Source organism: Cetorhinus maximus, chromosome 15, assembly GCF_964194155.1.
Source record: "Cetorhinus maximus chromosome 15, sCetMax3.hap1.1, whole genome shotgun sequence".
NCBI classification, from domain to species: Eukaryota; Metazoa; Chordata; class Chondrichthyes; order Lamniformes; family Cetorhinidae; genus Cetorhinus; species Cetorhinus maximus.
In genome coordinates, this window is record NC_135893.1 from 22,364,068 (window position 1) to 22,491,651 (window position 127,584).

A 127,584-nucleotide genomic window follows, 5' to 3' on the forward strand; every position below is an offset into this window, starting at 1 on the left:
CCATCATGCTGGAGTTGGTGGAAATGGTGGAGGATGATCCTTTGAATGTGGAAGCTGGTGGGGTGAAAAGTGAGGACAAGGGGGACCCTATCATGGTTCTGGGAGGGAGAGGAAGGTGTGAGGGCATAGGCATGGGAGATGGGTCAGACATGGTTGAGGGCCCTGTCAACCACCGTGGGTGGGATACCTTGATTAAGGAAGAAGGAAGACATGTCAGAAGCACTGTTTTGGAAAGTGGCATCATCATAACAGATGCGACGGAGGCGAAGGAACTGAGAGAATGGGATGGAGTCCATACAGGAAGCAGGGTGTGGGGAGCTGTAGTCGAGGTAGCTGTGGGAGTCGGTGGGCTTGTAATGAATATTGGTGGACAGTCTATCACCAGAAATTGAGACGAGAGGTCAAGGAAGGGAAGGGAAGTGTCAGTGATGGACCACGTGAAAATGATAGAGGGGTGGAAATTGGAAGCAAAATTAATAAATTTTTCCAGGTCCAGATGAGAGCATGAAGTGACACCGAAACAGTCATCGATGTACAGGAGAAAGAGTTGTGGGAGGGGGCCTGAGTAGGACTAGAACAAGGAATATTCCCCATACCCCATTAAGAGTCAGGTATAACTGGGGCCCATGCAGGTACCCATAGCCACAACTTTTGACTCTTCCTCCACCACCCTCTCAGGCTGGCATTCCTAATCATTTAAATAAAAGCAAAATGCTGCGGAAGCTGGAAATCTGAAATAAAAACAAAGTACTGGAAAAACTCGGCAGGTTTGGCAGTATTAGCGGAGAGAGAAACAGATTCAATGTTTCCAGTGAAAAATGACTCCAGACTGGAGAATGATCCTGGAGAAGAGTCATATGTTAACTCTGTTTCTCTCTCCACAGATGATGCCAGACCTACTGAGTTTTTCCAGCACCTTCTGTTTTTACTCCTAATCACTTGCTGCATAAAAAAGAGCTTTTCCTCATGTTGGTTTTGCTTCTTTTGCCAATTACCTTGTTCCCCAGTTCTCTACCCTTCCTTCAATGGGAACAATTTCTCTCTCTCTCTACTCTGTTAGACCCTTCATGATTTTGAAACTCTCTTCCAAATTTTCTCTCAACCTTCACTTCCCTAAAGTGATAAACTTCAGCTTCTCCAATCTATCCACATATCTGATGTTCCTCATCCCCAGAGCCATTTTTGTACTTTTCTGCACGCACTCTAAAGCCTTCACATCCTTCTAAAATGTGGTGCCCAGAATTGGACACGATAATCCAGTTGAGGCCGAACTAGTGTCTCCTAAAGAATTATTATAACCTTCCTGGTTTTGTGCTCCCTCTATTCATAAAAACCCAGGATACCCTATGTCTTGCTGACTACTTTCTCAATTTACCCTGCCACATTCAATAATTTTTCATATACCCTCATGTTTCACTGTTCCCACGACCCTTTTAATTTATATTGCCTCTCCTATCAAGAAAAGCAGTGGTCACAGACATGAGACCTGGGGAACCCCACTGCATACTTTCTCTCAATCCAAAAAAGTAAACATTAAACAAAAAATTTGCCGCTACTTTTTGCTTCCTGTCAATCATCCGATAGGCTTCAACTTTGCTGATAAGGCTATTATATGGCACTTTATCAAACACCTTTTGGAAGGCTCTAGAAACCACATCACCTACCCCCTTCTGTTACCTCATCAAAAAACTCAATCAAGTTAGTTAAACATAATTTGACTTTAACAAATCCATGCTGGCTTTCCTTAATTAAACCAGACTTGTGGAAGAGAGTTCCAGATTTCCAATACCATGAGTATGTTCTGATTATACTCCTGAATGACCTAGATCTAATTTTAAGATGCTCTCTTGTTCTTGATCCTCTACCAGAGGAAAGTTTCTCTGTATCTACCCTTTTGAATCCCTTTATCATTTAAAGCACCTAGATTAGCTCATCCCCCAACAATATGAAGTGAAGGGAATACAAGTTTATGTGGCATGCCCTCATTATTTAACCCTTTAACCCCTGGTATCACGCCGGCGAAACTATACCCCTTCACAGGACAATATATCTTTCCTGAGGTTTACTGCCCAAAATTGAACATAATACTTCAGATGGGGCTGACTAAAGCTCTGCACAATTTAATCATTATTTCCTCACTTCTGCATCCCAACAATCCACAGATAAAAACCAACATTCCTGAACATTTTTGATTACATTGCACTAAAGTCAAGTCAGCAATCCAACATTAACAGGCAACAGTTTTGAAAATCCATCAATAATTCTGAAACTCCATTAGTAACCAAGTATTAATAATACTGCAAAATCTCAACTAACATGTCGGTGCAGTAGTGAGGGAAGTGCTAAAGTGTTGGCGATACCATTTTTGGATAAAACATTAAACAAAGGCCCTGCTGATTGCCTGTTTTGGTGGACATGAAAGATTCTATCACACGGTTTGAAAAAGAGCAACAAAAATTCTACATGTTCCTCAAGGATCTGCATCTCAGCTTTTCACTATTTATTTTAATGGTTTGGATAAAATAATAAAGAATTGTATATCCAAGTATTCAGATGGTATTATGTAAGGAAACACAGTAAGTTGCATGGATGGGAGCAGGAAGATGCAAAGGGACATGGACAGACTAAGAATGGGCCAAACTAATGACGAGTGGAGTTCAATGTGGAGAAATGTGAAGCCGCTTTGGACCTGAGAAAGATAAATCAGAATATTATCTTAATGTTGAGAGATTAGGAGCTGTGTAGGAGCAAGTAGGATGAGGTGCCTGTGTACACAAATTGCTAAAAGATTGTTCACAGGTGCAATAAGTAATCAACAAGGCTAATGGAATGTTAGCCTTTATCTTTTCTTATCTTCATAACTTCCTCTAACCCTACAACTCACCGAGATATCTGTGGTCCTCCAATTCTAGCCTCTTGCACATCCCTGATTTTAATTACTCCACCACTGCTGTCCATGTCTTCAGCTGCCAAGACTCTACGTTCTGGAATTCTCTCCCTGATCTTCTCTGGTTCTCTACCTCTCTTTCCTTCTTTAAGGTGCTCTTTAAAGCCCACCTCTTCGACTAAGCTTTTGAACATCTGCTCTAATATCTCCTTATGTGGGTTGATGTCAAATTTTGTTAGGCAACACTGCTATGAAGTACCTTGGGAAACTTTATGGCATTAAAAGTGCTATATAAATGCAAGCTGTCGTTCAAGGGACTGGAATTCAAAAGTCATCAAAAATGACTAAGGGGTTCACAAGGACATGTGCTGAAAAACTATTTCCTCTGGTGGGAGAATCCAGAACAAAAAGGCATAATCTTACAATTAGTGCCTGGCCATTGAGGAGTGAAATCTGGATCCACCTTTACAGCACTGGGGAGTGGAAATCTGGAATGATGCCCCAAAAGGCTGAGGATGCTAGGTCAATTGAAATATATGTTACCTATGCAAAATAAGGGATATCAAACAAAGATTGGGTAAAAGAAGTTGGGTGCAGATCAGCTGCAATCTAAATGAATGACAAAACATCTTGAGGGGCTGAAAGGTTGAGCCCTGTTCTTATATTCCTAGTTTCCCAATGTTCTTACCTTCCAGTAGCATGGCCAACATTTGCCTAATAACCAATACTACTAAAAAAGACTAACTGATCATTAACTTATTGCTGTTTGTGAAACTATGTTATGCATAAGTTAATTGCCACATTTGCCTCCAAAACACAATTGACTATACAGCGAAAGAAATCCATTGACTCAGGGGCTCCTTACTTTCCAATTTCCAAGTTTCTATGCTTCCCTCCAGCTCCTCATTCCCATACACATGCTCTGACTGCAGAATCCAAATTCAGCTCAGAGGTGTCATAGTTCTGGGTAAAAATATCAAGTACAAGCCCAAACTTTTAAAAGAGGCTAAGGGCTTCAAGTAAAGATGCTCATTTAAGCATTAAAAGGCATAACATTCATTGTGCACATTTTATCATGTTAGTATAAATCTATATAATTTCTGAAGACTATTTTATTTAAGTTCTTAAATTGAGCTGTAGGAATTTTACCTCTTGGGGAAAAAAATGTCCAGTCAAAATTTTTCAAATGGAAGCAATTTGAGTGATTTGCGGGAATCCAGTTGTCAGAGTACATGATCAGAGTGGCACATTTATACAGGCAAAAGCCATTGTAAAAGAATATAGGAAATGACACAAAAAGTGTGACAAAAGCATGACAACAAGGAATCAACTTCTGCAGACAGGAAACACAAAGTACTCTCCGGAATCATTCTCCAGTTCATATTCAACTCATAACGTTAACTCTGTTTCTCTCTACACAGATGCTGCCAAACCTGCTGAGTGCAACAGTTTTTATTTCATATATCCAGCATCTGTAGTATTTTTCTTTTATATTGAAATAACTGAACCATCTGAAATATTAACAAATGTAGACTGACAAACAGTTGAATAGATTGACTGGAGTTCTATGAGTATTTCCTTATGTACCTTTATAATGGAGGTAGACAGGAGGAGAATGGCACCCCATCCACCACATTAAACATTAACTCCCTCTACCACCAACACTCAGTGGTAGCAGTGTGCACCATCTACAAGGTGCATTGCAGCAACTCACCAAGGCAGTACGTTCCAAACCCGTAACTTCTGCAACCAAAAAAGACAAGGGCAACAGATGTATGGGAACACCATCCTCTACAAGTTCCCCTTCAAGCCACACACCATCCTGACTTGGAAATATATCGCCGTTCCTTCACTGTCGCTGGGTTAAAGTTTTGGAACTCCCTTCCTAAGAGCACCATGGGTGTACCTATATCACATGGATTGCAGCAGTTCAAGAAGGCAGCTCACCACCAGCTTCTGAAGGGCAATTAGGGATGGGCAATAAATGCTGGCCAGGCCAGTGATGCCCACATGCCATGAAAGAATTTTAAAAATTAACATAATTTCTCTGTTTGCTGAACCATCAAAAATAAAAAATACTTGATGGGGACTGGTAATAATTAGTCCAGAATACCCCACTTTCCCAAATGTGTGAGCTGCTGTATTCACAGTTTTGCTTGTTAACCGAGAAGGAACAGCCGTAGCACGGAAGAAATCACACCACGTAAATCAAAGTGCAAGCTGTTCATAACTTTAGCTCTGACTGGATATCTGAACTCTGAGTGTCCTGCAAATGTGTACTACATAGGTACAACATCACACCATGAAATTCAAAAACAGAAGGCCATTTCATCTAAAACTCATGTCCCTTGTAACTGCATTATGATTTTTTTTTTATTTATTCAGGGGATGTGAGCTTCGCTGGCTGGGCCAGCATTTATTGTAGGTACACACACAGTGCTGTTTGGAAGGGAGTTCCAGGAATTTGACCCAGCGTCAGTGAAAGAACAGCGATATATTTCCAAGTCAGATGGTGAATGACTTGGAGGGGAACTTCCAGGTGGTGGTGTTCCCATCTATCTGCTGCCCTTGTCCTTCTAGATGGTAGAGGTCGTGGGTTTGGAAGGTGCTGTCTAAGGAGCCTTGGTGAATTCCTGCAGTGCAACTTATAGATGGTACACACTGCTGCTACTGTGCAACAGTGGTGGAAGGAGTGAATGTTTGTGGTGCCAATCAAGCGGGCTGCTTTGTCCTGGGAGTGCCAAGCCTCTTGAGTGTTGTGGGAGCCGCACACGTCCAGGGAAGCGGGGAGTATTCCATCACACTCCTGACTTGTGCCTGGTAGATGGTGGACAGGCTTTTGAGAGTCAGGAGATGAGTTACTCACTGCAGAATTCCTAGCCTTTGACCTGCTCTTGTAGCCACAGTATTTATATGGCTAGTCCAATTCAGTTTCTGGTCAGTGGTAACCCCCAGGATGTTGATAGTGGAGGATTCAGTATCTGAGGAGTTGTGAGTGGTATTGAAAATTGTGCAATCATCAGCGAACATACCCACTTCTGACCATATGATAGAAGGAAGGCCATTGATGAAGCAGCTGGAGATTGTTGGGCCTAGGACACTCCCCTGAGGAACTCCTGCAATGATATCCTGGAGCTGAGATGATTAACTTCCAACAACCACAACCATCTTCCTTTGCTCTAGGTATGACTCCAACCAGTGGAGAGTTTTCCCCCAATCCCTGTTGACTGCAGTTTTGCTCGGGCTCCATGATGCCACACTGGCTCAAACGTGGCCTTGATGTCAAGGGCAGTCACTCTCACCTCACCTTGGGAGTTCAGCTCTTATGTCCATGTTTGAACCAAGACTGTAATGAGGCCAGGAGCTGAGTGCCCTTGGCGGAACCCAAACTGGGTGTTAGTGAGCAGGTTATTGCTAAGCAAACGCCACTTGAAAGCACTATTGATGACCCCTTCCATTACTTTACTGATGACCGAGAGTATACTGATGGGGCAGTGATTGGCCGGGTTGGATTTGTCCTGCTTTTTGTGTACAGGACATCCCTGGGCAATTTTCCACATAGCCAGGTAGATGCCAGTGTTGTAGCTGTAATGGAACAGCTTGGCTAGGGGTGCAGCAAGTTCTGGAGCACAAGTCTTCAGTACTATTGCTGGAATATTGTCAGAGCCCATAGTATTTGCACTATCAAGTGCCTTCAGCCAATTCTTGATATCACATGGAGTGAATTGAATTGGCTGAAGACTGGTATCCGTGATGCTGGAGACCTCTGAAGGAGACCGATTTGGATCATCCATTCAGCACTTCTGGCTAAAGATTGGAGCAAATGCTTTATCCTTATCTTTTACTCTGTTGTGCTGGGCTCCCCCATCAGTGAGGATGGGGATATTTGTGGAGCCTCCTCCTCCAGTGAATTGTTTAATTGTCCACCACCATTTACGACTGGATGTAGCAGGACTGCAGAGCTTAGATCTAATCTGTTGGTTGTGGGATTGCTTAGCTCTGTCTAGCACTTGCTGCTTATGCTTTTTGGCACGCAAGTAGTCCTGTTTTGTAGCTTCATGAGGTTGACACCTCATTTTTAGTTATGCCTGATGCTGCTCCTGGCATACCCTCCTGCACTTTTTATTGAACCAGAATAGATTCCCTGGCTTGATGGTAATGGTAGAGTGGGGGATAGGCCAGGCCATGAGGTTACAGATTGTGTTTGAGTACAATTCTGCTGCTGCTGATGGCCCACAGCTCCTCATGGATGCCCAGTCTTAAGTCGTTAGATCTGTTCGAAATCTATCTGATTTAGCATGGTGATAGTGCCACACAACATGATGGAAGGTATCCTCAATGTGAAGAAGGGACTTCAATCCTACTGATACTGTCATGGACTGATGCATCTGTGGCAGAAATACTAATACACTCTAAAAACAACAAAACAATCAGTGAGAACACTCTAGAGTGGAAAACCTAGCAATCAGCCAGGGTATGTAGAGAGAAAAGGCAGGTTAACATCTCAGGCAGAACCCTCCATGAGAACTGAAAGAAAAACTAGCATTATAGAATCAGTAACCAAAGACAAAATGGTCAGGGTATGACTACCAAACTTTAAGCATTTCCCCCGTAGCTATATATCTGTCATATATAGTCAATACAACTAGGTGCATCAGTTTTCAGTTCTTGAATTACAAGAAACTTGAATCTCCAACTGTCTGTGGACAAGCCAAGGACTGCCACTTAGCAAGTTCCAGCAGTGAGCCTGCCCTGATCACATTTGCCTTAGCAGGCTCTTTGCTGGAACTTGCCAGCTGGATGGCCTGCTGGTCCACATTTGAAGAGAATTGAATTCGTTCAAACCTTTCACACTGCCATGGCCTACATGACAGCAGCCTGGTGCAAAGGAACTAACAAATAATTGATTTAAAAGCAAAATATTGCGGATGTTTGAAATCGGAAATAAAAACAGAAAGTTTGGAAAAACCCAGCGTGTCTGGCAGCATCTGTGGAGAAACAGAGTTAACGCTTTAAATCCAATATGACCCTTCTTTGGGACTCAAGTAATTGATTTAACTGTCAGGACAGAAAGATCATGTCAGCAAGTTCCAGCATTGAGCCCATCTTGACCAAAACTAATGAGCTCAGATTGGGGGTACAACACACCTAATATTATTGGGAAGTAGTTGATCCCAATGCTTACCAGAGAATAAATTATAAATGAAATTAGAAATTCCACAAACAGAGGGGATTGAATTAGGCAGGATGTAGAAACAAGAGAGTTCTGCCATTCTATAAAGACTAGTAAATTATGGTTCAATGGGGGTGCAACACCCTTACATGTTGAGATCATTGTGAATGTCATCACCCATTGGAAATTTGCTTATCTCTCATGTTTGCATCACTTCCACGAAAAGGCTCAGTTGTAAAAGGCTGACTGTCCATAAACTTATGTGTGTCATATCTTAGTGTTGAATGGAGTGTTTTGATTTTTCTTGTGTAATGCTGCTGACAGAAGAGTCTGCTAGCTGCTTTGCAGTAATTAACGGCAGACAACTTTTTCTCCACTTTTGTTTAACTGCGCCTTTGCTAGAGTTCTATGGGCACTCCCTTATGTATTCTTATAATGGAGGCAGCAGAAGTAGAATGAAAAGGAAATGAGAGAGGCATGCATGATAAGGTGGCACAAAAGAGAATTCCAGCTAAGAAGTACCTTTTCATCAGAGCTTACAGATCATGTTGCTCCTTTCAAATATATCAAAAGGGATCTTCTTAAAGAGGCTGTGGTTCAGTAAGGTGGTCTTTCCATAACCCTGGGGTTGATTTTCAGATTGATGCCTAAGGCTGATGTTATGGATTGGTTGCTTGATATAAAAACCACCAGCTTGTTTTTCAAGTGTTAAAGATAAATAGGTAAAGAGATGGCCATTATACTGATGAGCACCTTTATAGTTAATGGTGACTCAACACCTCACCCTTTTCCCTTCTATTATTTGCCACTTAAAGGATCTGAATTCTCCTTTCATTTGCCTCCAACTGTAACCTCCAAGTACATTGAAACACAAAACCCAATCAACATACTTCTGAAAACTAAACTTGATACACCAAATGTTCTTACTGTGCACATTTATATTTACAAGTGCTTCCAGTTTCCTCATGCCTCTCTGTGCTATTCTTAAATCTATCCTATGACTCCTGTTAGGGAGTGTGAGTGTGTAAATGTTGAGTGAGGACTGGATCAGGATGGGGATCCTTGTGATACCCCGCACCATCTCACTCATTTGGAGTAGGACTCAAACATTTTGGTTTAAAAACATAACATCACTCCAAAAATAAACCCTACTTTGTGTGCTTAAGTGGATTTGTAATCTGTCTTGCTCTTGATAATAAATCAATCAGCACTTCACCTGTACCTGTCTGAATTTAACTCACTTATACTAAAGAAAACACTCCTATTTGGAAGCTAGAATGAAGCCAATATACCAAAATAAATGCAGGTTCTAGAATCATGCAGTACGAATATCCAAAGCTTAAAACATAATTTATTCAGTGGTGACTTAAAGTGATTGCATGAGCCCCACGGATGTTATGGGTGAATGGAACTGTGTTGCATAGTCAAACAAACCAGAAGCTGCCAAATTTGATTCCTGGTCAGTGCTGAATTAGCTTTCTCAATCATCAGGGTCTTACAATTAGTTCCAGTGTCCCAGAGAAGAACCTTGTCCATTAAAAGCATATTTTGCAAGTTGGGGAAATATAAAGTTCCCTGGTCTCAGTTACAGAGATTGCAGTTTGATTGGATAGGGCTGTTATGTTGCTGTAGAATCGGTGGAAATCTGAAGGGAGAAAATCTATAGATAGTTGTAGGACAGATAAGCATCAATTTGGTTGGTGTCAACAGATTCAAGGACAGTGGAGAGGGAAGGGTAGAGATGGGGCAGTTGTTGCAATGATAGAGGTGTTCAATGTGTACAGTACAGCGCCAAGTGTGTATGATGGCATAGGGAACCTGTTTACAGTGCAACAGGGAATGTGTGTGTAATGGAACAGGAAGGATATTTACAGTGCAACAGGAAGTGTGTGTGGTGGAATAGGGAGGATATTTACAGTGTGACAGGGACAATATGGTGGAATAGGGAGGATATTTACAGTGTGACAGGGACAATATGGTGGAATAGGGAGGATATTACAGTGTGACGGGGACTATATGGTAGAATAGGGAGGATATTTACACTGTGACAGGGACAATACGGTGGATTAGGGCAAATATTTACAGTGTGACAGGGAGAATTTGGTGGAACAGGGAGGATATTTACAGTGCAACAGAGCAAATATGGTGGAATAGGGAGGATATTTACAGTGCAATAGGGAGTGTATGGTGGCATAGGGAGGATATTTACAGTGCATCAGAGTATGTGTGTGTGGTGGAATAGGGAGGATATTTACACTACAATCGGGAGTGTATGGTGGAATAAGGAGGATATTTACACTGCAGGAGGGTGTGTATAGTGGAATAGGGAGGATATTTACAGTGCAACAGGTTGTGTGTGGTGGAATAGGGAGGATACTTGCAGTGCAGTGAGGAGTGTATGGTGAGATAGGGAGGATATTTACAGTGCAACAGAGAGCCTATGGTGGAATACGGAGGATATTTACAGTGCAGTAGGGAGTTTGGTGGAATAGGAAAGATATTTATAATGCAGCGGGGAGTTTGTTTGGTGGAATAGGGATTATATTTACACTGAGGCAGGGAGTATATGGTGGAATAGGGAGGATATTTTAGTGCAAAAAGGAGTGTATTGTGCAATAGGGAGGATAGTTACAGTGCGACAGGGAGAATGTGGTAGAATAGGGAGGATATTTACAGTGCGACAGGGAGAATATGGTGGAATAGGGAGGATATTTACAGTGCGATAGAGAGAATATGGTAGAATGGGGATAGTTACAGTGCAACAGGGAGAATATGGTAGAATAGGGAGGATATTTACAGTGTGACAGGGAGTATATGGTGGAATAGGGAGGACATTTACAGTGCAACAGGGAGAATACAGTGGAATAGGGAGGATACTTACAGTGCAGCATGGAGTGTATGGTGAAAAAGGGAGGATATTTACAGTGCAGTAGGGAGTGTGGTGGAAGAGGGAGGATATTTACAGTGTAGCAGGGCGTGTATGGTGGAATAGGGAGGATATTTACAGTGTAGCAGGGAGTGTATGGTGACATAGGGAGGGTGTTTACAGTGCAGTCGGGAGTATATGGTGGGATAAGGAGGATATTTACAGTGCAGTAGGGAGTGTATGGTGGAGTTGGGAGGATATTTACAGTGCAGTCGGGAGTGTATACTGGAATCGGGAGGATATTTACAGTACAGCCGGGAGTGTATGGTGGAATAGGGAGGATATTTACAGTGCAGTAAGGAGTGTATCTGCTGTACAGCCACTTCCGCATTGCTTTCCCCATACTTGGGCAAGCTGGAGTCTCGGCCGGTGATTGGCTGAGCGCAGGGTTGTCTGCGTGACCCGGATGATCACTCGGGCCCGAGGAAGGAACCGTCCGCGAGACAGCAGCCGCCAACCGTTACCGCCGCCATGGTGAGTACTGGCCCGGGGCGGAAACAGCCTCTCCATTCACCACAGAGAAAGCAGTTTCTTCGGCTGTCTTATACCCGGGACATCGTTTGTACTAGAAACCGCCTCCTGGCTGTGTGAAGAAGAGCGGAAACCGGGGTGGGAGAACTGGCCGGCCCGGCCTGGTCTCCATGCCGCCGTTCTCCTCTCCTCCGGACCCCTCCCGGTAACGGTTCCTGAGCCTGGCCGCAGTTGAGAGACGCTCGTAAATGCCGTGGAACTGCCATAAACCCTCCGACTCCTTCTCCCTCTCCACATTGCGCCTCCCTGTAAAAGTGGAGGTAAACTTCCTGCCAAATACTGTTCCTCATTCACACCATATCTGAGTGAGGAGTATGTGAGCTGTGACTGCCTTTGGTCTCTGGGACTGTCACAATCTCAATCTGCCAGAAGCCTAGTTTTGATTGTCTGTTCAAGTATTTTGTCGCAAGTATATGGTTTGGCAGTGTGATCTTCTAACCATTCAGTGGAAGCTCACTTAAAGGCAGTTGGGTTTCTTTCTGATGTCAGGTTATTGTGTTCTCAAAGTTTCCAATTGTGCATCTTAAAGGAAATGTGGCTCAACATAGGACAACGCTTTTCAGCATCCTTTCAGGGGAATTGTAAGCTACTAGATGGGGTTTAGGCAGTTGACACTCTACAATGGTGAAACTTGAGTAGTTAATGAAATGATTATCTAAACCCATTAGTTTACAACCTGTGGACAATCAGATTTTTGCTGCATGTTGTTCACAATAAGACGCACTGTTTTGGGGGTTTATAAGCCTGGCTAAACCAGTGGACTCTGTGATATTTGTTATTGTTGAATGAATGACATTAAAACTCTCAAACTATCAATGTTTACACCCTTGCATATAGGATGATTGGTCAGAGAGTTAGATGTGTATATCTTCTGACCGCTTAAATGTTTGCACTTTGCTTATCTGTATATATTAAAAAGTATCTTAGCCTCCATCACCCCTCCTTCATTTCTGTCTTTGGCACATCAGAGACACTTGACTGTGCAAATGAGGAAGTTATCTGGATGACAGATCGGGTTCATGTTTCTTGGATTTAGATTTACCAATGCGTACCTTTATAATGTGGGTGGTTCTTTTTGCAGGATCTGTTTTCTGAAATGTTTGAATGGCTTGCATTGGGAAAAATCGCATTTTTGTTCACCTACTTTCATCAATTAAATTTTCAAGATGTCATTTTGCGTCTGCAATTCCTGGTCTCAAAAAGATCCTTTTGTTAATCAAATGACTGTGGCTGCTGGTTTATAATTGCTGATGAGTCTTTTTGTCAGGAAGTGGATGAAGTCGTAGTATCCAGGGCATAGCTCAAACTAAGCTATGGCAGCGTTTTCATCTTTGCACGACTTGAATGCATGTCAGATTATTTGATAACAGACTCCCATTCCACGTCTACCGAGATATTTGCCATGCTCAAGTTCTTATTACTTGATGGTTCTAAATTAAAGGATTGCTGCAACCTTTGAGTTCAAATAGTCCCTTGCTTTTTTTTAAAACACCTTTGTATAGGTTGATTGAAGCTTCTACTGTTCTTGTGATGCTCTTAATATTTCAGTTATTAACAGAATTTCAGTAAAATGTAATGGGTTGTGAATTTTTATAATGTTTGCAGTTGAATTACGAAAGACAGAGCAGTGAGAATACAGATTTTGTTTTCAATAAACTTGGATTGCATTGGAAGAGTTTTGTAGATTATGACACTTGGTTGAAGTACTGTTGGTTGTAAATCTCAATTTGTGGTGGGAGCAGTTTTGCATGCTGAATGGTGACTCACAGCATTGAAGTCTAGTGTTTCCTCTATTGTAAGTAAGCCTTGTGGCAACACCTCTTCAAGATCAGCTTATTGATCTTGTAGCATGTGAGCGATACTTCTTGGTGCTTTTTCATCACCTGATTGTTAATCTTCCTCTATCAAATGCTATGTATGGGTGAGCAGCTTGCTTTTTGGCCTTATAAAGCACTACCCTAAACCCCTTCGCCAGGTGTGTGTGTGGGGCCAGGAATTACTCTCACTCTAGTTGACTCAACCCTTGCTGTACAGAACCAGGGATGTTGCATCTCTTGTAGACTAAAATCAGTAACTTGGAAGATGGGGGAAGAACAGATTGGAAGAGGAACTTGCATTTGAAAGTACCTTGCATGATTGGATGTCCCAAAGTGCTTTACGGCCATTGAAGAACTTTTGAAGAGCAGTAATTGTTACAATGCAGGAAATATGACAACCAACATGCATGCAGGCCCCACAAATAGCAGTGTGATAATGACTAGATAATGTGTTACCTGTTTAAGTGATGATTTGGCCTCGGCACCAAGTGAACTCCCTGCTTTTTGAAAATGTTGCATGGGATCTTTTACATCCACGTGAGAGAGTAAATATGGGCTTATTGGAAAATTGTGTGCAATTCTGGTCGCCACATTACAAGAAGGATATGGAGGTGTTGGAGAGAGTGCAAAGGAGGTTTACCAGGATGCTGCCTGGTCTGGAGGTTATTAGCTATGAGGAGAGGTTGGAGAAACTCGGATTGTTCTCACTAGAGCGATGGAGATTGAGGGGCGACTTGATAGAAGTTTACAAAATTATGAGTGGCATGGACAGAGTAGATAGTCAGAAGCTTTTTCTCAGGGTGGAAGAGTCAATTACTAGGGGACATAGATTTAAGGTGAGAGGAGAAAACTATAGAGGAGATGTGCGGGGCAAGTTTTTTATGCAGAGGGTGGTGAGTGTCTGGAATTTGCTGCCAGAGGAGGTGGTGGAAGCAGGTACGATAGTGGTGTTTAAGAGGCGGCTTGACAAATACATGAATAGGATGGGAATAGAGGGATACGGACCCCGGAAGTGCAAAATGTTTTAGTTGACGGGCAATATGATCGGCGCAGGCTTGGAGGGCTGAAGGGCCTGTACTTTTCTTTGTTCTTTGTTCTTATGTGTTTAACATCTCATCTGAAACTGCCTGACAGTGCAGCACTGCCTCAGTATTGCACTAGAGTGTCAGCCTAGATTGTGTTGTCAAATCTTTGGAAAGGGACTTGGACCCACAGCCTTCTGACTCGGACATGAGTATTGTCACATGTGACTCTAGTCCTGTTTGTTTCTATGGTTTTTTTGAAAAGAATAGGATGCATACCCTTTTTAAGGGTACATGGTCTTCCTGCCCTCGGATTTCTCCTTGGTTTGTTCTCCCTAGCGCGCTCATTTTCTGTGTGGCGAGTAATATTTGTGGTTTGGATGAGAGACTGTTCCATATTTTTGTTGTGTGAGAGGTTGCAGTTCATCTTTCACCATTAAGAGGCTGCTCTGCAACTTGTGGCTTCACATCAGTCCCACACTCGTGATATTTGACCACTTGGTGTGCAGGGCGATGGGCTAGTCAGAGGATAACCTTGTGGATTTCCTCCTGGACCTAGCCATGGTGTCTATCTACATGTCCAGATTAGATGTGGCTCTTGCGGCGGGAGAGTGTTTGCTGTGGCTGCCCACTTCTTTCCTGCAGTCTTGTGTGCATGGGTGGACCTGGAGGAGTATTTGGTCTTGGCTTGAGGTCTTTGTGAGCGGTGGAAATCTCGGGAATCGCAGAGTGTGGTAGATAACAGATGTATTATTTAATATTATAGGTTTCCTTTGTTTTGTCGTTTACTTCTCTATCAATTCTACCCCTCTAAAAGGGGGACACTTTTCATTCAGTTTTTTTTTGTTTCATGGCACTGGGAAAATTCGGTGTCTCCTTATCATTTTATTAATAAAAGGGGTGTGGGGGTGTAAGTGCTACTTCCAATTCATTGTTGCTGCCACTATTGGCTGACTGTCAGGAGAAGCAGTAGGGTGCTGTAGACTTGTTCATTTTCTCTTCCACCTATTTGACTCTGTTCTGAAATGTATGTTACTTAAAGTTTGAAAGAAGAAGGAGACGGTAGAATAATATACTGTTGGTGGCTGTTTCTGAGCCTCAAAGTTCCCATTGCTTTACTTTTTCTCAATGACGGAAAATAATTTCTGATGTGCCAGTAACTTTACTGCAAAGACACTGGAACCTCCATTATCTACACTCAAAAATTACTTGTTTTCTCAAATAATCTGCAGTGATTTTCATAACCAAAGCCTTGTGCAAGTTGTCTCACTTCACAGCTTGACAATGTAAACTTGCTATCTCATTTAAGTCAACCTCCCAGACCAAGAAAAATGACACTCATTTTGTTTTGTACTCTACTGTTCTTCAATTTTATTATCCAGCTGGATAATGGCAATTCCATTATACTCACAGCACTTTTATCTGGGCAATTGTGACAAAGCAGACATCTTTGGATAGATGTAAGTTAAGAAATTCAATTAACCAACTCTTACGTTGAAACTGCACCTTGATGCTGTGAGAATGCACTATTTCATCCTAGCCCTGGGGCAACAAAATGTTATGGTTATAGAACTCAGATTTAAATTATTACTTATTACTTTTATCTTTAATTTTATTTTGCCTATGTAACGTTTTAATTCTAAATGAAACATTGAAAATTAACTACTGAAATTGGGCTCTGTAATGTCATTTTTGGCCTTATTAATGAGGCTTCCAATCATATGAAGGGGGGTGAGGGGTGGGGGGTGGGGGGTGGGGGGGGGGGGGTGAGGGGTGGGGGGTGGGGGGGGGGGTGGAAATTCTGGTGGAAGCTTGCTTGTTGTCTAAATGTCAATCTCAAGTTTGAACTAATTTTTTTTGCAGCTGTAAACTTGCACCTATTGTAACTTTGCACTTTAGTTGTATTAAAAGTCCCTGTTACATACCCTTGCCATAATTCAGAGTTAATGCTGGAAAGGTTTTAAGTGTGTAACAACAATCATTCTTTACCACACTTGGACCTCATGGAATGTAAGATCGTGTAGTTTTTCACACGCTAAGTTCCTGGTTTTGCCTGTGTCGTTGAAGGAGGCATGAGAAAGGAATGGTAGTTTGAGGGTGAGTCAGCCTAGTTAGTTGTTATACCATACTCCAAATGTGTTTGGATTATTGTTTAATGTTTGTTCAAGACCTGAATAATGCATTCGAACTTCTTACACCCCTTATCTCAGTTAAGAAATGTAGTTCTTTTTTCACAGAACATAATTATTTTTCTGTTATACTTCGTTTCCTGGCTTGATCCTTAAACAGCATGTTTGCTTCGGACTGCAGACGGAATATTTGGTGTTAAAACAAATGCATTTCCTGACTTTATCTTTGGAGTAGCCAAATTTAGTCCAAAGAATTAATTATTTGCAGAACTGAGAGCATCACTAAATGGTGCTATTTTGTACTGTATTGTTCTATTGAAATTATTTTATGCATAAAAGGTTAATAGACATATAATTGTGCGGTTAATAGACATATAATTGTACATGCTTGGGAGAAACAGGTTTGGACTAATGGTTTCCAAAGCTTTATACCACTGGAAGTTTCCTCACCTTGTATCAGGGTCTTTTGTAGACCAATTGATAGAGATTGATTCCCATGATTAGTCATTATTGTTGTTTTATTCGACCACCAGGTTGATTAAGGACAAACTAGATGGACCTGAGAAATCTTAGACTAGCAATTCCTATGTTCTTATTGTGTCCAGGGCTTGAGCACAAAAATCAAGGCTGACACACCAGGTGGAGTGCTGCATTGTCAGGGGTGCCATCTTTCAGATGGGCTGTTAAACTCCATCTGCCTGCTTTGGGTGGATGTAAAAGATCCCATGGCACCATTTCAGAGACGAGCGGGGGAGTATCTATGGTGTCCTGGCCAATATTTATCCCTCAATCAACATCATAGAAGTAAATTATCTGGTCATCATCATGATACTATTTAGGAGTTTGCTGTGCACAAACTGGCTGCTGTGTTTCCAACATTAAACAATGACTATAATTGTGAAAGTACAACATTGTCTGTAAAGCACTTTGAAATGTGAAGAGCATTGTATAAATGCAAGTCTGTCATTTCTTTTTCATTTTTTTCTGGGGGAGGAAATGGGGCACAGGAGTGTTAAGTTAACTTCTGTGCGCATGCTCTTTGACTGATCTTGCTACTTAATACCATAGCAGTATTACAGTTGAGTCCATGTGTAAAGTTGTATATAACCAGCTGTTCAGACCTACTGGCATGAGGCTAATATAATTGGCCTCTCCTTGGTGAATCTGCTTATGTGGATGTAATGCTAGGAGCTAGCACTTGCTCTGGCACTGTAAGTAGAGCATGCAGATCTGGAGGTAGAATATGTTCTTAAGTGATAACTGTTTTCATCTCACTTTGCTTCTTCCTATTCAGTGCTGTATATTGTTCCAGCACCATCACCAATACCATTTTAGTTTGTGGGTGGTGTTTTTGTTTTCCTTGAACTTATTACACATTAATTAATTATTCTTCGAAAACAGGGGATTTAGTGATTCAATCAGGATAGTATATGTAGTAACTCAATTAAAAACTACTGTGGAACACAAAACAACTGAGGCATACAGAACGGGTAGCCATTGTATGCTGCTATGAAACCTCAGGAAAAGGCACAACGTTTGCTTTATTTCCTTTTTCTCTAATAGTATGCAATCTTCAGCTGCTAGTTATCCTAGTGTACCCACATTTAAAATTGAGAAAAGATTTTTCAAAAGCTTGTGACTTTTGGCAATCTACCTTGCATGAATAATAAACCCTTTTCACTGCCTACACGTAAATTTGTGTTATGCCATAAATTGAATTAGTTGGCCTGAGGCTCATCAGGAATTTGGTATTATACGTATTGTATAGATGTCAAGTACACCAAAAACAACGGTCATAATTTAAAATTGAAACCCAGCTTGTTTAGCATGTTTCTTCAGATAAAATTTACAGAAATTATTAAACCAAGAACCTTTCAAGACAACTACCTCGTTGCTTTCCATCTCCCTTAAAGCCCTTGGCAACAGGATAATTTACTTCTGTGATGTTGATTTGAGGGATAAATATTTGCCAGGACACCACAGATACCCCCCTGCTCATATTGCAGATATTGTAGGGATTTTTTTTTTTATTTTTTGCAACATTATAGGTACCTGTGTATATTATTCAGTATATATTTTAACCAGTTGCTGCATCTTTTTGAGATCCACACAGTTCACCTTTCACACCACCTTCTGGCTTTGGTTGCTTAACCAATCAACTCTGGCTGCAGATAATATGTGGTAAAAGCCTACATTGCAGTAACTGGCAAAGCTCTGTAGTTGCATTAATCAACCAGCTAATGGTTGTAATGAAGGTTCCTGGCCTGTGTATTTTTGCTGGAATACAGGATCTCAAACTGATGAAAACATTTAACAATACCTCATGCTTCTATCTGCACTGTGTGACAATTCCAGTTTAAAACTTCAGGAACATCTCCAGCAGCTAAAATGATATTACCAGAAATTTTGTAAGCATTGTGCCATTTTGAGGAAGCTGCTGTGCAAGATTTTTAAAAAGACTTGAGCACTCTACCCTCCTGAATCATAAGTATCATGGCTGACATTCCAGAACAATACCAAGGGAGTGCTGTACTCTGAGGTGGCATCTTTTGGCTGAGATGTTAAACTGAGGTCCTTACAGGTGGACATAAAAGATCATCACTCTGCTGTTTTATAGAGAACAGGGAAGTTCCCCTGGTGTCCTGGCCAGCATTTATCCTCAACCTACATCATTAAAACAGATGAATTGATGTTTTATTTCATTGCTGTTTGTGAGACCCTATGCACAAATTGATGGTGCACTTCCAATTTATTACATCAGTGCTTTAATTTAACATGAATTAATTTAGTCCCTTGGAATGTGCTGAGGGAGTGAAAGGTGCTATGTGGATGCAAGTTCTTTATTTCTATTGTCTGTAATTAAGTCTTTGAAAGACAGTTGGGTTTGAATTTTGTGCTTGTCAGCCAGGAGATGCCTTGTGAAATGCAACTGAAAAACATCACCAAATGCATGCTGTCTATTTCTTGTTCTCCAAGTTAATCTTCTGTTTGTTTCACTTTCTTTTCCTGATTTGATTTTGCTAGTGAAAAGTGTAAGCTTAGATAATGCCAATGGATCTTCAATGTGTGCAAGTGTTCCCAGTAAGTTTAATTGGTTGCCTGCACATTTGCAATGGTGAGGGAAGCAGGAGGACAGGCAGTGGTAAATGGACAAAATTGAGAATCAACATAGCGAGGGAGTACATCATATTGTTGCCAGGGGCTTTAAGGGAGGTGGAAAGCAACGAGGCAGTTGCCTTGAAAAGTTCTTGGTTTAATAATTTCTGTAAATTTTATCTGAAGAAACGTGCTAATCAAGCTGGGTTTCAATTTTAAATTATGACCGTTTTTTGTGTACTTGACATCTATTTTGTATTTATATTTTGACCTAAGTCAAACTATATAGCCTACATTTATTGGTAGGACTTGTGGTAGGGAATGAAAGCATAAATAACCTTTTGATAGGTGCTGTACAAAATCTGGAATGCATAGTCTATCCCTGATCTGTGTTGGTCCACAAATGTGTAACATTTATTAGGTATTATTGTAGTCAGAAAAGTAACTTTTCCTCATGCATGTAGTCAACACATACAAAATGATAGTGTGCCGTGAAATGGGAAAGAAAGGCTTGGCTTTTAATATTGTGGTGTGCCATGGCAGATGTGACCTTCTTTGCACTTTGTACTGTAAAATGGGAAATTTTCTGTAAGCCTTATATGGTTAATTTTGGACTTGCCCTTTAGTCATAACAAATCATCATGTAACATACTGAAAATCTGAAATAATAATAGAAAATGCTGGAGAAACACACTATCCAGTTCACGTTTTGATGTGCTAATCTTCAGAACACAAATACAAAAACTTGTATGTTATTTGCACGGATGCTGACTGACCTGTGTTCCAGCATTATCTTTTTTTTAATGAATATTTCTATCATGTCAGCAGTGAAAGTAAAGCCACACCAACTTATGTTGTTACTTCTCAGGAGAAATGACCTAATTTACTGTATAAAGATCTTGTTATAAGTTGCACTTCAGTTTATTTTTCTTTTTGATTCTTTGTCACGGCAGTACAAATTTTAAAGTCTTTCAGCCCATCAATTTGCATATTGTTTTGTGTTACTGATGCCTGGTCTTTGGGAATATTTCCTACAAGTTTACCACAGCTTTATCATTTGTTTTACTGAATTTTCAACTTGCAGTAAGTGTTGAACTTTCTGTTAGAGTTCATGTTTGGTAATGCAGCTGATTTTCTAAGTTGGTTGATAAGATCTTATGAATATGCAATTTCACATTGTGATCTGAGAATTCCACAGGAAGTGCTTGAGCTTCTGTGCTTTGGTTGTCAACTGCCAATATGCAATTTCCCCTTATAAGTTGAGAAGTGTAAACAAAATAGTTGCCTTTAGTGGGAGCGTTTCTTAGATCCCTAACTGGTTTGTTGGTATCCCCTTTCAGATAACTGGTGGGTTAGCTGGGGATTAGGTTCCTTGTTAATCAAGAAGCTGCAGCATCAGCTAACTGAGGACCTGCCCTCGTAGGTAGTCTTCAGAGAAAATGCTTCTACCTCTTGGTAAGAGGAAGGGTTCTGCCAGTGGTAATTTGCTGAACAAAAACAGAAACAGAAATACCTGGAAAAACGCAGCAGGTCTGACAGCATCGGCGGAGAAGAGCACAGTTGACGTTTCGAGTCCTCATGACCCTTCAACAGAACTAAGTAAAAATAGGAAAGGGGTGAAATATAAGCTGGTTTAAGGTGGGGGGGTGGGGGTGGGGTGGTTTGTTGGGACAAGCAGCCAATGATAGGTGGAGATAACCAAAAGCTGTCACAGACAAAAGAACAAAGAGGTGGTGATATCTAAAGGAATGTGCTAATTAAGAGTAGAAGACAGGACAGATAAGGTGCAGATAGCTCTAGTGGGGGTCGGGGAATACTGAAAGGTAGAAATAAACAATGGGTGGAAATACATTTAAAAATAATGGAAATAGGTGGGAAAAGAAAAATCAATATAAATTATTGGAAAAAACAAAAAGGAGGGGGAAGAAACGGGAAGGGGGTGGGGATGGAGGAGAGAGTTCAAGATCTAAAATTGTTGAACTCAATATTCAGTCCAGAAGGCTGTAAAGTGCCTAGTCGGAAGATGAGGTGCTGTTCCTCCAGTTTGCGTTGAGCTTCACTGGAACAATGCAGCAAGCCAAGGACAGACGTGGGCAAGAGAGCAGGGTGGAGTGTTGAAATGGCAAGCGACAGGGAGGTCTGGGTCATGCTTGCGGATAGACCGAAGGTGTTCTGCAAAGCGGTCACCCAGTCTGCGTTTGGTCTCTTCAATGTAGAGGAAACCGCACGGTGAGGAGAGCGGAAGTGAAGGGGCAGGTGTTGCATCTTCTGCGTTTGCATGGGGAGGTGCCGTGGGAGGGGGTTGAGGAGTAGGGGGTGATGGAGGAGTGGACCAGGGTGTCACGGAGGGAACGATCCCTACGGAATGCCGCCAGGGGAGGTGAAGGGAAAATGTGTTTGGTGGTGGCATCATGCTGGAGTTGGCGGAAATGGCGGAGGATGATCCTTTGAATGCGGAGGCTGGTGGGGTGATAAGTGAGAACAAGGGGGAACCCTATCATGTTTCTGGGAGGGAGGAGAAGGCGTGAGGGCGGATGCGTGGGAGATGGGCCGGACCCGGTTGAGGGTCCTGTAAACTACCGTGGGTGGAAAACCTCGGTTAAGGAAGAAGGAGGACATGTCAGAGGAACTGTTTTTGAAAGTGGCATCATCAGAACAGATGCGACAGAGGCGAAGGAACTGAGAGAATGGGATGGAGTCCTTACAGGAAGCGGGGTGTGAGGAGCTGTAGTCGAGGTAGCTGTGGGAGTCGGTAGGCTTGTAATAGATATTGGTGGACAGTCTATCACCAGAAATTGAGACAGGGAGGTCAAGGAAGGGAAGGGAAGTGTCAGAGATGGACCATGTGAAAATGATGGAGGGGTGGAGATTGGAAGCAAAATTAATAAATTTTTCCAGGTCCAGACGAGACCATGAAGCAGCACCTATGTAATCATCGATGTACCGGAGAAAGAGTTGTGGGAGGGGGCCGGAGTAGGACTGGAACAAGGAATGTTCCACATACCCCATGAAGAGACAGGCATAGCTGGGGCCCATGCGGGTACCCATAGCCACACCTTTTATTTGGAGGAATTGAGAGGAGTTTAAGGAGAAATTGTTCAGTGTGAGAACAAGTTCAGCCAGACGGAGGAGAGTAGTGGTGGATGGGGATTGTTCGGGCCTCTGTTCGAGGAAGAAGCAGAGAGCCCTCAGACCATCCTGGTGGGGGATGGAGGTGTAGAGGGATTGGACGTCCAATATACTGATCTTGGGATTGGTCATCTCCAAGACATGCATGCTGATCCCAGAGATTTGGTTTAATCAGAGGCAACTAAAATGTTGTGGTTTCCAGAGTTGAGCAGGCTATGTACTATGTCATTGGTTCACCTGACTGCTTCTTTTAGAAAACTTATGAAATGTGCCATGTGATTGCCATCTACTCTATGAAACATTTGCAAAACTTGCAAGTAATGTGAGTTCCAGCAATTCAAACTGGTAAGAGAATAAGGAAGATAAGCTGATTGAATGATTTAGTTTTGTTCAGCTCTCCAAAATAAATATGGGGTAAGAATTTTTGCTTTGAGCACAATTAGCAATCCGGGCACAGATTTTGACACTTGAGTTTCTGCTCAAACTCATTTGAATTGATTTTTTGGTAAAGTTTGATACATCTGAAAGTGGGTTTATCACAAAAATGAGTTTTAAGTAATGTACAGAGCCACTTGTAGGTTATGTTGGGGTACAGTCTTCAGTTTCTTGGTAAATTAAAATAATCATATTCAAAAGTTTCTAGGCCATGCCTAAACATGTTCTGCTGCCAAGACGTGTTCTTGTGCCTAAAGGAACTAGCTTAAATTCTTAGACCTTCTTCGAAGGCCTCACAAGCACAATCAAGCGGAAGCTCCCAGTGGTGATAGATATGGGGGCCTGGCCAGTTTTGTGGGTGGGGTCAGCTTCAAGCACAATATTTTTTAAACTAGCACAAAAGATTGTAATGTGTACTTAAAATTCAGCAATCTTTTGTGAGTTTTGCCGATTTTGCGAGTTGTGCAGAAAGAAACAGCATAACCGAGTGGAATCTGCACCATAATTTTAAACTTAAAGCGGTCTGGCTTTGAGAGGTGTTAATGTTAGATAAAATCATGACTTGTATCTTAATTTTTTAAAGCTTTCAAGAAAGATGCTTGAATGCCTTGATTAACTGTTTTATTCATGTTTTTACTATTTAATTTAAATAATTTCTCTATCTATTTTGTTCCACCTACATTTCCAGTCCATCCATTATTCAAACCAAGATAATAAAATGATGGAACATGCATACTGTGATTTGTATCTCTGTAACTGATGAAGAATTTCCCAGCCCCACAAATCTGGTACTTATGTTAGTGGTGTTGTATGATTGTTAGCAGGATGTTTAATCATTCTAGCCTTTGTGATTCAAACAGCAGGAGTGAACGAAGTGGTATTCCAGTGTTCTACTTCATAGTGTTCTACTCTGAAGTTAGAAATTAACGACTATAGTATCCACCAGTGTGTTTACAAAAGAGGTGCTATTGCAGTGTGTGGTTTTATATTTTAATTACTGAGTACTAGTTTGGAATAAGATTTCCAAACATAGCAGCTGGAAACTGTTCCCAAAAGTAGTTCAGCAAAATTGTTAGATTAATTGCACACTTTCAGACAATGCCCACAGCAATTAAGGAATATAGAAGTTAAATCAAGGAAGATCATATTTTCCTTGTGATTAGGTGAATTTTCTTCCCTTCACCTTGTGTCCCTTTACTCTGCTGTGAGGGATATCTGTGGAACAGGTTTTTTTTCATATTTAGATTTAAGGGTATCCTATTAACGGTATTTTTTTATTGACATGGGTTCATAATTGTATGCTACCAACATATAAGCATCAAAACTAAAGTAAAATTGTGCAAAATATTTAAATGAGCTAATGACAGAAAATCCTGTTTGTGTTTCACATCTTTGTGCTTATGTGAGGTTTGATTGAGATACAGTGGAAAGCTTGTGTAATGCAGGCCTATAAAAGTTGAAGTACATAAGATACAGAATTGTAATTATATGCCTCTTGTATAAATTGCTTTTCCTCTGGATTTAAAATATACATATGTCTTTATACATTTTATCATTTGGTACACATGGGCAGTCAAGAAATACATGCACTCGTCCTGTGCTGGAATCTTGCTCTGTATCTTTACTGAACCATAAGCCGCCACCTTCAAGATAGACAGGGTAATATTTGTAACAAAAACAGAAAATGCAGGAAAAACTTAGGTCTGATGGCATCTGTGGAGAGAGAAAAACAAAGTTAACGTTTTGAGTCTGTAATGTTTGTAATGTTTGCTGCTGTGAATCTGACTCTTATTTCATTTAATGATCCTTTAAGATATTGTTTCACCTTAAAACAAGTGGGGCTATAGATCGTTATAGGAATTATAAAGTCCAGAACAAGAGAAACCATTCAACTTAAATCCATTCAGTGCCTGTCGATGATTATTCTACCTTGGACTATCTCTTTCTTCCCTCTTCTGTGCAACAACTTTTGATCCCTACTTGAGAGTAAGGACTGGATTCTCCATGAAAGACACTGAATTTATATCCATATATATCTTCCCCCTCTGATTAGCATGATACACAGTAATTAAGCCTCATATTTCTGTTTATAGACACTGCTGTCTGTATAAGTTCACCTGAGAACATAAGAACTAGGAGCAGGAGTAGGCAATTCAGCCCTTCGAGCCTGCCCCGCCATTCAATACGATCATGGCTGATCTCATTTCGGCCTCAACTCCAATTTCCCGCCCTCTCCCCATAGCCTTTCAACCTGTTACTAATTAAAAATCTGCCTATCTCCTCAAATTTGTTCAACGTCCCAGCATCCACTGCAATTCCACAGATTCATGACCCTTTGAGAAAAGTAATTCCTCCTCATCTCTGATTTAAATCTACCACCCCTTAGCCTAAAACTATAGGGGAAATCTTTGTGCAGTGAAAAAGTTCAGAAATCATTTAAAATGTGATTACAAAGTTGGATTTCAGAATGAAAAATAAGGGAAACAAAGTTGATTGGATTAAAAGCGTACTCTTGCCTTTCCTTTCTCCTTCCCCACGGTAGCCTCTCACCAATGGCCACCTTCTGTGCCCTATGATTCTTTGCTCATGTTGCACTTAATCTATCCTCCATAAACTTGAGCTCATCCAAAGCTCTGCTGCCCGTATCCTAACTCACACCAATTCCCATTCGCCTATCATTCCAATTTGCAAAGCCTCAGTTTTAAAATTTTCAATTTTTTCAAATTCTTCCATTGCCTCGCCCCTCCCTATTTCTGTAATCTCTTCCAGCCTTATGATCCTCTGAGAACTCTTGTGCTCCTCAAATTCTGGACTCCGAAGCATCACCAATTTTAATTTTTACCATTGGTGGCTGTGCTTTCATCTGCCTAATCCCTAAAGTTTTGGAATTCCCTCCCTAAACTCTCCACCTCTCACTTCTCATTTAAGATGCTCCTGAAAACCTACCTCTTTGACCAGGCTTTTGGACATCTGTCCTAATATACCCTTTTGTGACTCGGTGTCAAAGTTTTGTTTGACAAGGTCCTTGTGGGCCTTGGGGCATCTTACTGCATTAAAGGTGCTATATAAATGCAGGTTGTAGTGCGCCCATTCCTTGGCGATAGTGACTAAATCTTGTGTACATGGTTTTGGTTCTTTATCTGGAATGTTATGCTCTGAGATTTGAGACATGCAGAATCAACAGATCAGTTAAATTAAATATTTTAATATCCAACTGTTTTCAAAACATCTTGCAAATAATATGAACATACTTTTTGCCATAAGTTGTGCTGATGATCTCATCTGAGGAAGTGCTGCTGAGTATACAATAGAAATTTGAGCATCATGGATCATTGATTTTTATCAAGGCTATTTTGTTTTTAATCATTATTGTGCTCCATAGGAACACCAGTTTGGTGCAACTGAGATTATCAGCAGTTCCTGTTCAAACATTATCAAGGAAAGAATGTACTTTTTCTGAATGTTATAATGATGAAGATAGCAGTTACCTTGGGGTAGAACTTGATGAAACATCTCTAAAATAGATGACTGCATCTATGTCTTAAATGTTCAGTATTTGGGCTCCTTCCTTTATATTGAGTTAGAAGCAGTCTCTGATAATTTCAGGCAGTGTATCTGATAGATTTCAATTGAAGTGAATTTGATCTTTGACCAGTTAGAATTTTGGCTGACATGGGTTCTGGAGCTCCAACTGGAATTTGGGATGTTTTCACTCAATATTTTTGAAATATAAAATCACCTAAATGCAGAATAATTCGAAGATCAAAGTTTAGAGCACTTAAAAAAAATCCATTTGGAGTTGCCTTCCCTTAGAGGATAGATACATTTGCGTGATTTGATACAAAGCTTTATAAATAAGGATGGTGTAAATTTAAGTCTTTGTTTGCACTGGAGGAATGGTGTTAGGCAGGATTAAAGGCAATTTCTGTATTTGTGTACTCATGATGTCACAAAGACTGTCATGTGCTGTTTTTTCCCCCTGTGGTGAAGTCAACCTGTTGGTGTGATGTCAGTATTTCACTTCAGGCTAAAAAATATTACTATACTGCATTTGTGGGACAGGTGCTCTGGAATCAAACACCAGTTAAGTGTATGTTCCAGGGATCTTTACGTGATGACTTCTGATTTCGTAGAATTTGTGTTTGAGCAGGGGAGTTGTGACAATTTGATTTAATTAAAAAAATTGTAGGCTGGCTAAGAAAACACACCAGTCAATTGGAACATTTCATAGTTTTACTCTGAAAAATTCTGACTGCTGAGAAGCTAGTGTAATTACTTGTTTAACAAAGATTTGTAATTTCTGCCAACTTCATAAATTCTGTAAAGTTGCAGTGTTTGCATGAAAGATAGTAGTTTGTGAAATCTTAGGATTGAGGCAAAAAGGTTACAAGTGTTATCAATCTTTTTCATAGATTTGGCTTCATTACTGGTAGGAAATATGGCTGTAACCTTTTCTGCTCCCTTCCCCAGACCTTCTAAAAGGAATGCCAGTCTCAGTAAGAAGTAAGCAAAACACTTCACTACTCAAGTTTCACATTTATTATTATTCCTGCACTGACAATTTGGTTATTAAATGCAAATATGCTGTGTGACAAAAGTATGGATTTGGCCACAAGCCTGTTACAATCTATGGTGGAAATTTGCAGCCCTATTCCAGGATACCCAGCAACCCAAGAAGCTGATAAAACACGGCTCGGATCTTTCTTTGAGTAATTAGACTGTCAGAACAGGGTGGGTCTCAACTTGCATTTATATAGCTTCAATTTAGTAGAAAATTTCGAGGCCCTTACCAGAAGCATTCAATTTGACATAGGGCTGCATGAGGAGGCGTTAGCAGGTGACCAACTGCTTGGTCAGAGGTTTTCAGGAGCCAAAGAAGGAGAGTAATTTGGAGAGGCGGTGTTGTTTATGGAGGGAATTCCAGAGCTTAGGGCCTAGGCAGCTAAAAGTATGGCCACAATGCTGGGGCAAAGGAAATGTTAGAGAGCCACACAAGAGGTTGGAGGAATGCAGAGAGTTCTTTGAGGATTGTAGAGCTGGAGGAAGTTATACAGATAGGGAAGGGGTGAGGCCAAAGAGCCATTTGGGCATAAGGATGAAAATTTTAAATTTGAGCATAGGTGGATTGGCAGCCAACGTTTGTTGCCAATCACATGGATAATGGCTGAGCAGGAAATTGTTACAAATTATGATACGTCAGCAAAGTTTTGGATGAGCTCAATTTTTTTGGAGGGTAGAAGCTGGGGGGCTAGCAAGGAACACATTGGAGAATAACAAAAGCATGGATGAAGGTTTCAGCAGCAGATGGACTAAAGGAAGGTTGGAAATGGATGCTTCGATATTATGGTAAACTTGTTCAATAAGTGCATGCTTTGGGTTGCTCCTTCTCAGTTTACTTTGTTCCCTCTCCAGGTCATGCCCGCTTAGGTTGGGATACAGTTTCTTAGCTGATAGTGACCCTTGCTATTTTACCCAAGTCGTCTATCTTTGTCTGTTCTTGAGTGTTATAAGTTCTGGAGTGATTGTGATATTGCAGTTGAAGTACATGAAGTGTTCTTCATTTTGTGTGTACTTTCCAGCATGTTCAGTGGTGAACCCACTCTTGATAAAGAACCTTTTTGGTCAAGAATCCCAACAGGTGTAAATCTTTGCCCTTGAAGGGAACGGTGCAATGTTTTAGAGGTAATGTTTCCACATCTGAGCCGTACAAACAAGGAAGATCCAGTTTCAATATAGTCTTGCTAAATTAGTGAATCTCAGTTTGGGTAGAAGCAGAAGTGATATAGTTGTCAACAGCAATTTTTCTTATGTCTGTCTGTTCGTTATATGTATTTTTATATTGTAATAAATATGTACAGATGTGATGTCACTGGGATTGTGGCAGTTTATCTAGATTTGCTAGGTTTTGGCACAATACAACGTCTGGTCTCAGATAATGGGAATATCAGGTCTCAATCTGATAACTAAAATGCTTTATTAACATATAAGGAGTTTGAAGCTGACAATTTTTAATTATAACATGTATTTACATCCTTTGAGGAATTTCAGATTACAGCGAGGAGCGTTACCAGGGCAATTTCTTTCTGGATGAAACATCCTTCATTCCAGCAGTGATTGCAGATGTCTTGCAGTCCATGTCTCTAATTCTGGATTTAGTACTTCTGCATTTTGCTAATCTATCAATTCCAACAGCTTTATTCACAACTCTTTCTGCTGGTTCTATGCATCTAAATAGGCCTCTGGATTACTCGTCTAATAACATAATTGCCATGTTACCACTTGCTTGTAAAGACGGTAATGAGCATACAGATAGGTTCAGATTCTTGGCTTGTGCTGAGCTACTTGATCTCAGCCATGGCAGTAATTAGAACTTACTGCAGTAACCCTGGGTTAGGGCTTAGCTCCACTTGGGTGGGGTATTGCACAGAACTCTCAAGAGTAGCTGACCTACAGGAAAAAGAGGGGGAGAAGAGAACTTCCAAGAAAGAAAAGAAAAAGTGAGTGACCAGTAATTTGAGTTAGGGTAGGACAGAAAGTAATTGAGTAATCTAAAGGTAAATAGGAAGGCAGCTTTGCTTCTATTGTTTTCACTAAGGAGAATTATGAAAATCCTGCTATAGGGCAGCAAACGTTAAACTGTGCTCGACGAATATCAAGAAATTAAAGGTTCATTATTGATCACCTTGGCCTTAAGGTGCAGCTAAATACCATTCAAAAACTACACCTGGACTTTTCAAATAACGCAGTCAAAACAATGCAGGAGGTATATGAGAATCTGGACATGAAAAAGAGATTTTGGTGATGGCAGATGAAACTGCATGTGAGATATTGAGCTCCGCAATGTGAACAATGCTACCTAAGCTGAGAGCCGTTGGCAATGTTCCCTTTAGAATGTGCAGCTGTGCAGCAACCCAAAAGTTCCTGAGTAGGTCATGTAAAGGTGGGCCTCTTTAAGTTACTACCGTGCGCAGCCACACAGAAGAATTTGATGGGGCTGCACATTTAAACAAATTGCCCACGTACTCCAAGAAAAGATTAGAGGGTATGTTGGCCATTGGCGCTTGTACATGGTTTATTCAGCTGGCATAGACATGATGGGGTTGACTGGCCTCCTCCTATGCCATATATTTTCAGTTTCTATGTTAACTGGACCCCCAAAATACTATGGCTACAAGAGCAGGCCAGAGGCTAGGTATTTTGCAGTGAGCAACTTGCCTCCTGACTCCCCAGAGCCTTTCCACCATTTACAAGACATAAGCCAGCAGTGTGGTGGAATGCTCCACTTGCCTGGGTGAGTGCAGCTCTGACAAGATGCTCAATGCCATCTGGGACAAGGCAGCCCGCGTGATTGGCACCCCACATTCACTCCCTCCACCACTGGCACACCTTGGCTGCATTGTATGCCATCTATAAGATGCACTGCAGCAACTTGCAAGGCTTCTTTGACAGCACCATCAAAACCCATGACCTTTACAACCTAGAAGGAAAAGGGCAGCAGGCACATGGTAACACCATCACTTGGAAGTTGCCCTCCGAGTCAAACATCATCCTGACTTGAAAGTATGTCGTCGTTCATTCTTTGTTGCTGGATCAAAATCCTAGAACTCCCTCCCGAATAGCACTGTGAGAGTACATTCACTCTGGTTCAAGAAGGTGGCTCACCACCACCACCTCAAGGGAATTAGGCATGCACAATAGCGACGCCCACATCCTGTGCATGAATAAAAGATTTTATATTTTAATTTGTATGCATTCCATTATGTCTTGAAGCACCTAATTTTTCCTCGTCTCCCTGCTTAATACAATAAATGGCTTCATTGTCCCTTCATGAAGCTTCCCCATAATTTCCACCTGCAGAAAGTCAATAGGTGAATCACTTTGTCTGCCTTAGTGCTGTTATGTTAGGATTTGTACTTGTACTGATGCAGTCCTCCCAATTCCCATATTATTGCTAGTTTTGCTGAGTTTTATCAAAACTGCCCTGCTAGAGTTAACATTTTTAATAATTTTCATGGTTGCATTTTGCTACAGCTAAATTGTGCTGGCTAAAATTCAACTGGAAAAATGTTTTTAATTCAGCTACTATATGTTGACTCAAATGTATGTGGTTTGCTGTTAAATTCTTATGTTAACACTTTACCTGAAGTGCGTATTCGGTTTCTGAGAAGGTAGTAAGGATTTAAAGGTGGAGGCTGAGATGTTGCTGATACAATTATAGATTTCATGGCTGTGTGGCATTGTGCTGTGATCTTTTCAGAAGAGCAGATTAATGAATGCATTTTATTCCTTGATTGGCTGGGGATCATGCTTCAATTGGTTTGTTGGTGTGTTTAAAATGCTCTTTATGCTTTGTTCAAGCTTGGCTAATATGGTTTTCTGCAGGCCTGTTTAAATCACACTGGAAGTTTGATCTGGCATTGTGATTGGCTTTATGACAAACACTGGTTAGCAATCAAAACTTGGTTGTTTTTACAATCCACACATCATCTGAATCTCTGGAAAAGTAGCAAATGTCTACATATTTAAAATCTAGGTTATAACTTTCAGACCTAATAATGGAATGAGTGATTGTTCCAGTGCTGTTTTTTCTTGTACTTATTTAGATTTGTTCTGTAGAAAATACCACCTGCTACAAATTGTGAAGAGGATGTGACTGCTACTTGTGACTCAGAACAGGACGTTCAGCAAGTCAAAGTCTCTAAATTGTTTTGCAAGTTTGTGAAAATAGTTTTCAGCAAAATTTAATTGGTAGTGCTGTGATACAGCTAGTGAGTCCTGCATATAAAATAGGGTAAGGAAAATTAACAGAATTAAACTTGAGAAGCTGCACATTGTTTTGCATGTGTAAGCAAGTCTTGACTATATTTTTTTGCCTTGGGCACAAATCTAGGTTTAGGATTTCCTTTCAGATGTCTTGTGGTTGATGCTGCTTTTTAGCTGCAACAATGGCAACAGTTGTGTAGGCTATTGTAGTTTCTGGAGTCGGATCTTAAATAGTTTATTTAAATTGACTAGTTCAGAGTTTAGTTTAGTACTTGTAGACAAAGCAGTTCCACACAAGGTTTCCTGATTTTAGTATTCACAACTATGTCACAATACACTGAGATTTTATTCTGTGATGACCAGTTCCACTGATTTATAACGTTTGTTGTGAGCTGATACTGCAGCTGGAATTTGTATGTTTAATTGGGAGACAGGCTAATAATTTTGCTTTTGGTTAACTACATTATCTCTTCAGGTATCCAGCAGTGACTTCCTCCTGCTCCCACCTAGCTCTCATGTAGAAGAGCTGCCGGAAATGTTTGCTTCCTACTTTGCCATTCTGATATTAAAAAAATCAGATTATTGGGAAGCATATTGCTTGGATTTTGATTCATCCTCACAGTCCATGGGCATGGTTTAGTCTGCATTGGCACTTTTACTGATGAAGGATTCTTCTAAAGTTTGTTTGTAAAGAGAATATAATGGGATTTATGGATGAAATTACTTTGTAGGACAGGAAATGAATTAGATAACTACAGCTATGCCTCAGGACAGTTATTATCCATTACATTTTTCAATTTGGTTCAATCCAGGGCTCAACTTAAAGAGCACAGAATGTCCTAAATAATTATGTTTATCTAAATGATCCACTTTTTCTGTTGGGATCAAGGTTCAGTTGCACACCTGGAACAGATCATGTGTGCGTCATGCTGTAGTACAGGCCTTGGCACGTTTAGCATTCCAGAGATTGTGTTCACTGCTCAATCGGTTTTTAAGTTTGTTTTGAGGCCTCAAATGCAGAGGTTTTTGACAGACGTCTTATTGCCACTTAATGTAATCTGAACCATTAGATGCATTACTCCATGATATTCCAACCCATCCTTGTGGCGCCCTGTTAGCCAATTGTTTTTTGGCAGGCGCTGGGAGCAGGAGTAGCCATTCTGTGGCGAATGTGCGTAGAATATACCATATTCTTATAAATTGCAGTGAAATAATAGTTATTTCAGGTCATGTGATTCTGTACAAGAATCTTGTATCATTGCCTATTTCCTCAGTCTCCTACCATAGTAAAAATAATTGAAAATTAAATAACTTCTCATAAAAGAACTCTGTTTGTTTTCCTTCCAAAATGCATTACATGACAATTCTTTGTTTTAAATTGGATTTGCAATCCATCTGCCCATTCTGCTAACCTGTTCTTATCCTCCTGAAGTCTTTACAGTCCTCTTCAGTTTCCCAGATATTTTCTATCTTTATTATCAGCATATTCTGATATTGTGCTTCCCATGTCCAATGCCAAATCATCTATTTATATTTTAAACAAAATGGACCCAGCATTTATTCCAAAGGTATACCATTTCAGACTCTTCAATTGAAGCAACACCCAGTAATAGTAACTTTGTTTTCCATAAGTTAATCAACTTTATCTATGCTGTTGCAGTTTTTATAGACTTCCTGTATGATGTTACAATCCTTGTAGAGACTGAGAGCTTTTAAAAAGAGATATGAATTTCCAGTGGCCAATTTGAAGGATCACATAAATCACGTTTTAAGACTTTTACTATGACAAACACACTAAAATCAACACAGACTAAACATTACTTAGTTGGCCACTGATGCACTAAACTACAGAAAAGGTATTTCCTAGCAACTTCCTAACACAACCGAAACTCCACACAGCGTTTATATATTATACTGTACTCTCTGCAGAGATGTAGTCCTGTGATTAAGGTCCAAACCTTGACTTGCCTCTAACTGGATCTCTTCTCCAGGTTTCACCAGGGTGTATCTTCCAATGTCCTTTTAAACAGAGTCCTTTTCATTCAACCCTACGAGCATAATCAAATGGATTTCCCTTTGCATGGTACGCTCTGATGATTCTGTGGTCTTTAACTCTTCACAGTCCTTGTTTCCTCAAACAGGGGTTCTGTCCTCATCAGCCTTTCGTATTTTGGTTAACCAAAAAGCAGTCCTTCTGCCTGGCAGAACAGCTCCTATTATGGGTCGTCTTCCACAAAACTCATAGTCTGACAGCCTCTCAGAGTCAGGGCAGCAATAAGGCCACTGCTGCCTCCTTTGTGCCCAGGTGTTAAAACTTGCACCTTGCTTTCAATAGGTTTTGACCTGGGCCCTGTCCCCATGGGTTTGTCTCTGGGCAGACTCAGTATGAGGTCACATGGACTTGTTCGGGGCAGATCCCATGGGAGGTCCTATCACCACCAACTGCTCTATTTTATCTTAAGTTAGAGCAGAGAGTTTAAAACATAACTGTCTTATAAAGTCCAGCATTTGTAACAATGACATCTTATTGAGCTCCCTCTGAAAATATATGCACATGTTTTAAAATTCATTCTTGAGATATAGGAGTGGCTAGCAAGGCAGGCATTTATTGCCCATCCCTAGTTGCCTTTTGAGTAGGTGGTGGTGAGCTGCATTCTGGAGTCCCTGTGATGAAGGTACTCGTGCAGTTATATTGGGTAGGGGGTTCTAGGATTTTGACCTGGCATTGATGTAGGGAGCAGTAACATATGTCCAAGCCTGGATGGTGTGTGATTTGGAGGGAGATTTGAAGTGCATGCACCTGTTGCCCTTGTCCTTCTAGGCAGTAGAGGCTGCAGGTTTGGGAGGTGCTGTGCAAGATTTGGTGAACTGTTCCAGTATATGCTGTACGAAGTACACACTGCAGCCATGGTGCGCCGTTGGTGGAGAGCGTGGGCCTGGACCTTTATGTTGTACACGGGTTATCGATTAAGTGGACTGCTTTGTTGTTGATGCTGTTAACATTCTTGTGTTCAGCCAGTGCACCCATCCAGGCAAATAAGTGGAAGATGTTCCACTGCACTCTGGATTGTGCCTTGTAGTTGATGGAGTGGCTTTGGGAGCCAGAAAGTGGGTCACTCATCCATAGTATTTACTATGTTGAATTTCCTTGATCTGTATAACGTACTGACTCCTTTTTTAAAAAAAATGTCTGGCAAACACTTTGCCTAAGACAAATTCATGGGGACTGACTTTGATCATCATATGCATCTTTAAATGCTCATTTGATATCGAATTATACATTTGAAGAGCTTGGTCATGTCTAATATTCTGGTCTATAGTCAGCTAATCTTGTCCCCCTACTTTTCTTTTACATTAGAGTCACCACATAATTCTTGATAAGCAAGGGAGTGAAAGGTTATAGGGGCTAGATGGGAAGCAAGATGAAGTTACAATCAGATCAGCCATAATCTTATTAAATGGCAGAGTGGGGTCGAGTGGCCTACTCCTCCTAATTTGTGTGTTCATAATTGCAGATTGCCTACTTTTCTATGACCATGGCCATGGATGTGATAAAGGAGAAATAAAGCATTTATGATCCCTTCTGCCCTTGATTCAAGTATTGAATTCATATTTAATATTAGTTATTAATGTTGAAGCAGTATCAGTGCAGTAGTATTTTTATGATTTTGTTTACTATTATTCAATGGGCTATGAGCTGGCCAGCATTTGTTCCCATCTCTATTTGCCCATGAGAAGATGGTGGTGAGCTGCTGCCTTGAACTGCTGCAGTCCATGCTGGGTGGTTACACCCACAGTGCCGTTAGGGAGGAAGTTCCAGCTATTTTACCCAGTGACAGTGAAGGAGCAATTAGTTATATAGGAATAATTATAAACATTTGATTAAATTGAGTTAAAAGGATAGGCATAGATGATTAAAAATTTATGGATTGTGATCTTGTGCTGCTAGGACAATGGGTGATCTATCTGTGGAATAGTTCAGAATGTTCAGAATTTACGGTTTAATTTGGAAGAGCGGAATAATATCCTGCAATTTTACCTTTTGAGGTTCATGGAGGAATTTTGATCCTCCATCTTAGAGTTTTGCTTATGGTTAGTTGTCCCTCTCAGGAGATTGAGCAGGCCTGGACAGTATGAACTTGATGGGCAAATAATTGTGTTTCTTTTGTTCCATATTTATATTTACAGTAAAAATGCAGACTTCATTGTCATTAATATTATCTCATCTTTACCCTAGACTGAACAACAGCTGGATTGTGCCTTGGATTTGATGAGGCGCCTCCCTCCTCAGCAAATTGAGAAGAACCTCAGTGATCTGATTGACTTGGTGAGTACAGTTTGAAAATATTAACTATTTGATTTGAGTACTGCGGTACTCTGCCAGTTCTTAACACGTGGGTCATATATAACCAGAAGCCCTGGTGTCATTCATTGTAACTTTAGAACAATCTTGCTTTCTCCTGCCTAATTGCCACCACAATGTCCAACTGCTTGATTTCCAAATATGATATGGAGTCAAGAGTTCTGTTTTCATGCTTGAAAGGATCAGAAACCAATTGCAGCAGTGGAGCTGGATGCCATAATTAATTGCTCAGTGATGCAGAAGCAACCTTTTCCTGTTTTGAGTCCTCATCACTTTTAATTTCATTTTATTCTGCAATGGTTTTTGTTAGTATTAATATTCAACTCAATTTTATTTTAAGGTGTCTTTTGTTTGCTCTCCTTTGGATTGAATCTTGGCTATTGTAAAATCCTTTTATTCTTTGATCATATTGTACACATATCAACTTTCCAAAAGTTCGATTTCATTTTTAAATATACTTGACTTTACAAGTACAGGTGTGAAAACCCTTCATCTGTGTTTCATCAAATTCTAACTCCACAATGAAATAACCAAAATAATTTTGATTTTCCATATCTAGGATAATTGACATCTTCATGCACATTATTTCAAAAGTAATTTCACCCTTGAAAAATGACTCTTCTCCACTTGGCTCTATGCCGGATCTTTGCTTTTGTTGCAATCTCAATACTTTTTCTCCTGTTATCAGTAACTGTATGACTATTGTAGTACTGTTACAATATTACTATGGCTAATGATAAAACAGCTAATGGAATATTGCCCTTTATCACAAGTGGATTGGAATTCAAGAATAAGGAAGTGATATTTTGCAGAGATTCAGTCAGACACCATCTAGTGTACTGTGTTCAGTTTGGGCAGCGAACTTCAGGGATGGTACGTTGGTTTCAGAAGGGCTATAGTACAAATGCAACAACATGATACCATTGCTTAAAGGGTTAAGTTTGAGGACAGGTTGGATAAAACTGTTTCACAGGGTGGAATTATACACCGGCAGAGTATTATTATCCTACTGAAGTCAGTGGACTTTTGAATGGCTCGCCATGTTTTATGGCCCTGTCCCGGCTGCGACGGGCCAGTAAAATTCCTTGAGTTTAAAAGGTTGAAAGTTGATGTAATGGACATGTCAAACTGATAAAGGGAGGGAGAGGTATAAGTACAGAGAAATTGTTTCCCCTATTACAAGAATCCAGAACATGACACATAACCTTAAAGTTTGAACTTAATGATCTAGGAGTTAATCAGGAAACACATTTTCACACAACACAATAGGTAGCAGAATTCCAGATCATGATCTTCCAAAAGGCTGTGATGCTGGGTCAATTCAAATTTGCAAGACTTGTGATTGATAGAAATCTATCAGAGGATTTAGAACAAAGGCAGGTAAATGGGTTTGATGTATAGATTACCTTCATAAAGACAGATGAAAGAAATTTCATTTATATAACACCTTTCATGATCTTAGGCTGTCCCAAAGTGCTTAATGGGAATGACTTGAGAGGCTGAATAGCCTGTGTTCTAATGATGGAACTTGTTGCTTGGATTTGAAAAGTTTTTTTTGCAGACAATTTTTCTTGATGTTGGTTAACTGAGTTTTTTTTAGTTTTCTTTTATTTATTCTTTCATGGGATGTTAGTGTCGCCCCTTCCCTGATTACCCTTGAACTGAGTGGTATACCATTTGAGGGCAGTTAAGATATAGCCACATCACTTTGGGGATCTGGAGTCACATGCAGGCCAGAATAGGTAAGGATGGCAGATTTCCTTTCCTAAAGGACATTAGTGAGCCAGATGGTTTTTACAACAATCGGTGAGAGTCACCACTAATGAGACTAGCTTTCAATTCCAGATTTTATTAATTGAATTTAAATTCCACCAGCTGCTGTGGTGGGATTTGAATCCCTGTTCCCAGCTTGGGCCTCTGGATTACTAGTCAAGTGACAATAGCATGATGCCACCACCTCCCCTGAGATAGTTGTGGTTGATCTATCCATGGTCAATGCTAACTTAGGTAAGATCTGAATTAAAATGAGGATTTAATGTGGGCGAAGGGTGTCTTGTCCACTGGTTGCAGAACCAGTGGGAACCCCTCATTGCTTCCGTGGGGGAGGTCCGACGAAACTGATGAGCCTTGGACCTTCCCTGGGATTTAGGCTCGCCACTCTCCATTTTTGGCAGTACCACCAGGAACAGTGGCTGGTGCTGGTAATGCTCCTAGAACTTCACCAGGGATTGTCGCTGGATCACTGGACACAGGTCAATGGGGCAGGTTGTGGTTGCTGAACGGGATGAATAAGGCCAGAGGCAAGGGCAGGGGGGTGGCTTTCAGCACTCCTTCCCTCCCCTTCCTTCCCTCCCCTCCCCTCCCATTGCCCGGCCCCTCGGTTAGGCACTGTGCCTGTGAATGAGGGCACCCATCCTCCTGCTCCACACACCCACCCACCGCCACCAAAATCCCCCACACCACACCACACGAAGCCGCAGGCTGCTGGGCGGCCTTTGGGAGGCATGGGAGAGCTGTACAACTCCCATTTAGTCGCTGAACCACTATTAAACTCTGGTGGGCTTGGATGATTGGTGTCAAGTGGCGTGTCAATGAGCCTAGTTGACATCCTGGCCCAAACGCGTGAGTTGCACACATCAGCCCCTAACTGCCACCAACTTAATCATGAGTGACTTTCCTGCCACTGGCGACTAATGTGCAGCCTCCCGCTTGATTTAGTGGGTCCGGCTGCCATGTTTCCCGCTGCGACAGGTGGATTAAATTTCTACCTAAATGTCTGGACCCTTTGTGGTGGCATGTCCACAGCAAGGCTATTTGCATGACTGAAGAGTTTTGAAGCTTATTCCGCCTTTAGGTTCTAAATAATCAATTTGAGGCCCTGGAAGGCTAAGCTTACTACAAAGGCATGGGTTTGTTATAGCATCTTCAACATGAATCTCCCAAGGTACTTTACAACAGGGTTAGATATGGGAATGGACATTGAGACACCAGGGGAGAGATTGAGTGGTGACTGATAAAAGGTAGATTGAGAAAGGATTTTAAAGTTGGATGAAGACGTAGGTAGGTTTAGAGAGGTTGTTACAGAAAACAAGCCCTTGACAGCTTAAAGCTTTCTTATCAATCATTAGGTAAAGGAGGAAGAAGCATATGCAAGACCAGAGTATGAGCACCAGGTGGGACAGGATGGGGCCGAGAGATTTGTAGATTAGGATAGGAGTATAAATTCAATGTGCTGGACACAGGGTTTCTAACCTTGATTATAGAAAGAGATGAAGTTCCAATCCCAAAAATAAACATCATTCTAACCCAGGCCAAGGTGCACATTCTACTTGAAGGAGCAAATGCTTGCACATTGATGCACTAAGAATCCCTGGCTGCAGAAATTGAAGTTATGACAGCTTGGTGGAGTAGGATCACTTAATATGCATTTTGCAAAGTTTTTAAAGGAGCAATATTTCCCAATACTTCTTACTTGCCCATGAAGCTGGCTGATTATACTGTTTGCTATGTAAACTGCATTCAAAGTAAAAAAGGAACCATTCCTATAGTAGGTAATTAAGCATTTGTTGGTGCTTTGTGCAATACATACCAGCAAGATTGAAAGAATTCATCATCACAAACACCAGATGAGGCAAATCTCTCCTTTTACTGTGAATTCCAGATGGTGTTTTGAGTAACTAATTTAGTTACAAAGCATAGCTCAGTACCTGTCCATTAATAGTCCAAACATTGACTACTTTGGTTTATAAGAGATAATCTGAAGCTTTTGTTTAATCAAATATGTAATCAGAAAAGTCATTTAATATTCATTTACATGCCAATGACAATTCAGTAAACAATGTAACTAAACAATCCATGAAATTGTGTAGTTCACTTCTATTCAAATAAGGTCTGCCTTTTAGCTACATGGCTGCATGTGTGCATTATCCTTTGGGTAAAATTTGGTGCCATTTCTTAAATGTTACTTTTGTTAGTTTTTTTAAAGAAGGTGGCGAGGTGGAGAGGGTAATACAAGGAGTTCCAAAGTTGTGTCTAGGCTACATTCGTGCTTTATCTAAGAAATTCATAGCAGAACTCAAAGCTTTATTGAAAGGGAACGACTATAGAGTTTGGCACCCAACAGTGGTGGATGTTTGTGAAGTAAATTTACATGTCATGTAGGATTTATCTTATGCAAGGTGTTTTCTGCTTAAAACTAGAGTATGTGACAAAAACAGCGTTGCCGTAATCATGCCTGTGACAGGTCTGTGATTTCCATTGGACAGGATGGGGTTAATAGAACCAATATAGGAGGAGGAGGTAAGAAATGGCAGAGAGGTGGGGTGTAGGAAATAGGGTATTTGAGATGGAGGAAGAGGGATGAAGAGGTATTTATCTTCTTTTTCTTTCTCCCACTTCTCTAAATTACTATTTGGTGACATTCTCCAGATTGCGGATGTGGCTCCTCTGCAATTATGTTAGACTCGGGCTAACTAAACAGGTCACAGTGATAGTTTTAACTTGAATTTCAGCAACGCTTACACTCCAATAACAAGTTCATTCTCAACATTGATACTGTTGATTCATTTCTTCCATATAAACAGAAATTTAGATTCTGAAACATCAATCCTGAGTGGTGACATTGAAAATACTTTCCCTGTCATTAGTCTCTATGATGTAGATTTGCTAGTTTTCACAATTGGTTTTATTTCATTCTAGTATATGTATTATTTATGGCAGGTCTTGTGGTGCAGTGGGTAGGTAGCGTTCCTGCCTCTGAATCAGAAACTCTGGGTTTTAGTCCTACCATAGGTCATGATGCCCAATGAAAGCACATTCATAACATGGCCAAATGAGCTGATTATCAACTGCAAACCCTTCCAACACGCACCAATGGCAGGCAGTAAGAGCAGGAGATACTCTGGTCAGCCATGTGATGCAAAGAAATTTGAAGCCACTACCATCATTATCCATAGCTCCAGACTACAACCTGCATGTAAAATTGCATGTTGTACAGCAGTTCAGACTCCATGAGTGATCTGTAACACACCATCACAACATGGATCAGTTAGACAGGCATGAATTAACTGGAAGGCAAGAGAGAAATAAGACAATTCAGATCCTTCAAAATCCACTATAGAATATCCTTGTTTCATAGCACTTAACCATTATAATAACATCCCAGCAGTTTATGGTGGGTAATAATGGAATTTGACACCACAGCTATGATTTAATGAGGTGATAATTGCTTGCATGTAGCTGTTGATTTTTTTGTTTTTAGAAAATCAACCACAGAATTACAACAAATCATATTGGCTTCATAGAAGGCACATATATGGATAATCTATCTTGGTTTACCAGTATTTTTGTACACCACTGCAATAGACACTTGGCAGACTGCAGTACCTCTGACCCACACAAACTAGGGCACCACATGCCTTGCACCAGAAGTCTGGCTAGGAAAGGAACAGCTGTGAACAGTCTCAATCACCCATAAAGGCACAAGGAGCTCAGCCATACTACATTATTAGAAATGTCAAGTACTTGCTACTAGATCAAAAATGCTGTGAGAACCTTAGCAGCAGTGGCTATGATATTCTGTTGCAGATTGATGCCTCTAAAGCTGATTAAAAACTCTTAAATGTTTGGATCTGCAAACTACCATTGCCATCAGAGGTGCAGCCAGATGGCTAGCAAATTTAGGTAAATATCTTGCTCCTTCAGGGCTGTTCAGAGCAAATAGGGATGTGCTGTCAGCTAATATATGTTCAGCTCATTGGAGCCAGAATCGCTGCAGCCGAGGGCAATTCAAAAGGGCTTGAATCTGAATTATGGGACCTATTGTGCACCCCTTATAATTACTGAGTTTCAACAGAGTTTGTAAGGTGATATTGTTAAATTCTAACTATTGTAAACTGAATAAGCCTAGATTTAGAGACTAGAACTAGGGGATGCAGTTTAAGAATAAGAGATCTCTCTTTTAAGACAGATGAGAATAAATGTTTGCTCTCGGGGTTGTTAGTGTGTGGAATTCCCTTCCCCAGAAAATGGAGGCTGGATCACTGAATTTATTCAAGGCAGTTAGACAGATTTTTGATAGATGGTCAAGGGTTATGGGGGGTAGACAGGAAAGTGCAGTTGAGACCACGACCAGGTCAGCCATGATCTTATTGAAAGACGGAGCAGGCTTGAAGGACGAATGGCCTACTCCTGCTCCTAAATCCTATGTTCACAGGAAGCCAGTGAATTATCATCTTGCATCTAGAGGGTAAACAACCAAGTTAACTTTTAGCACAAACTTTTCTGGAGGCTATGATTGCTTTTTTTTACATAACTCATGGCTGTCCTTTGTCTAATGCTGCTTTTAGAAGTATCCTACTATGAGGAAACATTGTAAGCATTTCGCAAGTGTAGAGGTTTCCAATGACTGTGAATTGTTTTCTGCCTGAGAAACATTTCCAACTTGCTACCTCCCAAATCTGGTTAAAGCACAATAGATGCTTGTGTTATCAAATTGAATCTCATCTGTGTTTGGTTAGCTGTATACCCACCTAGTGTTTCAGGGAAAACATTTTGGTGATTTTGAAAACACAGTTCCTGTGCCATCGCTTTAAACACCCTCAGTATTGCTACATCGATCCTTGGATGTTCATTCCATGCCCAAATCTAAATCCTCCAACACGAATGGTATGAATAAGTTGAATATCTCATTGGATATTGAAGCCTACAATTAACAACATTCCAAAAATCATGAATTGGTGGGATTATTTCCTCTGATTTGTGCCCAGTCCACGCTAAGTTATGTAATAATGTCAAGAACCATCTGCTTATGAACCATTTCTTGTAATCCAGTGTTTCTGCCTCCAAGTGAATTGCATCCATATGAATCTTGAAGTTGTGGATGGCTGGTCAGTCAGAAATGGTGAGGATTTAACTCTTCTGATTTCTTGCAGTGCTTTTGCTTGTGTATTCTCATAATCAGGAGCAGCTGCTGTTTGCACACAGTGAACAAGTTTCCTGTGGCTGTCCAATGCCTTTCGATTCCCCAGGTAGTTTTGGGAGCTTTCATGATCTTCCTGGGCAATTCCTGTGAAGCCATGGATTATTTCTATTCAGACTTCTGTGGAAAACTTAAAAGACTTGGCTGTAGTTTCAGCCTGTTTTCTACAACTTTTGCTTGTGCTTTGTAGGTGCTGAGTCATTAAGTGATCATCTTCCATTCATGCAACATCTGGCCACTTGGAGCCATTTTGTCAAGTTAAAATTAGTGGCACACTACAATACATACTAGATGCATTGTTGGGCTCAGATTAGTCACTAGCGTGAATGTGACTGTTGAAATATTTAATTAAGAATTAAAAATTGGCAATTATTTTTCCCACAAATGGTAAATAGTGTATACATTTTTTTTATCCATGTCATAGTCCCTCACAAACACTCACTGTTTTCATTAAGAAGTTGATTTACAATCCAGGCTTTGGCACATCTGTTGCTGTTTTTCTATGACTGCAGAACTAGCAATTATAGCTCATTAAAAATGTCAGTCCTATTGGGGTAAAATATACTTGAGAATGCTTTCTAATTATTGAAGCATTGGCCTACAAATATTGTGCAGTGTTATACATGTGCTTTGCTTTTAATTTCAATATGGATGTGGAAAGTAGAAATTGTATCTTGCACAATATCTTTTTAAATTGCTCTGAAGCACTCTGACCTCTAGGACTAAAGTGTGACTTGTCAACTTGAAATGGATGCCTGTGCGCATGAAAAAAATATTTGGTGCCTGTTTATGATTGCATACGTATGAAGTAATTAAGGTATTTTTAACAGCTCACGAGATGAAGGCATTATAACTTCTGTAACATTTAAAGCAGTAAACTAATTAGAGCATTGGTTTTCAAACTGAGGTCTCTGGATCCCAAGACACCCACGAAAGATAGGTTTTGTATTTTCCAAATTATATGCTGACTATTCTTTGTGTGTAACATAATAAAAATCTTAAATTTGCATGGGTCCTGTCACCTTTTTTCACCATAAATTCCTGTGCCCATGTTTGTAATGGAAACTGCCAATGTAAACTAGTCACATTGTATTTGCACCCTCCCATTAGCAGTGGTGCTGTGGTTTATTAAAGGATACAGCACAGCTATAATACCACCTACTAGCTGTAGTGTCACTGGGATCAGTTTACATCCAAAATTCCCATTATAACTCGTCCTGTGCTCGCTCTCACTTCTCTCCAAACCTTACCTCCTGCCATTCTGCAGTTTCTTATCCTTGTCACCCCCTTGAGGTCATCGAAGTTATCTTGTCCATGAAGCCTTCCACCTATTACACCAATTCCTCAGATCCCAGCTGCTGACCACTAATTTCCTGTCCTCTGACATAATCTTTATTTCCTTCAGAATTGTTGTTATCATGAATCCTCCTACCCTCAAAAAAAAAATCTCAAACCCTCTTCTCTCCAATTACAGCCCATCTCTAGCCTTCTCTTTCGGTTTAAAATCCAGGAGAGTCATCATTACCATTATGATCACACCATAACATGTTAAAAGTCCTTAAATTAACACCCTACCCTTCTCATGATGCCAAGACTTTGTTAGTCACCAACACTGTGCTACATTGTGTTACCGCAATTACAATTTGCCTCTATTCTTCATCTTTCTCAACATCTCTGGAGCCCTCAATGCAAACAACCATTCCATCCTCTTTCACGTTCTCACCTCCAAAAGCACTGTTTGCTCATGGTTCTCTTCCTACCTGTAGTTTAGTAGGTACTTTATTGTCATTAGTGGCTTCTTCACCCACTCCTGCATGGCCTCCACTATTGTAGCACAGGCATCCCACTTTTAGGCACTTTCTTTTCATTAGCAACATATTACAGTTAACATTTTTTGCTTCTGTTCTACTCTTAGCCTAGATTGTTTCATCTCTTGTAACTCACATCATTCTTGGACAAGTTCTTTAAAAGTGCTGTCTTAGTCTTTAGATCTAGTTAAGCAGTCAGCAACATCTCTCTAAATCTAGTCACAGTATTTAATTTAAAGCCAGCTGTGGGGTGGAGAGTTTTTTGGGAGTTGGGAGAGGGGGTGGAGGGAGCAAGCCATATTTCAGCTGAATTAATAAAATTGGTTTGAACTGATTTTCCAATTGTAGGCTTGCAGGAGAAGAATGAAGCTACTTTTGAACAAGTACAGTCCAAGTGACTTATTGAAGAAAATGAATGATGCTTTATTATTTTTCAACGCAAATGTCAGTTATGAAAATCCAAACAAGCTACAGCAACTGGGCACCAGATTTTTGGAAGGATGTGAAGGCATTAGAGATGGCGCAGAAAAGATTCACAAGAATGGTTCCAGGGATGAGGAACTTCAGTTATGTGGAGAGATTGGGAAAAGCTGGGTCTTGTTCTCCTCTGAGAAGAGAAGATTGAGATGTAATTGGATAGAGGTGTTCAAAATCATGAGTCCAGAGAGAGTAGATTAGGAGAAACTGTTCCTGCTGACAGAAGGATAAAGAACCATAGGGTGCTGATTTAAGATGATTAGCAAAAGAAGCAATAGCAGTACGAGAATTATGTAATGATTGATTAAAATCTGGAATGCACTGCCTGAGACTGTGATGGAGGTTGATTCAATCGTGGCTTTCCAAAGGGAATTGGACAACTATCTGAAGAGAGAAAAGTTGCAGATCTTCGGGTAAAAGGCAGGGGAGTGGGACCAAGTGAGTTACTCTTGCAGAGGGCGGGCACAGACAAGAAGGGCTGAATAGCATCTTTCTTTACTCTAATCATTCTATGATTCCATTCTATAACTTGTCCAGGGGTATATAAAGTTGTTGAGATGGGTAACAACCAAACCAATTGGAATCTTCATACTTGGCTAAGATAAGATAGACCAGTTAACTCCTGTAGTCCAAGAATCACAAGGAAGAAAAGGTCTACAATCATAAACGTTATTTTTTTAAAAAGCTTAGCGTTACACTTGGACTCTCATGGCATTTCCTATCCAAGAAGTTTGATCATAGATTTTCCATGTTAAGATATAATGCATTATATCATTGTTAGATTACTTCCTTGTTAATATATTCACTTAAATATTAATTTTTAAAATTAGATATGATTTGATGCTCCACACTTTTTTTGAAGACCATTGTAAGGTCTTTAGATATTGGATAAATTTGAGTAAATTAAAAAACTAAGAAAGGGTTACTGTTTGTTTCCATGAATGCAGATTTCAAGGCTAGGGGAAAAATACTCTAAGGCATAGTGAGTTGGAACTCACCAGTGAGATCTAATTGTGACTACTGAAATAATCCGGAATATGGGCAGAAAAGACCTAAAAGTGTAACAACACTTTCCTTTTGCTTTCGCATTTTTAATTTTGCTTTTTTTAGTGCAAACTTTCTTTTTAATGAGATTTGGTTTTCAGAATCGATTTAGTTATCAGGTTAAATATTTGTAGCATGTCAATCAGAGATAGGTATTGAATCAAACAGGGCACTTAGTCTGGAACTGTTTACATTTGAAAACTATTGCTAAAATAAAATATAGGAAAGAAAGTTGTGTATCACAGGTACCAGGTGCTACCTATTAGAGACAACAATCCGTTTCTATGTCTGGAACTAAATGTAATCAAAAATTTCTTTGTACACCAATTACTTTTGTGGGCAGGGGAGGACAAGCATTGCCCCTATAGAGAAGGTGAAGAGGTGAATAACTATGTTATCAATGTAACGTGAGTCCCAGCTCCTGGGAGTGAAGTTCCCAATGCATCTCTTGTGTGCTGCTTAGTTGTTTCTTTTGAATTTTGGAAGAAACTGAGTGGCTTACATACCACGTAGCTGTGATCTAATTTATTCTTGTCACTGCTCCCTGCTTATCCTCATCTGGAAGTACACCCCCACATATGCTTCACTGTCTCGATGAATATTGTATTTCCATTCACTTGATTTCCCAGCCTGTTTTATACACTTATTTTGGTTTTGAGGCATTCAACATATTCCCCCATGCTTGGCATGGTCTCTGAGGATTTTGAAGCAGATTCCTTTGCTCTTAATAAAGATGTTGTAAAACGTTTATGAAAAGTACAAGAACCTCCAGGAACAAAAATATCTTAAACTTAAATGTAATTTTATTAAAAGGTTCTAAAGTCACTGGTACTAAACTGGATTAATTTACCATACAGTACCGCACCTTTTAAGTGTTGAACAATTCTTCTTCAATGTCATTCATGTCGGATTGTAGCGGAAATGTAAATTTGGAAGGGAGTTGAGACCCTTGGGCTGAATGGTATGTCTTAAAGACTCTGTTTAGCCTTGTTGGGATATGCCAAGATCTACTTTCTGATTTATGATTTTCTTAAGGCCATATAATCCCCCAAGTCTCCCGGAGTATAAACACCTGCATCTTGTAGAATCTGTTGGAAAGGGCAGAGTGATTTTGAATGCAGAGACTTTTCATGGTCTAATGGCTTTGGAAATCCAATCAACCTGCTGTTAATAAGAGCCTAACCAGTTTCTTCTCTTATTAGCAGAAGTTCTTAGGTGAGTTGCACATGACCTCTCATGGCTCTGGAAATTAACCCAAGCCTTTTGTTTTGGATTGACTGCTGTGAGTAGCCTGCAGAGCTGATGTGTCCAAACAGCTTCTGAAGAATTAATTCAGGCTAAAAGTGTAATAGCTGCATTCTTCTGACATGAATAAAGATTTCAATGTGAAATTTTTGTATCACATACTTTTATTTCAATGACATGTTGAGCGTTCCTTCCCTTCCTCCAGTTCTTGAAGAAGTTCAAAGCAAAATTTGGATAGTGGTAGTTTCTTTAAACTTGGACATGAATGCTACTTAATCCATAAATTCATTGAAGAAGTGTAGCCTCCTTAATTATACTCACTGGTACAGTGGTACCGTAAGTAATGAGCACCTTAATGTTATTTGTGCCCTCTCCCCCTTCTGAAGGGTTGCCTAGTTTGCCTGTTGCCAATTACACTGCTTTTTAAAAAAAAGCACATTTGTTGAGAGCACTGATAAGTGTTTATAATAAAGGATCAACCTGAGTAACAGTAGTTTGTTTTCTGTTGCTGGTATAGTTAGGCAAATAACAGGAAAAATAATCTAATAAATATTGTGCTAAGCAAGGATGGCAGCCTAATGAACATGCTAAATATAAGCAATTTGTAGTGAATATATAAGTAACTTTCATAATGAAAGTTTTGTTCTGAAACACCGGGTGCTACTTTGAGCTTAGCTGTTTTACATCAAGATTTTTAAACATTTTTACAATAAGTGAATTATAGCCTGTTTGAAATTATACATCAACCACTTCATGCCATTCATCTAAATAAATATTGGAGATGTAAAAGGAGAAAACAAAATGCATTTTGCTCCATAAAAACTTCTGTAGTTTGGTGTTTTATATTCTTGGTCTCTTCAGCTACCTTCAGAGGATCTAAGCTCTAGATTGGTTGTAAGACAACCAGGTCTAAAATGTTAGGCAAATAGGTTTTCATCCAATGATGACATATTTACTTCATCCTACGTGTTTTACTGGAACTTTTTGTTTGCTCTCTCTTACTGTCTTCCAAGTATACTAAGAAAAGTGCTCAGAATTATTTTAAGGGAATATTTTAATTTTTTGAATTTAATGGCCTGAAGTTTGCGATCAATAAATAAGTAATGGTGCCTGTCATTCACCCCTCTGACAGCGGCCCACAGACTCTTCTTGGGTTTTGAGTTACTTGCTGTTATCTGTTGTGTGATGCAGGGTGTTGCCCTCTACAGAGGGATCTGTGAGCAGAGATAGAAACAGCAAGGTTCTTCAAATAATCAGATTGAAGGATCCCCACTGAGACACGGAGTCTAAACCAGGAAGTATGAAGCAGAAAATATAAATTAGCATAAATCAAGTTCCAAAAGCAAAATAGATGGGTAAAGACAGATGTGATTAACAGAGAGATAAAAGCAACTGCCAGAAAATGTAAAAAAAAAGTTTTTAAAAAAAACTCCAATACTAATTAACTTCTGAAGGAATGAGAACCCACACTTGTAAAATTAAACTTTCAGGGCCAGAGTGTGTTTGACAGAGGTTGTTAGACATGGGTCAGTTGGTAGAATTCTTACCCTAGTCAGAAGGTTCTGGGTTCAAGTCCCACTCCAGAACTTGAGCACACAAAATGAAGGCTGACACTCCAATGCAGTACTGTGAGAGTGCTGCACTATTGGAGGGGTCATCTTTCTGATTACACGGGAGCTTTGTCTGCCTGTCAGGTGAACCAAAAGATCCTGTGGCACTATTTCAAAGGAGAGCAAGAGAGTTATCCCCAGTGTCCTGGCCAATATTTATCCTTCAATTGACATCACAAAAACAGATTGTCTGGTAATTTTTACATTGCTATTTGTCGGAGTTTACTGTGAGCAGATTAGCTGTTGCATTTCCTCCTTTACTAAAGTGGCTACACTTCAGATGTACTTCATTGGCTGTAAAACGTTTGGCACATCCGGTGGTTATGAAGGACACTATATATAAATGTGGGTTTTTATTTTCTTTTTACCACTTTTCACTTTTTTAGACATTCATGTATTCGTGAATGCACCAGCCCTAATTTTTTTTCCTGCTGTCTTTAGTGAGCAATTACCCCACATTCAAGCCTTTGGACTTGGCACTAAAATCAGTGCATTGGTGAGGATTGTTGCAGCATACCATGTGGAGGGACAGGGTTTATTTGATTTCTGTGTTTAGCTGTGCCTGTATGTATTCTGGAAATCATTGTTCAGTTTCCTTATTAATAATAGTGAGCACTGATACCTTTGCCGTTTATCGTCGCAAAATCCGGACCACTGAATCTTGTTGCCTTTTTAAAAATACAGCTCTCTATGTTTATTATGTTAATTATTATTATATGGCCAGGTTTTGCAAGTTTTCTGGAAGATGATTCAGGACAGGAAAATTTTCACTGTGTTTAGTTCTGTTCAACAGAAAAAAGGATGCAGTGCAGAGTTTTATTAGCAATCAGTAAACATTTATCTTGGTTTGCTTCTCAATTTACAAAACCTCTGAGCAAGTCTTTTGATATATTGCATTACTACTTCTGCATTCTTTAAAAAAAAACCCTGCAGGACCAGTTGATTGTAAGATGTTGAATCATTGCATCCTGTTGCAGTTCATTTTTGGTATTGGCTTTTGCCCTGAAAATGCCTCCTAATTATGTTTGATCAGTGCAGATGGAAAGCATACTTAGGCTGTTTGGATATTGGGGCCATGAAAGTATTATGAATATTATTCCAGTTTAAATGTGCACAAAGTTGTAGCTTGTTGAGTGGTAAATATATCATAATTTTTAATGTGTGCATGTTATGGTAAATACTTTAAAGAACGTAGGGATTTTTTGTACACGTGTATTGGGGAAGAGGCAAGGCAAAGGAGGAACAATGCACCCTGCCAAGTAAAGGGGTAATTATGTGTAGCCAGTTTTTCAGGACATGAGAGCCATAGGGAAGCAAAAACTTGCAAATATTCCAATCCTTTTATGCTGCAGCTTAAGTTCTGCAACTGCCATTAGCTCTGCAGAAGTTGGGTCATTCATCTTAAGCAACAGCACTCCCAGCATAAAAAGCATATTATAACTTAAGACTTAAAATTTGCAACTTGTTGTACACTTTTGTTGAGTAAAGTTGTGGCAACAAAGGTTCCATCATCAATCTTTAATTTGAAGCTTTTGATTTCAAGTACTGCAAAAAAAAAATTAAAATGCCACATTTGATAAATAGTGAAAACATTAGCAATACTAGTAACTAATGACATGACTAATTACAAAAGAACTACACTGGCATTGTACAAAACATAGTCAGTGGGACTTCAAATATTCCAATATGTTTTGCAATTTAAGCTGTGACAAAAATTCAAACCATAACATTTCTGGAACAGAGGTCTTCACTTTCCAAAAGTTACAACACTAAGAATTAACTAAGCAAAATCCAATCATTTCTGTGTAAATAATATGCAGAATAAATCTGTTCGTTTCTGACAGCCATTAATTGTAAAAATGGCCACCTATATCTTACCAATTTGTAATGTGCCTTTGGTTTGGCCAAGTAATGCTGCAGTTCTTAGGTGTCATGGTTCTACAAGTACCAGTTCCTACCATTTATTTCTTTTGTGTTCAGCTCTGCTTTAGCCAGAAACCTGCATGTAGTACACACTGCCTTCCAAATTGAGACTCTAATGAAGAGTCACACCTGAAGAGTTGGCTTTCATTTATTTTGGGATGCTGACTGTTTTTCTTTCCAATACCTAGCATTCATGTGTTCTTAATTCTAAGATAGGCAATCTGACTTTTTGATGGTTTGTCTTAATGACACATGATATCCCTAATTTGTGAACTGACATTTTAAAGTTCTGAATTGAGCTGTGAACACTTTAAGCACATTTTATGCCCAGTTGAACTTTTACATCGTATGACAAACTTCAAGGAATTCTGAATTTGAGTCTTTTGTTCCAGCTGGAAACCATGTAATACAAAAAGAGGTTCCAGTATTTTAATAGCTTTTGTTTCCACCAGATACAAGGCAAATTGCACAAACTGTGCGTTGATGGAAGTTTAGTATCGATAGCTTTAGAAAAACAACAAATATTGCTAGATTGAAGCTTTTAAAGTTTTTGAGTCTGTGATGAAGATTTGATGAAAAGTGGAAAGGAAATTTGTATAACCTGCTTGCCTACAGAGGTGAAATAAATCTGAGTGGAACATCCTGAGGTAGACTGTGTATCCAGCTGGTAGACAAGGCTGAAAGAATGGAGCTTTTGTTGGCTGACTCTTATTAACTGAACAAAGTTTTGTATTTCTGTTGCTTCTTTGTAATCACGTTAACTATGAATGCAATTTGCTTTTCCTTTGCGTGACAGAAGAGCTACAGTAAGACATCCTTTTGGGGAAGCTTGAGTCGTGTGTGTGGAACAGCCAGCCTCGCAAAGCTTTCATTATTCACTCCTGGGACCAGATTACACTATGATAAAAATTTATTTGCTGCAGCATCCTATTTCCCTCTGATTTTTAACACTATTCAGTTGGACAAATGAAGCAGAGCTTGAAATGAAGGCAGCAAGCTCTGTACCTGACAGAAATCATTTGTTACTGAACATATTAGAAATGATCAAAGTTAGAAGTTCTGTAGTATACTTTAAACGGGTGTGCGTTAGAACTGATTAACCATCAACAGAAGTTGTTTCCTCTCTGACTGTGTACAAAATGGAAACACCCCTCTAGTATCTTTAACACAAATCTAAGCAGGCAAAGTGTTCTTTGGGCACGTTGAATCGAATGCATCTCCCTGTCCTATGCCCTCTCCTAATTTAATCACTTGTCTAATTGAAACATCTTTCCTTTCACTTGTATGTTTAATTTCTTTTTAATGGAAGAAGTTTACATGATTTCATGCAGAGTACATGCATTAATAAACATCTTGCAATACTTGCAGTGAAGGGATAAAGCATAATTTATACAATTCTATACAACGTGATAAGCTGCTTGATGACAAGGCTGGGATCATCTCTGCTCTAAGGACCCTGGAAACTTGCGAAAGTTGGATGAAGTGCTGAAATGGGCTATAGCAGTAACAGGTTAACACATTATGGAGATTGCGGAGGGCAATCTCCTTTGGTAGCCCTGGGCTGGTCTTGGTTGCAGGAATTTCACTGGGTCGTAGACATGCCTCATCAAGGGGTCCCACGTTCCCTGGTTTTTCTCCAGTCCCGTTCATAAGCTGTACATACTTGCTCTGATAGATGACACACATGCTATACCATATATTTGTTGCAGGGAGATGCATCATCATGTCTGCAAGATCTGCATGAGCTTTCAAGTGGGATCGGTTACTTGGCCTGCTAGTAATAGACTTAGTTAAGCGTGGCTAGGGTCAGAAGAATGGTTGTTTCAGTGTCTTCCTGCACTTCTGTCTAGAACAACTGGAGGGTGGGACAAAATCAGAACATGTGTCTTTGCGACCCTTGTTCTGCAACAGTAATCTGCCTAGGCTTGTTAAATTTTCTAATTTTCTGAGGGGTGAGGTATGTGCAGTGGAGAATTGGGTTAACCTTTGTCACCTGTTATAGATAGAAGTTGTGAATGCTGATCTCAGGGACCCTTAAGGCTCCCTCCTGAGAGTAAAAGGCCTAAGTTGCTCTTACAAGAGCCACATAGGTTTTGCGTTCATTATTTTTGGTATTGAATAGAGAGATAAAATGTGCTTGTGTGACACCTCTGTTTTAAAGGGCCAGCTCTAATGGAATTGGTTTAGGTTGGATTTTAAAGAGCAAAATAGTATCTTGTATGTAGCAGTAGTAGTCATGTGGATGATATAAAATTTGGCAGCTATATGCTGGAAGAATGTAATCCAGCTCTAGTGGTGAAGTATGTCAAACTAGTGATGCCATCCTCTTACCATATCTTGAATCTGCTAGCAGAGAAGTCCTCATTGCAGACTACTAATGTGTCACAGTGGGAGGGAAAATGTGAAGACCATTGTCACCTTCAGTGTGATGCTGTCTTACCTTCAATTGCCAGGGATATAATTGGGTGCTTCTCTTTACACATTTGTTCAAGAAATTCACATGCTGATGCAAAGAGAGAGTTCTCTTCTTTGCAGAAAGATAGGTTTTAAGCCTATTGATTATGCCCAAACTCTCAGCCTTTCCCAGGTAAAACCCCTTCTTCGCATACACTGCCTGCCCATCTTCCCCTTTTCTATCATATAACTAACCTGCAGCCTGTCCACTCACCTTCCTGCCAGACAGACATGCATCCAAGCATATTACAGGATTTCTTTCGGCAGGAAGCGAGGCAAGAATACCGATGAGATGGCTCCAACTCCCCATAATAGCTGGTGGCTGTGTCTCCCAAACTTTAAGCAGTACCATGCAGTCCAATTCCAGGACGCAATTGCTTAGATCAGGCTTCCCCTCACCCTACCCAAAACCTTTGCCTCAGCATGAAGGTGTTTCACTTTACCAATTCTTAAGAACCCACTCACATAAACCCCTCCTCCTTTATATGCCTTGTTTTTGTAGCGACAAATGGAAGAAACTGAGTTTGACTCTTTTTTTAATATGGTATGTGCAGACTAAATTTAGTGTTTGGAATAAATCCATCTTTCTTGGTGGGTGGGTTTGTTCATAATTTTGTGAAGTTTATAAGAATACATGCTGATGGGTTTTACACTGAATAAATATTGCTGCCATCAGACACCAGCAAGCTGATCTGTACTGTTCTCATCCTAGATGTTGATTCTGTTGGTTTAGTTAATAAGTTAAATCCTTCCTGTTTTAGACCATGGCTGCAGGGAGAGAATATATTTGCATGTTTCATGGAAGTAAGGGGGGAAATTATAAAAAACTTGCATTTATATAGCGCCTTTCACATTTTTAGGATGTCCCAAAGCGTTTTACAACCAATGAATTTATTTTGAAGTGTAGTCATTTTTGTAATATAGGAAACACAGCAGCTGATTTATGTTCTGCAAGCTCCCACAAACAGCAATGTGATAATTACCGGATGATCTGTTTTTGTGATTGAGGGAATAAATATTGGCCAGGGCACCAGGGATATCTCCCCTGTTCTTCATGGTAATATCAGGGGATCTTTTACATCCGCCTGAGAGAGCAGACAGAGCCTCTGTTTAACAGATTCAACTGTACAGTACGCCCTCAGTACTGCACTGGAGTGTCAACCTTGACTTTTGTGCTCAAGTCTTGGCGTGGGACTTACTCTCACCTCTGAGTCAGAAGGAGTTTGTGACCAACTGAGCCATGCTGACAATACAAAGACTGGCCGTGGTAATTTTGTGAATCAAGCTTGAATGCATTATAGAGCCAACAATCTGATGTAAAGCTTTGTGAACGTTAAATGCTGGATACTCCACAACACAATTAATGAAATCTATAAAATCATTTACAACTAGAAGATGCATTCTTAAACTTGCCTTTAGATGGACATTGACATAAAGCATCCTTTGAATGTGTTTAATTTTAAAAAATTGCTGAATGCAATTTGCACAAGTATTGCACAAGTAACAACCCTGTGATATTTCAAAATATAATTCAGCTAGCAGTGGTTATCTAATTTAAGCATTGCAGAAACTGAAACTTCCCTGGACAAATCACTGGGTTACTAGCTGGAGTTATTAGCTAGTTCCTCCGATCACTGAGGGGCTCAGTTAAAGAATCACGTTTAGATTGTTAAAGGGCTATAGCACAACAACAGATGTGGAAATGTAGACGATCCTTACTGAGGGAAATAGTGTCAGTGAGGAGCAGGCAGTCAGCAGTCTTTACCACCTGTTGGTGAAATAGTTGGGCTTTTAATTCTGATGTGCTATTTGTGAACTTACGTCCTTTAAAAACAAGATGCTATTTGTTCATCTTCACAAATCTGAAATACTTTGGTATAATGAAGAACTGCTAGCTACAGCAACTCATCAGTTATTATAAGGGTAAGTTTAAGTCTTAGTCTGCAAAGTATTCCAAAATTTGAAACTGCTTCTTTATTAATCTTCAGCCACTGGCTGACATAAACTAGATTGCGAGCAACCAGAAGAGGCAAAAATAGTCTGGCTTTGTTGTGCCCTTAGCCAAAAAGAGTTGCTTTTTCCTGGATGTTAACACCTGTTGGCGATCTATTGGTGCCTTGTAAAAATATTGCACCAGCAATGGGTAATTTAGATAGGTCATCTGACATCACCAAGTATAAGCCCTCTCTCACCTAAGTTTTACATGTTGTTACCAGTTCATGACAGTCAACTTGCGTATATATTTTGACCAAATTGTCACAGCCAGTTAGTTATGCCAGGGTTTCCCTTTGTCAATTGTTCACAGAAACTGTCAACATAATTTTAAAACAAATGCAGGGAATTGGCACTCTTGTCCCACTAAACTCAACCAAAAAGGTCAAAGGGAGATGGTGGTGCAGTGACAATGTCATCTGAACTAGTAATCCAGAGGCGCAGGCTCATGCTTTGAGGACATGGCTTCAAATCCCACCATGGAAGCTGGTGGAATTTAAATGCAATTAAATAAATCTGGAGTATGAAGCTCGTCTCAGTAAGGCGACCATGAGAACTATCATCAATGATTGTAAAAGCTCATCTGGTTCACTAATGCCCTTTAGGGAAGGAAGTCTGCCGTCCTTACCTGGTCTGGCCTACATGTGACTCCAGATCCACAGTAATGTGGCTGACTCTTAACTGTTCTCTCAAATAGCCAAGCAAGCCACTCAGTTCAAGGACAGTTAGACAACAAATGCTGGCCTTGCCAGCGATGCCCACAGCCCATGAAAGAATAAGTTTAGAAAAAAATAATGGCCAAAGAAGAGACAGATAGCAAAATCTGGTTGACATTTTTAGAAACAGCGTCAATCTTTCTCCAGTATATAGAAGGGTGCTTTTATTAAAAAGGAACCTCCTAGACTTGCCTTTCTTTTTATATTTGGTTACACAGAGGTTACACAGCAATCAGGTGGTTAATATTAATTAAAGTGGTATTATTAGGGTAACTAGCTGCACTGAAGCGCTCTCTTACAGAGCGAATAATGGAAGCATTGTTCAGAAAGCTTTTTAAGAGGATGGCTGCTTTCTTTCCTTATGGTTTTCTTTATGTTTCTTATGTCATGTTGCTTTTTGCTTGATGAATACAGCATTACCTTTCCCAGCTGCACACTTTGCAGCACTATTGGATTTGTACCACACAATTTGAACAGCTGAAACTTGCCCTGGAGAACCCTGGTTTGTTTTTTGTTGCAGTGTGGTCCGGATATAAAACTGCAGAGCAGGTCATCCTGTATTTCTGCTGGCTTTCAGCAGCAGAGATAGTCAGGTGAACAGCTAAGGAAAATATCTAAATACTTGACAAATGCAAATGAGTTGTGCCAGATGTTTGCACATCTTTGTTACTTTTGCTTATCCAAAATGGAATTTGATACTTGAAACTGGCTGTTCTTTCGTCAAGACAATGCTGTTTTATCAAATTAAACTGTCTGCATGACTATTTGCTAAGATCTGCTGTATTGAATAGATTTAAGTTTCTTCTTGACATTTATTATTACACTTGAGTACTTAGGAGCAGGTTTTAGCTCCCTGTTCCCCCAGCTCAATGATTGAACTTGTAGATTTCTTTATACAACACTTCCTGTGCATTTTGGCTTGTCAAATATAGGCAACCCAACATTGGGGTGGGGGGGAATGGTGTGGGTCGTCTCATTGGGTCAGGGGTGTGGTTTAGAGTGTGGGTGGCAGGTACGTGTTGGTGGTAGTGGGTTGAATTACACTGTTAATCACGAGTTGCGCCAGAGATTAAACAGTGTATCCGGGTATGTAGCGCCTACCTAGCCCACATCACCAATACTGAGATCAGTGTAAGAGACATTCATGGAGTGTCCCAAGCAGTGCAAATCAACCTGTTTGAAGTTTAAACTTTCCAGCAAATTACAGCGCTTGTGCTTCTGATTTTTGCTGCTGTTGGCTTTGGAAGATCTGACCCGTTAATTCTGTTTCTCTCGCCACAGATGCTGCCTGACCTCATGAATATTTCCAGCATTTTCTGTTTTTATACATCCGATTGTAAATTTTTCGGTTTCATAAGTATTGAACCAGAGTGCCATTATGCTGTGCTGGAAATGACCGCCCAGAAACTACTTGAAAGACATCAGCATTGGGAACCCATATTGAAGGTTTTCAATCTTTTATTTCCTAAATTAGGGTAGCATCGTCATTTTTGTTTAATTTGTTTATGGGATGTGGGCATTGCTGGCTAGGCCAGCATTTATTGCCCATCCCTAATTGCCCTTAAGGTGGCGGTGACCTGCCTTCTTGAGCCCCTGCAGTCCATGTTGTGTAGGTACGCCCACAGTGCTCTTAGGGAAGTAGTTCCAGGATTTTGACCCAGCAACAGCGAAGGAATGGCAATATACTTCCTGGTCAGGATGGTGAGTGTCTTGGAGGAGAACTTCCAGGTGGTGGTGTTCCCATGTATCTGCTGCCCTTGTCCTTCTGGATGGCAGCGGTCGTGGGTTTGGAAGGTGCTATCTAAGGAGCTTTGGTGAGTTTTCGCAGTGCATCTTGTAGAAGGTACACATTGCTGCCACTGTTCGTCGGTGATGGAGGCAGTGAATGTTTGTGGATGGGGCGCCAATCAAGTGGGCTGCTTTGTCCTCATCAATATATTAATGTATTTTTTATCTGAATCAACTGGAGCAGCACTTGCCTCAGAGTCCTAACCCTTTTATTTGACTATTTGGGACCTATCTAGTGAACATAATCTCCTGGTATGGTATAAGTAATTGAGGTAGTGCATTTGTAAAATCAACATTTTATTTTAAGGCTCTAGTTTGTTGCAGTCTTCCTGTGTTCAAAATACTATGGATGAATGCAGGCTCTGCTAATCTACTTCATGTTTTGTGCCTGTGCCCCATTTTTTTGGAAAGGCTACACTGCAAAATGCTGAAGGTTCCCGGGATGGTAGTAAGGCTAATGTCAATTTGGTGAAAGGGATTTTAGGTCGAGCCATAAATGCTGGCCTTGTCAGTGATGCCCATATCACATGAATGAATAAAGACATTTTTCAAACCAGTTTAAATAAAGTTGGAAATTTCATCATGATTTTCCCAGCAAGGGATTTTAGTGCAAACAAATATTAAAGAAGGACGTCAGGCAGCAATATTGCAGAGCCAACCCACATTTCATAATAAATTGCTACAGTCATTGAAGAAAATTGCGTTCAGAATAAACCCTGTGATCCTAAATATCTTTTGATGCATACAGTAAAATCTGATCCTAAATCTGTACAGGTTTTATACAATATGAACCCTGTAATTTTAAATGCATTGCATCCAGTGCAAATTCTGATCCTAAGTACTTAGCTTTGGTAACATTCCTTCTCAGCTTGACCCTAGCTTTATGACTCCATTCAGAAATCTGGAACACATACTCTAAATCCCCTAGGTGTATATTAAATTGCTTTTCAAACAGCTCTGTATACTGTAGCAGCACACGATGAGACTATTCAAGGGTACAATAAAAAATATAGTGGGATAAATCTATAAAACACTTGTCTGAATGTCCGGTTCTACTTATATCAGATATTAAAACTCCATGCAGCTGTTGTAGGTCCACATTGAATCTGAAGTTTGCTGGCGTGTTGCTAGGTGTAGTTTTTCACACACAATCTTTTATATGTTATCTCAATGTCAGCCATATTGTTGTGCAAAGATGACCAGGGATATGTGACAGGTGGTGGGTAGGTTTGCTGGCAGCAGGTCATTACCCCTCTCTGTTGGAGATGATGTGTGCTGTGGAAAGTGATGAGGAAGTAGGCAGTGTGTGAAATATAATACAATAGAATTATGTGAAAGAAACTACAATAAAACTTTGTGCCAACTCTTACTCAGTCTTTTCCCTTTCATTTCTAGTTTTTTTTCAAATGTCTTTCACGACACAAAGCAAGGTGGGGATGTAAGCTGTGAGGAGGACACAAAGAGGCTGCAAAGAGATGTAGACAGGTTAAGTGGAAACAAGGTGGCGAATTGAGTATAATTTGGAGAAGTGTGAGGTTATTAATTTTGGTAGTAATACATGAATTTGGTAGTAAGAACAGAAAAGCAGAATATTTTTAAAAGGTGTGAAAATTCAAAATGTTGAAGTTCAGAGAGAAGAGTGTATTTATACAAGGAACACAAAGTTGGCATTGCAGGTACAGCAAGCAATTACGAAAGCAAATGGCATATTGGCCTTTATTGCAAGGCGGTTGGAGTACAAGAATAAGGAAGTCTTGCTATAACGGTACAAGGCTTTGTTGAGACCACACCCGGAGTACTGTGTGCAGTTTTGGTCTCCGCATTTAAGGAATGATATACTTGCATTGGAGGCGGTACATCAGAGGTTCAATAGATTGGTTCCTGGGAAGAGAGGGCAGTCCTATGATGAGAGGCTGATGATAGTTACCCTTTTGTTTTGCAGTTTAACCTTATTATTTTTAGTTACTATAATTGTACATTCCATGTACAGAAGTGTTTCCACTTAATGCATCTTCAGTAAATTTACAAGCAAAATACTGCGGATGCTGGAAATCTGAAACAAAAACAAAAATAGCTGGAAAAATTCAGAGGTCTGACAGTATCTGCGGAGAGGAACACAGTTGACATTTCAAGTCTGTATGACTCTTCATCGGAACTAAGGAAATAGAGAAATGAGGTGAAATATAAGCTGGTAGAGGGGGGTGGGACAGGTAGAGCTGGATAGAGGGCCAGTGATAGGTGGAGGCAAAGAAGAGATTGCCAAAGATGTCATAGACAAAAGGACAAAAGGGTGTTGACGGTGGTGATATTATCTAAGGAATGTGATAATGGGGACATTAAGAGTAGCAAGCAGGACAAGCAAGTGGCAGATGGCCTTAGTGGGTGGGGGTGGGGTGGGGGGAAAGAATCGAAATGGGCTAAAAGGTGGAGATAAAACAATAGATCAAAATAAATTTAAAAATGGGTGGGAAAAGAAAAATGTTTTTAAAAAATTATAAATTATTGGAAAAGGGGGGATCAGAAAGGGGATGGGGATGGAGGAGAGAGTTCATGATCTGAAGTTGTTGAACTCAATATTAAGTCCGGAAGGCTGTAACGTGCCTAGTTGGAAGATGAGGTGCTGTTCCTCCATTTTGCGTTGAGCTTCACTAGAACATTGCAGCAGGCCAAGGATAGACATATGGGCATGAGAGCAGGGTGGTGTGTTGAAATGGCAAGTGACAGGGAGGTCTGGGTAATGCTTGCAGACAGACCGAAGGTGTTCCGCAAAGCGTTCACCCAGTCTGCGTTTGGTGTCTCCAATGTAGAGGAGACCACATTGGGAACAGCGAATGTAGTAGACTAAATTGAGGGAAGTGCAAGTGAAGCGCTGCTTCACTTGAAGGGAGTGTTTGGGCCCTTGGACGGTGAGGAGGGGGGGATGTAAAGAGGCAGGTGTTGCACCTTCTGTGGTTGCATGGAAAGGTGCTGTGGGAGGGGGTTGAGGTGTAGGGGGTGATGGAGGATTGGACCAGGGTGTCCCGGAGGGAACGATCCCTGCGTCGTCGTCGTCGTTGTGGTGGTGGTTCATGCTGGAGTTAGCGGAAATGGCGGAGGATGATCCTTTGAACGTGGAGGGTGGTGGCGTGATAATTGAGGACAAGGGGGACCCTATCATGGTTCTGGGAGGGAGAGGAAGGAGTGAGGGCGGATGCTCGGGAGATGGGCCAGACATGTCAGAGGAACTGTTTTTGAAAGTGGCATCATCAGAACAGATGCAACGGAGGCGAAGGAACTGAGAGAATGGGATGGAGTCCATACAGGAAGCGGGGTGTGAGGAGCTGTAGTCGAGATAGCTGTGGGAGTCGGTAGGCTTGTAATGAATATTGGTGGACAGTCTATCACCAGAAATTGAGACAGAGAGGTCAAGGAAGGGAAGGGAAGTGTCAGTGATGGGCCACGTGAAAATGATGGAGGGGTGGAAATTGGAAGCAAAATTAATAAATTTTTCCAGGTCCAGACGAGAGCATGAAGTGGCACCGAAGCAGTCATCGATGTACCGGAGAAAGAGTTGTGGGAGGGGGCCTGAGTAGGACTGGAACAAGGAATGTTTCACATACCCCATAAAGAGATAGGCATAATTAGGGCCCATGCGGTTACCCATAGCCATACCTTTTATTTGGAGGAAGTGAGACGAGTTTCAGGAGAAATTGTTCAGTGAGATAACAAGTTCAGCCAGACGGAGGAGAGTAGTGGTGGATGGGGATTGTTCGAGCCTCTGTCCGAGGAAGAAGCGGAGAGCTCTCAGACCATCCAGGTGGGGGATGGAGGTGTAGAGGGATTGACGTCCATGGTGAAGAGGAGGCGGTTGAGGCCAGGGAAATTGAAATTGTTGATATGATGTGGGGCGTGAGAGGAATTGTGGATGTAGGTAGGAAGAGACTGGACAAGGGGAGAGAGAATGGAGTCAAGATAGCAAGAAATGAGTTCCGTAGGGCAGGAACAAGCTGACACGATCAGTCTGCTGGGACAGTCCTGTTTGTGGATTTTGGGCAAGAGGTAGAAGTGGGCTGTCCGAGGTTGGGAGACTGAGGTTGGAAGCTGTAGAGGGAAGATCTCCAGAGGAGGTGAGGTCAGTGACAGTCCTGGAAACAATGGCTTGATGTTCAATCGTGGGGTCATGGTCCAGGGGGATTTACAGTTGGCAGAAAAGCAGGCACAATCTGATAATTGAGTAGGGAGACATCTGCTGAAGAGTGTGTGCAACTACAAGAATGAAATCCTTTGCACTAATGCTTTGATATTTCACAAGATTTATTTGCAATATTTGCAAAACTAGAAATATGACAAAATCTAATTGAAATTTAAATGTTTTTGACTGGTTTTCAGTATAATGAATATTAAGGGTGTGATTATTGTGAAAAATGCTTTGGCATTGCAGAGGTTCTTGGCTGTTGCCTTTTGCTGTTGACTTTAATCTTCTATCTACTAATTGCATAATGTGTACAGACACATAAAAAAAACTATTCTACAACACAATCCTTTTATCCCAGAGCAGCTGGAGCAGTGCTTAATTTTTTTTGTTAATCACCACTTCAAGTATTTCCTATTTAAAATAATATGTTGCATTTTTCTTTTTCCCCATTCCGGCCTGCTTCATGTTGCTGTCTGTCATTCCACAGCTTCATCAAATTCTCACCAGTAAATTGAACCAAAAAGTTGGCAAGTTATTATAAATTGAATCCTGAAATGTGTGTGCTCAAATCGAATACATGCTTGGGGCTAGTGATTTACTGAGCATAAATCACTTGTATTGTGTTTGCTGCAACTTGACAGTGTGGCTGGTAGTCTTTCAGGTTGGTTTTCCACAGAGTGCCCACAAAGGCTGCTGTAGTATTTGGGAGTTTGGGTATAAGGTAAATAATTAATATAGTGGGATTTCAAGTAGCTGTAGTTTGGGCAAGTGCAGGACTCATGCCAACCTCGAGTTCAGATCAAATTAATTTCGTAGCAAATGAAGTTAGAATTTCATTTACAGGATTATTGGCAATTTGCATGTAATGGTGTTCTTTCTGAAGCAGAAAATAATTTTATTTTTAAAATTCCCCACGGATATTATGATTTTGGGGTGTTGTGTACATACTAGTTCTGAGACATCCCTGGTCCTGGAAACTGAGTGAACCCATAGCTGTTACAACAGAAGTACCACATTCTGATGAGTAGTGAAGACACAGACAACACATTACAGCAGAAACTGAAAACATGAACTTGAGTCACAGGTTGTTATTCTCAATCAACAAAACACAAATCTAATTTCAAACTTGTGTGTAATCTTTACCTCCATGTATAAAAATAAATACAGCAAAAAGTAGGCCGAAACAAAGTTTCAGGCAGAGTTCCATGCAACAAAGATTAGAACTTTGTGGAGCAGTGCAGTCTTGAGTATTGAATTGAAAGGACAGATTAAAACTAACCTCAGGAAAGAAAAAGAACTTGGGTAGCACTTTATCGTGTCCTGAAGATGTTCAGAAGTACTTCACAGCCAGTTAGTTCCTCCTTGCATATTATCACTGTTATATAGGTAAATAAGGCAGGCAGGTAATATAGTACAAAGTCTCTCAAACAGAAAATGTGATGAATGACCAGCTAAACCTTTTAATATTGATTGAGGGACTCTGATTGTGCTGCACTCCTTTTGTACCGCATTGAAATGCCAGCTTAGATAAAAGCCCCAGTTCCTGGTCCAACTTGAGCACTCTTCACGTTCAGATAAGGTGACTTCAATAGCCATTAATATCTGCTGACTGCCAATCAAAATATATTCCTGAGGATTATCCATAAAACTAGTCATGTATTACAGCCTGCAACGACAAATAGTGTAACATGTAGACTTTATACAATATAATGGTAAATATATTGTGTGCTAGCAAGAAATTGCAACAGAGAAAAGCTTCCATTTCCCTGAATAGTGCAAATGGAGCTCTTGGTGCATTATTGTGATTTGTATTTGGGATAGAGGATGGGAAAGAGATGTATATTTTCAGCAGTACAGCTTTGAAACATTTTTGGTGTCTATTAAGAGTGATGAATGCAAAATTGAAAAATAACTATTGAACATGCAATTTGCTTCAAGATTTGAAATCTTTTCATTACAAATGATGTGATTTTGTTGATGTTCACTGCAAGGTGGTCCTTAGCTGTTTTAAAGTTTGCAAAATATAATGTATTGAATAATTTGAAGAATGCTAAATAGAAAATGGTGCCTATTATGTGATTTTAAATAAAGTTTGTAGTCCTTTTTTTAATATGTTGGTCTCGATATAAAGGAGGAAAATATTTCAGGAAAATGGAGTGTCTGCACAACCCTGAAAGTGTGATGTCTTAATTTGTGGGGTTGCTGCAATTTTTGGAGCACAGCTTGAGATCCTGCTGTGAAGTTTATTGAAGCACATGAACAGGATTTTTGTCTAAATTGTTGTGTTTCTGATGTGATTCTGAAAGTAGGAGTATATGTATTATTTTGTATTTGTATTTATTTGTTTTTTCTGAAACAATTGTGTATCTCATGACTTGTGATGGTTTTAAAAGATGAAGTGTTTTTTGATGAAGCTGTGTTTTAAACTGTCATCAATCCTATTAAGATTATGAAATTTAAAATGGAAAGTTCCAAATTAAAATTGTTTCTAATGTGTTATGCTTGATCCTTTTGCAAACAGGTTCCAACTCTCTGTGAAGACCTGTTATCATCAGTAGATCAGCCACTGAAGATCGCCAGGGATAAAGTAGTAGGAAAGGATTACTTACTTTGTGACTATAATAGAGATGGTGACTCGTACAGGTGAGATAACAGAAAAGGAAAAAGCCTTGTAGATTTTTTAAATATCAAAATACTTAACTCAGATGTAGAACTTGTGTTTGCTTCACCCCTAGCTAGACCCCAGATAACCCGGCCCTGGAAGCCCTGAGAACTCAGCTGCCAATTGCACTTGCATTCCTCGCTCAATAATTTATCCTGTTTGAATTTGAACCTGGAAGTTTGGAAAGGAATTGTTTTAGCATCGTTGTGTTAGAAATTTGGAAAGAATGTTGCGTCATTGGTAGGTGAATCCTGAATCAAAATACCAGATATTTTAATGTTAGCAGCTTGAGACATGAGAGAATTAATGGCAGTATTGATTTAAACTTCATTTATGGCCCTGAGACTCCATGACATGGAAGAAGATGAAAGTTTGAATACCCCTAGCCGTAACCACATAATTATGTTGTTCCATTTTGAAACCATTTGGAACTGTTCATATCTCAATGTAATCATTCTCTCGAGGAAGCCTTATTTTAGTTTTGGTGGTGCTGGTGGTACCATCAAAAAGTCTCATCAGCAGTGCCTTTGCAAGATTCTCCAAATCCGATGGCAAGAAAGGCAGCCAATATGCCCAGCATCGAGGTGCAGTCCACTGGGCGGGCTATGTCATTCGTGTACCTGACACCAGACTCCCAAAACAGCAGCTCTACTTGGAACTTTGGTAGCAGATTCCCAGGTTTAAGAAACGCTTTAAGGATGTCCTCAAAGCACTCCTGACAAGGTCAAACATTCCTGCCGGTTCATGCGACTCCCTGACTTGTGACTAACCAAAATGGAGAAGGTTCATCCAGTAAGGCACCGAACACAGTTGGGAACCTGCAGAGGTGAAGCTGAGGCACCAGAGAGAGTGCACAAACCTGGCAACAACTCATTCAGCCAACCATCCAGGCACCACCTGTCCTGCATGTGGCAGAGTTTGCAGATTGCACATTGGAATTAATCAGCCACCTCATAACCCATTTAACCAAAGCGATAGCAAGTCACCCTCTATCCCAAAGAACTGCCTAAGAAGGTTTTTTAGTTTTACTTGTTGCTGATTGCACTGTGATGGATTACATGCAGATTTAAGTGAAGAAAGTGTGTGTGCTACCACTGAGCTAAGGCAGAGACTGAGTTAAGGAGTGTTGCTCATCCAGGCAAAAATATTTAGGAAATCAGTGCCTTGGGAGGGGGATGTATATTAGCTCTACACATGATGAAATTTGTAGCTTGTCATGTACACTAGATAAATTAATCCATTGGCAAGTCTTTTCGGATGACTCCCTTACCTGAATGGGCAACTTCGTGTTCACTAAAAAGCTTTGATCAGCAATTGTTACCCTTGATACAGGGATATAGTTCAGTCCAAGGTATTGCCATTACTTTAGCTCGTGAACTTGGTGACTAATTGACTAACAAATAAATAAGGTTAGACAATGGCAGGGCTGGTGATTTGCCATGACTGCTACATGTGGGAATCTGTGGAATGTACTGCAGTCCTGGACAACTGTATCTATGTTAAGTGACTCCAGCTTGACCAACTTCACAGAATTGTTATGGTGCAGAAGGAGGGCATTTGGCCCATTGTGTCTGCACCGGCTCTTTGAATGAGCATTATGGCTCTCTGCCATTTTCCTGTTTTTTCCCTGTAACCCTGCACATTGTTTCTGTTTAAGTAATCATCTAATGCCCTCTTGAGTGCCTCGATTGAACCTGCCTCCACCACACTTCCAAGCACTGCATTCCAGGCATTAACCATTCGTTATGTGAAAAAGTTTTTTCTCACATCACGCTTGCTTCTTTTGCAAATCACTTTAAACCTGTGCCCTCTCGTTTTCGATCCTTTTCGATTGGGAACAGTTTCTCCCTATCTATTCTCTCCAAACCCCTCATGATTTTGAACACCCCTATCAAATCTCCTCTTAGCCTTCTGCTCTCCATGGAGAACAGTCCCGACTTCTCTAATCAATCTTTGTAACTGAAGTTTCTCATCCCTGGATCCATTTTTGTAAACCTCTTCTGCACTGTCTCCAATGCATTCACATCTTTCCTAAAGTGTGACGGCCAGAACTGTACACAGTACTCCAGCTGAGGCCTAACGAGTGTCCATTACAAGTTCAGCATAATCTCCTTCCTCTTGTACTCTATGCCCCTATTAATAAAGCCCAGGATATTGTATGCTTTATTAACTATTCTCTCCATGTGTCCTGCCACTTTTAATGACTTATGCACATATACACCCAGGTCCCTCTGCTCTTGCACACCCTTTAGAGTTGTACCCCTTATTTTATATTGTCTGTCCATGTTCTTCCTATCAGAAGGAATCATCTGACACTTCTCTGTATTGAACTTCAACTGCCACCTATCTGCCCACTCCACCAACTTGTCTGTGTCATTTTGAAGTTTTACACTGTCCTCCTCACATTGTAATGCTTCCAAGTTTTGTATTATCCACAAACTTTGGAATTGGCCCCTGCAAACCAAGATCTAGATCATTAACATATATCAGGAAAAGCAAGGGTCCCAATATTGACCCCTGGGGAACTCCATGGGGAACTCCATGACAAACCTTCCTCCAGCCCGAAAAATATCCATTAACCATTACTCACTGTTTCCTATTACTTGGCCAATTTTGTATCGACGTTGCTACTGTCCCTTTTATTCCATGAGCTATAACTTTTCTTACAAGTCTGTGTGGCATCAAATGCCTTTTGGAAATCCATGTACACTACATCAACAGCATTACCCTCATCAACCCTCTGCTACCTCTTCAAAATACTCCAACACGATTTTCCCTTAAGAAATCCATGCTAGCTCTTTCTAATCAACCCATATTTTTACATGTGACTATTAATTCTATCCCGAATAATTGTTTCTAGAAGCTTCCCCACTACTAAATTTAAACTGGCTGGTCTGTAATTGCTGGGTTTATTTTCTCCAGTCCTCTGGCACTTCCCCTGAGTCTAGGGAAGACTGAAAGATTATGGCCAGTGCCCCTGCAATTTCCATTCTCTTTTCCTTCAATACCCTTGGGTGCATCTCATCCGGTCTCGGTGCCTTGCCAACTTTAACCGATACCATCTCCTTATCAATTTTGAACACTTCTAGACTTGTCATTATGGCCTGGGTAGCATCCGCTTCCTTGGTAAAGACAAATGCAAAGTATTCATTTAACACCTCAGTCATGTCCTCTGCCTCCATGTGTAAATCCCCTTTTTGGTCCCTTATCAGTCCTACTCCTCCTTTCACCACCCTTTTACTATTTGTGTCTGTAGAAGACTTTGGGATTCCCCTTTATGTTAGCTGCTAGTCTTTTCTCATAATCCCCCTCTGCCTCTCTTATTTGCTTCTTCACCTCTTCCCTCTGAACCTTCTGTATTCAGCTTGGTTCTCAATTGTATTTTCCACTTCACAGCTGTCATAAACACACTTTTTCTTCTTTATATTAATTTCTATCTCCTTTTTAACCCAGGGAGCTCTGGATTTGTTTCCCTCCCCTACCTTTCCCTTTTGAGGGAATATACTTTGACTGTACCCGAACTATTTCTTCTTTGAAAGTAGCCCATTGTTCAGCCACAGTTTTTCCCGCCAACCTATGGTTCCAGTCTATCCGGCCCAGTTCTTGCCCCATTGAAGTTGACTCTCCTCCAGTTAATTATTCTTACTCTGGATTGGCCATTGTCCTTTTATACCGTCATCCTAAATCTTATGATTCAATGATCACGGTCTCCTAAATGTTTCCCCACTGACACTTGATCTACTTGGCCCACCTCATTTCCAAAAACCAGGTGTAGCAGTGCTTCCTTTCTTGTTAGACTGGACACATACTGCTGTAGAAAATTCTCCTGAACATGCTCTAGGAACTCTTGCCCCTCTCTGCCCTTTACACTACCACTATCCCAGTCTATATTTGGGTAACTGAAGTCCCTCATTATAACGAAAATGTTTGCACCTCTCTGTAATTTCCCTGCAGATTTGTTCCTCTGCATCCTTCCCACTAGTTGGTGGCCTATAGACTACACCGAGTAATGTAATTGCACTCTTTTGTTCCATAGCTCTAGCCAAATTGATTCTGTCCTTGAACGTCCTCTTTTTTCCAGCGCTACAATGCTGTCCTTAACCAATACAGCCACCCCTCCTTTTCTTCCTGCCCTATCTTTCCTGAACACCTTGTACCCAGGAATATTCAACACCCAGTCCTGCCCTTGTTGAACCAGGTGTCTATTATCACCACAACAACATAATTCCGCAAGGCAATCTGTGCCTGTAGCTCATCAATCTTATTTACTATACTCTGTATTCACACACATGCAGTATAGCCTTGATTTGGACTTCATTACTTTCTCCTTTACTCCGACTTTGCCTACTAACTTAATATTCTGGCGCTATCTGTCTCTCCCAGTATTTTGTGCACCTTGGTATTACACTCTAATGTTCTCTTCTGTTTCCCACACCCTTGCCGAGTTAGTTCAAAGACCCCCCCCCCCCCAAAAAAAAAAGCACTAGCAAAACAACCCGCAAGGAACCCAGTCCCAGCTCCGTTCAGGTGCAACCCATCTGGCTTGTACAGGTGCCATCCTCCGCAGAGCCATTCCCAGTATCCCTGGAATCTAAAGCCCTCCCTCCTGCACCAACTTTCCAGCGATGCATTCTTCTGTCTTATCCCCCAATTCTGTACTCACTTGCACGTGGCACTGGGAGTAATCCAGGGGTTACTATTTTTGAGGTCCTGCTAGTTTTTTATCTAGCTCCCTAAATTCTGACTGCAGGAGCACATGCCCCTTCCTACCTAAGTCATTGGTACCAATGTGGACCACAACCTGTAGCTGTTCACCCTCCCCGAGAAGAATGTCCTGCAGCTGTTCAGTGACATCCTTGACCCTGGCACCAGGGAGGCAATATGCCATCCTGGAGTCATGTTTACGGCCACAGAAACATCTGTCTGTTCTCCTAACTAATGAATCTCCTATCACCATTGCTCTTCCTTTCTTCTTCCCCGCTTCCTGTATAGCTGAGCCGCTCGTGATGCTACAAACTTGACTCTAACTGCACTCCTCTGAGGAACCAATGCCCTCACCAGTATCCAAAATGGAAAACCGATTAGTGAGTGGGACCCCAGGTGACTCCCGCACTACCTGCCTGGTTCTCTTGGACTCCCTGACGCCCACCCATTCCCTTTCTGTCTCCATGCTCCTAACCTGCAGTGTGACCATCTCTCTGAATGTGCTATCCACGTAGCTGTCAGCCTTGCGGATGCGCCACAGTGACTCCAGCCACCGCTCGAGCTCCAAAGCCCAGAGCCCAAGTTTCTGCAGCCAGCAGCACTTGCTGCACATGTGGTCATCTAGGTCACCAGTAGTATCCACGACTTCCCACATATTACAGGACATGCATTCCACACTACTGAGCTGCTCTGCCATGTCTTAACTTTACTTCTCTTACATTAGCTTTATTTTACTTTGGTTTACTTGTATTACTGTGTTACTAGCTTTGACTTCCCCTTATTCCTAGTGCTTCTTACTCAATTCCAAGTAGCTACTTCTTTAAAAATAATATTCTTTTCTAATTTACAGCTATTTAAGACACTCCCAACAACAGTTTCTTACCAACCAATGAACTTAGGTTTTCCTGTGATGTCACTGTTCAATTTCTTTTTCCCAAACTCAGTCCTGAAGGCGAGGTTTACACCCAGGACCATTTCTGCTCAGCTGTTCCTGACTTAGATTCCAATGTATACCACACCTCTTTCCCCCACCGTGCACTGAATACCAACAAGCCTAATTCACTACTCACTCGGTCTCCCACTCCGGCATAGTCACTTCTCCTCGTATACCCCTTACTGACTGACTTTGGCTCAGAGCTGCTGAGCTGGAGTCGGAGTTGCAGACAATGTGGGACATCAGGTAGGGGGAGAGTTATCTGGCCATACAAAATGTATTGCGGTAAATCAACAGTGGGAAACATTTAAAAAAAAATTCAAAATGTTCAACAAAAATCCATTCCATTAAAAAACAAAAAACTCAGCACAAAAGACCCATTGGTGGCTTATTAAGTGTTATGGCATGGCAGATGATGTGTGCCAGGTGGACCAAATCCACAAGGGAAACTTGGCCACGCTATCACAATGGTTTTGCAATTTGTATTTATTATGAGAATATTTGTGCACTGAATTCAGAAGTAATGAGTCCACTAACACCTTTAGAGATTCTGAAAATGAAATTAAAACATTTATTAGCAAAGGAAAAGATTTCAAGCACATACATAAGATTACAATTACTAAATACTATAAAAAATTCCAAAATTTCTAACTAACCTGACTCCCAACTACACACCCTCTTTAAGGCAACAGTCCAAAATAGATTTTAAATTTAAATAATCAAGCCAGCCAGTTTATCACAACGCATTCGACAATGGAATTCCAAAAGCTTTCCCTCCACCTTTGGTTACTAGACATAGCAGACTTCTGAAAAAATGGCTGGAGGCGTCCTCGTGGCTGTTTTACACAGTCCCTTTAGATCCTACTTGGCCCCACAACATAGCCTTTCATTCCCCTTTATATATGTTTCTCTCTTTAATCTGTAAATTCCATTCTTCTATATGCCTTTGGAAATGTACTTTTCCCATTAATATAAAAATCTTTCATGATGCCAATATGGTCAGTACCTTTGGGAAAAATAAGCACACTGCTTGGACTTGCTTAACTTGTTAGTTGTAAGCATCCTATCATTCCTTTGAAACCTAAAAGACGCCTTCACTTATCTAAAAATGCAAATTCCCTTCACACCCTATATGCCAAGCCCTTGTCCATGTTTACTCATTAGCATTTCAAATGCCTTTTACCCCTGACTTATTTTGATAATTTCAAACTTGCAGTCTATCTGACTCTAATTCAACTAAATCACACACAACTATCTACACTTCACACCCATAAGCCTAATTTACAATAAACCACAATAATATAATGAAAAAAATGTTAGTTTCAGGACATAGAGTTAAGAATAGTGTTAGATTAAAAGAAGAGGCTTTTAATGTTGCAAAGAAGTGCAGTAAGTCTGTGGATTGGGAATTGAGAAACCAAAGGGCTGCCAAAAAGTTGATAAGGGGAAAATAGGGTATGAGTAAACTGGCCAAGAATACAAAAACAGACTTTAAGAGCTTTTACAAGTATACAAAAAGGAGAGAAGCTAAAATAAATGCTGATCCCACAGAGGCAACAGAAATTATCCTGAGGAATGAGGGAATGACAAAGACCTTGAGCAAATAGTTTGTCTGTTTTCGCAGTAGAGGACACAAGTTAAGAACCAGAAATAGAGAGTAACCTAGGGGCTAATAAGAGTGAGGAAATTTACATCATTAATATTAACAAAAAAGTACAGGAAAAATTTACAAGACCAAAATTCAACAAATCCCCAGGACCTGATAGCCTGTTAATTACCTTACTTTCCTCCCTCTTATCAGCCCCTAGGTTGCTCTCTCTTTCTGGTATGTAATGTGTCTTCTACGGTGAAGACAGACACAAACCTGATGGGTTCTAAAGAGATAACTGCAGAGATAATGGATACGCTGGTTATGATTTTTATAAATTCCCTAGATTCTAGAACACTGCTAAGTGTTTGGAAGTTAGCAAATGTAACACCACTATTCAGGAAAGAAGGGAGAGAGAAAAAGGGGAATTACAGGCCAATTAGCCTGACATCAGTTAGGAAAGTCTGGGAAGTTCTTAAGGAAGTCTTAATATTGCACCTAAGTCAACATTGTTTTGCGAAAAGGAAATCATGTTTGACAGTTTTATTAGTGTCTTTTGTTGACTAGAGTCATAAAGGTCTACAGCACAGAAAAAGGCCCTTTGGCTCATTGAGACTAGTAAGGTAGATAAAGGGGAACCAGTAAATATAGTATACTTGGATTTCCAAAAGGCATTCAGTAAGAAGCCACACAAAAGGTTAATCAACAGGACAAGGATTCGTGGAGTTGACGATAATATATTAGCATGGATAGAGGATTAGTTAACGGACCGAAAGCAAAGGTTGGGGATAAATAGGGCACTTCAAGTTGGGAAACTAACTAGTGGAGTGCTGCAAGAATCAATGCTGGGGCCTCAGTTATTCACAATCTATATTAATGACTTATACAAAGTTTGGTGGGAATGCAATCTGTGGGGAGGACGCAGAGGCTGCAAAGAAACATAGATTGTTTTTCACTCTCAAAGTGGCAGATGTAGTATAATGTAGAGAAGTGTTAGGTTACTCAGTTAGGTAGTAAGAATAGAAAAGCAGAATATTTTTTAAAAGGTGTCAAACTTGTAAGTGTTGAATTTCGAAGGGACTTGGGTGCACTCATACAAGGAACACAAAGTTAGCATACAGGTATGTAAGCGTTTAGGAAGGCAAATGGCATGTTGGCCTTTATTGCAAAGGGGTTGCAGTTCAAGAATAAGGAAGTCTTCCTACAATTATACAGGGCTTTGGTGAGACCACACACTGGAGTATTGTGTGCAGTTCTGGCCTCCACAAGGAAGGATATACCTGCACTGGAGGCAGTACAGTGAAGGTTCACTAGATTGGTCCCTGGGATGAGAGGGTTGTCCTTTGATGAGAGGCTGAGTAAAATTGGGAATACACTGTCTTGAGTTTAGAAGAATGAGAGGTGATCTCATTGAAACATACAAGTTTCTGAAAGGGTTTGATCGGATTGATATAAGAGGTTGTTCCCTCTAGCTGGGGAATCTAGAACATGAGGGCACAGCCTCAGGATAAGGGGCTATCATTTAGGAGTAAGATGAGAAATTTCTCCACTCAAAGGAACATAGGAAATAGGAACAGGAATAGGTCATTCGGCCCTTCGAGCCTGCTCTGCTATTCAATTAGAATAGATCATGGCTGATCTTGTACCTCAGCACCATTTTCCCTGCACTATCTCCAAATCCCTTGATGTCTTTACTATCTAGAAATCTAGTGACCTCTGTCTTGAATATACTCAATGGCTGAGCCTCCGCAGCTCTCTGGGATAGAGAATTCCAAAGATTCACCACCCCCTGACTGAAGAAATTCTTCCTCATTTTGGCACTAAATGGCCCACACCTTATCCTGAGACCGTGTCCCCAGGTTCTAGATCCCCCAACCAGGGGAAACATCCTTCCTGCATCTACCTGGTTGAGTCCCGTAAGAATTCTATATGTTTCAATGGGATCGCTTTTCATTCTTCTAAACTCTAGAGAATACAGGCCCAGTTTGCTTAATCTTTCCTCATAGAACAATCCCGCCATCCCAGGAATCAGTCTGGTGGACCTTTGTTGCGCTCCCTCTATGGCAAGTATATCCTCCTTTTGACATTTGACCAACTGTACACAATACTCCAGGTGTGATCTCACCAAGGCTCTATACAATTGCAGCAAGACATCATTACTCCTATACTCAAATCCTCTTGCAATAAAAGCCAACATATCATTTGCCTTCCTAATTGCTTGCTGCATCTGCATGTTAGCTTTCAATGACTAATGAACAAAGACACCCAGGTTCCTTTGGACATCAGCACTTGCCAATCTCTCATCATTAAAGAAAAATAGAAATGCAGAGTATTTCTTATCAAAGTGGATAATTTCACATTTTTTTCACATTGTATTCCATCTGCCTTGTTCTTGCCCACTCACTTAGCCTGTCTAAATCCCCTTGAAGCCTCTTTGCATCCTCCTCACAACTCTCATTCCCACCTGGTTTTGTGTCATCAGCAAACTTGGAAATATTACATTTGGACCATACATTTAAATAATTGATCTAGATTGTGGACAGCTGGGGCCCCAAGTACTGATCCTTGCGGTACCCCACTAGTCACAGCCTGCCAACCTAAGAATTATCTGTTTATTCCTACTCTCCATTTTCTGTCCTTTAACCAATTTTCAATCCATACCAGTATATTACCCCCAACCACGTGCTTTAATTTTGTTTACTAATCTCTTGTGTGGGGCCTTAGCAAAAGCCTTCTGAAAATCCAAATACAGCACATTCACTATTCTGCTAGCTACACCCTCAACAAATTCTTGACATGTTTGTCAAACATGATTTCCCTTTGATAATACCATGTTGACTCTGATCAATCCTACCATTATTTTCTAAGTGTCCAGTTATCACATCTTTATAATAGATTCTAGCATTTTCCCTACTAACGTCAGACCAGTAGAACTGGAGTTCTCCGTTTTTCCTCTCCCTCCTTTCTTAAATAGTGGGGTTACATTTGTCACCTTCCAATCTGCAGGAATCATTCCAGAATCTATAGAATTTTGGAAGATGACCACCAATTCACCCATAATGTCTATAGCCACCTATTTCAATACTCTGGGATGTAGATCAGCAAGTCGAGAGGATTTATTAACTTTCAGGCCCATTAATTTCTCCAATACTACTTTTTTACTAATTTCTTTCAGTTCCTCGTTCCTGCTAGTCCTTTGATTCTTATTTCTGGGAGGTTTTTTGTATCTTCCTCTGTAAAAACAGACACAAAGTATTTCTTTAGTCTCTCTGCCATTTCCTTATTCCTCATTATAAATTCTCCTGTCCCTGCCTGTAGTGGGCCCACATTTGTCTTTGCTAATCTTTTTCTTTTTACATACCTATAGAAGTTTTTACAGTTTGTTTTTGTTTCTTACTAGTTTATCTCATTCTACTTTCTTTTTCTTTATCAGTTTCTTGATCCTCCTTTGCTGAATTCTACAAAGCTCCCAAACCTCAGGCTTACTTTTTTTTTGGCAACTTTATAAGTCTCTTCCTTTGATCTAATAAAATCTTTAACTTCTCTTGTTAGTCATGGTTGGATCACTTTTCTGTTGTGCCTCAAAGGAGTGTGTATTTGTTGTTATAAGCCATGTATTAATTCTTTAAATGCTAGTTGTTGCCTATCTACTATTGTACATTTTAATGTAGTTTCCCAATCTACCACAGCCAACTTGCCCTCCATACCTTCGTAGTTTCCTTTGTTTAGATTTAAGACCCTAGTTTAGGATTGAACTACATCCCTTTCAAACTTGATGTAAAATTCTATCATATTATGGTCATTCTTCCTAAAGGCTCCTTTACAACAAGACTATTAATTAGTCCTTTTTCATTGCACAATAAGCACTGAATTATCAGCCGAAATTACATGTTCAAGTGCTGGAGTATGGTTGCGTTGTCCAACACTGCACATCACCAAAACATAACTGAATGTATTATGAATGGGTAAAATTGCCTTTCCAGTCAATCTAGTCACTTGAGTCTGAATCATCTCCGACTCAGTGAACATACCGGTGACCTCAGCCGCTCAAATTGCTGTTCCTTCACAAAAAAAATATAGCAGCGAACATAAAAGCAGTCTTGGCTCCCAGTTTGGAGTTGAAAAAAACAGTAAGCCCTTCCTCATTGCACAATAGGGTTGTGAATCTTTGGAACTCTCTACCCCAACGAGCTGTGGATGCTCCATCGTTGAATATATTTAAGGCTGAGATAGACAGATTTTTGGTATCTCAGGGAGCCAAGAGAAATGGAGTGAGTGGAAAAGTGGCATTGAAGCCAAAGATCAACCATGATATTGAATGGCGGAGCAGGCTCGATGGTACCATATGGTCTACTCCTATTTCGTAAGTTCTTATGCATCTTACTCTGTAGGCATACCCAGTTTTAAATTTCTGGTGTTCCACTAGGTTTGTAGGTAACTTGAAGATCCACTTTACAGAGATATTTTTGCCATTGTTGATTATATGTGATCAGGCTTGTGGTTAGGTATCTCTGACCCAGTAGATGGCAAGATTCTTTGTGATAGGAGGGAAGGCTTAACATTTGGGTTAAAGAAAGCTGCTTTTATTGTTTTTCTGATTGAAGGATACTGGTCCTGCTGGTAATGGCAGAAATCAATTATGCAGAAGGTTCTTGCTTGTTCTACTTAAAACTCAAGTAACAGGTGGTTTAATTTACACATTTAATGGAACAGGCGTACACTCTTTTTAGTTTTCTGATAGCCTGGTGAGCTTTATGATGTGTAGATGAAACTAAAAATGTGAAGGTATCTTGCTTATTTCACTTCTTTAAAAGCTTAAACTAGTTTCAATGGCTTTTGAAAATGTTGCAATTTTAATCTTGGCTTTCATTTTTTTTTAACTTTAATAAATCCTGTCAATTTTTGAATTGATATGGATTGTCCCATAATGTGACACAAGATAATTAAATCAGGAATTCTGGAATTAATCCATACTTTTTCTTTTAGGAAGCAATGGATATTTGACTCTTTACACATGAACTACTATATTCCCAAATATTCCTTAGTGAAAGGGACATCTCTGAATATTAAAACAATCCTTTCTAAAGTTCGGATATTTATATTCAGTACTGATGCACCATCTAACACAATATCTGGGATGAGATCTAGCTTCAGAAAAAAATATGCTTTGGGCTTTAGATTGCTCATGTTTTTTGAGTTTTACACAAGCTTTCTTTCCTAAATTTCTCTTAAATGAAATCCTTATGAGGAAACTGGTGCCAGCTACACAGTTTGAAATCGTTAGCTTCAACAAAAAACATTCTCTGAAAATAATATATTTTCCTTATAGTCACAGTGACTAGGGCCATGTGGCTTTCTGCTGTGCACATAAAATGCACTTAACTTGTTAACCTAGTTTTTAATCCCTTACTAGTTCTTTATATATAAAATGTTTGTAGAGGGTTTTCTTGAAGTTGAATGGCTCCAGATTAGCTCTCCGGCTGAAGTTGTATTCCCTGTTAAAATGTATGGGCACATTCCAGGATGCAGGCAGCTCTTCCCTGTTGGCAGCATCCCTGGAGTGATGGAGACCTGAAATGATGGGGTCTCTGCACTGCCAATTAAATACCCTTTTTGAAAAGTCTGTTTGTGCAACAGAAAACCATATGGTCCAAGCCACAGTATTTTGGGGAGGAAAGCAGAATTTAGTCAGTCAGGAATTAATTTTTCCTGCACAAAGATGGAAGGGTATTGAATTAAAAGAACTCCCCCTCAATTTTCCATCTACTTCTAGTTAAAACCTGCACACAATCTGATTTGCATTTGTAACTTCTGTTTTTAAACCGAGTTGTGTTGAGATCAAGGCAAATAGGCATCATTTGTGACCTGACTCCAGTGTAGCTTTCTCTTGAGTTGATTTAATTCTAATTATTGAATACGGAATGTTTGGCATCTATTGTTACCATGGCAATTACAGCTCTTGATGTATTTTGCAAATTAAAATGTGCACCATATGCTTACATAATATGCCGGGACTCTGAAGATTGCATGCTCAATCTAAAAGAGCATTTGCCAGAATTTAGTGTCTATAAATTTTAATGCTCACTGCAATTTGTGGAAGCACTAATGTTTACCAAATGGTTTCAGTTGGAGTCACAATTTTCAAAGGAAAAATGTGTATTTGTTTGGAAATTCTAAAATGTAAAACTTGAATTTAATTGAAAGCAATTTTATTTCCGTTTTAAAATTTTTTATGTCTACTGTACTGCAGAGCATTCTCCAGGGAGAGGGCAGCTGGCCTATGTTCTACTCTTCTAGCAGTGTTGTTCTATAGACACCTGCTCAGTGTGAATCTGAGCCTAGACTCTGTTGCGATTTCTCCCCTCTGCTCCAAACAAGTCTCTCTTAGAGCTGTACCTTCAGTAGAAACTTAATGGGAATATATTTTAAAGTGCTTTTGATAAGCATCTACTTCCCAAGAAATCACAGCCCACATTTGTCACCAGATAGACTGATTTGCTTGGTTGCACATGTCTTGATGGTTTAAAGTGCACACCCCCAACCCCAAAAAAAGTTATCATCCCCCCTGGCAAGTTTAAAATATTTTGTACCAGTATTATGTCAGCCATTTCATTACAATATCTATGCAATGAGTGTTGGGAAAGAAACGTAAGAATTCAAAATTAATAATGACTTTTTCAAAACTTTGTGGTTCGGAGACTAGATTTGTTTTCTGCGTAACACTAACTAGCCATGTTAGACGCTAGATACATTTAAAGCCTGCAGTTTGGGTTTGGGCCTTTCAAAAACTTCTTGCAGTTCATAAACAATGAATTACTTTGAAGTGCAGCTATTGTCATACAGACAGATAGCAGCAGTCCTCTAATAGCGATGAAATGAATGACCAGTTAATGTTTTGGTGTTTGTCGAGGGAGAAATGTTGTCCAGGACTTCAGGAAAACTTCCACTGCTCTTCAAACAGTGGCATATGGGCTTTGAGGTTCACCAAAAATAGGTACCTCAGATTTAATCTGCCATCCTATGGACAGCAACTGTGACAATGTAGTACTTCCATGGTCATGGACTGGAATTCCAGCTTAAACCTTGGAGTGGAGTCTGAACCTGGAATTTCCTACATAGAGGTAAGAGTGCTATTAACTGAGGTAGCTGAGGTCTTTTTGGGAAAGGGAAATGAGCCTGAAGTTGTACATCTTTAAGCATACTGATATCTTGTTTTATTTCTGATTGGTCAAATGCAATAATAGACCCCGACTTGTTCCAGAGTAAGTTTGCAACAGTCCAGTTTAAAACATTGGTAGCCCGAGGGTAAAGGGAGAAGATTTTCAGCACTCTTGCATTTATGCAGTATGTTGCAAACTTGAAAATGGATGGGACTGTTTGGATACATTATTGAGGAACCTGGTAATGGATAAATCAAAAGCAAATTGATTGAACCTGTGGCAAGGAAATTTCCAGTTTCAGAGCATATGGCAGGTGCCTACCTTACTGCAAGCCTGTCCATGTTGTCATTTTTCAAACAAATTTCAATATTTAAAAAGGCGCAGGTAGTGACTTTTCATTCCAGTCTTAGCCCCTGAAACATTTCATTTCTTCAGTTGGAACTTCGCTTTGTATTTTTTGCCGAAGTCAAAACAAAAAAAATGATAGCCAGCAGTATTCCTATTCATGGAGTCTAATGTGTTAAGTTTACCAGGGTCTTCAACTATGTTTGTGTGCTTTTGCTTGCTGTGCAAACCTTTCAGTCACTGCAGTTGGTAACATCTGTGTTTAATATTTTGTGTTCTTTTTCTTGTTCTTTATAGTATGACCATATAAATAAACAAGCTTTATCCACATAAATATGGATGAAGTCTGCCAATTGTTTTTACAACACAACTTTTTAATCATTTGTGTTTTTAAATCCGTCTACAATAATTCTTTAGAAATAAAACCTTCTCATAAATGTTTTAAATGAATACTAATTAAGTATTATCTGAAAATGGAAGGTTTGCTGCAACAGAATTTTGGTGGGGGAAATATTATAGTAATGTAACTTTCTTTTGTTACGTTATACAGTGCGCCCTCATCCTGTTAGTATTAATGCCCTTGCATTTCATTTCTCAAAAATGAAAACATCTTTCACATCTAAAGTTTCAAGATTGAAAAACACTAGCAACTAGAGGTCAGTTGTGTCTTAAAAGTATGACAGTAGTTGGAAAAGCAAATAATAAAATGTTGGGATGTGCAACCAGGTCTGTGGAATATTTAAGTCCAAGGAAATGAAGCTAGCAGTTTATTAAGTAAGACCACCCATGGTGTATTGTCAGGCTTAAGGGAAGTCGGTGGAACCATTTGGAGTACTACAACAAAGATGATTCCCTACTTAAAATTTTCAAGTTATGTTGCGGATCAAGGTAATTAATTTCAGGAAAAAAGGCTAAGGGACATGATTCAAATTAAGATGAAGACTTTTAATAGACTAATTGTAGATTGATGTATTGTGTAAGATGAGGACAGAACATGCAAAAATCTTAAAACCATTTGCTAGGCTTATTGTAAGAAAGAATTTATCGCTGCAATCATGGTAAATTACTTATTGTAAAATAGCGTCTTCTGTCAGAAAGCTGAAAATATTCACAATACCAAATTACTCTGTATAGGCCAAATTAAGTGATAAATAGATGTAAAGCCATAGGTGGGATACTATATATCACTATTGCAATACATGGAACATTCATTTTCATATCACATTGATGTATTTGTTTAAAATCGTTATTATGTGACTTTACTTCTGAATTGCTAGCATGGACTAACTTTAAAACATAAAATGGTTTAAAAAATCCATTTGCCTTGGCATTTGTGGCAATTCTTGGAAAGATTGTGGCAACCACAAATTGCTACTCTCAACTCTATACATCTCCAACCATAACAGTTTGATGAATAGTGACTGAGCATTAGACAATTGTTGGTTTTATAAGGATATTTTCCTCTTGGAGGTTCAAGCAATTTATTTAGATAAGTCACGCTAACAAAATTCTAATACTTTTAATGCCCAATGAGATAATGGTTTGTAGTAGTCTGCTTACTTTAGCGTTGCCTGTTATTGGAAAGTTCATTTTTACCTGCTTCCTTATACTCACCAAGGCTCCTTCGATAGCACCTTCCAAACCCGCAACCTCTTCCACCTAAATGGACAAGGGCAGCGGTTATGTGGGAACATCGCCACCTGAAAGTTCCCCTCCAAGCCGCACACCTGCCTGACTTGGAACTATATCACCATTCCTTCACTGTCGCTGGGTCAAAATCCTGGAGCTCCCTTCCCAGCAACACTGTGGGTGTACTTACACCACATGGGACTGCAGCGGTTAAAGAAGGCAGCTCACCACCACCTTCTCAAGGGCAATTAGGGATGGGCAATAAAAATGCTGGCCCAGCCAGCGATGCCCACATCCCTTGAAAGAATTTTAAAAAACTTGGGGATGTGGGGGTTGTAATTAAAAATCCCTAGGTTGAACAATCCGTTTGGAATAAGGCGAGCTGTTTTTGAGCAGGCATTTTAATTTTCAAGAAAGCACTTGGATCCATTTTGAAGACGTGAGATATACACAACCTAACAAGAAAGGAAATTGTATTTCTGCCATATAACATTCTAGAAAACCAAATTAGAGGAACATTACTCAATAGATGAGGAAGAAATAAAATCTTTTCCTGTAAAGTGTAGCATGGGTGAACTTTTTTATTAAAGAAACAAATACAAACTAGCCTAAGATGTGAAATTCCAATTTGTGTTTATCAAAAAGCAGTCTGCTGGTGATCTGTCACTTCAGATCCCCTAGGTTCGGGAGACTCATTGGGTCAATCTCAAGGTATCTCTATTAACATGAGGAGGAAACTAGTCCTAATTGCAAATCACTGTGCAAAAGCACTTGTAAAGGTTTGATTCTGATCACATCACCCCTGATGTGGGAACTAATCAGTTGTGCTTGCAGTTACAGATGACATATCATCTCTTGGGGATATCTAAATGCAATCGTTAGTCAAACTTTCGTCCATCCCCTTCTGTCCTAGCAGATAGCTATGAAACTAAACAGCCTGCTCTAAAACTTACTTTATGCAAGCAAACAATTGTATTTGCAGATTTTTTGGATAGCACACAGCTTTTTTTTCCTGAAGTAAACAAAGTGCTCATAAGAGCCTTTGTAATCCCCTGTTTCTAATTGTTGTGCTTCTTTCTTTCTTAGGTCGCCTTGGAGTAATAAATATGATCCTCCTCTGGAAGACGGTGCCATGCCATCAGCTCGCTTGCGAAAACTGGAAGTTGAAGCCAATAAAGCATTTGATCAGTACCGAGACCTGTAAGTCTGAAATGCAGTTAAGTTTTAAAATGTTTTCGGCACTACATTTAATCCAGTAGCTCTGAATTTAACCATCGACATTTTGTCCATTGCAAACTTTGTTTCAAATCTTAAGGTGTTTTAAAACCTCACCTTTGAATAAAGCATCATTTGGCCCACCTATTTAAATGTTGAACTTATCTTCAGATTAGTGCATGTTACCTTCAAATGATCACCTGGAATTAGGCTGACTTCAGATTGTGGCTGCTTAATGGTGGATTTTTAAAAAATGGTATCTGGAGTTTCTACTAAATTCTACAGTGGAATGCCAAGTTGCATGCACCTGTGATAAGTTGTGTCCCCACAAGGCCCAAGTGAGTCCCTGATATCAGGTGAACAACGATCAGGCCTCCCTGTTTTTGCAAACAGTATGTATGATGTTAGAAACTGTCCAAATGTTACTTCAGATGATTGACTTGGCTGGAATAGAAGAATGCCAATTATGATCTCAGCAGTGAAGCAAAAAACATGAAAATATGGTTTGTTTATTGTTCCACTAATCTTTTGGGAATTTAGTTGTTCCCATCCTCCTTCATTTGTTTTGAAATAAAAGTTGAAATCATGTTTTCTTTATTTGTTCTTGGAAAATGGACCACCTTCAATCCTTGAACCGCTGCAATCCTTGTGGTAATAGGATTTCTACAATATTGCTTGGTAGGGAATTGCAGGATTTTGATCCAATGTTGAAGAGCTGACAGTATACTTTCAACATGATATAGGGTATGACTTAGTTAGAAATGCTGGTGTTTCAGTAATATTGCTACCCTTCTCTTTCTTGGTGGTAGAAATCAAAGGACTTTGAAATGCTGTTGAAGGAAGATTGGTAACTTTCTGCACTGTATCCAGTGGGTGGTATATATTGAACCATAGTGCACTGGTGATAAAGATATGCAGCTCATTGGGATAGGGAATGTTGCCTTGAACTGCTTTGTCATGGATGGTGTGAAGCTTTTGAATGTTGTTGTGGGCACATTCTTGCAGCTAAATGATGAACATCCCAATCACTCTTGATTTGAGACATGTGAATGGTAGATGCGCTTTGAGGGATAACCCATTCATTGCAAAGTACCTAGCCCCTGTCCTGTTCTTGTAACGTTGACATGGCTGGCCTAGAGAGATTTCTGGTCAGTAGTAACTCCCGTGTTGGTGGGGATTTTGTGATGATGCTGCCTTTGAAGGTTAGAGGGGAGGTGGCAGGACTTTTTCTCATTGGAGCTGGTAATTCTCTGGCATTTATGGCAAAAATGTTAACCTGTCATTGGACACTCAAGATTCTGCTGTAGGCTTCCATGTACCACCACATTATCAGATGAGTTGTGATTGGAGCTGAACATTGAATTATGAGCAAACAAACAAGGTCCTTGATTTAAAATGTCATCCAAAAAACAATACCTCAGGACAATACAACATTCCCTCAGTTCTGTAGTCATGTACTCAGGTCCTGGAGTGGGGTATGAATGTGCAACTTCCATATTCAGGCATGTGAGCTATGAACTGAGTCAGGTTAACACTGCTATCTTCAAAAAATCAGCAATTGAAGTGTAGATTGCTACCCATGGGGTATTTGATTCAAACCTAAACTGATTTGTCAGCAAAAGGGCTTGCAAAGTAAGTAAGAACAGACTTTGTGTTGTCTAAGATATAGTTTGCATATTTTACAAGGAACAAGCCTTGTCTATAAAAACTGAAAATTGCTCTGCCCTCGGGGAGATATTTGTATTCAAGTTAATTTTTTTGGGAGGGGATTTCTGCAAAATCTGGAATTTGATGAAGCACCACTATTATATTATAGAATATTATACATTTAAGATGTGCTGCATCCTGCCAGTATTCTCCCTGGAGTAATGCATAACAGATTTTTCCATTTCTCTGCGATGCAGCATTCATTCCATGGCTTACTCACCAAGCAGTAGTTATATAAAATTAAACATTTAAAAAAAACCTTAATTAATTTTTAAGCAGGCCAATTAGTTTATTAATCTTGGAATGGACTCATGCTGAAGCATCGTAAACCAGACTACACCAATAGTCATATATGGAAATGCTAGTACTTTCTAGCTGATATGCAGCAATTTGGGTGTACCTGTAAGAGAGGCAAATGTATGTAATTCATTTTTTCTCGGGTTGTGGGAATTACTGGTGAAGCCAGCATTCATTGCTAATTGCCCATCCCTAGTTGCCCCTGAGGAGTCACTGGTGAGCAGCCTTCTTGAAGCTCTGCAGTCTGTGTGGTGAAGGTACCCCCACTTTTGGGGAAGGAGTTCCAGGATTTTGACCAAGCAACAATGAAGGGAAAGTGATATGTATCCAGGTCATGATGGTGTGTGACATGGAGGTGAAACTGGAGTTCCCATGCATCTATATGCATGGCTCTCAGATCATTGCAATGATTCCTTAGGCTAGAGACGCAAAGAGGAATTCCAATGCCTCAGGATGCAAAGCCAAACATAAGATCTTAAGGTGATCTTGAAAGTCAAAGCATTTGAAATGCATTGTATTTATCAGCGGCCTTGTAGATTGAGCAAATCAGTTCCAGACTTTCACATTGTTCAACCGAGCCCTGTTTTCCGTGGTCCCTCCGCGCTGTCTTGTTCTGTATTATGAGATCTAAAAATACACAGTAACCTAAAGCTCCTTTTCAAGAACTTGCTAGGTTTTTTTTTTCTGTACAAAGGCAGAAGCCATGCATTTGTAGGTGTTCATGTTAAGAAATTCACAAATTAATAAAAGATATATCACACTTGCCACAGAAAGCTGTTTCACATTTAGTGGATTTGTTTTCTATTGTTTACTTTCTGAGCACCTTGAATTTGCATTCAAAGAGCCATATTGGTCTATTGCTGTTTTTGGCCCCATATTATTCAGAGCCTGCTGTTGATCTTCATTTACTCACTTCCACTATCTTTTTGATGCACATTAACTTAACATTCTGAAGCTGCCATTGCTTCTCATTTAATGGCATTTACACCATATTTGGCGTCTATTATATTAGATACCTTGTGAAAATTGAGTGATCTCATCAGATGTCCAGAGTACGTTACTTGTCAGTAATGGTGCTTTGGATTAGTGTACTCCCATAAACAGAATTCACATTTCCTTTAAAACAGTGTGTTCTTTTTCCTGCCCAATATCTAGATAAATCACGGAGATCTGGAATTGAACCAAGAATCCTGGCCACTTGCTGGAATATACCTATCCTGCACAAGATGCAGAATATGCATTCGATCCGAGTGCAAGTTCTGTATACAAAGTAACAGATGCATTTGCGTAACATTACGCAGGGAAATGCACAATGCTCAGTGTAAACAGTACGCTCACACAAATTACAAATTTTTCTGTTCTCATCAAAATAGCAAAGATGTTTCTATTGCGCTAACTCTCAACATAAAATTGACCCTTGAAAAGCAGTCAGTCCTCTGATTAGTTTCATACCCTTGACAGCCTTCGATTGACTGCTCATAACTACTCTTTGGTGGTTGGATAATCATAGGATTTAAAATAGCATCTACTTAAATGCAGCAGTTAAACACAAATCTAAATAGCCCAACAGGATACAAGTAACGGAATAGAATGGCTTGACCCACTGAGCTCTTCCAAATGCTTGGAATGATCTGTGAGACATGTTCCCATTCAAGACCAAAGGCCATCTCGTAGCTACAGCATGATCCAATTGATGTTTATTAGACCACAGTGAACACAGAAATACAATGACATCCGTATACCAGTGCCTATGGAATGGCCAATTTTTGTTCTCCGTAACCCTCAGGAAAAGCTAGCACTACCTGATTTTATTCTTAATCGTACAGAAACCCAAAAGAAAATTCACTAAATAATTCATCAGAGCCAAAAATATTTTTGTCACATTCTGCATCACTTAAAAATCAAATTTGAAAACTTGATTCTCAGAAGCATTTTCATTCAGTAAGATTATTGGAAATTATCTCAATGTTTCAAATGTGAAGGGCACCACTTAAAAAGTAACATTGTCTTTTCTATCAGATGTTCTGTTTGTGTTTACAAGCATTTACTTGTTTTATTTCAGAAATGTTATTGACTTTCAAAAAACTGCCAGTGAAATTTTTCAGTATGAAAACTTACAAGAAGATTTTTCCTGGAAATGACTGTCATTAGATTATGGGAAGCGCACTTGTGATACAGTTCAGGAAATATAACATAGGAGTCTTCTGTTTATGTAGATGGGTGCCTTATGTGTATGAAGCTTGTGCTTAGAATAATAAGTATCCAGAATTTAACAAAGCCTTTTGTTCTTGAGGCAGCCCTATTCTATTAACTTACATTTCCCTGTGACTGGCAGATATTTTGAAGGAGGGGTCTCTTCTGTCTACCTCTGGGACTTAGACCACGGTTTTGCCGGTGTGATACTCATCAAGAAAGCTGGTGATGGATCAAAAAAGATCAAAGGCTGCTGGGACTCCATACATGTGGTGGAAGTTCAGGTACATCCTTGAGGAAAATTAGTAAATGCTGGATAGAGCTAGCTAAGTTTAAAAAGTTTTTAAAAATTAGTTCTTAGGATGAGCATCCCTGCCAAGACCAGCATTTATTGCTCATCTGTAATTGCCCTTGAGCAGGTGGTGGTGAACTGCCTACAACTGAGTGGAATCACATATGGCCAGACTGGATAAGGATGGCAGATTTCTTCCCCTGAGGGAATGAACCAAATGAATTTTTCCAACAATCCAGTAGCTTCATGATTGTTTCATTCCAGATTTTTGTTTATTAATTGAATTTAAATTCCTTCAGCTGTTGTGGTGGAATTTGATCTCTTGTCTCCAGAGCATTAGTTCAGGCCTGTGCTTTTACTAGGCCAGTAAAATTGCCACTATGCAACAGTCCCCCTTGAAGATAATTCATTGTGTGCTGAGAACTCAAGGATTGCTATGCAGTTCAAAGTTTTGATTTTAAGATTGTGTTGACCAGTAACTGTTATCTAAATCTAACTTCTGTACCATGATGCACTTTCACAGTGCATGTGTTCCACTGATAGAATGGTGCAGTATCCCTGTCACTGCGCATTGTAATGCAAAGTGGGTGAACCAGCACATCTTATGTCCTGATAGCAGGCCTGGAATGCCTCTTTCTATTGGCTTTTCAACAGGAGACAGGAAGCACATAGACAATGTAAAATGCAGAATGAAAGTTGCTATTCCCTGAGTGTCACTTTCCAGAGCTATGTAAGTTGACATATTTTTCAAAAACTTGCAAAGATATTGCAGGTCGGCCTCTTTGCCAGACAAGATATTGTGGAGTGGTCTATTTTGCCAACTAAAAACGTAGTATTTACCAGAAGCACTGTAACCAAGCTCATAATCCACTATAGATTTGTCATTTTGGCACACCATCACAGCCTATTGTACGCAATATAAAATTAATATCCCAACACTATGGAGTTCCCTTAAACATGCCTGAGCTGTAAAGTCACTACTTTCTGTTTACAGCTTTGCTTTATCTACAGAAAGTGTACAGACCAAAACCTCAAACAATGGAGAAACAAAACCTTTAATGGATGTAGGTACTAACACATTCCTGTGAAATTTTTTGAGTTACATATGAACAGAAGTGGCTATTTAGCCTGTTAAACCCATTAGAATCATAGAATGATTACAACACAGAAGGCCATTCTGCCTGTCGTGTATGTGCTGGCTGTCTGAATGGAGCAATTCACCGAGTGCCACTCCCCTGCCTTCTCTCCTTGTAGCCCTTTCTTCCTTTTCAGATAATAATCCAATTACCTTAAATCTGAGCTCCCTGTTTCTCCATCCTTCCACCAACGAGAAGTTTCTTTCTCTCTATTGTGTCCAGACCCGTCATGATTTTGAGTGCCTTTATCAAATCCCCTCTCAACCTTCTCTCCTCGAAGGAGAACAATCCCAATCTTTCCAATCTAACTGAAATTCCTGATCCCCATAACCAATGCACTATGCTTTATTAGCTGCCTCTCAACCTGTCTGCTACCTTCAGTGATTTATGCACATATACACTCACTGGAGACTTCAGCCCAAATTGTGGCCAATAGCCCAATTGTCCATATCATTCTGTCATTCAGGTAGATCATGGCTGATTTGTACCTCAGCTCCATTTTCCCCCTGTTGATCCATATTTCTTGATACCCTTACTTAACAATTTATCAATCTCAATCTTGAAAATTTCAATTAACTCTGGCATCCATAGCCCTTATGGGTGGGGGGAGGGGAAGAGAGAGTGTTCCAGATTTCCACTATCTTTTGTGTGGAAAAGGTGCTCTGTGATTTCACTACTAAATGGCTTAGCTCCAATTTAAGATTCCTCATCCTTGCCTGGTTTCCCGACCAGAGGATAAAGTTTCTCTGTCTATCATATTGAATTCTTCTGTCATTTTATATACCTTGATTAGGTCACTACTCAACTGTTTATGCTCTAGGGAATACAACCCTAGTTTATGCCACCTGAGTTCATAATTTAATCCTTTGAGCCCCTGCATAATTCTGGGGAATCACCAATATGCCCTTTCCAAGGCCAGCATATCTTTCCTGAGGCTTGGTGTCCAAAACTGAATATGTACTCGGGTGGTTTCTGACCAAGGCTCCATATAACTTGGGGTATCACTTTTTCTACTTATATAGCAAGACCCTTGAGCTAAAGACCAATATTCTGTTCCTTTTCATTATTTTTGTACCTATGCACCATCTTTTCTGATCAGTGTATAGGGATACTTAAATCTTTTGCTCCTCCTTAGTTCCTAATTTCTCCATAAGAAATTACTGCAGTTTGTCTTTCTTTGATTCAAAATGGATGAATTAATACTTCCCCACATTGAACTCCATTCACCCAATCACTTTGTAACACCCTGCTCTCATTTACATAATTTACAGTATATTTCAACTTACTGTCATTTGCAAACTTGAATGTACAACGCTTCATCCAAGCTGGTTGTAAGGTATACATTTTTCTACAATCAGAGAAAGTGCAAACATTTCTGTCACTGAAGTACAACATTTTTGTGGTCTTAGCATTGTCATCAACTGTTATATATGTAAATATAATTACATTATACCTGGTGCACTCCTGTATGTGATAATATAGAGTCATAGACATTTACAGCACAGCATCACTTGCATCAGAGTTAGCTCTTTGTTAGAACAATCCAAAAATAACCCCACTGCCTTGCTCTCTGCCATAACCTGTATTTTTCTCTGTTTAAAATGCTTATTCATTCTTTTCCTTATACAGTTGTCTGCATCTCAATTACTCCTTGTAGCCTAGCATTCCACACTCGAACAATTCTCAAAATTGTCTATATATTTTAAAAGCTGTTGGATTTGTGATGGATAATTCTTATTTAACTCAATTTTTAGGAGAAATCAAGTGGACGTACTGCTCACTACAAGCTGACCTCCACAGTTATGCTTTGGCTACAGACAAACAAGACCGCCTCTGGCACAATGAACCTCGGTGGCAGTCTGACCAGACAGGTATTATTGTCGTGTGCTTCTGCCTCAAGGGTTAATGGTTTTCAAGATCGAGAGCTTTTGCTTTTAATTTTCCCCTCCCTTCTCCACAGATAAAAGTTACTCTAACCTTTTATTAAGAGGGGGTTGGTCAACTGAAATAAGATACAGGAGCTATTGCCTCTAGCTGTTTTCTATCTTCTGACAGAAAATTAGCAACGCGGAACATTTCTGTTCATGAGTTGGTTTGGTGAAGAATTGCTCAGGTAGGCTAGAGTTAAGGCGGGGGGGGGGGGAGTTTTTTTTTTTACATAAAACTCAAATTATATGCTGTTCTGTTCAGTTAGCCGTGACTGCAGGGACTGTTTAAACGGTTGGCTTAGGTCCCTTGTCTACCATTGACAGTGCGCTTATTGGGAGAGATGTTTGGCACCTAATGTACCTCTAGAGACTGGCTGAAGGAATAACATCTGTTAACATAATGTTTGAACACGTTCTGTTATGCCCATAAATGGAATGAAAACAGTTCAGCCAAAGTTGCGTCTTCTGGGCTTAATACTGCATCATGTGGTATTAACGTATACTGAGGCAAACTGATGTAGATAAACATGTACAGGCAGATTATTTCAGTGATCGCTATAGTGTAGTTAAACCCCATCTCACTGATTTGAAGTTATGCAGCCATATTTTTAGTGAGATCCAAGTAGATTTGTTGTGAAACTATGTTGGTTCATGTGTACGAGCAATAATATGTATAATGTCGACGCATATTAAATTGGACTGAAGTGCGTGTCTGTAGGTAGTGTATAGTCTGAAATTTCCTCTGACAATTTGCAAACAATCTTTTCAATTGTAGAGTCAATTTTTTAACTGTGCCTCCAAAAGCTGCCTCCACTGAATTCTTGAAATAATTGGTGATTGTGCATTAGTATTGGCAAACTGATAGCACAATGCACTTTATTTTTTTTACACATACTGCGCTAAATGGTAAAGGATTCAATTTTGTACACACTAGGCAGCGTATAAGGGTTATAACCCTAGGGAATCAAAGCCAAGTTTGTGGTTCTGAGACTTCAAATAGAATGAATATGCTTAGTAGAATTGTAGCTTGTGATGGTAGTTAATAACAGCTTTATTATTCAAGTTAAATGATCAATTGTCCATTACTGTAAATAATCACTTGTATTGACTTTTCATACCCATGTAATCAGCCATTTTCACCCTGTGGCTCTTTTTGTAGCCGCCTCGAGAAAGGTGGTGGAGAATTTTACATGGAGGTAGGTAATGGAAAGCAGCACATCCAAGTATTATACTAATGATTTACCATGCTGTCGTGAAGTGGTGCTGGTGGGTGCAGGCCTGTGATTTTTCTACAAGGTCCTAACTTTGTGTGTTATTGGGGATAGTATTGAGGAGAAAGCAATGCTTACTTGGAAGAGGTGGAATTGCCAGGCATCACCCCAGGCTGCACTTGTGTATCTTCTAGTGGCCAGCTAAGTGGCAAAGACTAAAAATGCAAAGGCAGGATGAAAGGAAAAATGTTAATGCTTGTATGTACATTATGTTCTCATTCGTGTTTCAGTTTACACTTAGAAGTGCTTTAAGATCATAATAAACAGGTGCTTTTTAGGGTAAACCCGACAAACAGTTAGATCCATGAATTCATTCAGTTCAAAAACTTGAATCCTTTGCCGTTTATCCTCATACAGCAATTTGGCCCATTGTATTTGTTCCAGCTCTTTGAAAGAGCTATCCAGTTAATCCCACTCCTTTTTCCCCATTACCCTGCAATATTTTCCTTTTCAAGTAAATATCCCTGTTGAAAGTTTCAGGCAGTGCATTCCAAATCATAACTCACTCGGGGGGAAAAAAAATCTAATTTTCTCCCCCAAGTTCTTATGCCAAATATCTTAAATTTGTGTCCTTTAGTTACCCACTTTCCTGCCAGTGGAAGCATTTTCTCCCTATCTATCCTATCAAGGGCCTTCATAATTTTTTGAATCTCCCTTTCGCCTCTGTTCTTAGGAGAATGTTCCCAGCTATTCTTGTCTCCCCACATAGCTGAAGTCCTTCATCTCTGGTACCGTTCTAGTAAATCTCTTTGACATCCTTCCTGAAGTATGCTGCCCAGAATTGGACACAGTACTCCACCTGAGGTCAAACCAGTAATTTTATGAAGGTTTGACAAAACTGCTTTGCTTTTCTATTGTATTTATAAAGCCAAGGATGCAGATTTTTTTAAACAGCCTTATCAACTTGTCCTTCTATCTTCAAAGGTTTGTTCCTGCGCTCCTTTAAAATAGTTTTTACTTTCTTGATGCAAACATTTTTGTAGCTAAACATTTGATATGTTTGTTCAGATTCAGTATAATTTTTAGTAACCTGTGTAATTTGTAACTGTGTTCCACAGTTTTAAGCTTATCTATGTCTTTAGGCGGCCTGTGAGTTTTGGGGATGAAAATTCATCCTTGCCTGTTTAGTATTGAAAAATTTGGATGAGAGTGAATCTTCAGTAGAGCTATTCTATTGAAAGGTCTTTGTTTTGAAGTCTGAAAAGTAAAACATGAAGTGATAAACATTTTCTCAAACTGTTCTCAAAAGGTTGAATGTGTATCATCTAGATTTACGGTAATGTACGCAATTGCATGGTGCAGAGTAGGTTAAGTTGCAAATGGCTGCCTTCACCTACATAGTTCAAGTAATGTGGGCCTGCTCAATTAACTTTTTCAATTTGTCAGTAAAGGTGGATATTAAATGCTGGGTGACATCAAGGAAGATGCAAAGGAATGTGATACTGCATGAAGGCAAGATTGAGCACCAAAAGTTTATGGATGTGTTGCAGAGCAGATTAAAAAGGAGTTAGTACAACCTTATTGAGGGACCTTGAGGAACAAAAGTGGTGTAGCTTTCAGAGCAAGTGATTTGAAAGGTTAATTCAAAAGATTTACAATAAACCTATGAATTATTGGATGGTTGGCTGCATTTAGGAAAAAAAATAGATGATGCAAATCCGGTTTGGTTAAATGATTTACGTGAACAGTAAATATAATGAACAATAAACAGAGTTTATTTTTGGTAGTTTATAATGCATCCTGACTGGAATCAGAAAAATAGAAAGGTAATTACTGTCCATTGTATTGGAAAATGGGATTTTAATGTTCAATAGGTTCCATCTTAAAGATGTAAAAATGTCCGTATTTTCTGTTTAACTTCTGGAAAATAACATTTCTAAAGTATAAAAATACATTAAACATTTTTGAATCCTGAAGAGTTAAATTATAAAGTTTTTAAAATGTCAGTGAAACCCTGTGTGGTGTAAATATTTGATTGAAGTGAAACATAAACACTTTTACATTTCTCAAAGAATAAAGCCAAGAATCATAATTACTGCTGAGCTGCGGATCTTGCCAATAAAAACACTGTTCAGGGAAAATAGATGTTTTTGTACTGCTTGCTATCAACTGTGTAAGGATTAACATTAACATATTGTCCATTTAGACACCTTAACTTCTGCTTTCAATTCACTGCACATGATACTATATAATTGATATGTAAAATGTTTTAAGATTGCCTTTCAGTATATCTGTAGAAGCTGTGAAAGATACTCGTGTAATGATGTTAAAGAGGATAGCACTGTGACTCAGCTTTTCATCCTGCACCAATATCCCTGATTTAAGGTTTTATCCCAGGGAGACTGGAGTTACCCTTTCTTGGGAAAGGTCTCTTTATTAGAGTAGTAGATGACATGAGGCATCAGTAAAATGATTGAGCCTTTCAGAAAATGACTGTCTAGCCCAATCTGACAGACATCAGCATCTGCTGAAGAGCATACATGACAAACTTTTGTTTTGACCCAAAACAAATGTGTAAGGAGCATGGATTTAGAAACAATAGGCCATACATCACAAGTCTACTGGAATTCAGTGAGGTGTAACTGAAGTGGTAGGTAACAGCTACCTGATCCATTGGATATTATTTACATTTTAAGAGTTATTGATGAAGTTACATAGGTTGGAGATGTGTGAACAAGCTTAAAAATCATGCAATTAATTGCAAATTTCCTAGTTAAATTGAAAACTAGCTTGGTAATAGGGATCAGGTAATGAATGGAAAAACAAGTGACCTGGATACCAACTAGCAATCTGCTCTGTGTCCCTCCTGCTCTCACAAATAATGTGGAGGAGTGTTCAGTTTGTGACATTAGGTTATACAGCCAGCTAACAAGTCTGAATTAGAAATTATTGTAACCATAGTTTTATCTATATGTGAATGTAGGTGAATGGATTTATAGGAGTTATTCAGAGCAGTCCTTGTTTTTCTTCGAATCTGAAAAATTTGCCTGAACTTGCCTAATCCAAAAACTGTGACATCTGCATCCATCACGTCAGAAATTACAATCTATCTAATGAAGGAGCTGGAATTGAATAGATTTAAGGGTGTGTTGCAGAAGACTACAATGAAAGCTTTGCATGCTATGTTTAAACCATTCAGATTTATGTCAGTGATGGCTTAAGAATCTTCAGTTATATAAACAAACCAGCGTGATTTTCCAGTCTGAATAAGCTTTGTTTTCTATCCAGCTTTGTAGAGAAATTAGGGGTATTTAATTTCTGTTTGACAGTGAGCAGGCTGGAGCAAGGGTAAATGATGACTGGTTTCAAAATACATTTTGACAACTGATGACTTGAGTTGCAATCTCATTATCCAAATTAATATTTTATTAATTACTTGTCTAGTTCTTTCATGATGGTGCATACTTAGCACAAAGGAAGATAGTTGTGGTTGTTGCAATCCAATTATCTCAGCCCCAGGGCATCATTGCAGGAGTTCCTCAGAGTAGTGTCCTAGACACAGCCGCCTTCAGCTGCTTCAACAATGGCCTTCCTGCCATCATAAGATCAGAAGTGGGGGATGTTGCTGTTGATTGCACAGTGTTCAGTACCATATGTGACTCCTCAGATACTGAAGCAGTCCCTGTCCATATGCAGCAAGATCTGGGCAACATTGAGGCATGGGCTGATAAATAACAAGTAATATTTGTGCTGCAAGTGCCAGGCAATGACCATCTCCAATAGGAGAGAGTCTCCCCATGACATTCACTGGCATCACCCTTGCTGAATCCTACACCATCAACAACATTGACCAAAAAGTAACTGAACCAGCTATATAAATACTGTGACTACAAGAACAGGTCAGAGGCTGGGAATTTTGCAGTGAGTAACTCAGCTCCTGACTCCCCAAAGCCTGTCCACCATCTACAAGGCACGTCAGGAGTGTGATGAAATGCTCGCCATTTGCCTGGATCAGTGCAGCTACACAACGCTGAAGGAGCTTGACACCATCCAGGATGCTTCTTTGGCACTCCAACTATCACCTTAAACATTCGCTCCCTCCACTACCAGCACACAGCAGCACTACCACCATCCACAAGACGCACTACAACTCACCAAGGCTCCTTTGACAGCATCTTCCAAACACATGATCTTTACCACCTAGAGGAACAAGGGCAGCAGATGCTTGGCAACACCACAAACTGCAAGTTTCCATCCAGATCACACATCGTCCTGGCTTAGAAATACATTGCAGTTCCTTCAGTGTTTCTGGGTCAAAATTCAAAAACTGCTTTCATAACAGCATTGTGGGTCTAGCTATGCCACAGGTTTGCAGCAGTTCAAGACCACTGCCTTTAAAGTGGCAATTAAAGGAGGGCTATAAATGCTGGCTTTGCCAGTCACGCTCACCTGAATAAATAATCAAGAAAAATTTAATGGTTTAATTGTTCCTCATGTATTCAATTTCTATGTGCATTTGGCTGTCCCAGAAAGGAAAATCACCTGGAACAGACTCATTTTTCTTTGGATATTTGTGCAGTTTATGAAGAAATTTATGGTAGTTTTTTTTTAAGAATATATATTTTTTTCCTTTTAATCCTCCATGGGATGGGGGCATCACTAACAAGGCCAGCATTTGTTGCCCATCCCTAATTGAACTGAGTGCCTTGCGAGGTCATTTCAGAGGGCAGTTAAGAGCCAACCAGTGTATGGGTATGGAGTCACATGTAGGCCAGACCAGGTAAGTCACTGTTGTCTCCTGCCAATCACTTTAAATGCCCTCTAGTTCTCGACCCTTCTGCCAATGGGAAAGATTCTCTCTCTCTATTCTGTCCAGACCCCTCATGATTTTGAACACTTCTCTAATCAATCCACGTAACTCCAACTTTCCAACCGTTGCCTCTTGATGTTCAATGGCACACCTAAAACAGAGAAAACCTTTATGAAAAGATGTGTAGATGGAAGCAGGTAGTTACTAAGGGACATAAACAGCCTTTAGTGAGTGGGCAAAACTATGGCAGGAAATAATTCATTCTGGGAAATGTGAAGCCCACTCTGGATCCAGGAAAGACAAATCAGTATGTTTTCTTAATGGGAGATTAGAAGCTGTGAAGGAGCAAAGAGAATTTGGTGTCAATGTGCACAGATCACTGAAAGCTTGTGTAATGGTACAAAATGTAATTAAAAAGGCTCAGTAAAATGTTGGTTGTTTGGGTGCAGAAGTGAGGAAATTTTAAGTTCCGCAGAGCCTCCCTTGGTTGACCCATTCTGGAGCATTGCCTTGAGTTTTGGGCACTGAACCTTAGGAAAGATACATTGCCCTTTGAAGGGTCCAATGTCACCAGCATGATATCAGCCGTTAAGTTATGAGGGCATGCCATATAAACTTCGCTTGTATTCCTTTGTGTTTAAACTGTTGAGCAGTGCTCTAATCAAAATGCTTTAAATGATAGAGAATTCAAAAGGGTAAATGCAGAGAGACCTTCTTCTAAAGGAAGAATCCAGAACAAGAGGGAAGAAACTTAATTAGATCTAGGTCATTTAGGAGTGAAATCAGGACATACCCATCATAGTGGAAATCTGGAAATCTCTTCCTTGAATCTAGATTAATTAAGGAAAGACAGCAGGCATTTGTTCAAGGCACTTGATTGAGTTTTTTGATTAGGCTAATGCGGTTGAGGTGGCCTGGATGCACATTCAAAAGATGTTTGATTAAAAATTCCACACACTGGGCTTGCTAGCAAAGTTGAAGCCCACGGAATAAAAAGGACAGCGACCACATGGATATGAAGTTGGATGAATGACAGGAAACAGAAGTTATTAATGTTTTTTCCAGAATAGAGGAAGGTATGCAATGGGGTTTCCCAAGGGTTGGTACTAGGATCACTGCTTTTTTTGATCCATATTAATGAATTTATAGAAGACACAAAATTTCGGAGTATTGTGAACTGTGAGGAGGATAGTGATAGCCTTCAAGAGGATATAAACTGGTGGAATGGGCAGATACACGGAAGATGAAATTTAATATAGAGAAGTGTGATATATTTTAGTAGGAAGAATGAAGAGAGGCAGTACAAAATCAAGAGTACAATTCTGAAGGAGATACGGGAACAAAGATACTCGGTATATGTGCACAAATCATTGAAGGTGGCACAACAGGTTGAGATAGTTGTTATGGACAGAAGGGGGTTTAATTTAAACCGCCCTGATTTCTATCCTCACTACCCGTCCGTAAACAGAAAGACGTTTTAATTTTGGTTTCTCCCTTTATAAGCAGTGGCGTATTTCCCAATCCCTCAGTTTTGGTGTGATCCAGTTTTTATTAATAACCCCACAGCAAACTCGAGTTAGGGTAAACTCAGAGGATTAGTTTATTCGCACACACTCAAAAAAACATGGGAGGGGAGGTCACTCCGTAGCCCGCAGTGCATTCATGTAATAAATGAGGGATAGAGAAAGAAAGATTTACAGGACAAAGACCACAGAGCAAAGAATTATTGTTTCATGTGAGTCCAGAATCAAAGTTCAATGGGGTATTCCTTCACTGAGATCGGCAGGTTGAAAACCGATGCTAGATCATTCACTTTTCCAGTAGAGATGACTTCCATGATGAGACAGGCATTCAGAGATGAATTAGCCTTGTAAGCAATGTCATAGAAGTTCAGAAGTTCTATTAGATGGGGGCAAACATTCAAATCTGGACAGAGCCTTTTTTCCTGAGCTACTGCTTGCTAGATGGAAGATAGCAGGCTGAGCTTTTCAGCTCCACAAGGCAATATTATACGTTCCTCCAGCTAGGGGGTCATGTCACATGACTTCCATCTCTCCACTTTGGCTTTTACAAAGGGTGTATATTCCTTTGTCTGGGTTCCTGTGATTGTTAATGTTCCAAGCATTAAGAATTACAAAGGGAGGATTGCAGGGCTCTTTGTCCTAGCAGACTAGTATACTCCAGTGGTCAGGTCTAGCATATGAAATGTAGATGGCCTTTGTATAATTCCCATTGAATTTTGTTTCTGCAGCCCACAGGGTCGCTCGCGCCTCTTCAGAGATAACGAGGCGCAAATGTCTTTGATACTGTTAGATTAGCTCCTATTGTTTGAAGGTCACAGCCAGACATGGCTTCAGTCATTTGAAAATATGATTGTCCAGTTTTAAAATTTTAGGAAGTAGCCAGGAATATATATATTTCATAAAAATATAGAGTGAGGTCTTAGCTCTCTTACATTGTGTTTAAAAAGGCATATGGGATCCTGGGCTTTATAAATAGAGGCATAGAATACAAAAGCAACAATGTTATATGAACCTTTATAAAGCACTGGCTCAGCCTCAACTGGAATGTTGAATCCAATTCTGGGCACCACACTTTACAAAGGATTTGGAGGCTTTAGAGAGGGTGCAGAAAAGATTTACGAAAATGGTTCCAGGGATAAAGGACTTTAGTTATGTGGCTAGACTGGAGAAATTGTGGTTCTCCTTGGAAAAGAGATTGTTGAGGGGCGATTTGATAGATGTGTTCAAAATTGGGGTGCCTAGACAGAGTAGAGAGAAAAATCGTTCCTATTGGCAGGAGGGCCAAGAACCAGAGGACACAGGTTTAAGGTGATTGGCAAAAAAAAACAAAAGTGGCATGATTTTTATTTTTGCAGCCAATGGCTAGGATCTGCAATGCACTGCCTGAGAGGGGCAGTGGAGGCAGTGTCAATCGTGGCTTTAAAAGGGGAATTGGATAAGCACCTGGAGAGAATTTGTAGGGCTACGGGGAAAGGACAGGGCAGTGGGACTAGTTCAATTGCTCTTGCAAAGAGCTGACATGGACTCAATGGGCCAAATGATCTTTTTCTGTGTTGTAACCGTTCTATGATTCTATGAAAAGACTGTGAGTGCTGGATGAATTTAAACTTCAAGACTGAGATTGATAAGTTGTTGATAAGTAAGGGGTATCAAAAGTAGATAAATTGAGTTGAGATGCAGATCTGCCATGCAGTTAGATCATGGTTGAAGAGGCTCAAGGCTTTCTCTTTTTCCTATGTTCTGAACTTGCTGGTACTTAGTGTACAGTTTCCAGGACGCTGGTAGCAATAAGGAACAGGATCCTTAGCTGGTGGCCTCTATGCCCCATGTGCAATGAGGCATTTGTATCTTTTATTGCCACCATGGGTCAGATCAGCACAAAACGGGAATTAAAGCCAGGACCTTAGTTGAATGAAGCCTTATTGTTATAAATTTAAGTTGTTGTTTACTGACTCTATCAAAATCTGGGAAAAAAGTTCAGTATCAGTAATGATGACCACGAAGCTACTGAAATATCAAAAGCCCACTTTGTTCACTTTAGGGATGTGCTTTAGGGATGAAATCATTACCCAGTCCGGCCCATATCTAACTCCAGATCCACAGCAATGACGTTGACTTTTAACTACCCTCTGAAATGAATGAGCAAGTTGCTCAGTTATATTCAAGAAGGCAGTTCATCATTGCCTTTTTGAGGGTAATTAGGGATGGACAATGAATGCTAGCCGTGCAGCATTGAAAACATCTGGAAATTAATAAGAAAAACTGCTATGCACAGTTCCCCTGTTGGATTGCTGTCGTTATTCGGGCTATCTTTCATAATGTTTCTCCCTTTGTTTGTAGTGCAGTTCAACCATGGGGTGTTATCTAAGTGGTGCATTAATGGGATGCTGCATGAGGCAGTATATCAGCGGGATGCTTTACTTGGCTGTCTGCTCATAAAGATAGCTATCCTAGAGAGATTTATGATGTTAGCTGTGTATATTTGCTTAGATAAATATTTCATTACTTTGTTTTTAAAAAGTTTGGGATGGGAAGTATTTTATATTCTCATACTACCATTGTGAAGAAATCTCCTGTTGTGCATTGTCCTGTTGTGCGTCGTTAGAATACGATAGCCTGAATGTGTAGACATTGTCCTCAGCAGACCACCCATCTAATGTAGCATAATGAGCTATGTTAATCCATTTGTATCTTTGTCTTTTTTTTTGTTAGTAATTGTATGAATCATGGAAAATGTTTAGACACCAGCTATCGAGTTGCTTGCAGCTGCGGAATTGGGTCTTTTGAAAAATCCCATGACCTGATCAATACCCCCATTGTCCATCAGCCTGCAGGGCCCGAAGGCGTCTAGTTTCATGAACTTTTGCAACTGTCCGCCACCAAGTTACATCTATAATGTGCAAACAGATGGCCAAAGAAATGATGCAGCAGTTGCTTTGGCAGTAGACTATGGTACTTGAAACCATTTGTTTAGAGGGAATGACTGAGAAACTGCATATGGGCCTTGGCTATGTTTTTTTTAAAAATTCTACAAGCAGAGATCATCTGTGGACACAAGGTTGAGAATAGTTTGTTGAGTTTATTCACTGTATTGAGTGCAATTGTAAGCTAAAACCTCACTTGTGGAAGATTTCCTCCTTTAATCCAACTCACCCATACTGAATTTGTGTTTTTACAGATGGAGAAAGATGAGAACGTGAGTGAATCGTCACCTCACATTGCTAATATTGGGAAGCTCGTAGAGGTAGGTGGAGCAATTATCAAAATGTAAGTGGCACAGAAACATTCGTAGCCCCATCTGGAGTTTCACAATCATCAGATGGGCAGGTTTGAGTCTGACTAAGTATAAATCAGTTTACTGTGAAACAATGTGACATAAACGCTGTCTCACATGTGATCATGGATCTTTTGATCCTTGTAAATATTTTTCAGCTTAGGTTCAAGATGCCTCCACTCTGCCAAAGATGGTTTTCCCTGCAACGCAACACATACAATCATAACCCTTTCTATTCCTGAGAAATATATTTTTATTTTCATTACTTGTAGCACTCGAGATATTTTCAGAAATTTAGTTTACACATTTAGGCTGATCAGTTAAATGGGAATGTATGTCCATGAGGTGCACTTTTTATTGTATGTGCTCCTTGTTCTATCTCTTCATAATTATCTTTAATAATTAAACCTTCACCAGAACCTGTGCAACTGCTAAGAGCATCTCCACAGTATGCGATAGGCATCAAGTATTTGCAATAGCCTGAGAGAAAGGAATGTTACAGCATTATTGCAGAATGCCCAGCTGATTTCTGGGGATTGGGCAACTCCACGTAGACATTCGGGTTGTTCCAAAGTTATCATTCTTGCATTTCCATTGCATTTGATGGAACCACCCCACATAGCTTCCTGAAAGAAAAGGCATGGAGCTCTTCTAGGCCGAACATTTTATTGACAATTGGAATGTTTTTATTTTTAAGGGGTGCTGTGGCACATGTGCAATGCACTGTTGGGAAGTAAGTATTAGTGGTTTTCCGAGGTGAGAACTTATAATTCTGAAAATGGACTAGCTAAAGACAACCAATATCTACAAATGTCCAAGTAGCAGATTAGAGTCCACCATTGGCTAGTGTCTATATTGATTTGCTTTGGTCAGCTTAAGTAGGAAGCTACATTGGAGTGAACAAGTTAAACCAATTTTGGTTTATTTGTAGCCCGTTTTGAGCATTGATAGAAAGTTTGCAAGACCAGAAGGAAGCCATTTGGCTTGTTGAGCCCCTGTTGGCTATCTGTAAAAGCAATTTAGATAGCCCCACTCCCTCACTCTTTCCTGTAACCCTGTTTTTTTTTTCCCCTTCAGATGCTTATCCAATGCCCTTTTGAAAGCCCCGATTGAATCTGCCTCCTCCACCCTTTCGGGAGTGCATTTCAGATTGCAACCGCACATTATGTTTAAAAAAAAGGCATTTTCTTATATCTCCTTCAGTTCTTTTGCCAGTAACTTGAAATCTGTGTCCTCTGATATTTGACCCTTTCTCCTTATCCTTAGCAGTTATTTTCAAAATGTCACTTTTGATTAATCTATAACTTGAATACATTTTTAAAACTGTAAATACATTTGATTTGTAGATTTACATGGTTAGGTAACAACTGTCCTGAAGTGTTGTTTAAAGCTTCTACCAAATGTGATATCAAAATTTCAGTTGCAACAAAAATCAGCATTCCACTCATCCATCTGCCAGCACACGTTAAAAGCTGTAGTTTCAACTTTAGTGCTGACAGAACCACGATTTAATATACTGACAGAGCAAAACTTACTCAGCCGCAAAAGTTGTTTGGTAAATACTTCAGAGGCCCTATATCAAGACCACAATTAATAAAATGTTTTTTTTTCACTGGTTATACCGAAGGGAGGAATGTTTCCAGGAGATACAGAGGCCAGGGATCCTAGTTCATCAAAATAGCAAGATCACTGAAGCCTTGTGCTGCATAAGACTTGAATCCATTTCTAAACAAGTTAACAATATCAAGCCATCTGAACCTGTAGATTTGATGTGAGAATGTTTTGTAAAAGAATGTTTCAGTTGCATAACTATAGCTGTTGTCTTTGCATAAGGAGTATTGAAATGCAAGCATTAGTGGTGGGTCCACGTTCTCGTTGTTTTGCAGGTAGCTAAAACATTTCTCATAACCCATCTGTCATTTTGGCACTCTCTTCTTCAATTTGGCAGGCAATAATTATTTTTGCAAAAATTGAGCTATACTCAAAACAAGATTGCCTAATGTCTTTGTGTCATTTGGTGAGATGTCTAGCAACACCGAATCCATGCATAAAATTCTGGTTTATGTACTATAGCCATGGCAATATAATGAAGTCAAATTAATTTCTTATTTATGCCAAGAAGCAAGGTACTCTGGTGTCTTGGTTTTAATCCAGCTAAGCTAAGGCAGATGGCTCCAAAACTTTTCATCTGTTGGATCTGTTGAAGAAAACCTACCATTTCCAAGAATTGCATGTTTCAGAGCAGCTCGTTGTTTCTGATACATTGCAACAGAACAGTAAGCTGCAGGTTTAGGCTGATGATTTTTAACACAACTTCTGATCTGTGCTGGGCTGTTCGCAAAACAAGCAGTAGCTCATTGTCAGAAAGAAAGGATGCCGACATAACCTCAGCCTATTTGCAAGAGGCTTGGAGGCTAGTTAGCTGCCTAGTCAATGACGCAGAATGGATGGGGAGAAAAGGAGAGATGCTAGTTGATTATTGGAAGAAGCATGATTAATAGTTGACTGAGCCACCTTAAAAATAAATTTCTCCCCTGGGCTGAGTCACGTTTTTCTGCAGAGTTAAAGAATCCAGCTTGTAGCATTACAATTTTTTTGCTCTACCAGGAGAATAATTTTGTTTGCCTTCATGGAGTGCAGTCTGGGATGGAAGACGTCACTGTGGCTTGCCTGTGTTCTGTAGCTGTGCTATAAAATTTTCCACAGAATTCTGGCTCCTACACAAAACAGATATTTATTATTTTAAGAGCCAAAATTCTTTGGAAAGTTCAATAGCACAGCTACAGAAGGCAAGCTGCCTACAATTAAATTGACCCAACAAGAATGCTTTGCATGCACAGAGGGCCAATTGTGGCTCCTGGTGGTAAAAATAAGTCACAGCATGCCTGACTGAAAGTGGTACAAGCCAAGTGAAAACCTGTTCCATTATCATGATTCCTTTGGGAAGGTTGCAAATAAAAGTAGGTTGTGGTGCTCCTGGTACTATGTAGGCTTTGGAGTTTCAGGAAGCCTTTGAAAAGGTATCTCACAAAGTCTAATAAAACTAAAATTCAAGGGAATCACATTTAGAACATGGATTAGATTTTTTAAAAATAGAAGTAACAAAGGGATGGATAAAGGTTTCAGCTGCAGATGAGCTGAAGCAGGGCAGAATCAGGTTGGAATAGGCAGTTTTAGTGGTGGCACAGGTGTGGTCAAAAGTTCACCTTGAGGCCATGTTTGACACCAAGGTTGTGAATAGTCTGGTTCAACCTCAGGCAGTTGCCGACAAGAGGGATGGAATTGGTGGCTATGAAGTGAAGTTTGTGGCTGGAACTGAAAACTGGCTTTGGTCTTTCCAGTATTTGGAGGAAACTTCCGCTCATCCAATGCTAGATGTTGGATAAGCAGTCTGACAATATAGAGACAGTGGAGTGGTCGGGGGAGATGGTGGTGAGGTAGAGCTGGCTGTCGTCAGCATTCTGACTTTGTGTTTTCGGATGCTATTGCTGAGAGGCAGCATGTAGATTTGAAGTGGGAAGGAGCCAATGCTTAGATCCTTTCAGGAACACCAAAGATAATAGTGCGGGAGTGGGAAGAGAAGCCATTGTAAATGCTTCTACTGCTGTAATTTAGATAAGAATGGACCCAGGCGTGTATAGTCCCACCCATCAGGATGATGGTGGAGAAGCATTGGTGGAGGATGGTGTGGTCAACAAGGTGAAAGGCTGCAGAAAGTGTAAGGAGGGCTAGCCCAAAGTAGTAGAGCCAGAGAGGTGGATCTCCAATCACTACAAGTTTGCACCAGTTTCTTTATTCTTTTTCAATTAGTGAATTGTGAAAATTCAAAAATGGAGTCAAATCATCTTCACTTCCCTTCGTCACAAGTAATGAAATATCCTCCAATTACTCATCAATTAAAAAGTGCAGTACTTGAGGTATTTCCTTATTATCTCCCATTGTGTATGTAGGCCCTTCTGGAGCATGTATGTGCAGCAGAGAGGCTGGGTGTCTGGAGGATAATGACAGACGTGAAGGCCAACTGGTGTGTTCTGCTGAATGTCATTCACTGAATATCAGACAGACATCCTGACATGCGGGAAACACCAGACACTGGGTCATGATTCCAGACACGGTTTGTGCCTGACTCTAGAGTAGCCCCAATTGTGCTAAAACCTCAATGAAGACTTTGCTGCCTTTTTGATTTGAATTGATCCATTTTAACATTTCTCTTTCATAGGATATGGAAAACAAGATCAGAAGTACATTGAATGATATCTACTTTGGGAAAACAAAGGATATTGTGAACGGACTAAGGTAATGCATGACATTCTATTCCTGTTTAACTTTATGTAGAGGCGAGGCCAGTTTTAAGCAACAATGACTTTATATAGCAGTTTTGATATAGAAAAACTGTCCCTAGGTGCTTCAAAGGTGTAATCATAAAATGGATGTTGAGCCAAAGGAGATATTAGCACAGGTGACCAAAAGCTTGGTCTAGAGATAGATTTTAAGGAGAGTCTTAAAGAATGAGAGATTTAAGGAGGAAACTTCAGGATGCGGGCTGAGGTGGCTCAAAAAACAGACAGCATTGGTGGGGGAAAGGAAGGGCCCAAAGGAGCGCAGAATTGGCATTTGTGGGTTATAAAGGCGTTGGGGAAATTAGGATAGGGAAGGCCGTCGATGGATTTTAACATGAAAAATATATTTTTCAATTTGAGATGTTGGGAAACCAGGACATATAATGAAGATCACTAAGGACAGGTGACCAGCAAGTGGTATTTGATGTGGGACAGGTGGCAAAAGTACAGAGTTTTGTGATGGAGGCCAAAGACAATGACTTTTTTGTCTTCCCAATGTTCAACTGGAAGAAATTGTGGTTAATGTAAGACTGGCTGTTGGAAAAACAGCCTGACAACACAAGCAGTGGAGAGTTGAGAGAGGTAGTGCAGGAAGACAAGCCATTGCAGGAGATGTGGCAACTATAATTGTAGAGACAAATGGAACCATGTGAGGGCAGTCCCACAGGGCTAGACAATGAAGAAGCAGAGTTGGAGAGGTCAAGGGCTGCAGAGATGTCAAGAGATAATGTACAACAGACACCATCATGTATGTTCCAACTTAACATAAAAGCAGACTTTATGACTATTCCCAGTGTGGAACCTTGCCCACCAAGCACACTATTTAGGAATTTAGGCAAACAATGCCACCATTTTTCAAGCATTTAAAAGAATCAACAAATCATGGCCAATGCACTTCTGAACTTCTGATCAATGGTCTCAGCCAGCAAGGCTCCCCACCTGAGGGTGCACCATCGAAAAAATTATCCCAGGATCATCATCTTTCTGTATGTGGCTTTAAATTTCTAGCTAATTATGACAAACTTTTAATACCAATAATAGTTTGAATCTCCATAAATCATTAATAGTGCTTGCAGTGTACACTTTAAATTTAAAAGCTTCAGGATTAGTGAATTGATTTGCTTTGGGATTATACATAATCTGTAGTTAAAACATATATCTAGATGTTCAATGATGTCACAGGCTTCATGGTAAGGGTAATTCACTAATGACTATCTCCTTCATGAGTGAGTTGGTGAAGCAGTACTGAGAGGTGTAGATACTAGACCAGTTTCATTGTGCCGAGAAAGCTAGGAAAGAGCTATAGTGTTTTCTCTCAAATGGAGTGAGAGGAGAATCTATTATCAGAATGTGATTGTTACTTTTCCAAATTGAACCCCAATGTTCAGAAATCGGCTCCTATTGTTGTACATGCGAAGACATGCAGCTGCAACCAAGAGATTATGTTTGAACAAATGTGATTCATTGGGAACATACTTCAAAATAGACAGTGGTATTCACTAATTTCTTGAGTGTTTTTTTACTTCTGCCACTCCCTTTTCTTGGACCCACTACATTACTCCTTCTTTCAATTCCTGACCTGATGCTGCTTGGACCTACTTTATTTTCTTGCTGTACTTTGTCAGTGGAGAAAGCTGAATTTGTGGCCTAGACCAAGGCCCTTATGAACATGGAGCGGCTATAGCCTTGTGTGGGATCAGAGGGAATATTCCCTTGTTTATGATGCTGTCCATGGCATGGGCTTCTTAAAGTTGCAGCCCCTGGGTGATTTTTACATCGCCCTCAGTGGTTCTGAGGTTCCTGTTTGTGTAAGGCTTTGTTTATGGAATTTATTTAGGGGATGATGAAGAAGATAGCTACCATGGGTAATTTTTTTTCTGGAATTTCTATCCATGACATGGTGGTAGCCTTGTGATTCCAGTGAGATATTTGTGGAAACTGTCAGATGAAAAAAAAATCAGCGATTGAATAGTGCTATTCAAAATAATTAGACACACTTAGACAAAGTTCAATTCAAGAGCTTTACCTTCTCATTTTTGAGAATGAGTTATCCAAAAGTAAAATGTGATTTTGTTAAAATGGATTTACCGTATGAAAAGTAACAGCATTCTGGAAGTTTGTGTGTGGCTATCTTCACTTCTTGGTCTTATTAATTTTATTGTTCAATTTCTGGATTTCATCTCTCCTTTTCTCCTTGTTGTTCACGCAAAACTAAAAACTTTTTATAGATCAGTTGATGATTTACCAGACACCCAAAAGCTTAAGCAGTTACAGAGGGAACTGTCTCAAGTACTGACCCAGCGCCAGATCTTCATCCAGCCTGATAATTAAATGCCCAGGTATCTGCCTGTGAGGCTTACGATGTGATTAACCACAACTTAACTAGGCTGAGGTGATCAGCCTTTCTCCTTGCATGAACTTTTACTGGTAAATCTAACCCTTAACCCACCTCACCCAGAGCAACTGCTGCTTTCTACTGCGGAGTGAACACAACACTTGCAAAATATGGTGTGTAAAAATGCTTCAATAACTTTAGATCTTGATGTACATTAGTTGTATTGAACAATTATATGTAATGTATTATGGTACCAACAAAAACATTTATATGGACAAGTTCTAAGTTTTGAAGGATCTTCCATTTGAAACATGTTCATATTTTTAAACTAATGAATTCCATGAGGGACATTAATTTTCATGGACTGTTCTACCAATTTGTATAACTTTTTATTTGGGCTTTTGAAATGTGGATACTGTCAGCCTGACATTCTCAGCAAAATTGGTTTTCCTCTACTATTGCCCCTATTGGTAAATCCATTGCCCTGGATGCAGCAGAAATTTGTGTTTATAAAGGATGTTAATATAGTAAAGCATCCCAGTGTCCCTCACAGTTCAAAGTCAAATCCAAGCAGAAGAAAAATACTATAATTGAATCATATATAATAGAGGACTACAACAAGCTACAACACAGGACTACTTGCACGCCAAACAGTGGAAGCAGTGTGTGATAGACAGAGCTATCTGATTCCACATCCAACAGATCAGATGAAAGTTCTGTAGTCCTGCCACATCCATTCTTGAGTGGTGGACAATTCTAAACAACTAACAGGAAGAGCAGTCTTCACAAATAACCTCAACCTCAATGGTAGGGGAGGCCAACATGTTAATGCAAAAGTCAAAGCTGAAGCATTTGCGACCATCTTCAGCCAGAAGTGCCAAGTGAAATTATCTATCTCGGCCTCCTCCTGAGATCCCCAGCCCACGGATGCCAATCTTCAGCCAATTCAATTCAATCCATGTGATATCAAGAAATGGCTGAAGGTACTGGACACTGCAACGACTATGGGCCCTGACAACATCCTAGCAATAATACTGTAGACTTATGCTCCAGTACAAGCCACACCCCTAGCCAAGCTGTTCCAGTACAGCAACAACAAAAAATTAAAAAATACCTGGAAAAACTCAGCAGGTCTGGCAGCATCGGCGGAGAAGAGTACAGTTGACGTTTCGAGTCCTCATGACCCTTCAACAGTACAGTTCAACTACTCTTCTCCGCCGATGCTGCCAGACCTGCTGAGTTTTTCCAGGTATTTTTTATTTTTTGTTTTGGATTTCCAGCATCTGCAGTTTTTTGTTTTTATCCCAGTACAGCAACAACACTGGCATCTCCTGGCAATGTGAAAAATTGCCCAGGTATTTCCTGTCCACAAAAAAGCCAGGACAAATCCCATCCGGCCAATTACTACCCTATCAGCCTCCTCTTGATCATCAGCAAAGTAATGGAAGGTGATGTTGACAGTGCTGTGAAGAATCACTTACACAGGAATAAGGTGCTCACTGATGCTCAGTTTGGGTTCCACCAGGGCCACTCAGCTCCTGAACTCATTGCAGCATTGGCCCAAAAACAGATACAGGAGCTGAATTCAAGGGGACATAAGAGTGACAGCCCTTGATATCAAGGGAACATTTGACCAAGTGTGACATCAAGGAGCTCTGGCAAAATTGAAGTCAATGAAAATGGGCGGGGGGAACCCTCTACTGTTTGGAGTCATACCTAGCACAAAGGGCAACGGATAGTGGTTGTGGTTATTGGAGGCCAATCATCTCAGTCCCAGGACATCGCTGCAGGAATTCCTCTGGGTAGTGTCCTAGGCCCAACTATCTGTACCTTAATCAATGACCTTTCCTCCATAATAAGGTCAGAAGTGGGGATGTTCACTGATAATTCCACAATTTTCAGTGCCATTTGCAACTCCTCACACTGAAGCAATCTGTGTCCATTTGCAGCAGGACCTGGACAACATTCAAGCTTGGGCTGATAAGTGGCAAGATAACACTCCTGCCACTCAAGTGCCAGGCAATGACCATCTCCAACAAGAGAGAACCTAGTCATCTCCACTTGACATCCAATGGCGTTATCATCACTGAAACCCCCACTATCAACATCCCACTGGGGGTTACCATTGACCAGAAAGTGAACTGGACCAGCCACACACACTGTGGCTAGCAGAACAGGTCAGAAACTGGGAATTCTGAGATGACTGACTTACCTCCTGACTACCCAAAGCCTGTCCACCACCTACAAGACACAAGTCAGGAGTGTGATACAATACTCTCCACTTGTCTGAATGAGTGCAACTCCAACAACGCTCAAGCTCAACACCATCCAGGACAAAGCAGTCCACTTGATCGGCACCCTTGGCAATGCTTTTAAGAGAAAAGTGGAGGGGAAAGAAATAATTTGCTTTCTCCAACTGTGCCTGCCCTTCTAACCAGCAGCTGATACATTTAAAAATGTTTCAACTGAATGAAACATTTTTACCCAACAGTGAGGGGCAATCTCATGCTCCTCATTACTGTTCGGCTTTTAGTGCAATATCCCTCCCTGTTTGTGCAGTTCTGTGTACAAGTTGCATGAGAATTGGCATTGCCATTTGAGGGCACAGGTAACACGCATTATAGCAGGGCGGCTGAGAATGGGTATCCACCTTTGTGCCTTTGACTTGTATTTAGTAGAGAAGTGGGGTTACGTTTCACTATATATGGCTGCTAGGGGTTTTAAGTGAAATGAGTTTAGAAAATTTTGATTCATGATTGAATTATTGAGTCTCCAGCATATTGTATTCATTCTGAAACTGCTATATAATTCCTTCATAAGGAATGCAGGAAATGCTGTTCACAATTTGCAAAAAAGAAATGTTACGTTAAGAGATAAGTAAGGTTACAATGCGAGGTAAAAGCCCTTTCTATATGTAACAGAAGAATGACCTTGAATAGTTGCTTGCTGTTGCATGGCAAAAGTGAAAAGGCTGTTTGTTGGAATCAATGTTACCAAATAGATGAGTCAGATTGAAAAAGATGAAATCTTTACACGTGAGCTTTATCAGTTTGGGAGTTCCCAGCATGGTTTGTTGTGCATGTAGTGTAATTTGTGCACAAACTGTTTGGATTTGAAAGATACAGCATAATCAGTATGTGATTATCCTTCACAATTGGCAACTTTCAAGTTTTTGAAAACAGTTTTTTGTATTCCAGAGTAAATGATATTTGAGTGGCTGAGCCTCTCCCAGACCCTAAACTGATCATATTCCAAAAGCTGCCGCAATAAAAATGTTTTGACTTTTGAATACTTGCGCACATAAACCCATGCAATTGAAACCATTATACTGATGCATGTTACTGCTGCACATACACTGATCTAGTCAGCATCCAGTTATTCTCATGTTGGAATTCATACATTTGATCAATATACATCATAATCTTTAAACTCCCATCTGTTTGTGGGCCTTATGTTAACATTTACTCCAGTCTTCCATTTTTTTTGGTTTCCTTGTCTTAAGCTGCTGTAATCTTTGGTCTAAATGTGTCTAAGTTGTTGAAAGAACTGCAGTAGTTATGTTAATACCAGGTCATTCTTGTCAACTGCAGATGTGCACAGCTGGTGTGTTTAGTGTTCAGAATATAGGGTTTTTTTTTATATCACTTCTCTTGAGTCTCCTCTCGTGAAACAGGGAATTCCAGCCACTCTGGGTATGTGCTCAGTATTAACCTTTGAATGCCAAAGGGATACTATTAGATGCCAAGCTGAAGAGGAAATTCCCTAGCATGAGTCAAGGTTGCTGTACAATAGAACTTCTTAAAGGGATGATGATTGGAAAAGTACAAGGGAATCCTTTCCCCTCATTTGGAAAGAAGTATTGTTCTTCAAACTGTTAAACCTGTATTGCCTGTTAAACCTGTATTGCCTGGACCAATACTAACAAGAGTGTTCCAGAATGTGTTCCCATACTACACTTCGTCAAAGGCCCTTGGTTTACTAGGGACCTTCAATGAAAGCACAAGATCACTGATATTCAGGGGCTGTCACTTTGTTTGGGGTAGAGTTCTGTGACTGGAATTTGGCAGAACAAAACATCACAACGTAATGAAACAAACTTTTTAAAAGATGCAAATAATTAATTTGCCCATTTAAGGTTCATTTTTAAAATTAAAGCTGAAAGTTTAGTGAAAAGTTTAAATCTTGGAAATTTCAACATATCCACTGAAGAGGGAACTGGAAAGCAGGATGTATGATTACTGTCTGGTTTCAGATCAACAAATCCAAGTGTTTGGACTGATTCTGCAAAAACTGAGCAAATAGACTGAATAAGAAATTTGACCAAACTCTCTGTAAAGGGAGTAAGCTACCACTCTCACATCATGATGAAATCAATTAACTTTCCGATCAATTTTCTACAAAATCTCATGTTGCTCATTAACAGACCACATGGTACCTACAACTATTCTTCTGTGGGCGTACTGGACATCCCAGCCAGAGGTCGTTTTGTATTGCATGTTACGTGAGCAGACAGATGATGACCCAGTGGAATCTAATATAATTACTACAGCTGAGTTATTAATTCTAATTAATCAATTTTCATCTCTTATCTTAACCTTCCCTTTACGGTAAGTTCAGTCAAATTTCTTATTCAGACTATTTGCCTAGTTTTTGATTAATCAGTCCAAACTCTTAGATTTGTTGACCTGAATGTCCAAGAATTAAACTTTTCCCCTTTAATTTAACAAAGGACCTTATCTGGACAAATGAATGATTTATCTTCTAAAGTGATATTTTAAAAAAAACACACCAGCTCAGTTTCATGTGATACTTTAAGCATATACCATATGATGTTATGATGAACACAGTACAATGGGCCCATCCTACAATGTAAAGGTGGGATACTTATTCTGAAAGGGGAAGGAATGCATGCTTCAGGAATCTTCAGGACTTGCAGCAATGACAGTAATAGAGGTTTGAATTCAGGGTGAATGAAGAAGTTAAGCTGGTGGCTACAGTCAGCCTGTAGTTGCACCATGCATCTGTGGTGGTATCACCATTAATCACCCACATTGTTGTATCTTTAAAACCACCGAGTTATTCTGCAGATTTGATTTTCAGAGCAGACTATTGTGCAGTCTTTTGCCAAGCTAACTATTCCTTTGTTTCACAGGTCTGTGGCGTCACTTGCAGACAGAACAAGCCAGGAAGCTCTGCTAACTAATCTGGCTGAAGCTTTGAAGAAAAGACAGCAACCTTATTGATTCTTCGAGCTAACTGGCAAAAGCAAGGCACTGTCAGTTCTGGTTGCATTATTTTCTTATTTCTTTGGTTCAGTTTAATTTGTCCCATTAAAATTTGCCTAAACTACTCTACACGTTTAAAAGCCATTCTAACCCTGTCGAAATTGTATAAAATGCTGTTTTAGCTTGTAAACCTAGTTCATTCTACACACAGGCTTATTTCACAATCAAACACGAGGAACGTTTACTAAAAGGCATCTTTATACTTTCATTTTTATTGGTCACAATGGTTAAACACAACCCCAACCTGGCAATTTTTTTGTTCATGCACTGGTTACTTTTCTGTAAAGCAAGGAACTGAAATTGACCTGCAGACAACTATGGCAAAATGACTCACTACAGCAAAATGTTATACCAGTTGATAAATTTCCAAGGAACAAGGGTTGTATGTTCAGTATTGTACTATAGAAAAGATGTGATATAAACTGTCCTGAAATTTTACAAGCTCTAACATATTTGCCTTTAAGGTTCTCCCGTGTCAATATTTTGAGGAATGCAAAGGTTTTTTTTGTAAAGCTTAAAATTGAAATGTACATCTTGTACTTGAGCCTCCAAGCTAAAAAAATAAATAGAACTAGTAACTCGTAACAAGCAGCAGTTGTGTGTGAATTCTATTTCTTTTCAGAAATACATTTAACTAGCTTTTAAAAAAGAAACACATGAACTCGAATAGACTTTTCAACCCATTCAATGAGACCATACCTGGAGTATTGTGTACAGTTTTGGTCTCCTTACCTGCTCCATAGAAGGAGTGCAAAAGAGATTCACTAGACTGATCTCTGGGATGGCAGGATTGTCCTATGAGGAAAGATTGAGGAGACTAGGCCTTGTATTCTCGAGTTTAAAAGAATGATAGATGATTCATTGAAGCATACAAAATTCTTAAGGCTCAACAGGGTAAATGCAGGATGGATGTTTCCCCTGGTTGACGGTATAAAACCAGGGGAGACAGTCTCAGAATAAGGGGTAGGCTATTTAGGACTGAGAAGAGGAGGAATTTCCTCACTCGAGAGGGTGATGATTCTATGGAATTCTCTGTCCCAGAGGGCAGTGGAGGCTCATCCATTGAGTATATTCAAGACCGAGATCGATAGATTTCTGGATGTTAAAGATATCAAGAGTTATAGTGCTAGCATAGGAAAAAGGGTGTTGAGGTACAAGATCAACCATGATTTAGTTGAATGGCAGAGCAGTCTTGAGGGATCAAATAGCCTCCTCTTGCTCCTATTTCATATGTTCCTGACTGTTCTAACACAGCAGTTGGTAAAGGTTGAATTATTAAAATCACAGAGCGAAACTTGAACAACTGTCATAACCTATATTTTCAATTGGTACGTTTGGGATGCAGCTCTGAACTCAGGAATAAAACCGCCAAGCCTCAAGAGGATTTTTATATAAAGCTAAATTAAACATTTATTAATCTAACAACAAATTAAACACATACACAAATTACCACCATAATAACTTCTAAACAAATCCCCAAATTAATCACTCCCAGGTAAATCTTCACCAAGGCAACAATAACCCATAGACTTTAAACAGACACCAGACAAAGCACATTTGACTTTATGAATTCAAAATGAGGTCCATTGCAATTTTGTTCCTTTGCAGACACAGTTGTAGGGCTTACAGGCTGGTTAGATCTTAAATGCCTCTGACTCTCTCACAAAAACTCCTTTTGGCTTATACTTAGCTTCCCCTTTGAATGTAAATTTTTCATTGTATTACTAGGTTTTTAAAATTTTACCTCTAACAATAATCCTTTCATTCCACCAATTTTATTAGTAATATAAACGCATTGCTTGGTGTCTCCCAGTTAGGTGCAAGATTTTACCCATTTTTTGAATGGTTTATTCAACGTTTGGAAATTGCACTTTTTACCTTCTATTCTTACGTTTATCTAATTAACATCTCAAACCACTATATATCAAAGCACCCAGACTAGCTAGCTTTAATCCAATTAAGACACACACATACAATTCCAATTTAAAAATAATTTCCAATAAGATTATACATAGTATCTCATGACATCCCCCTCCCTATCAAAAAATGAACCGTCAATTTTAAAATGGCTTCATTTTTTAATAACCCATCTCACACTATCTTCTATACTTATTACACTATTACATTACATGATGTATGTATTAACATAATATATATACACAAGTCCTTGATATCAACAGAAGTCATTCCAGTTTAGTGTCCAGGTTTTTAAAAAAATGTCTGATCTTCCCTTTAAGCTTCAAACTCTTGATAATGCATCTGCAAACAGATTTTCCCTACCAGCAACATGTATAATCTGTAGATAATGTATAATGGTTGTAATAATAGACTCCACCTGAAAAGTCTTGCACTTTTGTCTCAATTTGTCCAAAAACTTGAGAGGATTGTGGTCTGTATAAACAGTTGTGTCTGATGAATTGTTTGCAATATAAATTTCAAAATGCTGCAACTCTAACACCAAACACATGGTCTCTTTTTCGATTGTTGAATATCTTCTCTGTTGTACATTCAGCTTCTGTGAAAAATGCCCTATCAGTTTTTCAATTCCAGTGTCGCCATCTTGTAACAGTATGACCCCAGCCCCTATATTGTTCTCATCAATGACCAACCTAAATTGCTTGGCATAATTGGATACTGCCAAAATTGGTGTCATAGTTATTACAGTTTTCCAGCTATCAAATGACTTCTGACACTCCAATGTCCATTGAAACTTCTTGCTCTTTTTTAATTGTTCAGTCAGTGGAGCGACCACACTGCTAAAATTTGGTACACACTTCTGGTAAAACACACTCAAGCCCAGAAATCTCAAAACTTCTCGTTTTGCTGTAGGCACTGGGAAACCCGCAATAGCCTTGACTTTCACGTCTCTTGGAGCCATCTTACCATGTCCAATGGTATGGCCTAGATACGTAACTTGCACTTTTGCAAATACACTTTTAGCCAAGTTCATCACCAAATTCTTGTAATTGAGAAAATAATTCTTCCAGATGCTGTTAATGCTCCTCCCACGTCTGACTGAAAACTATCAGATCATCAATATAAACAGCACAATTGCTTAGACCTGCAATTACTTTGTCAGCCTTTGAAATGTCGTAGGTGCATTCTACATACCAAATGGCATGACTTTAAACTGATATAGTCCATTTGGCGTCACAAAAACCAATATCTCCTTTGCCCTCTCCGATAACGGTACTTGCCAATATCCTTTTAGCAAGTCAATCTTTGTGATAAATTTCAATTGTCCCACTTTCTCAATGCAATCTTTCAACCGTGATATAGGATAGTCTTCCGTTTTTGTCACCACATTCACCTTTCAGTAGTCCACACAGTCTTTGTGTTCCATCCGATTTCAGTACCAGTACAGTAGGTGAACTCCAGTTACTGTAACTAGACTCAAAGGCATCATTTTGAAACATGAAATCAATTTTTGTACTTGTAATAATTTTGCTGGATTTAATCTATAAGGATGTTGCCTTATTGAAGATGAAACCTATACAGACACATCATGTATAGCTAAATCTGTCTTTCCCAAAATATTCCCACAAAAAGGTTTGTGTGACTGTAATAACCTTTCCAAATCACCGACACTTGTTTGGAAGATAACTCAATATTTCATTTAAGCTTTCAAGTACCCCCTCATTATCCAATTTGATTAGAGGAAAATCAATTTCAGAGTCCTGCACTTCTACCTCTTTCTCATCATCCACCGCTAATACATCTTTTTGTTCCTCTTCCCTGTCAAAGTACTTTTTAACCATATTTACATGACACACCCCCGCTTCTTTCTTCTATCTGGAGTAATTATTAAATAATTTACTTCACTCAATTTATTTTCAATCCTGTAAGGTCCACTAAACCTTTCATTTAATGAATTACCTAGTACTGGTAATGGAACTAGTACTTTCTCTCCAGAAACAAAACTGTGAACCTTAGCTTTCTTATCTGCCTTCATTTTCATCACTTGCTGTGATATCTTTAAATGTTCCCTAGCCAACTCACGTGGTCTGTTCAATTTTTCCCTGAAATTTGATATGTATTCCAGGAGAATAGTTTCTGAATTTTGACCCACCAATTTCTCATTAATCAATTTCAGTGGTCCCTTTACCTCATGACCATAAACTAGTTCAAAAGTACTAAAACCAGTCGATGCATTAGGAGTGCCTCTAATAGCAAATAACAAGAATGGAATTCCTATATCCCAATCCTGTGGATAATCTTGACAGTACATTCTCATTATGTTTTTTAAAGTTTGATGCCACCTTTCTAAAGCTCCTTGCGACTCCGGATGATAAGCTGTTGACTTAAACTGTTTTATCCCTAAACTGTTCATTACTTCTTTAAACATCTGTGACATAAAATTTGACTCCTGATCTGATTGTATTTCTTTAGGTAAACCATTTCTTTAAAATTAATTTAGTTAACTCCTCTACAGTGATCTTAGTTGTAATATTTCTTAAAGGTATCGCTTCAGGAAACCTGGTAGACACATCCATTATTGTCAGTAAGCACTGATTTTCACTTTTAGTCTTAGGGAGGGGTCCTACACAATCATGACCCTAGTAAGAGGTTCTTCAAATGTTGGTATTGGGATTAAAGGCACCGGTTGTACCTTGTGTTCACTGTAATCACTGCTTGTGTTTTCCCTGTTACCTGACACGTATGACACATTCTACAGAATTTGACTACATCCCTATGCAATCCTGGCCACAAAGAAAATACCTCTGTATCTTTTCCTGTGTTTTTCTAATTCCTAAATGTCCCGCCATTGGAATTTCATGAGAAATTCTCAATCTCATTTCTATACCCTCATGGGGGGATAACCTGATGCATCTCATTCCAGCTTTCATTTGCTGAGAAATGATCTGGCCTCCATTTTCTCATTAAAATATCTTCCTTAAGGTAATAACATACTGGAATACATTTTGTTTCTTTTTCTGAGTAAACTTTTTGATATAACTCATTTAATTGCATTTTTCTTTAACTCCACCAACCACCTTGAGTTAAATACCTCAACTGAATTGTCCTGTAGTCTTTTCCTCCTGAACAATGTTATCAAACACAGTGTCAGCTAATTGGATTTCGACACTTTCTTGCCTTTGAACTGCCTGCTCTTCTTGTTTTTCTTGGTTCAACCCATGTGCCTGTGACCTCATTACCACACAATATGGAAACAACACAGGATGCTCCTTCTGTAACACCTCTGTTGAAAACACTTCTACAGGTTGCTCAATTACCATTGGCATCACCCACATCTATGACCCAGTTATGTCATTACCCAAAATAAACTGAGCCCCTGCAATGGCAAATTTTCCACCACTCCAACAATAACTTCACCTGTCTTTCATTTGCTCTTTAAATGTATCTTCCACAAGGGGATAGGTTTAGCATCATCATGAACTCCACTTATCATCTGTTCCTGCAATACTCCCTCTGAACAACAAATAGCATTATCCCACAACATTAAGGATTAACTAGCCCCTGTGATTCTTAAATTTTTAACATCTTTACCTACTCCACCCTGTACACATGGAAAGACTTTCCCTTCAACACAAAGTCTTCAAACATTTCTGCAACCTGCTCCTTAGAATACTCTTGGGTAAACTGTGAACACATTCCCACTTCTTTACCTATCACTAATTCTCCCTGTTTCACCTGTACACAAATCACTGGTTTTCCCTGTGCCTGAACCTCAGAACCCACAGTACCTTTACTTCCAGAACTTTTCTTCACCCCAATAATTCCAACAGATTTTCCCAGTAATTTCCAACATGCTGACTTTGTGTGCCCCACTTTACTACAATGAAAACACCTCAACTTTCGAATGTCATTCCTACTCTTAGCACCTTCCATTTTATTCTGAGAAAAAACTTCCTGGGAATTTCCAGTTACTCCTCTTCCCTGACTACCTATCTTCCTTTCACCTTCCCACTTTCTATCCTTTTCCAATTTGAAAGGGTAATGGAAAAAAGGTTTAGCTCAATGAACTAACTCACTCATCAGCTATCTCTGCTGCTTTTCTTACAGAATCAACCCTCTGTTCCGCCGCATGAGTTCTCACTACCAAAGGAATTGAATTTTAAGATTCTTCCAAAACAATCACCTCCCTAAGAGCCGCATATGTTGTCTCTATTTTTAACGCTCACAACCACCAGTCAAAATTAATTTGTTTTACTTTCTCAAACTCAGTATAAGTTTGCCCAGGCTGTTTTCTCATATTCCTAAATTTCTGCCTGAATGCTTCAGGAACCAACTCATGCATCAAAATAGCCTTTTTCACCACATCATAATTCACCAATACTTCTTCAGACAGCAAAGCATATACCTCATGCACTCTACCCACCAACATACACGGTCACAATAATGTTCAGTTTTCCTGTGGCCATTTTATCTGTTTAGCTATCTTCTCAAATGAAATAAAGAATGCTTCAATATCTTTTTTCTCAAACTTTGGAAGAGCTTATACAAATTTAAACATCTCCCCACTGGGTTTTAGGTTAAAGGTTTTTTTTTATCATCAGAACTCTCCTCAGAATCTGAGATCTCTTTTTTAACTTCCAACCTTTTAAGCTGGTATACCCTTTCTCTTTCCTTCTCTCTCTCGCTCTCTCTTGCTTTATCCTTCTCTCTTGCCTGAAATTCTAGTTCAAGCTCCCTTTCTTTCTCCTGCTTTTCTGCTTGCTCCCTTTGAAATGTTCTTTCCCTGTCCTTTGCTTCTAATTTAAGTTTTTTCAGTTCCTTTACTTGTTCAAGTTCAAGCACATTCATTTGTAACTGAAGTCTCACTACCTCCAACTGTGACTCACTAGTGTCAGGTATCACTTCCAACTGTAGATGCTGGGCTATACCTTTAATTATTTCTACTTTCCTCACCCCTACAGGTAAACCTAATTTTAACTTGTCTGCCAACACTGTTAACTTATCCTTGGGTGCCTTTTGTAACAGTTATATCTTCTAGTCCCAGACAAGTCTTAGCAATTACCAAAGCCATCTTGTAGTCTCACCCCTTATAAAAATACCTCACCAACTTCTGAACTCAAAGTGCTTCTTGTACTCGTAACCTTAAGATTCACCAATTCCAAACCAATCAAGGAATTACAAATATTATCCCGCCAAGAGCTCCCAATTGTTACAACACAGCAGTTGGGAAAGGCTGAGTTGTTTAAATCACAGAGGGAAACTTGAACAACTGTCATAACCTATATTTTCAATTGGTAAAAGCAAAAAACTGCGGATGCTGGAAATCCAAAACAAAAATAAAAATACCTTGAAAAACTCAGCAGGTCTGACAGCATCTGCAGAGAGGAACACAGTTAACGTTTCGAGTCCATATGACTTTTCAACAGATTCAACAATTGGTATGTTTGAGATGCAGCTCTGAACTCAGGAATAAAACCGCCAAGCCTCAAGAGGCTTTTTATATACAATTAATTTAAACATTTATTAATTTAACAACAAATTAAACACACATACATCTATAAATTACTATTATAAAAACTTTTAAACATCCCCAAATTAATCACTCCCAGGTAAATCTTCACAAGGCAACAGTAACCCATAGACTTTAAACAGATACCAGGCAAAGCACATTTGACCTTATGAATTCAAAATGAGGTCCCTTGCAATTTTGTTCCTTTGCAGACACAGTTGTATGGCTTACAGGCTGGTTAGATCTTAAATGCCTCTGACTCTCACACAAACTCCTTTTGGCTTATACTTAGCTTCCCCTTTGAATGTAATTTTTTCATTGTATTACTAGGTTTTCAAAATTTTACCTCTCCTAACAATAATCTTTTCATTCTACCAATTGTATTAGTAATGTAAATGCATTGCTTGGTGTCTCCCAGCTAGGTGCAAGATTTTACCCATTTTTTTGAATGGTTTATTCAACAAATGCAAATTGCACTTTTTACCTTCTATTCTTACGTTTATCTAATTAACACCTCAAACCACTATACATCAAAGCACCCAGACTAGCTAGCTTTAATCCAATTAAGATACACACAGATCCTACTACAATTCCAATTTAAAAATAATTTCCAATAACATCAGACACATTAATATCTCTTCATGACACTGACCCCTCCAGCCTGCTCCACTATTCAAACAGATTCTGGCTGGTTTATATCTGAAATCCATTTACTTACCTAAGCTTCACACCTTGCTTAACAAAAATGCATCAGTATCAGTCTTGAAAGCGCCAATTGTCCCAGCATCCACAGACTTTTGGGGATCACAGTTCCATTTTTCTACTGCCTTTTTGTGAAAAGGGTTTAAAGCTGTCAGTAGCTCAGTAATACATCACTTAAGATCCAAAGTTTATTCCTTGATCTATGCTGAGTTAATTTCAATAAAGAATGTTATAACTGGCAATCAGTATCTTTGGACATTGGAGGGTTAACCCTTCCTGTTCTCCTAAGCACTTCAGTGACTCCTGTGCGTGTGTTGGGTACAGGTAGGAACAGGTTTGGTTAAGAACCCCTCCTCTGTGGTCATGTGGCTTCAATGAGACTTGCTGTCCAGGACCCCTTCTCTCCCCACCCCCCCAATGAAAAATATCTATTTAGACAGAGTACTGAGGGTAATTAGTACCAGTGAAGAATAAGCTCTTTCAATAGAAAAAGAAAATTGGAAAGAAAAAGGAGTATCGGACACTGTGCTTTATATCCTTCACTGCATTGGCTTTGCCCTTTTCCCTGTTTTGACTATGAGATCATTTTAATTGAAGTTTCTTACTTCCTGAAATATTTTTCACTTTTCTACTGGCGTACCCTAAATGTTTAGTCAACTTCCCTTCAATTCCTTTTACATTCCTTCTAATTCTGCTCCTTTTAAAGGCCATAGTTCCATTTATCCTCTTCCCCTCCACCCCAGTTTTCTCTTCTGAAGATCCTTGACTATTTACAGGGGCCATTCATACTCCAGTGTTTTAGGCAGGTGGCAGCTAATCCATGTGAATGTGCTGACAGGTAATTTCTAATTATCTGAAACCAATTCAATGTTTTGAATTCTGAGTGCTCGTTGCATGAACATCAGCTGCTTTCTGTACACTTGAGTCCTAATGATGTGCATCAGTTTGTTATAACGAATTGTATCTAAAAAGGTTAAGGGGCAGCTCTAGAAAGCTTGCCGTTGCCCTGGTAACAGCATGGTTGCTGCGTGAACAATTATTAACAAATCTAGCAATAAGCCTGGCATGCTTTCAACATCCATAGGACACTTGTCCTTGTGATTTGAAACACTCCCACATATTCTCATTTCCTGCTTCAAAATAGAATCCCTGTCCTTTCAGTTGCAGATTCAAAGTGGTCTAAGAGGTATTTTTCATTAAAGTTTTTGAAAAAAATTAAATTAACCAGTCAATGTAAATAAATCATTATTTGCATATTTGTTATCCTGAAACTGATAATAGCCTTTCATGGGCTTATTTGCAATGCTACAGATTGTATGCAACAGTGAGTTAAGAATTTAAACCTCACTTACTGTCTCCTATTACTTAGTATCATAGAGTAATTATGGCACAGGAGGAGGCCATTCGGCCCAGAGTCCATGCCCTATTTTTCTGCTAAAACATAATCTTACTGCAATATATTAGCACTTGATTAATGACTTTAAGAGAATTTCAACTTTTACATTTCAATGTTTTACTTGCTTTTTGCCTACATAAATACAAATCTGAAACAAACCAGTCATACAGGAGTCAGACTATGTATTATTGGAAACTGCTGGTGTGACACTGATCATCTCAATTTTTCTATTCTGCTCACTCGCTCTAATCTACCTCCCTCAGAACATGACATGAAGCTTTCTGTTTTCTCAAGTCCAACTCTAACATTAAACCTACTGATAAATAGCACTGTTGTTGAAATGCTCTCTACTTCACGTTGAACACAAACTGTGACACCTCCTCCGACCTCTCCTCATCCATGATTCCCCCACCACCAAACATCCAAGTCATTGTTTCCCAGACTGTCACTTATCTCCGTTGGAAATCTCCAACCTCATAGTCCCCTAAACCCACATCATTAGTTGTCATATTGGTCCTGTTCTGATAACTCAGTCAGCTGCTTAAGTTTGGAATTTGGGTTAATGTTTCAGGTGGAGCTTTAAAACATTGCTCAATCCTTGTATGTTTCCATCATTTCTTTTTATCTCTTTTCTGAGATTTCCAGCATAAACCGTTTCTACCTCCATCCCACGGTCCAAACAGAACAGCCCAGGTAGACACATTGTTTTAGACTGTTCTTGCATCACAGAACTGTTGCTTTCCTACCTCCTATTCTATTTTTCTCCCTTTGTCCAGTCTCTCCTCACCTACATTGTGACTTCCAATGCTCTTTGCCACTTTTTCTCTTTTTCACCATTGATGGCCCATCCCTTTACACCTCCATCACCCACCAGAACACTCTGAGGGAATTCCTGTTTCTTCATTGAATGGAAACCCAAACATTCCCCATTCTCCACCTGGCTGAACCTGTTCTTACATTAAACAACTTTTCTTTGAATCCACTCACTTGCTCCAAGTAAGAGGTGTTGCTATGAGAACGGCTCGGACGGCCTTTTTGTGGGGTATGTAAAATATTTTTTGTTCTGGTCCTACTCAGGTCTTTACCATTTTTCCTGGTACGTTGATGACCATTTGAACAGACCCTTTATTCCTCCATCCCCAACTAAGATGACCTGTGCAAAAATAAAAATAAAAATACCTGGAAAAACTCAGCAGGTCTGACAGCATCTGCTGAGTTAACGTTTCGAGTCCGTATGACTCTTCAACAGAACTAAGGAAAAATAGAAGAGAGGTGAAATATAAGCTGGTTTAAGGGGGGGTGGGGCAAGTAGAGCTGGATAGAGGGCCAGTGATAGGTGGAGATTGCCAAAAGATGTCATAGACAAAAGGATAAAGAAGTGTTGACGGTGGTGATATTAGCTAAGAAATGTGCTAATAGGTGACATTAAGAGTAGGAAGCAGGACGAGCAAGGTACAGATAACCCTAGTGGGGGTGGGGGGAAGGGATCGAAATAGGCTAAAAGGTAGAGATAAAACAATGGATGGAAATACATTTAAAAATAATGGAAATAGGTGGGAAAAGAAAAATCTATATAAATTATTGGAAAAAAGGGGGATCAGAAAGGGGGTGGGGATGCAGTAGAGAGTTCATGATCTAAAGTTGTTGAACTCAATATTCAGTCCGGAAGGCTGTAAAGTGCCTGGTCGGAAGATGAGGTGCTGTTCCTCCAGTTTGCGTTGAGCTTCACTGGAACGTTGCAGCAGGCCAAGGATGGACATGTGGGCATGAGAGCAGGGTGGTGTGTTGAAATGGCAAGCGACAGGAAGGCCCGGGTCATGCTTGTGGACAGACCAAAGGTGTTCCGCAAAGCGGTCACCTAGTCTGCGTTTGGTCTCTTCAATGTAGAGGAAACCGCATTGGGTGCAGCGAATGCAGTAGACTAAATTGAGGGAAGTGCAAAAGAAATGCTGCTTCACTTGAAAGGAATGTTTGGGCCCTTGGACGGTGAGGAGAGGGGAAGTAAAGGGGCAGGTGTTGCACCTTCTGCGGTTGCATGGGAAGGTGCCGTGGGAGGGGGTTGAGGTGTAGGCGGTGATGGAGGAGTGGACCAGGGTGACCCGGAGGGAACGGTCCCTACGGAATGCCGCCGGTGGGGGTGAAGGGAAGATGTGTTTGGTGGTGGCATCATGCTGGAGTTGGTGGAAATGGCAGAGGATGATCCTTTGAATGCGGAGGCTGGTGGGGTGATAAGTGAGGACAAGGGGGACCCTATCATGTTTCTGGGAGGGAGAGGAAGGTATGAGGGTGGATGCGCAGGAGATGGGCCGGACACGGTTGAGGGCCCTGTCAACCATTGTGTTTGGCAATCTCCACCTATCACCGGCCCTCTATCCAGCTCTACCTGTCCCACCCCCCCTTTAACCAGCTTATATTTCACCTCTCTTCTATTTTTCCTTAGTTCTGTTGAAGAGTCATACGGACTCGAAATGTTAACTGTGTTCCTCTCCGCAGATGCTGTCAGACCTGCTGAGTTTTTCCAGGTATTTTTATTTTTGTTATTTTGTTTTGGATTTCCAGCATCCGCAGTTTTTTTGCTTTTATCTAAGATGACCTGTGGTCTGTCAGACTGATCGATAAGACAACACCTCTGACAATAGAGTACTCCCTCAATACTTACCAGCTTAGAATATGTGTTTAATTCCTGCCAGGAAATGCACAGCCTTCTAACTGAGAGGTGAAAGGGATATCAACTTGGCCAAACTGAACAGGATCTGAATTTCCGACAGTAGATTACTAATATAAACAGCTAGAAACAGGAAAACCCCATTTAAACTACTTTATTTGTCCCATTATTTAGATCCTGCATCATAACCCATGCAGATTATAGTTCTGACAGAGCTATAAATCAAAAATTAGCCATCGTCCTTTGGTGCTTTTCTTATAACTCAGTAAGCTGCGTAAGTTTGGAATTTGGGTTAATGTTTCAGGTGAGGTTCAAAAACATTGTCCAACCCGCTGTGTGATTCTATCATTAGCACTTTCTTTTTATCTCTTTTGAGATTTCCAACATTGTGTGACAGACCTGTCAGTGTGTTATAGCCTTGTGTATCTTGTCTTTAGAGATCAATCTGTAATGTTTAAATAACACCCTAGCAGGGACTTGTGCTTCTAAATCTGTAATGAGGAACAACTGAGTAATGAGGAGACGGTTGCAGTTAGTAAGGGATTAATGGAAAATTACCTATTAATTTGTACTTAATCTACTTTTATAATTGTATGCCTTCCTTCTGTTAGATAAAGGTATCAGGTACAAAGCATGAATGTCTTTTCGAAATGAGGCTAATCAATAGTTTGAGCGTTGTTCAGTTTTATCTCTCTGATCGTGTTCAATACAATTGGCTCTGTGTTGCCATTGATCAGCCGAGCACATTCCTTTGTATAAAAGGTAGAATGTGATGAGCTGTACCCTTTGGTTCTATTTATGCTGACAGAAGACAGACAAGTGATGCACAGGGACTACAAAGCAGCAGGGGTAAAGGAAGACGACAACTGCATATTTTTGTGAAAGTATTAGTCACTCACGGCTCATCAGCAGACAAAGTCTTATTAAGTAGCTCCAACGGGTGTTAAGACTCTCCTCTTCTCCTGTTCTGTAGGAAAGATGTTGGAAGCAAATGATGAAAGATTTCTGAAAGGCTGCTTGTAATGGAGATGTATGAACATTGTGCTCCAGCTGTGTTTTACATTCCTCTTAACAAATGAGCCTTTTACCTGCACCCTCATTGACTTAACCATGCAGACACACACCACATGAGTACGATCTATTCAGACAGAATGCACTCCAGTCCTGTTAAGTGGCTATGACCATTTGCTACAAAATTGAGTTTGCTTATCAGGAATAGTCCCTCTGTGTTCAAGTATTAACATTTTATAACCAACTGAAATCCATGTTAAATAAGATTCAGATCTCTTTAACATTGTGAAAAATTGATAGTTGCAGAATGGGTTCTCGCCAGGCATCAACTTGTTTATACTTAGTGGCTCCAACTTGTAGTTCTGCCCAGAAGAGAACTTTGCATATGTGTGGGCTGCATGTACATTCCTGCAAATGGACCTCATATTCTCTACGATTCAAAGTGCACATTTCACTGCTCAATATCAAGGCTGGCAATCGTAGAACCTGATTATAACAGAGAACACTTGCTCCATATGTTGACTACTGTAATATTGTAGGTGCTACCAAGTGCATGCACCTCTCTTTGGGGAAGGAAGATGATTTTTTTTTAAATCAGGCAGGAAGTGCTGAGCACTCCTTAGGCACACTTGGGCTAAGTCAGACTGTTCGCAATCTCTGCATTCTATTTATCCCTGAGCTGAGCTTCAGTCCACACATTCTCTCCATCATAATATCACCCATTGCTGCTCCTGCTTCAGCTCCACTTACCCCCAGTCTCAACTATACCAATGCTCAGACAAAAGCAAAATACTGTGGATACTGGAAATCTGAAATAAACCAGAAACTGCTGGAAAAACCCAGCAGGTCAGGCAGCACTTTTACTAAACACCCAATGCTCTCCTGGCCAGCTTCCCAAAATAAACCCTCCATAAAATTGAGCTTATCAAATCTCTCTCGCTCATGATAAGCCCCTTTCACCTTTCACTAATGTGCTCACTGACCTACATTGGCTCCCAATCCATCAACACCTCAATTTTAAAACACTCATTCTCGTGTTCAAACCTGTCCATGGCCTCACCTCTCCCTATCTCTGTAATCTCCTCTATCCCATAACTCTCCAAGAACTGTGTGTTCCTCCAGCCTCTGGTTTCCTGTGCATCCTCAATCCCCTCCACCCCAGCATTGGTGGTCATACCTTCAGACAGCTAGCTCTAAGCTTTGGAATTCCCTTCCTATTCCTCTCTGTCACTATTCCATTCTCTTCTCCTTTAAAGCTCTTCTTAAAATCTACCCCTCTGACCAAGCTATTAGTCACCTGTCCTAATAACTTTATCTTTGGCTCAGTGTCAATTT

At 39.9% G+C, this 127,584-nt stretch overlaps 1 protein-coding gene across 2 annotated transcripts; it reads left to right on the forward strand.

The window, feature by feature from the left end:
• Positions 1-10,921: 10,921 nt before the first annotated feature.
• capzb (capping actin protein of muscle Z-line subunit beta) lies at positions 10,922-113,640 on the forward strand. Of its 2 annotated transcripts, XM_078558061.1 has the most exons (10): positions 11,322-11,460; positions 36,146-36,235; positions 65,003-65,124; positions 82,590-82,703; positions 87,058-87,199; positions 90,098-90,214; positions 100,994-101,059; positions 105,309-105,385; positions 107,658-107,768; positions 112,917-113,640. In XM_078558061.1, the coding sequence occupies exons 1-9, from the start codon at positions 11,458-11,460 to the stop codon at positions 107,758-107,760; spliced, it is 834 nt and encodes a 277-aa protein (XP_078414187.1). In that variant the 5' UTR covers positions 11,322-11,457; the 3' UTR covers positions 107,761-107,768; positions 112,917-113,640. The 2 variants fall into 2 exon arrangements, with proteins under 2 accessions (XP_078414188.1, XP_078414187.1); XM_078558062.1 differs by lacking the exon at positions 107,658-107,768 and having other exon boundaries at positions 10,922-11,460.
• Positions 113,641-127,584: the final 13,944 nt, after the last annotated feature.

What these genes read in the sequence shown, in the direction of transcription:
- capzb (XM_078558061.1), top strand. An exon ending in AGAGATGGTGACTCGTACAG is followed by an intron (nt 65,125 to 82,589) that starts GTGAGATAACAG and finishes TTTCTTTCTTAG; the next exon opens with GTCGCCTTGGAGTAATAAAT. An exon ending in GTGGCAGTCTGACCAGACAG is followed by an intron (nt 90,215 to 100,993) that starts GTATTATTGTCG and finishes GTGTTTTTACAG; the next exon opens with ATGGAGAAAGATGAGAACGT.